Genomic DNA, 144,179 nt, shown 5'->3' on the forward strand with positions numbered 1-144,179 from the left:
CGTGTGGTTCTGGGATTTTTGCTCACAGTTCTTGTGATCATTTTGACCCCATGGGGTGAGATCTTGCGTGGAGCCCCAGATCGAGGGAGATTATCAGTGGTCTTGTATGTCTTCCATTTTCTAATAATTGCTCCCACAGTTGATTTCTTCACACCAAGCTGCTTACCTATTGCAGATTCAGTCTTCCCAGCCTGGTGCAGGTCTACAATTTTGTTTCTGGTGTCCTTTGACAGCTCTTTGGTCTTGGCCATGGTGGAGTTTGGAGTTGGACTGTTTGAGGTTGTGGACAGGTGTCTTTTATACTGATAACGAGTTCAAACAGATGCCATTAATACAGGTAACGAGTGGAGGACAGAGGAGCCTCTTAAAGAAGAAGTTACAGGTCTGTGAGAGCCAGAAATCTCGCTTGTTTGTAGGTGACCAAATACTTATTTTACCGAGGAATTTACCAATTAATTCTTTAAAAATCCTACAATGTGATTTTCTGGATTTTTTTTTTCTCATTTTGTCTCTCATAGTTGAGGTATACCTATGATGAAAATTACAGGCCTCTCTCATCTTTTTAAGTGGGAGAACTTGCACAATTGGTGGCTGACTAAATACTTTTTGCCCCACTGTATATATCACACACCCTTAGAAGAACCCTGGTAGAAGAAATATTGTATCTCAATGGCACCTTCCTGTTAAATAAATAAATTAAAAAAAATTTAAAAAAAGAGCATGATATTTTGGCGGATTTTATGTGTGCTGAAAAAAGTGGAAGTGGCGAAAGAGGAAGGAATAAGAGCTTGAGGTAAGCAGTTTTGTGTTTTAGCACCATGTCGCATTTTTATTGGCTGGTCAAATGTGGGTCGTAGCAGCAAACACACTGTGCAATGATTATGCTCAATTTCTTTGGTTGCAAGATCGTGACAACAGCCATCTTTGAACCTCTCTCACTGTATGACACAGGACCAACCGATTAGGAGCCACGATCACGGAAATCGCCACGATTGTTTCACGATACCCATCTTTTGTCTGGGACAGCCGAAAATTGTGCAGTGTGTCCTTAGCCCAAGGACACACTACATCCACTGAGATTCTGAAATTAGCTTCTGAGGAACACTATTGCATGAACAGTCAGAAAAAAAAGCTGTGCTGTGGAGTTCAAGGGCTACTGGAATGGAATGAAACAGAACAGAACAGAACAATCAAACAGGGCTGTGTCCCAAAAGCATCAAACCCAATTGGTACTGATGTTTTTTTTATAATCTACTTAAGGTAACTGTGATTTTGAGAAACGCACCCTTGAACAACAAAACAAAACAGAACAGAACGGAACAGAACAGATACTGCAGACTGTCTGAGAATCAAAAGAGCTGTGTGTCTGTAAGTGGGCGATTCCACCTGAATAGTTCTCCAGACAGAGTTTGTTTGGTGATTTTGTGGAAAAGGTCACAATGAACCTGGTATTGAAATGCATTGGTTTTTATTTCACAGTCTATTGCCTCCCATTTCCATTACTACTAACTCACGCAGTCTCTCCATCTCATTTAAAGCACAGCAGAACTGACAGGATGCTCCAAATGACTTGTGCTCCGCTCCCGAGCAGAACGCACAGAACGCTCACAGCTCCAAACAAAACACAGATAACAAATGAAGCTGTGGAGATAGAGCTATCAATGAACACAATCAAAAAGATAATAAACACTGCAAATGCAATTGTGCCACAGATGGGGGAAATATGTATTACTGTGAATAATGAGTGGTGAATAGATTTCTCCAGTCTCTCTTTAATGTTTTGTCTGTGCTCATGGCCAGCGGGCAAACGACACAATCACATTTCATCAAAACAAGCTCAAAGAAAAGCATTTTTTCCCCTGGTTTTAAGGACACAACATGCTCGATGAATATTGTTGCTGTGGCTGATTAATACAAAGCACTGCCTTCATTACATTCATGTGCAATATGATGTATTAAACAGCAGCCGATGCAGCATCACCTCTAGTGTTGTATTATGACATATTCCTAACTGTGTTTTCTTTCTCACTTCACCTTATCCAGAATAGCCTCTGGCTTCTCATTTTAGCTCAACCGCTACACATTTAATGGGTTTTTGAACTGTCAAGGCCTCAGGGTCAACACTCCACAGAATGAGCAAGATATCTGAATGGAGCTTGTTCACTCTCTCTCTCTCTCTCTCACACACACACACACACACTTCATCTGCACTGCAGTGTTACACTGAACTCTGCCTGTCTGTCTCTCTCTGTGTGTGTGTGTGTGTGTAATGAGCAGATGTTCTCAGCTGTCAGTTCTCAGATCCAGAGGGAAATCAGATGAACTACATACTATAAAATTAAAGTACTGTCAGAGCAACATGTTCTCATTAACTATGTTTTAGCTACACCAATACCTGATCTGTTTAAACATACAGTTAGAGTACCATCTCCAATAAAAACTATTTATATTCACGATACCCATAAGCTCATACAAATACATATTTATACCATTTTGTGTACAATTTCATTCTGTTTTTTCATGCTCGACATATATTCAGTATATCAAACAACTGAATAACCTTTTTATTTGTCTGACATTAGCTGTAACCACATGGTTATTCCTACTGATTGCATTTGACTCGTCTGTTCTTTGTTATCTTACTCATCCTACCTTAGATCAGTGCTGTTGCTCATTAATCTCAATATTTATTAAGATATCAATGTCAACATTCTATTGGTAAACAACTTGGGCTCAATATGGGAAGCTGTCTGATAGTTTCCAGTGTTTCCCCTGCCATGATATTAGGGGGCTGCCCTAATATAATGGCATATTGTCACAGCTCACGGGGGAGCACGGGAACCAGGGACGAGGAGATGAGGGATTCACAAAAGGAGAGTATTTAATGCAAACGGGAACACAGATCACAGGCAGGGTAGACACTCAAAGACCGACAAACACTAACTGAATGGACTGGGGCTTATAATGACGGGATAACGAGGGAACACACCTGGAATCAAATTAACAATCAAGACAGGGGAAAAACTAGGTCACAGGGAACACATGGGGAGCAAGAACACAACAAAACAGTCCAGGGGCGTGACACATATATGGCATATATTAAATAATATAATATAATTTTATTTTCTCTATAGCGCCAGATCACAACAGAAGTCATTTAAAGTTACCTTTCCTATAGAACAGGTCAATACTTTGTTCTTTTATTAACACTCTAAAAAATTAAAATAAAAATGGTGCTATATAGCACTAAAAGTGGTTCTTTAGCTCGTAATCATAGGGGAACCACTTTTGGTGCTATATAGCACCATATATTTAAAGGTATACAGCACCTTTGTCAAATGGTGCCATGTAGAACCATAAGAGGTGCCATATTGCATTGTATTTCTTCAACAAAAATGGTGCTAAACAGCACCAACAGTGGTTCTTTGGCTCGTAAAGAACCTTTAAAGGGGCTTAACAGGTTCTTTGCACGGCAGTGGTGCTATATAGTACCTTAATCACCCAAAAGAACCACTGAAGAACCATACAGGAGCTTAACAGGTTCTGTATATGGTAGCTGTGCTATATAGCCCCTCAGTCATGCCAAAGAACCACTGAAGAACCGCTGACGATATACAGCTACAGCACCAAAAGTGGTTCCCTATGATTACAAGCCAAAGAACCACTTTTAGTGCTATATAGCACCATTTTTAAAATTATTTTTTAAAATTTAATTTTATTACATACATTACATTATTGCTTTCAAATAATTAGACATGCAAAACGCAGAATTTGGTAACAATAAAACATAAGGTTGGAAAAAAAAATTTCATAGGGCCCTAAACATGTATTTGTTGTTAATCTTTTAATAAATTTATGTTAAATTGTTCAAGTTTCATGATTTTAATTAGTTAGACATGTTTTTTTGATTACTAAAATTCAATTTAACCATTAAAAAGGAGTCCAGAAAAATTGAAACGGAAAGAAACTGGGGAAAAAAGGAATCCAAAACCTAGGGGAAACACTGGTTTCTCATGAGATCTGACAAAAACTGACCACTGATAAGGCATATTAAAACAAACAAATGTGGTTTACTCTAAATCTCAGGACAAGATCTTGAACTAAGTTGTAATTTTATCACAAACATTTCATTGTACTTGTGATAACTGTGGTTCATTTTGTAATATATAGAAATAAAAAGGTAAAAATGTAAAAACCTGTAGGCACACTTGAAAATAATATATATAGTTATCAATTCATCAATATGTATTTGCTGTATATGAACTCTCCAAACTGCCTGTATAAAATTCTGGCATTTAATTGGGGCTGTGAAATACAAAAGAATGTAATAAAACTGAGATTGTTCTCAGTGCCTGTCTCTAAAACTTTCTCTTGGCTTCTTTTTATTTAATATCTGCGAGGAGACTGGGGAGTGTTGGAATTATTTAGTTTCAACATCTGTAACTCAGCGTTCATTTTCACTGCAGTATGTTTCTGTTAATTTGATATCTTCACATAATCGGTTTCAAATTTATTTAGTTTGGAAATCAACATTTCTAAACTCTCTAAATACAAACAGCACTACTGTACCCCACTACCAGGGTGAGTTAACAGCAAAACATGGATATCATTTTAATTTTTGCACATTTGTTTATGGTGACAACCTAAGTAATTAATGATTGTTCAAATTAATGGTTATGCAATCTGCCTTGTTTCCTGTTTTTAATTAAAATATTTAAGACATGTTAGTCATTCTCACCATTCTCAAAATGTGTTATAACCGTCACCATCTGCTTAGAGATATTTCTAGATCTTTTTTAACACATACGTCTCCCATTAGCTATTCATCTACAACTTCTACTGTCATCTCAAGAGGAAGGTGGTCATGTATGATAGTGAATGCACCCCGTAGCTCATTTCTAATTGGTTAAACGGATGCCGTTGCAACTCACCCCATGTAACACTCCTCGCTTTTTCCCATAGCGGAAATTGGAGAGCTAATCAATGGTGAGCTAAAAAGATCATCTATGTGATTTCCTATCATCATTCAATGTTAGAAAAGACTTGTGCCTCAAAGAAACTTAAATCAAATCTTAAACCAACAAAGAAAATTTGAAGAGTTCAGATGCAAAAGCCTCTATGTGCCATTTGAATGAGCATTTTTATCAAGCTCCTATGTGTAGGTTCAGTATTTTCACTATGATGGCAATGAACAGATTCTTTTCATTGCCATTAAAGTGAAATAAATGAACCTAAACATAGGAGGCTGATAAAAATGCTAATTTTAGAAGAAAATTTCAAATGGCTAGAGGCTTTTGCATCTGAACTTTTCATTTATACACTGAATAGATATGCACAATATATCGGCCACCATATTGGTATCGGCCGATAAATGCTATTTTTTTCTGTTATCGGTATCTGCCCGATAAGAAAATTTTGCCAATAATGCATTATTTCCCTCAGAGACTTCAGAAACACTTCAGATGCGCGCTGTTCGCCATGATGGTTTTGAAATGGTTGAAATGTAATTGGAATCACTTCAAAAAGGACAATACACTTAAGTGCAACATGTGCAGGGCAGTGTCATAAAGACTACATAAAATTATAAGGTGAACATTAGGCTACTGTAAAAATGTTGTTGAATCTTTGTGCGCCCGTTTTGTGCTTGCTTTGAGCATGCCCACAACGTAGCTACACCTCCATGACAGTTAAGTTCGCTTATGCATTTGCAGCCTTTTGTGCAATTGTAAGTTGTAATATTGTGTTTATGTATTCATTCATCTCATAGAATGAGTTTGGTTAAGTTAATACAGAGTTAATAGAACGCTTCAGTTTACCGGTGATTCACCGGCGGTGAACAACATTAAAAAGCTCAAACAGCACAACATTAATAACTATGATTGGGAATGTCATGTATATAACATTCTAATGACAACATTATTATAATAAAACTTTGTAAATTCTTTGGGTTTATTTGCCATGTTTCAGCGCATTGTTATGGGAAGAGCGCTTCCACAACAGGAGAAATACTCATTCTGACTAGCACGCAATAACTGCGTCCTTTTGTACATATATAATTTGTAATATTATGTTATATTGTATTAATATCTGATTAATCTCATAGGATGCACTTCCTTGAGTTAAATCTGCCAGCACTTCAATACCGTGTTCATTCAGCTCTTCAGCTACAGCACACGCGTCTCAAACAGCAATTTAAAGCTGCAGTCCGAAACTTTTTTGATTTCCAAATTTACAAAATTCATATAATAAGTGAGTACACCATGAATCCATTTTCCAAACCCTGTTTTTGGCTTGTCCTGAATCACTACGGTACATCTATAATAAATGTTTATATTCTGACTATTTTAGACTGGTTCGGGTACCACTGCAGAGTAGCACAGTACCTGTGTGATTAGTCATAGACATAAACAGAGAGAAGTAGCTTTGGCAACGACGCATATAGTTCTGTTTATTAACTGCTAGAGCGCCAAAAGTTACGAACTGCAGCTTTAAAACAGTGGTATTAATTTGTTACTTTTTCAAAATCATTGATGCATTATTAATTACCACCACTTTTATTTTTCTCTTATTATTTTCATCAACAATATGGTTTAGTAATTAAAATCATTTCATTATTGTCCATGCAGGGGCTATTCCGTTTTATCGAACCATGGCACATACATTTTGACTCTTTACACATGTAATGTTGTTCAATGACTTGTTTGCATTATTTATGCATTATTTTATATATTTTTAAGACTTTTTATGATGAAATTTGGTAATGGGAGATTAAAGTTATTTTTAAAACATTCAAACTAAGCTGCTTGTGTTGAAGTGTTTGGGATGTGGCTTTTAATGATGAGACTTTTTTTGTAATCAGGCTCTCAAAAAGTATATAAAAATTTGGATATAGACTTATCAGCCAACATATCGGTTATCGGCTTGCAAATATAAAAAATTATCGGTATTGGCCAAAATGTTCATATCGGTGCATCCCTAACACTGAACGATTAAACAGACATTACACAGATGATAAGAGTTATTTATAATGTTACAAAAGATTTCTATCTCAAATAAATGATGTTTTTCTGTTCCTCAAAGAATCCTGAATAAATGTGTTGCAATTCCCACAAAAATGTTAATAAGAATAAATATTTCTTAATCACCTAATCAGCATATTAGGATGACTTCTAAAGGATCACGTGACACTGAACACTGGAGGAATTGCTGTTAAAAATTCAGCTCTGCATCACAGGATTAAATTGCATTTGAAAATATATTAAATAGAAAATAGTTATTTCGAATTCTAATAGTATTTCATAATATTACTATTTTGGGTCAAATAAATGTATTTTTGGTCAGCATGCTTTCCAAAGCATTAAAAAAAAAAAAGCTTTTTTGTGTGTATATCTTTCCTGCTTCTTCTGAATTGTTTTGGCAAGGCTATATTATGACAACCATGACAGCCAAAGCATCACTAAGAAAGAGAGAGAAAGCGAGAGAGGGAGAGAGAGCATATGGGTTGATTTTCCATTGTTATAATATCTTGGCTCTTTGACTGCTCTGGTTAATAACACACAGTCCAGTCATCATTCTTCAGTGAACTGGTCTTCTGGATTGACCATTTCTAACCCACCTCCACGTCTGTGGAGCTGCTATAGCAAAGTAAAGGGTTTTAAAGGATGTAATCCTATTGTAAGGTTACAATGGTACAGTATGAGTAATTTTGGGCAGTGTTTCAGCTGCAGCACTGAAAGTATCTTAAATGTCTCGTGCTAACTGATGCCATTTGTTTTGTTGTAATCTGATATTTAACAGGTGGGTGTGTTATTGCATGACTATATGATAAACTGGGGCTGTTCGACATAATGGAAATCTGACTCGAGTCCAAACTATAATGCCTTCAAATTCAATCATAGGTAGTTTGGCCTCTGCTCTCTTCCTCTCTCGTCTCAAACAGAGGACAGAGAGAGTTATTTATGATTGGACTCTAATGGTTCTCTCTCCCCCGAAATGCACCTATTCTCAAAGAGACGAGAGAGACAGTCACATGTCAAAAGCCTCTCCACAAGCAATTTAACCCCGCAATATTCTGGCTTTTGCATCATTTAGCGTAATTGCTTGTGACTAACTGGCCTGCAGGACAAGTACTTGATTTCTTTGAGACGAGAACATGAATGTTGTTCCTCTACATTAAAAATGTAAATATGAAAGAGCACTAATGATGGCGTGGAGTGCTCTCTCCGTCTCTCGCTCGCTCTATCTCTATGTCCTCTCCAGTAGAGCAGAGAGGTCTATATTACTTCTACATGCTGATGCTCACCCACCCACTCACCAACACACACATTAATGACTTTCCTCTCAGATGAGGCTCTGCCAATGCAAAATTAACTTAGCTTTCGTATTCAAGTGCATACAGAATCATGCACATTGACAAGCAAGTACACAGCCTGGAAATGATAAAGAAACATGGTACAGTGAAAGGGAAAGGTCACCCAAAATGAACATTCTGTCATCATTTATTCACCCTCATAACATTCCAATTCTCGCTATTAACAAACCATTAACTATGACATTTGCCTCAATGAACTACCAAGTTGCTGCTTATTGATACTTAGTAAGGTAGTTTAAGTTTAGGTATTGGGTAGGATTAAGGATGTAGAATATGGTCATGCAGCAGAATACAGTCAAACCAAACTTTTCTTCAACATTTCTCACATTATCACAGTTTATTTGATGTAGTTTAGAAAATTTTAATAAAATATGACAAGAACTATTATCAGAACAAATTCATCTTGATAATGCCATCCTTTTGTTAGACTGTCTCACAAATGAATTCGGTTGAATAGCTATCAGCTGTTAAATTTAAGTACACAATTAGATAATACCAATTTAGGTCAACAAATTACTAAGCAATCCTTCATTTTGTTCAGTCTGTGGTGTAAATAGGTTGCATTAGCAATTAAAGGGAAAAAAAAAAACACTTAAGCAAAACAATGTCAGGTCAAAGTGTCTGAATCATTTTTGGTCCCGAATTTTTATCAGTTTTACTGCTAATCCACTGTATGAAGAATTTTTGGGTATAATATGTCACAGTTTACTTTATTTTGCTATCCTCACTTACAGAAATGAACTAGCTATAGTGCCCTTCACACACTAGTAAACAAATATAAAAAATTATATCTGGTGTCTGAATAATTTTTGGTTTAACTGCATGTGCTTAATAAGTACTAATAAACAGCCAATATGTTATAAATAGGCATGGTAATAAGCAACTACAGTACTTAATAGTGAGAATAGTGGTCCCTATACTAAAGTGTTACCGATGATATTTTGACAAATGTTCCAACTATCTTTTCTTATACAAAACCTGTTGACTTTCATTATATGGACAAAAAAAAAAAAGAATTAAGGTATGTTTCAAAATATCTTTCACAGAAGAAAGTAAGTCATACAGATTTGGAACAAAATAACAGTGAGTACAATTTTACATTTTCAGATAAAATACAGTATAAGGGATTCTACAATTGAGAATTTGTTAATGAGCTCAAACAGTAGAGCATGGTGTTAGCAATGCCAAGGTCATGGGTTCAATTCCCAGGGAAAGCAAGAACTGAAGAGCTCATAAAATGTGTATCTTGAATACAATGCAAGTCGCTTTGGATAAAAGCGTCTGCCAAATGCATGTACATGTACATGTAAATGAAAATGCTATGAAAGCAATAGCCACTTTTCCAAACTGGCCAAGCCGCTCGCGTTGCTTAACCATTCGATTCCGTGCCGATCTGGCCTAGCTGGTACCGTTACGGTTTCATTTTCCAGTGTGGGGCTGATAACAGATCTCATAATACAAACGTGTCGGTCATTGCTTTGGTAACACAAGTGTTTACATATGGTACGAGATGTAAATAGTGACCGTGTTATGGAGGATGGTCAGATATTTTCATTTACTTCGCTTAAATAGCACACTTGGCCAGTTACAGATAGAAACTAGTAGCCAGACAACAAATAAGTGACCAATCGTGAGTGGCAACGTCACTACATGCATTCTACCAGCATGACGAGAATTTTGGGCCAAGAACGATTTGTTTTATTCTGTGCCAAACCAAGCTCAAATGGAAATATAACTGCATTCTTATGTTTTTAGAATGGTTTGGCTAATGGCTAGTATGGATGGGATAGTGTATGTGGTGAATACAGAAATTAGCTCTGATGGCATAATAATGTAAATGAACAACATTAGTAGGGTTTATGGCTTAATAAAACAATCAAACAGAGATCCATCTGTTTTTGTGTTGATGAGGTGCAACAATGTATCCCTGACAACTGCATATTCACCCTATAATTACAAAATTACTTGTTCTAGGAAATGCATGCTGTTTCCATGACTCATGTAACTATTGTACTGAAATTACAACTGAGAGAAAGATTGAGGGGTGAGAGAGAGTGATTTGATACTGTTATATGAGCTCTGAGAGGCTTACGCAAGGGAGACACAGTGACATGCTGTGGCCTTCAGTGTACCAAAACTGGCACAACTACTACACACCCACACCCACCCAGATACCGCTAAACATACACAAACTTTCTCACACACACTCACAGAACTGGAGCTAATAACTCAGGGCCTCCATTGTAATTTTCTACGGACCCCTCATTGTTAAAAAATATATATATATATATATATATATATATAATTATGTTTTATGAATTAATATCCTAGATGACTACATACGCTAAATCATTTTCACTCGCTTGGTCATCACATTTTTTATACATTCCACATCTCAAGCTCTGCACAATAACACAGCACCACAATACCACACCAAACAAGTTAAAAGTGTTTCATTTGTCAGCAAACTCAGAAATTGCATTAAGGCTAACATCAGTGTTGGCAAATTTGCAGACAAGCTGCCGACAAATGTGTAATGGGTTGCTGTTTTTATAACAGCGTACTGTATTTATACATGAAAAGTGGAAAACTAGTTTTAAAGGATTTGTAACTATACAAGCAAGTTATTTTAGCAACTACAAACAAGCAGCCTTGGTTTGGAAAAAAGGGGCCATGAACACATCCGTAACTAATACTGTATGTGGCAGAAAATCAAATAACTGATTAATAAACTGCAATGACAGTATTAATATATTATTATTATCATGCACTAGCTAAATTTGAGATTTTGGGCTATTTTGCTTCTTTAACATGTCTTCTTTCAGACTAGTGAAAAGAAAACATCCAAAATATAGCTTACATTTCAGTGTTCATTTTATTACACATCTATTTGCAACCGTAGATTTCTTTTACAATACATATAAAAACAATATGTTTACAAAATGAGCAAGACGTGTCCGCAATATTTTAACTGAGGAATTTGTTAATGTATCATTTGCTTGATTTATGTAGCATTTTATTCCTAAAATATTGTGGGGAACAAATGTTAACAACTCTAATGTCAGCAAAATGAAACAAATGTTGGACCTGGCTTTATCTAATGTTCAGATTACTGTAACTGAAATGCATGCAAATTTAATGAATGCTTCTTTTGCATATTTAAAATATTTATATTTATTTCAGAAAACTTGTAATACAAAACAATTGCCTCAATGTACTGCAATCAATGAGCTGGGGAAGTATGATGATACATTAGTTACATTTTGCGTTAACTCAGCTCAATTCAGAAACAAAACAATGGGCCTACTCAAAAAAAAAAAAAAACATTACAAGATTTCACTTTCATCGGCATTTTCACAGCATAACTTTGCATGCATCAACTCTGTTGATTAACAACGTATTAGCAAATACATAAAACTGGACTCTAAAAACAACAAAATAAAGCAACAGCGCGCCTCTTTTCCACCTCGCGTGGAAGTGGCCATATTGGCTTTAAGAAATCATCGATTATGCTCATTAACTTTCTCATAACGAGTTGTTTTAAACACACTAAGAAATGCCTTTGATTCTTCAAAATAATAAAAGTAATCATTCTATGTAAACATAACGATTCACACCATGCTGCATATTAAAATTACTGAAAAGCTTGCTCACCTGTACAAATATCAATGATGGGGAAAGTGAAGGCCCACTTCTTGTGAGCTGGACCAGACCTGCGCAATATCCCCACTAGCGCTATTAAGCGCCATCTACAGGTCTGTACGAGAACATTTTTGAATGCTTTCATTAGTAAACAGACAACATAACGTATTATAATCAGCGATGCTGTCAGTGGATGCAGTGAGGCGAGTGTAGACACATGAGAGACTTACAGTTTAAATGTATCTGAGTAGCATAACATGGTTGAGAGGACGTGTATCAAGTCCATTTGAAGCTCTGGCAATGTGTTATCCAGGGAATTGAGAGATCGTTTGATGAATAAATAAATAATAATACAACAATCTTAGACAAGAGCGAGCAACTTTGTGTAGTTTTGGGGGTTTATGACTTTGGAGCTCCCCAGTTATATGAGTGTAATTCACTGTCATAAATATACCACTGGTAGTGGTATATTTATATAGGCTATGCACTGGATAGCTGTACATGTGCATTTGTTGCTGCCGTAAAGCAATCCGCACTTCTCACGTAACGTATCCGCTTACCAGACAACAAGTACACAGAAGGCAGACAAGGGAAAAAACATTAATTCATTCATTCTATAAATAAGTAAATAAACAAACTTGACTAATGGGGAGAACATATTGCCTAACGAAGACTGCACCTCTGGATCAAAATCACTTTATTTGTATCTGACGCTAACCCTCAGCAAAAATATGTTGGGAGATTTGTCACCATGGGTGTTAAAATTAACACTTTCCGGGTGAACATACAGGTCCATCTTTGCTAGTGTTAAAACAACACTGACGAAAGTGTTTATTATACGAACACTGTGTTAGTGTTTAATTTTAATCACTAAGGGTGGTAAGAAATTATTACTCACAAGTATACACATTTAACACTTTATGGTGATTAATCCTACACACCCAGTGTATTTATTTAATGTTGATTTAATGTAAATATTGTAAATACTTATTTTAAAATGGTAATGCAGATTAAAACATATACCTACACTGCAAATTTTAAAGAGTGAATTTAACTCCCTCAACTGGTGAACACTGCACCAATGTTCAGGTAAAAATATAAAAAAATAAACCCACAAAACAATACACTTTTACAATTATTAATTTTTAATTGAAACATTGTAAATCTTTTTCCCTGAGAAAAATGTTTTCACATTCAATGTTTTCAATGCATGTAAAGAACATGTTCTTACAACAATTAAAACATCATAATGTCAAAGCAAATCAGTGCAAAGGCACAAAATACATATTCTTATTTGGTCCATATGTACACTTAATGTCACGAGGTTTATAATGCTTACATTTATCAGCTTAAACAACAGCATCCCATTCATTAGCATCCAGGCAGAATGCATGTTAATGCTAACTGAACAAAGTCTCTGCTAATGGTGTTTGGACCACCTTGTAAAGAGTAGTTTTCAGCAAGACGAGATGTGTTTCTCTGCAGTTTTCAGCCAAGCAAGATACCCAACTCCCACTTGCAGCATCACAAAAGTGCTCCTGTAAAATAGGAGAAAAAACAAAAAACAAAAAGGATTATTTCACATCCATTTATCAGGTGAAATGTCAGGGACAAGTATCACTTACAATATAAGAATAGTTAACCCAAAACTGAAAATTCTGTCATCATTTATTTATACTCATGTGGTTCCACACCTGTAGGACCTTCTGTCTTCTGAGGAACACAAAAAATAGATATTTTGAATAATCAACAAAAGAAACTGTCATACATGGCATCTGTGGAAAGGCATGAGTATAAGTAAACATTTACTGTTCACTTATGGTTGGACTACTCCTCCTACCAAAATGAATGCACATAAATGGGACAGTAAATAAATAAATTACAATACAAGCATACCAAAAACTTACATTTGATGCATTTTTTATGAAACATTTTTAGAAGGAGATCAGACTCTTTATTATTATTGTTTAATAATCAAAAAAATTAAGCATGACAATCAATAATCTTAAAATATGCAATTGTGGCTTACTTACTCTGGTATGTGTCCTAACAAAGCTCTTCTCATCCCACTTAATGTACTGGTGGCTTCATACTCTTCAAGCACATCATCTCCTTTCGATTTTTCTGTTAAGCCAGCATGAACCATCTGTAACAATATTAAAGGAACAGTTAACTTAAAATTGTAATTCCAAACCTATACGATTCACATTTGCTGAACACAAAACACGTTCATGCTTTAAAAAAAAAGATAATAAACTGTCTAAAGTAGTTTATGCGACTCATGTGCCATATTTCAAGACTTGTGAGGGCACAAAATCACTTTGAATGACGAACAATTTAACTCACTCAGTGTTTTCCTTGAGAAGACCAACTTCCCTCTCTGCTCCGCATCTCCAGTGAAAGAAAATGTCTCTCTGAGAAGGGTTGAGCCCACAACACATAAATATCGCTATTAATCAATATGTGATGTAATAAAACACAAATTTTAAATGAGGTAAAACACTTACTTCTTATGTTTCCCCTGTTAAAAGTGGCTTCCGCGTCAGTGCATAGCCATTCAAATGCATCTGTGAGAAACGTTTAGGCGCGCACAGCATCAAAATATCGTCATTAAGTAATGTTATTTTATAAAATACAAAATGTAAATGAGGTTAAACACTTACTTTCGGTGTTTTCCTTGATAAAACCAATTTCCTGAGGAAAAGTTTAGGAGTGCACATTACACAAATATCACTATAAATCAATATGATGTTGTGAAATACATACAAATGAGATAAAACACTTAACTTTCGGCGTGTCCCTTTTAAAAAGAAACGTCCTCGTCTGGTCCGCCTCGCGAGTGGAAGAAATGTCTTTAAAAAAAGGTTTAGGCGCACACACCTCATAAATATCGCTATAAAACTTTATGATATTACAAAACATATATTGTGATTAAGATTAAACACTTAATTTCGCTGTTTTCCGTCCTCGTATGCTCCGCATCGCGAGTCTAAGAAAATGGCGTCTGTGAAAAATATTCCAGATGGGTCAAGCGCGCACACTAGCAAATGTCCCGGATGTGACTAATAACACTCAACAGAGTGTTATAAGAGTTTCTCTGAGTATTGACACCGGCCAGAGGGTGCTGTTTACACTAGCTAGTGTTAATCCCCTAAAGTTCAACACCACAACTTTAACACGTTACTCTAAAAGTCCTTAACACTAGGATTTCAACACTGGAGATTTTGCTGTGCTCTATATTGTCCCACCAATGTCTTTGGTCTTGTTCTTATTGTTATGTTTGTTTGTTTGTTTTATTAATGGTAATAATCCAGTGAGATTTTTGTTTGCACAAGGAGTCTGACAACAGCTAGAGCAAGGTGCAAGATTCTTCAAGAAACCTACCTGCAAAGTACTGTTAAAAGTTTTAGGCACTTGTGTAAAAGTGCTGTAAAATGAGGATGCTGTCAAAAATAATGTCATAAATAGATTTTCTTTATCAATTAACTTACATTAAATCAACATTTGGTGTGACCATCTTTGCGTTTAAAGCAGCTTTTGCCCTAGAGCATAGTTTTTCAGGTAGCTTTGCAGGTTGGTTTCTCGAAGCATCTTGGAGACATTGCCACAGTTCTTCTGGATGTTGTCTGTCTCAGTTTGTTCTGTTTCTTCATGTCATTCAGTCAGTTTTTGATTTATTTTAGTTTTATTTTATCTTTTTTAAAAACATGTCTATATAGTTTTTATTCATTTTATTTAAGTTCTAGCTATTTTAGTACATCAAGTTAAACAAAATGAAAATGAGAAATGTTGCCTTGGCATCTATAGCTGAAATAAAATAAGTTTTTAAATATTTTATCAGTTAACGTTTATTTAGTTTTTTTATGGTTTTAGTTTTAATTAACTATAACAACTGTATCACACAGTGCATGATTTGTGAATTCATTCATTTCTACTGTGACGCAGAATGCATTGTCACTACATCAGTAATGCAGGAATTGATGTGGCCCTCTGAAGCTGTGAGCCTCCAGAATCAGTGCCACCTTTTCACCCCATCACTGATGGCCCAGCACACACACATATACACACACCCTTTATGTGGGCTTCATCTCTTATCAAAATGTGGTATTTTACAGGATTCTCTTGTCCACATTTACAACAAGGGATAGATGATATTTTAAGGTCAGAGTGACATCGTGGCTGAATGAATGACATTTAGAATATGTTTTCCCATTTTTCTCCATTTTCGCTGAAAAGACTTCTCTCTGCCTCAGCTCCGAAAAAAGAATAAGAAAAAAAAAAAAAAAACTCATCTGGGAGATGAATGGCTACACCTGCCAGGCAGGCATTTTATATACACACACCAGCAGCTTTCACATAATTACACTGCAGCTGCCAGAGAGCTGCTTTCACTCTCATTCACCTTGAGACAGAGCAGATCACACATGTACAGTCAACACACACATGATGCACATACAGGGAACCAGCTGCTTTGTCTCACTCACCTTGAAGCAAGACACAGATCAATCATACACAACTAGCTCTACTATAACATACTGTATGTGCGGAATTATAATTATTATTAATGTGTAGTTTAATTTAACTTTACAGTCTTAATGAGCTAAGTAAATGTATGTGTATACACTAATTATCATTACACATTACATCTTCAGTTCTTAATGTTACAGATTCAACATGGTGCTGGAAATGAAGACATTCTGTCATTCAACTGCATCTCTCTGTTGGATTGAAATCTGGTGACTGTGGAGGCCATTTGAGTACACTGAACTCATTGTGGTGTTGTGTGACGAGCCTGGAATGACGCGTGCATTGTGATAGGGTTGTGAGTTGTGAGAGTGGCCATTTGAGAATGACTGTGTGTGAAATGGATGCACATGGGAAGCAGTACTGGCATATAGGCTGTGGCATTTAAACAAAGTTTTAATAACAAAATATAGAAAATAGCATAACACCACCACTGATATGAACCAGCAATGAGGTATTTTTGTAGGCCAAAACTCAGAAATGAGTCAGCATTTTAGCATGGGCTAGCATTTTAGCACTTAGCATTTTAAATGCCTGAAATAAGATCTGTGGTAAAAACAAGCTTAAAATATGTTCATGCTTTGTTCTACAAACTAAAATACATTAGCAATATTTTTTTAAAGCCTTTACTTGGCTTGAAAAAAGCAGTTGTTAACAAGTGGCTTAACGGAACAGTACAAAGGATCTACTCACAAGTCTGTTTCTACAGACTCTTTGTGTTTATAATCACTCTCTTGCAAACTATTCTAACTCAAACTTTCAGGGAAAACACTTTTTAAGTAAATACTGAAAGACTTGTTGGAAGCTTAATGTTTGTGATGTTGAAGTCATGTGACTGTGATGCAGTTTGTTTAAAGCCTATGTTTAGCTGTTTAATTCTGGTTATTGTGTTTTTGGCTTCAAAATGCATAAAAGTTGTGTTTGTTTGTGAAGATTATCATAATGAACAAAACATGTAAGAATCAAAACGCTTGTTGGTCACAGAGCTTATTTTTTGTAATAATCCAAAAGCCAATGGAAATATCTTATTGGGTTTGTGTTGAGGGAACCAGGAGGATGCAGACTTCCAGGTTGGCCTACAAAAATACATAATCATGAAATCCAAAACTGAGATTTATCAAACCAGACGACATTTTCTAATCTTTTACTGTCCAGTTTTGGTGGTCATGGTCATTTTTCTCATGCCTTTCTCATTAGCAAAGGCTTTCTGCTTCAAGAATGGTGATAATTTTGCTTTTGGTTTTGGAATCTATTTCATTATGTATGACTGTTGCGTGTGAAAATCCCATCTGCAGATACTCTTCCTCATTCTCATGTTTGGTTTGAACAACAAGTGAATCTCCTGCCCATCTGCATGCATCATCTGCATGCTGTTATGCATGCTGCCACATTTAATATGGTTAGACATTTGCATCAACAAGCCGAAGTACAAGTCTAATCAAGTGGCTACTGAGTGTATGCAAAATATTTGAAATAAAGAAGAGGAACCCTGTCAGAGAGAATAGTATTTCTCTAACCTCCCAAAACATCCCAGTATCCTCATTCCTCCAAGACCATCTTGCATTATTAAACTGATATGAAAAATGTGATATTTTAGGAAAATGGATTTCATTTTTCAGAGGTGTAAATTGAATCATCTCAGATCCAGATGTTGGTCACACTGCATACAGAATTACCCAGTGAAGCGATATTTCTCCAGCCAATTGTCTGTGACAACAATTAAATTAAATTGATGTCAATCAATGGCTGCACTAGACTACGCTCCCACAGAGGAGCGCGTGTATTAGCATAACATTTCGTTAACATCAATGGATCATTTGGTTTAATGTAACCACAGAGATAATGGGTATTTGAAGCATTCATATTAATTAAATGATAAAGAGAAGATAAGACACCGGCTCACTGCAGGTGTGTTTGCTCTCATCAATACTAAGAGGAAACGGCAGGAGAAATACTCTTAAGTCCTTCTTTTCATGCGTCATGTGAAATTAAAAAGCTATTAGGTGCTATATTTTCTTTAAAAATGCTTTTCATTTATCTTCTCAAACATTTTATTCATTCACAGTAATAATAATATTTTGCAGCAATTTCCTGCTGTCTCTCTGATGAGACTGTGAAACTGGGCTTTATAGAATAGCTTTTCTGTGAGCTCAACCCACTCTGTGCTAATAATCCTAAAATATACATTTCACACTGAATGCTCTCAGCAAGGGGTGGAAGCTGGAGAAAACGCTCATTCCAATATAGAGCACTTTTGCCCCCTAGTGTTGCCTAGCCGTTTGTGCCAATTTTGCAGTCTGGTTGTGCCTGCATTATGGGATCAGACTGTAATACTGCAGTAAAACCTAAAATCACTTAGCCTGCATTATGAGAAGCAGAACAGTCCCCACGAGGAAAACATCTTAAATACAGTTTTTAATAACAATCGAGAAAAAAAAAATAAATAAATACATTTCTGTTTGGTTTAGTTGCAGCCAGGGGGTCGAAAATATAATTAGCTTAGTATAAAAAATAATAAATGTCAATGGAAAGTCCTCACTCTGACATACGACTTTTAAACAACTTTGTAAATTAGCATGTGCTATTTTTTTAAGGCTCGTTATAACACATTATTGTCCTTTATTACTTAATATAGCTACTATGTAATTTGTTGACTTTCTTTCTTTACTTTGCATTATGTTCATTGAAATTTTTTATTTTATTTTGAACTACTGATATATCATTATTTATTTTTTGTCTTATTTGTTGGTTTTGTTAATATTACTTATTTATTTGCACTTGTTATTTTATATTTATATTTAATCATTTAGCAGTTTTAATCGAAAGTGACAAATGAGGACAATAGAAGCAATAAAACCAACAAAAGGGCATCAATATGTAAGTGCTGTGACATGTCCCAGTTAGTCTAACAAAATACAACAAAAAAAGAAAAAAAAGAAAGAAAAGAAAATGGTTTTATTAATTAATTAATCTAGTTGTTTGCTTATTTATTTAGTTAATAACTTTACAATTTCTCATTGTACATGGTCTCACAAAGGTTCAGTTTTTTTCAACTGCTTACACACATTTTCAAAACTTTGCCTCTTTTTTTTTTTTTTTTTCAAACCTTTACACACAAATCCAATAATTGCACACACAAAATGCAAAACGTCTCTTGCAAAATGAGCACTGCATTCAAAATATCACAAACACATGTCAAAAGCAAACATTTGCAAACACCTTTGCCATAATATTAATTCCTGTTAGATTTTTGTGTGTTACATAAAGAATTGTGTGATGTGCTTTGCAAAAAGTGTTGCAAATTGAAAACTGAGTCAAAGGCCAAAAATTTGTGTATGGTTCTGCAGATTTGGTGTGTTTCAGAAATTGTGTGACAAGTAAATATTTTGTGTGTAAGCAATCGAAAAAAGCATGTAAATTGACAGAGAGAGGCATCTGCTGGTCTTGAAAGATATTACAGGTTAATTCCAGCGCTCGTGATTTTTGACTTTACACACTTTACTGAATTATCATAATGGTAAAAATTAAAGCGTGTTTTGTGTGTGTGTGTGTGTGTGTGTGTGTGTGTGTGTGTGTGTGTCCGTGCGTGCGTGCCTGTGTGTGTAAAATAAATAAATAGTGCATTTTTCATTTCTTAAGAATATTTATTTACATTCTTAAAGAATAGAATCGGCTAATAATATAAGAAAATCTCTGCTAATATCACAATAACAATGATTTTTTTAACCTTTGGCACTTTCCTCAACAGTCTGGTCACACAGGGAACCAAAAAAACATACAGAAAGAAGGTACTGAAGTGATGAGATGAGAACATAGCTATATATAGGCCTATATATAACCATCATGTAAAGAAACAGACTGGTGCAGATCTCCTTGCACTCTCCTGGAAACTTCAGCCGATCACAGCTGGACCGAATACGGCAACTAACAGATAAAAAAATATCAAATACATGATATCATCACAACAGTTTCTGATGCATGTTTCTCACTGGAGCAGATAAATAAACTATTATGCAATATTATAATACAAGCTGATATAAGAAATAGTTTCCTGACAGGTCAAAACAAAAATATGCGCATCTTACCATAGAAACTTGAGGAAGGTAACCAGAAAATGAACATTTATCTGCTGTCTTCTGTCTCCGCTTCATTATTCTCTGCGTGTGAGATTTCATTAACATTGTCCTTTTCGTCTTTGTTCGATGAGTTGGCAGAATTGGGTCTGTCTTTAGGTTTTTTGGATGGATCCGTGACTTGAGTACCTTTACTGGTGTTGCACCCCATAATACAATCCAGAGTCTTCAAAAAACTTAGCAAAGTATCTCAGTATAAGCAGATGTTGTCCAAAAGCAGTAATGTGCTCTTTAGAAATGCATCAGTAAAATCTCCTGCCTAAGTACGTTTCCTTTGACACTGTTGTGGAAATCAGGGCTCTGATTTCTATGACAACACACTGAACTTCCTGTTGGCATTGGTGCAGGTACTGCAAACATATTTCAGCACGGTCACAGTTAGCAAGGTTTGTTGATTCAGATTGTTGCAGACTTTGTGTGTTTCACCTGCCAGGCAACGTGAGTTGACATTTAACCTGATGGCGTGTCAAGACATGGTTACTGATAAACAGAGCAGGGCCGCTCTGTCAGTCAGAGTTTGTCCGTGGTAACAAATGACAGGTTGAACATGCAGAAAAAGCCCCTTTCATTAATCTCTGTCCACAGGGTCAAAGTATTATCTACACGCACATGACAGCACTGACCCACTGATTCATTTTCCAGGTTGTAGCACTTCCTGTCAAAAGGTTTGATTTATTAATCACTATTTTATATTCAGATGCCCTATGGATATAGTCTACATAGACTTGTTAGATCGACTCGTTAAGTCAAATGTTTTCAAATGTTATATGTTAAGAACCATGGCGACACTTCTTAAAATTTAAAGACAGCTGCCTTTCAAAAGTTTGTCATCATTGTTGTTGCTGTTTTGTTCTTTGAAAGAAATGATTACTTTTATTCAGCAAGGATGCATTAAACTGACCAAAAGTGATATTAGATGGACTTATAACATTACTAAATTAATATTTGAAATAAAATGAAAACAAAAATATTAATCAGCACAACTGTTAACACTGATAATAATAAGAAAGGTTTCTCGAGCTCCAATTCAGCATATTAGAATGATTTCTAAAGGATCATGTGACACTGAAGACAGAAGTAATGACTGCAGAAAAATCAGCTTGGTCTGCAGGAATAAATTGCATTTTAAAATATATTAAAATAGAAAGAATTATTTTAAATTCTAATAATATTTTGGTGAGCATGTTATTTAAAAAAAAAAAAAAAAACCTTACTGATCCCAAACTTTTAAATCCTGTATAATATATCAAAGACCTAATTATACTGTCTGAAAAAGTCTGGTGCAACAAAAAATTAAGTGCTTGGCTTTGATATTGTCACTGTACTGAATTCAAAGCAAATTATTAAAATATTATATCTAATATCTGACAATGTATTTGATATATCTGGAAAATGCAGATTTTCCCCTGCCCACTATTAGAGTAATGTTAGTGTAAAAAAGGTTTGTTTGTTTTTTTCCAACAACATGCAACCAGTATGCATAAATATATATTTACATTGTGTTGTCAAATATGATTGATCTGGTATAAAACAGCGAAGGGGAAAAATGAAACAAGTGAGTAGCTAAGTATGACTGCATCTAATGCCTCATTTGTCTGTAGTAATCAACAACTTGATGATTTCCCTTATGGTTGATGCACAACACACTGAATAGTTGAGTACACATCAGCATCGTGTGAATACAGGTGTGTAACATCAGGCAGGGCTGTTTGTCTTCTGAGGAGATTGGCAGAGCTGCAGCTGTAGAGATCTCTCTCCAGATTACAAACATCCTAAGGGACAGAAACAACTGTTCTGATATCAGGACCACTTGTGTTGTTCACTAATTCATTTTCTTTGTAGCTTACCATGTTTCATAGACATGGAAGCAGCCAAATGTCTCACAACACACATCACGGTCTTCTGTAGTTAGGCTAGTTTATCCTTTTACTGTACTTTCACAATTCTGGAATATACAGGGGTCGGACAAAAACACCTGCGAAACAAGCAATATTTCTTTATTAAGATGTGTTTTACCACCATTTGCCTTTAATACTATATCTCCAACCTTCTTAGACAATGACCTATCGGTAAGCCCCGCCCCCCTTAGTTACTGTTGCTCTCTCGGACAAACAAACGGAGTTGCTCACTGTCTTTCAATGACAGCTGCAGCGTGAAAACCTTGTTCCACGATGTTTTCGCACAATTTTGGACACAGAAGGCCACCAAGTGGGAATTAAATATTCCATGGAGGGATTTATAAAATATTTAAAAATAAATACGGTGGGTAACTGGAAGCGATGGTTTACAGATCACAATGTAAGCGGGAGAAGTCTTTAACTTTAACGTTAGCTAGTTTTAGCCAGAGATACCTTGCTAAAGCACAAGATAACATTAACGTTCTGCTTGAGCAGATGAAAACTGTAACTTGTGTATGACAACCAGAAAATGAACGTTTTGTCTTCATTTGTATTGGGGTGAATACATAGGGACATCGTTTTTCCATTTTTGAAGCATAAACCCCATAAAACCGATGCGAGCTTCGGATCTTCCAATGTTTCTCTGGCGCTGAAACCTAAAGATGTCCGAGTTCCGCTCCCCGTGCACCTGATACTCGACTGCCATTGGCTAGTCTGCGTTCGAGGGGAGGGGCTTACCGATAGGCCAATTGTTGAATAATCTTCACCTGAATGCGGTCAGTCAAAAGCAAAACATCTGACTGCCTGTTGCTTTAGAGATGTTGGAAAAGGGAATTGGCTTCTCACTCTTTTTCTGCAAAAAGGTCCATAGTGGTTCAAATAGTGGCCAAATGTCCAGGTTTTATGATCGTGACACCATCTTTTTCACTTTTTAGCATTAGTTTCAGAGATTCAAATTTATCAGTTGCTTTCATAGGTGTTGGTTTTGTGAAGTTCTTTGTGGAAACAGGATCTTCCAGGTACATATTGAGGTTTGCTGTCACTTTTGCTGTAGTACCTTGGACACAGTCCTTCTTAGTGTTTAATATCCCCATCATTCACTTTCACGTTTCATCCACTATTCTTCTTCTCTGATGAATTCAAGCCAAGCTTTCTGTACGCAGTCAAAACTGTAAAGACTGTTGTTCTCAAAACACTAAAACCATTGGGCTGCTGAAGAGGTTACAGATGCTCCTGATAAATGGGCTGCCATGATTTGTTCTTTTTGGAAGTCTGACAAGTCATCCATTTCACATACGGCTTGAAAATGTATACTAAAATGATATACAACTTAGAGAATACTGACAAAAAAAAAGATAAATGATAATTGCAATGCTACAGTTGTTCACTGTAGCTAACAAAATTTATATCAACCCCTATAATAACAGTTATAATTCACAAAAAGAACATATTGTTTGTCAATTATTAGTTCTCAGTTATTCTAGTCAGCCAACATTTTACTTCTGACCATGAATAGGATGAATTTAATGTTATATAAGAACTCTACTTCTCAATCATTATATAATATTATTAGGCCATCACTGCAAGCACACAGATTATATCGTCACATTCCGTGCTGCGTGTTGTTACAGACAAGTGTCATTTGTGCACTGCGCTGTCAATATCAATACCTTAAAATGCTTTAAAATTCCAACCGCAATAAAACAAGCTCAGTTTATTGTCACAGATTAATAAAAACATTTTTAGATTTTAGACAGTTTTAGATTTTAATAACTGGTGCTTCAGCTCAAAACAAACAAATACATTTGACAAATTTCACATGAGACAAGATTTTTCTGTAGAGTCAGAATATGTTTAATAAAAATAATTAAACCTCAATTTCTTCTATAGAACTTCATAGAAAGTAATTCAATAAATTACAAACTTTTAAGACATGAATCCTGCACTACAAGAAGCATTAATTGACTACACAGGCCACAACTTGCAAGTATTGCAACTGTCCAAAAACACATTTTAGCCAAAAAAAAAAAAAAAAAAAAGAGAGGGGGCTTTAATTTCAAAATATTAAAAATATGAAACAAAATAAGCCATGAAAACAAATGAGTCTTGTCTGTCAATTCAATCATTTACACAATTGAAAACAAACGTTTATTTGCAGTAGTGTATTTCTATTTCATTTGCTGTTGCATGGTGGATGTCATTGTCTTTGTGCCACAATGGCAAGTCTTGCCCTGATTCTGGTCAGTAGTCCAGCGGTTCATAACGCAATGTGAAATACAACCAAAATATTAATGTACATATGATGTAAAAAAAAAAAAAAAAAGGAAAGTCAACATAAATGTCCAATTCTCAGTCAAAGCTGCAATTCTTCTCAGAACATCACTCAGTTAAATGAGATGCTAACTCTGCGGATGTCCTAAAAAGAGGAACTAGATAGGTTTCATGTGCGGTTTTGGGAAGAAGTGGAAAGCAGCAATACCTGTACACAGTTTCAAAGTGCGTGGCTCAGCACGAACTAACCGGAAAGAGGAAGATCTGATGCCACAGTGGAGAGGAGACGGCATTCAGAACATCTAACGAGGCAAAGTTACACTGAGAGAGATTAGAGAGAGGGCATCTGTGTGAAACCATGATGAATGAAATCAAACATGCTTGGAAAGACCCATTAATATAACTTGTGTTCACTAGTGAGACAGGCAAAGAGTTGCATTGTGCAGTGCATCCCGAAGAAATTTGCATCACAAATGGAAAACTTCAGTAGCCAAACCTGAATATGAACAAACGTGACGCAGCAGAGACTCGCGTGAATCGAATGAGCCTAACAGTCTAGAACAAGCACATCAGCACACGTAACAGAAAACGAAGCACATACACGTCCTGATTCAAAACGCCAATGAGGTTCATCGTGTTGGCCGAGGTGCTGGATTGCGACGAATCGTATTATGAGGGACAGACACTGAAGTATGGCATAAGGACACTTCTAGATCAGTCATTTACATCTAACAGCAGCGAGGCGACTATGTGGATCTGCATTTTGACAGACTAAAGGAACGTGTGATTTTTGACCTTTGTAACTTTTAACAACCATACTATCAATTCATCTGCACTGATAGAGTAACTGAAATACTACTGCAAATACTTGAATTCCTCTCAATACTCTCACATGGATTACAAATGCGATGAGCTAATATGACAATACTGTAGCAGTCTGTGGAAAAGAGAGCATATGTGCACTGCTGTTTATCACAAGGGGGTTTGCACATGAGGCCGACAGGACCTTGGACACATAGATTTTCATGCAAATTGAGGCAACAGTGTTCATATGCACAGAACATCACTCACACATACACACAGTGCTGTCTGAACGCTAAAAGAAACATGAATATATGGATGTGAAGGAAGTGGTCTGAAACTGACCGGTTATGTTTGTTGCAAACATATGCACGCACATTAATTTGGGGCTTTGTGAGGAATGTGTCCCTTAAAGAATGTATGGTTCACTGTGGATGTCACTGTACAGCATGTTGGCAAGATGGATAACATGTTCCCATGTACAAAACTCAAATCTTTGGGTAAAATAGCTGTATGAATAGAATTTGAAAGAAAGAAAGAAAAAGTAAAGAAAGAACAGACCTTGGACAGGAGGGAGGCAGAGAGTCCGGGCCAATAAACAGATGCACAAATCACAAGAGAAGTGAATGAACTAGAACTTGTGTGATGGATGAATGGATGAATGAATGAATGAACGAACAGACGAACGAACGCAGGGTCTCTACAGCTTCAGTGACATTCATAAGCTGCCTGTGTGTTATTGCTGTGGATCTGTAGGTATGCTCTGTGAAGTCTATGTGTTCAGGATCCTGCTCAAGTATTTACAAATGAAACCCAAACAGTCGATGTGTTCTTTCTCCCAAAACAAAATATATTAATTATACAGCTCTGCAATGAGCAACAGTGTCCTCATCTCTTTAATAAAATTAAATCCCGACATAGCTATAACAATAATGCCTTTTAGTTTTTGCTTCTTGTCTGTTGCAATTGTACATCATGGTGTAATACAATTTCACAAAGTTTTTTTGTTTTTGTTTTTGTTTTTCGACATGCAAAACGTCTCTTCGAAATGACATTGTACCTAAACAAACACTGAAATCTCATTTCAGTTTCTCTAGGATCTCCGTTTTCCATTTTTTCCTCTTCATTACACAACACTTTAGTTATTATATTTACATGGAAACAAAAAACATGATGTAGTAAATGCAGGATAATTCCTATATGTGTTTATATGTATACATTTCTAAGAGATGTATATAAATATATAATATTTATTTATACATGTATAAAGACTCAGTCTTCGTCGCTGGAATCGGAATCCTCGGATGACGAGGAGGAGCTGTCAGACTCGGAGGAGGATGACTCCGCCTTCACTGAGCCCTCTGGACCACTGGTATCCTTCTTTTCGTCAGGCTCCTCCCCCTCATCGCTGTCTTTGTCCTCAGAACGGCCGGGCAGCTGCGCCGTGGCTTCGGAGGCAGCAGGTTGCAGTGGTGGGGTTGGCTGAGTGTTTGCAGCTTGCGGCTGGTTGGCCACAGGCAGGTTAAGGCCTGGCGTAAGAAGCATCCCTGGGTAGAGCATACTAGAGAGGAGAAGGGGGTTGAGGGCCAGTGGGTGGCCTGAAGCAGAAGCACTTGTTTGATTTGAGTTGGCGGCTGTCGAGGAGGTGGCTTTGGAGCTTTGACCCTCTGTCCTTTCAACTTTGCCATCCGGACTCAAAGTCTCAACCGACACCTTGGGTGTGGCGGACTCTCTACCGCTCTTCTTTTTCCCATCCTCGTCGCTCGTCAAAGTCACACCCGCCGCTTCCTGTTTTCCGAGGATACCGCTCATCCCGAGGAGGTTCGGCAGCCCGGTCATTCCGGACAGCATCATCGGAAACATGGTGGCCATGTTGGTGGGGTCTTGAGGCAGTCCCATGAGGCCGGTGGTGAGTTGGAGAGACTGGAGGCTCTGGAGGTTGTGCTGAAGAGCTTGAAGACTAGGCAGGTCCAGCCCGGCGAGGAGGCCGTTGGTTAGGAGCGGGTTGAGCCCCAGGGCGGCGTTGGCACTGGCACTGGCCACGGTGGCTGCTTTAGCCAAAGCGTTTTTGGGACGTCGTCCTCGCCGGCTCACTTCTTCAGGAACGATGGGGCCGGTCAGGATACGGTCAAACATACTTTCAGGAAGGTAACCCTGGAAACACAAACACATCTGTTATACAAGTAGGAAAAAACATCCATAACATTTTTGTTAATACATGAGGTTTTATGGTTTCCTTCAGGTTATGGTAAAATTAGAATCATATTTGAATCATATCAATTTCATTACACAATTATTGTGGCCAAAAGAATTCACAATAACACTATTATTGTTAACTAACTATACTAACTATTGCTAGCTATTATTACTATCAGTGGAATTCATCTTGAACTTTGTTCATTTTGTGCTTTCTCTTTTTTGGACAATGAATCACTCAAAATACGAGTGTATGGAGGCGGACAGAGAGGTTGTAACCATAACCGTGCAAAAAGAATGTACTGTTGATTGGCACTTCCAGCAGACTGGGGTGTCTAACACTTCTTTTTTATGAAATCCAAAAACTCCCACACTGGCAAGCTCACTTTTATGGGTGTGGATAGAATGTCTCCTTCAACATGATTTTGTGTGGCAGCAGTAGCTACACAATGTGTGCAGTTGTCTTCTTTCTGATAGGTGGTAGCCAGCATTACACAGTGCTGGATTGTTTACAATATTATCAAATGTATAGTACTAACACATTATTATTATTATTTTTTTAAATACTATGGTTATCATCATGTCGGTATAGTGCAGCACCTCTAATTTTTGTTAATGCGCTAAATTTGGAATGAATAATGTTTCTTTTTTTTTTTTACTCACAGACTGTTTAACAACGTCAGCCCACTCTGGTGGGACACCATACTCTGGATTTTCCTGCAGGAACCGACTTAAATCTTTCAGAGGAGGAGCAAATGCACCACCAATCTGGAACAAAGAAGTATTACAAACAACACTCAGTATCAGTAAAATAAAAATAAAAATCTGTCCATAAAATCTATTACCATCACATACTCACCTTGCGAGCATTTCGCCTGTTGATGATCTGTACTCGCTCTTCTCCAGTCAGGCTGTTGATGTCAATTTTGTTTGGGTTTCTGCAGCGATGTCTCTTCTGTTTTGGTCTGCCATCTTGAAACTGCAGCTTGTTTGCGGTCTGCAATAGAGGTATGATTAGAAACTTACATGCATATTTTTACAGACAGCCATCTGAAACAAAAACTTGTTTGTTTGTTTTTTAAATCCAGAGATTAATCAAAAATCTGCTATTTACGGGAATAAAGGCTCCCACATCTGCCACGAAGCCTGGGTGCTCTTTTAGCCACTGGTCAAGATCTTTCCGTTTTGGAGCGTCCTCTCCGGCTAGTCGCGTCCCATCTTTGAGGCTGATGACGGGAACGCGGGTTTCCGTGTCAAGGGTGCTGAGCCCCTGAGGTGTGCTCAACCCAGGGGGAGCGGATGTACTGGCGACACTGCTACTCCAGCCAGCAGGAGTCTGCAAATATAGGTCATCATGCATTCGCCTTATTGATACTGGAGCATGCCAACTTTCTAGATTTCTGAATATAAAATGAAAAGTAAAAAACAAAAAAAAAAACAGGTCATAGGCAAGTCAAACCTGCTCTGCCATCATAGGAGGCCTGTTTCTGTTCATGAACAGCAGGTCCATCCCCTCCACATTCTTCCGCCGTCCTCTCCTCTTCTTTATTACGGGCTGTCCATCCATAACTCCATTCAGACGCATTTGCTCTGGCAGTACTGCAATAACACAATGAACATGCAGTTTTAGTTTCGTCCAGTACTGTATATTGCATAAAGTGCAGTGTGGTTGGTGGCTAAAGTAGATATCTGGTTGAACATATTTGCCCCGGACCACAAAACCAGTCATAAGGGTTAATTTTTTTAAATTGAGATTTATATATCATCAGAATGCTTTTCTGAAATCTTTCCATTGATGTATGGTTTGTTAGGATAGGACAATATTTGGGCTGAGATACAACTCTTTGAAAATCTGGAATCTGAGGGTGCAAAAAAAAAAATCGCCTTTAAAGTTGTCAAAATGAAGTCCTTAGCAATGCATATTACTAATCAAAAATTAAGTTTTGATATATTTACGGTAAGAAAATTAAAAAATATCGTCATGGAACATGATCTTTACTTAAAGGGTTACTCCACCCCAAAATGAAAATTTGGTCATTAATCACTTACCCCCATGTCGTTCCAAACCCGTAAAAGCTTTGTTCGTCTTTGGAACACAATTTAAGACATTTTAGATGAAAACCGGGAGGCTTGTGACTGTCCCGTTGACTGCCAAGTAATTACCACTGTCAAGGTCCAGAAAAGTATGAAAAGCATCGTCAGGATAGTCCATCTGCTATCAGTGGTTCAATCTGAATTTTATGATGCGACGAGAATACTTTTTGTATGCAAAGAAATTTCTTTTCAACAATTCGTGTCCTCTGTGTCTCTCCACGTCACCATTTTGGATATTATCCACTGAATGCAAACTGTGCACGCTCTTCTGTATCAGCCGCAACACAAGGATATGCTATTTTCATTCAAATCAAAGCGTAAATACACGTAGAATACGTATTGTTGTGTTGCGGCTGACACAGAAGAGCGTACTCAGTTTGCATTCAGTGGATAATATCCAAAATGGCACTACGGTGACGCGAAGAGAGAGAGGAGACGAGAATTGTTGAAAAATTATTTTTATTTTCTTTGCATACAAAAAGTATTCTCGTTGCATCATAAAATTCAGATTGAACCACTGATAGCAGATGGACTATCCTGACGATGCTTTTCATACTTTTCTGGACCTTGACAGTGGTAATTACTTGGCAGTCAACGGGACAGTCACAAGCCTCCCGGTTTTCATCTAAAATGTCTTAAATTGTGTTCCGAAGATGAACAAAGCTTTTACGGGTTTGGAACGACATGGGGGTAAGTGATTAATGACCAAAATTTCATTTTGGGTTGGAGTAACCCTTTAATATCCAAATGATTTCTGACTTAAAAGAAAAATTGATAATTTTGACCCATACAATGTATTTTTGGCTATTGCTACAGATATACCCATGCTACTTATGACTGGTTTTGTGGTCCAGGTTCACAAATATGCTTGAACATTACCTTGTGGATAGCTGTTCTGTGTTTTGGTGTAGTCTGCAAGGCTGGTATCAGATGCGTTCTGTAACTCTTGGAGCCGGGCTAAGTACTGCTGCTGGGCAAGAGGTCCCTCCTCACCCTCCAGGGGGCGCTTCAGAGGCAAACCTTGCTTCTGGAAGGTCAGTTTGAGGCTGCCCTCTTGCTGCAGGACACAGGCCAAGGGTCAGAGGTTAAAGACACATTGTTAATAGGGGTAGGTCCCTATGAAGCCTATGATACTGGTTTGAGACCAGTGAAGAACTATGAGAACAGTTTTTACATACAGAAACACAAGAGGTTCATAAATGGTATCAGGTTTTATACAGAAAATAACTGTTAAGCAAATCGCCTCCAGTGGGTTGAGGTAACACAGAAACACAGTGAAGTCATAGGGCTTAAAGCTGATGTGTGTAATTTTTTTTGGTGCACAAATTCTTTTTCCATTCTCAGTTTAATATGCAAAAAATAAGTTGAACACAGGTTGATTCTCACAAGTTGGTTTTATCAAAACATTGCTCTGTGTGTTTGAGCATCCCGACCAGTCGGATATTAGCAACATTAGCTTAGCTAATAAGAAATATTTCAACCAGGACTACTTGTTTATCAAAAATAGAAATGTCTACATGTCTCTAATGCTCACCCACACAGAAATTTATTTGGTCAAAAATTCAGTAAAACAGTAACATTGTAAAATATTAAAATAAAGTATATATAAATATTTAAATAAAGTATAATAATTAATATAATATTATTACACACTTCACCTTTAAAGCAAAGGACAGAGGCCAAGACTGATTTTGTGCACTGGGTTTAGTTTAAATGTGCGAATGTTGCAACTTCAGTGTAGAAGATTTGATTCGATCCCAGCAAGAGTCACAGGAATACACCGTTGGTCTCCAGACAGATATAGAAAGCAAAAACGCTGAGAATGTAAACTTAAAAATTAAACTGAAGCTGCAAAATTTTCAAAGCAAAATCAAATGAAAGGAAGAAAGAAAGAAAGAAAGAAAGAAACAAACAAATACTGGAGGAAAAGGGGGAAGACCAAACAATAAAAACAAACAAAACATGCCAAGCGCTGCAATGACACTGCAGATCGGCATTTGTGGGGGAGAACGTAAAATAACATACGTCATTGATTTTGACTGAGAACTCCTTTTCTCTGTCTGCAACATGCTTCTTCACCTTTGAACCCTGAGGGGAGGCTGAAGGGTCTTCTGTGAGCGTGGTTGTGTTGTCCAGCAGTTTGGTGGTATAGAAAGAAGTCACTGCATTGCCTTCGTATGCACGACGAACCCCTGGCCATTTCCCCTTCAACACTGCCTGACATATACTGTCCAACCGGTTTATCATGACACGGTCCTGCAATGTGTGGACAATATTAATGCAAGGACATTACAAGCAAGTACTGTACTTTAAGGTGGAACGTTATGATTGTGGTGGGGCAGAGAAAAACCATATTCCAAATATTCCAAACTTTTTAATGAATGAAACACTGCTCTTACAGTGACAGAGCCACAACTAAGATACACTGACAAAGTCAGACCAGAAAGGGATGTTGGCCTGGGCTGCTCACCTTTGGCCAGTAGGAGGCAGCAAGCATATAACCTCCCTGGAAAGGGTGTGGAGGGTTAGAGACACCGTTGGTCACATGACTGTCCTGCATGTCATCTTGTGTAGTGTTGAGAGAGGCAAAGCTGTCTTCGTCAAAGCCTTTAACACCAGGCACTGCTGAAGCTACCGGAATAGAGACAGAGGCAACAGTGTTATACTGATCAAACACACTTTAAACATTATCCATTTCACGTTTTACAAAACTTCAAAACTCAGACAACCTACTACATTTGTCAAAATGTACTTAACGCTCAACTTGACCTTCCATTTCCAGTGTGATGAATGAACCAGAAGCAATATCAATCTCTTTTCTCTTTTCTTGACTCATTTGACTAGACTGACAGACAGGACATTTTTTACATAAAACTGGATTCAAACAACTATTTATTTCTGAGATGACAACAAAATGCCTCTCGCTGAATGTAAACGTAATAGAACGAGGATATATCGCAACTTTGTAGCATGTTAAAAGCTTCACATATTTTTAAGAAATAGCAGGCAGTATACAGTATATAGGCTGCAGACTGCCGTATCCACTACACAAGCTGTTTCCCATTTTAAACCACACTGAAGATATACATATTGAATGAAGCATTTCTCTCTCTTAAAATAGTCTCTGGGCATGCTTTAAAACTCATGACCCTCATAACTGATTAATGCATTAGTGAGTCAAGTGAATGGACACCTGAATGCTGTTACTGGGTCTGCCTTCTACCCAAGGAAAATCATTTAAAATCACTTTTGCACTGCCACACACATGCAGTCATACGAAAAAACCATAAACATTACCATATACTGTATACCGTTCAAAATACACTATCATTCAAAAGTTTGGGGTTGGTAAGATTTTGAATGTTTTTGAAAGAAGGGCTCACCAAGTTTGCATTTCTTTGATCAAAAATACAGTAAAAATGATATTACAACTCAAATTATTTATTCCTGTGATGCAAAGCTGAATTTTCAGCAGCCATTACTCCAGTCTTCAGTGTCACATGATCCTTCAGAGATCAATCAAATATGCTGATTTGGTGCTCAAGAAACATTTCTTGTTACAGTTATTGTTGAAAACAGTTGTGCTTCTAAATAGCTGATGAATAGAAAACTCAAAAGAACAGCATTTACTTGAAACTGAAATCTTTAAGAACACTATAAATCTCTTTACTGTCATTTTTAATCAAAATAATTTCTATTAAAAAAATTAAACCTCTTACTGTTAAGTTATTGTAGAAAGGCGACAACTTACTATTTAAGTTAATCAGATAACTACTCACCTTTCTTTGGTACCTCCTCGCTGTCACTGTCTTCTGAAGACGAGGATGACGATGATGATGAAGACGAAGAACCTGAAGAACAGGAGGAAGATGAAGACGAGGAACTGGATCCAGACCGTGATGAAGATGAGGATGAGGAAGAAGATCTTGATGAAGAACTTGACGAAGAGCTGGATGAGGAGCCATCCGAGTCTGAGTCGGATCCCGACCCCCTCCTGGCTTCTCTGCGGCTCCGTTTACTCAGCTTCTTCTGTTTTCGAGTTACTGAGTTCGGCGTGAGCGGTTTTGTTCTAGCCGCCACCATCCGGCTCTCGTTCTCTCCCACTTTGTGTATGTCATCTTTCTCATCCACTCCTGAAGGTGTGGGTGGTCTGATAGAGGGTGTCTCCATCTTGGGATTTTGCTCTCCACTCTCTTCCTCTCTCTCTGACAGCGGCTCTTCCTTCAGTTCAGTTTGGCTTGGGAGCGGTGAAGCAGAAGCCTCTTTAGCCTGAATATGTTGGAGGGGGGTTGGGATGTGACACTGTCCCAGTGAAGGCGTCTGATTCTGGGCTTGGACTTGTGCTGCAGTTCCCTTGTTCTGGCTGTAGTTTCTCTGTGCCACCATAAAGCAGAGCTCTGGGTCACGGAGGATATGGTAGTCTGTTCGGCTGACTCCATGTTTGGCCGCCCCAAGCAGAAGATCCCGATCGTGGGATCCTGTTTCCCACCACACTGGAAGATCCGGTCCTGGCTGGCACAGTGCGAGACGCTCATAAAGCTGCGGGTGACGCAACACCTGTTCTCTTATCTTCCGCAGCAGCTCCACTCTGTATAAGGTACGGGAGGCACGCTCCTCTGTGATTGGTTGTATAGCAAGAGAAGAGTCCATCATATCTGAGGGGAGAGCAGACAAAAACTGACGATGAATGAGTACAAGATAATGTATTGGAAGACTGGCGGAAAACCAAATTGAGCATATGTTGTGCATCGATAGATATTTGTGGCACTGACCTCCCTCTATAGCGGGCAAGCGGCAGACCCTCCTGCACATGGCAATAAAGGCACACAGGTACTTGTGTAGACTCTCGTCAGTTTTCTTGTGCAGTCGAGCCATGGCTCTGAACTTGGTCCAGTCAAAGCAGCCCAAATCTGGATCAAACACTACCCCAAATGTTGAAACCACACGATAGAAATCCGCCTCCTCTCTCCGTGTCCACCTATTAAGAAATGGAAAAAAGATTAATTCATAAACAAAGTTACTGACCCACACAAAGAACTTCTAGACAAAAAAAGTGAACCGCAATCATACAAATGATTGATTGAATTATTCATTTTATAAAAGTTTCTTAAAGCTACACCTAATAATTCTGTGGTTTATATTTGCCTCCTTCTCGTCTTAAATCCAAGTAGTGGATTCAATGTTTCTGTTTATTAACACCGTTGAACGGCTGATCATGTGCAGAGCTGCAAAACAGCTTTTTCTAGGCCACATCTCATGTTTGTTTACATCAATTGTCAAGGGCTATTCATTTATTTTTTTTAAAGCAGAAAAACATACTTGTGCATTCTTAAGTTGAATTAAAGCTGGAATACCCTACATTACTAAAACAATAACACTAGGAATTTTACACTTGCAGACTTTTTAAATGGTTACAGAGAAAACTGGGCATCAAAGGCGTGTTCTAAAATCCGCTCAAAATATCAAACATAGTCTAAAGCCTAAAAAAATGAGATACTGTAACCATCATTCACCACATGATTTTCTGTGATATCCATCAACTCCAACGGCCAAAAATCTACAGACTGGCTCTGATTTCATGCATTGACTAGCACTGACTCCTCCACACTTCAAATCGAAGGGCAAAGGTTAGTGTAGTGTATCACAGCCTTTACAGCTGGCGTTAACTAAAGTCTCTTACCGTTGTTGTCTTTCAATCTTGGCAGCAATTTTGGGATTGAGTGTGTCACTGATCGTGGGGGGCAGAGGGTAGAGGGCAGGGGTCATGGCCTGCTGTGTCTGATGAATCTGAAGTATCTGTCTGCTCTTGGTGAAGCGCTGAGAAGCAGTGATCAGACGTCGCAGTCGGGCCGTCAGTGCGGAGGTTGAGGGCCAGTACATCCCTGATCCAGCACCCAAAGTCCCACCACCACCACAATCTAATACAGACCCTCCTTCTGCACCAACACACAAACACACTGCTAAAGACTAACAATAACTTAATATTAACTCAAAAGTGTTTATTTAAAAAAAGGAATGAGAAACACTATAAAACACTATAGTTTGTCAATACCTCCGCCTGTATCCGTGATGACCAGGTCTCCTGGGGAAGAAGCATCATCCTAAAGGTAAGAGCACATGTTAAGTCATAGAATTTGAACTAAATTTGAATCGAGGTAGCACACAGGAAACTGTTGTAAATGTTTGTAACAGTATTTATAAGGTATTTCCAGGAATATTATATGTATTTTACATACATTTATATTGAAAATTAAATGCAAGTTCCTGCAGTTGATTTATAAATTACTATAAATACTGGGAATACTGTAAAATACTATGTATGTGTGTATTCAAAGTATTCTACATATCAGGGAACAAATTGTCAGCTATTTAGTCACAAAATGTGTTGACTGTTTATTGAAACTACATTCCTCTTTGTGTCATTCCAACTGAACATACTATAGGCTGTGGCCTATTCAATTTAAATTCCAACTCATGTATTGAAAAGGCAACCAATTCTAAAATTTGCCCAACCCTGAAGCCACTCTAATTGATATTCTTTGAGCTTGCGTGTGTAACATTCTTATCAGGCCCAGTTCTCTCTTCTCCACTTGCATACCTCCATATCATCCTTCAGCAAAGCTGGAGCAGGCTTATACTCAGGGTCGTCCACATCTCTGCACACACAGATAACACAAACACACAAACAAACACCGTTACAAACACCTCAGAGAGTTACTGCAGGCAGAAACTGATAAAAGACTTCCTCTATCTGTTTGAGTGGAGCACATGTTTGTGTCTCTTACCCATCCATAATGTCATTTCCTCTCTGTTCAGCAGCGATGGCCTTCTCGTCTGGCCGCCCAACCCTTTCTAAGAAACACAGTGCTGGATCTGCACGAATAGTGTTGTACTTCTCATAACCTACAACACATACAAACAACCATTAGATAAAAGTGTAAACCTACCCACACAGAAAGCCTTGAGCGCAACAGAGCTGATCAGACTCACCGTGCTTAAAGACTCCTAACAGCAGACATTTGTCCGAGAGCATGTCCCACCACAGCGCAGGCATCTCTGAATGATCCGGCTCAGGAACCCAGATCTCTATCTCACTGCGAGACAGCAAAACAAACATTCCAGCCATTTCTAGCGGTAACATGCTATACATCTTATTCTGAGGTTATTTCAGGTTTAGATTTAAGTCTGATATTGTCATTTGCTGATTTTTTTTTTGGTGAACTATTCCTTTAAATACAGGTATTGATATTACATGTTTACGTTCCTGAAGTTTCCTCAGCAGAACAGCAGATGGCGCTTTAATGTTCCTCTTTTACTAAACAAACTGGCTTAAACTGACTAATACCGGAAGAGTTCAATGAGGACCTATTTATAATCCTAATATGCAAAGGGATCTATGATACACAAGTGAATTGCTTTATATTATTAGGTTTTGATCAGTTTTATATGGCTTAAAATTAAATACAAATTACCAGCATGTAAAAAAAAATAATAATAATCATTTAAAATACTAAGAACTCTTATAAACAGAAATTACTGGTACTGCTACTTCTACCACTATTAGTACAATACATGTAGAACACGCTCCTCAGATGTTTTGGTTTCCCAGACTAGTGAAAGTAATAAGGTGAGAGGGTCCATGGCAATGCTTACCTGGCATCTGCCCCATCCAGCACTTTTTGGCACTGTACTCCAATCACTTCTTGTTTCAGATAGTACAGCATTCTAACCCTCAGTAGCACCCTGCCAGACAGGGACAGAGAGAGAGATTGAGATCAAAGTGTACTAATATATATATATATATATATAGTTTTACTCAGCAAGGATGCATCAAATTGATCAAAAGTGAGAATAAATTTAGTTGAAAACATTTAGAATGTTACAAAAGATTAATTTAAAAAAAAATGCTTTGAACTTTCTATTGTAAAACGGTAACTGTTAATAACGCTGATAATAACAATAATTGCTTCTTGAGCACCAAATCAGCATATTAGAATGATTTCTGAAGAATCGTATGACACTGAAGACTGCAGTAATACAGTAGTTGCTGAAAATACAGCTGTCATTACAGACGTAAATTACATTTTAAAATATTCTGAAATTTTTCAATTGTAATAATATTTCACAACATTACTTATGTAATTTTGATCAAATAAATGCAGCCTTGGTTAGCAAGAGACCTCTTTCAAAAACATAAAAAAAATTGAATCGTCCCCAAACCTTTGAACAGGACTGCAAATAGGCTTACGTGTACGATCTGATGTAAAATGCACTGCCATATGGCTGGTGTTAATGAGGGCTAACACATACAGCCTTTTCCAGCCTTTTCATTTTTTTTTTTTATGAAATTTGCTTCAGAAAGCATGCATGACTGACAGTAAATGTGGGCAATGTAACTGTTCAAAACCATTAATGTAAAAATCCTATCTGTCATTTTTTTTAGAACATTTGTGTGTGTGTGTGCATATGTATATATATGTGTAGCATGACTTTAAGAACTTTGCTTTCAAGCTTATTCACATCTGTCTGTTATGATCTTCATGTGAAATGACAGAGAATTTACAGTATTTCATACTAAAACTCACATTTTCACCCTAACATTAGTGGCATTTCAGCCCTGAGAAAAAATGCAGACGCATACAAAGCTGACAGCTGTGTCCCAGGTCATCGCTTATGTGTGTGTGTGTGTTAAACAGGACAGCTTTCTAAACAATAGGGAACTTTCTCCAATGCCAGAGAGCCCTGGATGCAGCCAGCCTTACAGTAATAAACTCTCTCAACACACACGTCCTGGTCCAGAACAGTTCATTTATCAAAGCACAATCACACAGTCTGGTTTATAGCATGACACGATGCTTCTTTCTAATCCAGGAACTGTTAAGCGTTTGCAACAAACAAACAGAGTAGGAACAGCCAGCCAGCCAGTGTCAAGAACTGAAGAGCGTGACCTGAAAGCACCTCTCATCTTCCATTCCCTAAGAGAAAAACCCCTAAACAAGTGTGTGAGAGTGGGCTGTACCACAAAAAGATCAAAAGGGCTAAAATGGGAGATTCCCCTTTTATCATTGCATCACACACTTCCTCCACAGTGGCAGATATCCATCTAATGAGGCGTTCACGCGTAGCTGAGTGGCTGTGTGGTTGAAAGTGGGTGTTACTGCTGCTTTATGGCCCAATGTTATTGGTGGGCTGCACAATAGGCTGTATTTTTTCAAAAGTCAGATCATAAAAGGGATGTACTCACAAGCAAACTCACTAAAAAGTGTGTTTTTTAGTGTGTGTGTGTGTGTATGCATGTATGCATACGTACAGTGATGGCCAAAAATATGGCACCCTTGGTAAATATGATCAAAGGCGGCTGTGAAAATTAATCCTTTTGATCTTTTATTTAAAAATTTCACAAAAATCTATATAACTAGGGATGGGCCGATCTGATATTCAGTATCGATTTCGCTCCGATACTGGCATTTTCTACCGGATCGGGTATCAGTCAGACGAGGCCGATCCAAATCCGCTGTTGTGCGTATACTATTGTGTTATTGTTAAGCCCCACAAAAGCCACAAACACATTATAAAACACCATAAAGTTTTCATGCACTATATTTCAAGTGTTCTGAAGCCGTTTAATGTGAGGTACAGATGAATATTTAAGTCAAGCTGACGTAACAAACTCTACGGCTTCAAACTGCGTGTCGCATTCGGTTACGAGTCAAAACAATGAAACTCTCTCCAAGATTATTAAATGTTCCTAATATTACTCTTGATCTGTAAATAAAGATTAATGGTTTGCATAAAAGGACTTTATCTTCGTGCTGTTTTACTTTCTACCGGGTGTCTGTTAGATCACAACACTGGACTAGAGAGCACCATGTTAACGAGCACAGTAACTGAAATTTAAAACTGTTAAAAGAAAAGGCTCAAACTATCGCACAGATTTAATACACTACGCATTAATATCTCTTCACTTTGTGCTTTGAACCTTTCTATGCGGAATTGGAGCGCTGTGACTCCGTGTTGCTTCAAGTGCATCATTCTGCGCACAGGATGCTCATAAGCGCTTTGTACCACTCTGTTTTTGGAGCCTTTCGTATCATAATACTTTTGCACAATGAAAGATTATTAGTAGCCTTTATTGTCCGTCTTATCTATCATATGTTTCTGCCTCATTACTGTGCTATACATTTAAAAGAAATGTCTTTTAATTTTACAGTATACATATTTATATACAAATATATTACTTGTTTTTCATAAATGTATTTTACAACAATACAAAGTCCTACACTTATTCACCTACATTTATTTGTTCCCTACTAAATGTTTTATTTTCACTAATTTTAGATTTTATTAAATTATTGTGCACTCCTGATTTTTCTAGAGTAACTTCTGCTACTAACCTAGTTTATAATAGTATTTTTGTCATAGATTATAATTATATATGCATTCACTTGTTTTTCATTACAATAAAGTTGTCTATATTTAGTAGATTGTGTGTAACACACAAAAACGTCATGATCAGGTCAACACACATTGAGGTATAAAAATTCAACACTGATTAAAAAAAAAAAAACTGCCCTAGTATCGGATCGATATCGGTATTGGCAGATACTCAGAATTTTTGATATTAGATCGGGATCAGTTCTGAAAAAGTGGTATCGAGCCACCCCTAATATATACATATACATATACATATACATATACATATACATATACATATACATATACATATACATATACATATACATATACAGGTGCATCTCAAATTAGAATGTTGTGGAAAAGTTCATTTATTTCAGTAATTCAACTCAAATTGTGAAACCCGTGTATTAAATAAATTCAATGCACACAGACTGAAGTAGTTTAAGTCTTTGGTTCTTTTAATTGTGATGATTTTGGCTCACATTTAACAAAAACCCACCAATTCACTATCTCAACAAATTAGAATACTTCATAAGACCAATAAAAAAAAAACATTTTTAGTGAATTGTTGGCCTTCTGGAAAGTATGTTCATTTACTGTATATGTACTCAATACTTGGTAGGGGCTCCTTTTGCTTTAATTACTGCCTCAATTCGGCGTGGCATGGAGGTCATCAGTTTGTGGCACTGCTGAGGTGGTATGGAAGCCCAGGTTTCTTTGACAGTGGCCTTCAGCTCATCTGCATTTTTTAGTCTCTTGTTTCTCATTTTCCTCTTGACAATACCCCATAGATTCTCTATGGGGTTCAGGTCTGGTGAGTTTGCTGGCCAGTCAAGCACACCAACACCATGGTCATTTAACCAACTTTTGGCAGTGTGGGCAGGTGCCAAATCCTGCTGGAAAATGAAATTAGCATCTTTAAAAAGCTGGTCACCAGTAGAAAGCATGAAGTGGTCCACAATTTCTTGGTAAACGGGTGCAGTGACTTTGGTTTTCAAAAAACACAGTGGACCAACACCAGCAGATGACATTGCACCCCAAATCACCAAAGACTCTGGAAACTTAACACTGGACTTCAAGCAACTTGGGCTATGAGGTTCTCCACCCTTCCTCCAGACTCTAGGACCTTGGTTTCCAAATGAAATACAAAACTTGCTCTCATCTGAAAAGAGGACTTTGCACCACTGGGCAACAGTCCAGTTCTTCTTCTCCTTAGCTCAGGTAAGACGCCTCTGACGTTGTCTGTGGTTCAGGAGAGGACAACTGTAGCCAAATTCCTTGACACGTCTGTGTGTGGTGGCTCTTGATGCCTTGACCCCAGCCTCAGTCCATTCCTTGTGAAGTTCACCCAAATTCTTGAATCGATTTTGCTTGACAATCCTCATAAGGCTGCGGTTCTCTCGGTTGGTTGTGCATCTTTTCTTCCACACTTTTTCCTTCCACTCAACTTTCTGTTAACATGCTTGGATACAGCACTCTGTGAACAGCCAGCTTCTTTGGCAATGAATGTTTGTGGCTTACCGTCCCTGTGAAGGGTGTCAATGATTGTCTTCTGGACAACTGTCAGATCAGCAGTCTTCCTCATGATTGTGTAGCCTAGTGAACCAAACTGAGAGACCATTTTGAGGGCTCAGGAAACCTTTGCAGGTGTTTTGAGTTGATTAGCTGATTGGCATGTCACCATATTCTAATTTGTTGAGATCATGAATTGGTGGGTTTTTGTTAAATGTGAGCCAAAATCATCACAATTAAAAGAACCAAAGACTTAAACTACTTCAGTCTGTGTGCACTGAATTTATTTAATACACGATTTTCACAATTTGAGTTGAATTATTGAAATAAATTAACTTTTCCATGACATTCTAATTTATTGAGATGCACCTGTACATATACATATATATATATATATATACACACACACACACACACACACACACATATATAATTTAGCTCTGCATGTGGGCAGAAACAAATCGTATAGAACTGTGAAACTGCTCACAGCAATATTAATACTGCCTTGCCAACACTTGACTACAGTATCTCACCATAGATGGATCTGTGAGCTTTAGTGTCTTCATGTGAACATCACTTCTCATTTGCCTAAGGCTAAATTTTTCTTAACTTTGTCAAAACCACTGACATGCCTACATTGCATTACCAACAGCTGTTAACAAAAACAGCAAACAAATGACTTCTGGTCACTTTGTTGTTACACAGAGATGAAATGTGTTAACACCCATTAACACCAGCCATATGGCTGTGCATTTTACATCAGATCATGCATATACAGTTTGGGGTCAATAAGACTTTTTTTTTTTTCCTGAAATAAATTAATATTTTATTTTAAAAAGTAACAAAGACATTTATAATGGGGAAAAATTTTTTTAACAGAATTCTGAGAAATGAGAACTGTAAAATTAAAAAATATATATATTTAAAAAAATATATATTAAATAGTATAACCGTTTTCAACACAGATAAATTATAATAGTAAGAAAGTTCATTTCTTGAGCACCAAATCATCACATTAGAATGTTTTCTGTAGAATCATGTGACACTGAAGACTGGACTAAAATTTAGCTTTGCCATCACTGTAGAGGTCTGCATTCCTGTGTCTTTCCAGCGGGACCCGACCAGATTTCTTGTGCCACGGGATTATATTCCCGAATAAAACGCGGTAGCGGTCGGTAACTCTGGTGTAATTTGAACGAGAGCTAACAATATCCCGTTCCCGACGTCCATTCAGAACAGCATATCTGCGCTTTATTCTTATTGACCACCGGTACAGCCTGCACTCAGGACTGTTATGCACGCGCTGCACACATGAACCAGTACATTCTGCGTCACACGTTTTATTTGCAGGGTCTGTGCGCAGCATGTGCATAACGGGCCTCAGAGCGGGCTGTAGCCTACCGGTGGTAAATATAAAATTTAGTATTTTGACAAGACGAAAAAAAAATAGCTAATAGGCTATTTTTGTACAATCAAAAATATATTTTTTTTCTCTTTGCGACACTTTTTCCTATTGTGTTGTAAATGTTAAACGAATTGTATCCTGACAAGATGAATAATAATAATTTTAAAAAAACAACAACATTGTACAACATTTTTATTTTCTCTGTGACACTTTTTTTCCTAAAATATTAAAACGAATTTTGTGTCTTAAAATAGGCTAATTCATATAAATTCAAGTCAAAGTCCATAAATTCAAGACTATTGACAAGATTAATAAAATAAAAAATAAAATTTTGTGCAGACTACACTTTTATCTGTTAGCCTCTCTTTCTTTCAGTAGCAGAATTTTAATGTGAAATTCTGGAAACGAGATCTAAATTTAGCGGGAACAGTCGGGTCGGGAAGAAAATTATTAAAAGTGGACAGTGGGTGAACAAAGAGTGAATATATAGCGTGAGCGGAATATAACCTTGCGGGAGTGGTATAAAAAAATAGTCCCGCGCAGACCTCTACATCACAGGAATAATTTACATTTAAAAAAATATATTTAAATAGAAAAATCTAGTTACTTTCGATTACAATAATCTTTCACAATATTACTGTATTATTGATCAAATGAATGCAACACTGGTAGACATAACAGGCTTCTTTCAAAAACACCATTTTATGAACCCCAAATTCTTGGTGTATCAAACAGTAGCGTATATTGTGTTTGCGATGCAATACTCACTTGTTGCAGTGGTGTTTCAGGTGTTTCTTGTACCCATCATCAGACAACATGTGTTCTGGGTTGTGTTTTCGGATCCATTCTGCCTTCTGGATATCAAATGAGCTAGACTGAATCTTCATCTTCTTTCCTTTTCTGCCTCGTGGCACTGGAGTCGACAAACCTGCACAAGTCACATTAAAAAATCTAAATAATGTCACATGCTTTATAAACAGATATTAATCCTAACTAGATCAAAATGTAAAAGGTAACTGAATTTCAGTCCTCATACCCAAATGGTTCTGAAGTTCCTTGGTCCTGCCGTCCTCTGTGGGAGCGATCAGATCCCACATGAAGCTCTTAATTTTATCATCTCCACGGTAATGAACGAGGCAGTATGCTAGGAGTGCTCTGCATATCGATTCCACATCACGGTCGCTCAGCTGACGCTTAAAGCGCCCGTGAGCCAGGATATCCTTCCAGCGGCCCCACCTACGACCACAGAAACAAATTCAATGGTCCATCATTTCATCATCAGTGTGAAGAACTCTGCCTGAGAACAGTCTCACTTCCTATATTTGCTATAAAGTTTATGTAGTGTATTAAACGTATATATACAGCACAAAAAACTTTTAAAGATGTTCAAATGTGATAGTAAAGTCATTTAAAATGTTACTATTTCAAATAAATGCTGTTCTTTTGAACTTTCCACTTATTAAAGAATCCTGGGGGAAAATCCTGCGGTTTCCACAAAAATTTTAAGCAGCACAAACGTTTGGTCAAGAAACATGTTTAAAAAATGTTGCGTATATAGTTATTGTACTGGCATATAACAAAACCCATATCGGTAGAGCACTAGCCATCACTCACCCGTACACCAAGAGGTTTTTCTCTACCCGGAAGCACTCTGTGCGGCCATAGCTGTTGAGGCGGTCATGTGGCCGGCGGAGTTTGGGTTTGTCATCTCCACTACTCTCCCCTTCAGAGAGCTCGGCCAGCTCATCCTTAGTAGCGCTGAACGGCCGGGTCTGTTTCCTGACACGAGGGGTGTCGATCACCAGACTGTTCTGTAGCAAAACCACATCAAATAACAACAGTTAAAACAGAACCACTGACCTACCTTTATTGAGAGCATTGAATGCTATGCATTTAAATAAGGCCAACCGCATTCACCAAAACTGATGTTTGCTTTCGATCACTCTTTGCTTTCAAGTGCAGCACTTACAGCTAAAATATAGAAGAGCCCACAGAAAACAAACAATGACTGAGTTATTTCAAAGAGTACATTCTATTAAATACCAATCATGTTAGCCAGCATCCTGTCATTTCTTACAGCAATGCCTCTCTGCTCAAAATCTCATTTCTGGGGGTTTTCCCATCAGCCACTGACAGTCAGAGCTTTCTGTTAACTTGATTTTAGATTTTTTATTAACACAGATGTCTAGGCAGATCTCAAAGCAATCCTGGCACTGGAGAGTCAGCTAGGAGGATGCAGGCTTCTCTGCTACACTGTTAAACTTTGATTATGGCAGAGTTTGTGTATAACTTACTCTGCCATTGACTGTATCCATGTCAATCTCTGCTTTCTTAGCCCACTTGTCCCAGAAGTTGGGGTCATCCAGAGAGATGTCTGTTCTGTTCCCTGAAGCTACAAAACTGGCCTGTGAACACAGCAAAAACAAATGAGAACAACATGTTCAACATAAATAATGTCTCTAAAATGCAGGTCTTAAATACATATAAGAATTAGGACGGCAAAATATTGGACAAAAAAAAAAACATTCCAGTATTTTGTTTTTCTGTGATAATTATTGTGATATGATCTTTTTAATGACTTCAAAAGATACGTTTTGGGGAAAAAACATAAAAGTGAATAGTTTAAAAAATATTTCCACAACAACTGTAAAATTATAATACTAATATTGCATCTTAATTTCTTAATTTTCAAACATTGCTCCAAAACTACAATGACAAACTAGAGGGAGCCCTTAAAGCTTCTTTCTGTTATATTTTATTTAGATACATTTCAAAATAATAATAATAATTATTTCATAGAATAACTTTAGAATTATTATTATTATTTCATAGAATAACTGTAGAATTACAATACTAATATTTATGTCTTAATTTCTTAATTTTCATGCATTTTTAAGTGGATATTTTGATGGAAACCACAGGGAGCCCTTAAAGCTTCCCCTTCGTTGTTTAATTTTATTTCAGTATATTAGCAACCTTAACAAGAATGTTATCTGAAAATAGCTTTTATACGAGAGACTGTAAGAAAACATTATGACCAATACTTTTAAACATACAATAAATAAAAGATGAAAGAAAGTAGCTGACCTTGGCAAAGGTGGAGCCCCGACCCTCAGATTCTATAGTGATGGTCTTGGTTCTGCGTTGCAGGATTTGGTCAATGTCCTCTTCACAAAATTTAGCCCCCTCATCTTCCTCGTCCATGATGGCACCATAAGCTCCACGCCGCAGAAGGTCCTCAATCTCCTTCTTAGAGAGCTGCTGCTGCATCTGCTATAAAAGATTGAGAGAGAAAGAGAGTGAATTAAACCAGACAATATATATTACACCAGTACAAAAAATATCCGTCAACACCACCATGCAAATCTCCATGTAAAGAACAACAATGTAATGAGGGCTGGAGAAAAAAAAAAAAAAACCCTGGTACATGGGTAACATTTGATGACTTACCCCTCCTCCTCCTGTACTGTTGTCTCGTCCGCTCATGCTCTGAAGCACTGCTTTATCCAATCCCAGCTTTAGACTGGCTCTATCGAACATCTCTCGCTCATATGAGTTACGTGTGATTAGTCTGTATACTTTTACTGCTTTATCCTGTCCAATCCTGTGGCAGCGAGCCTGAGCCTGTAGATTAAAAAAAATAAATAAATAAAAAAGGAAAGGGAAAATAAGCCAATAGGAACTTCGACAATAATTTAGCATCAAGTGTATTTGTGTGTATGTGTGTGCGTGTGTGCATGTGTGTGTACCTGCAGGTCGTTCTGAGGATTCCAGTCAGAGTCAAAGATGATACAGGTATCGGCAGCTGTGAGGTTAATACCAAGTCCACCTGCTCGAGTACACAGCAGGAAGACGAATCGATCGGAGTCTGGTTTACTGAAACGGTCTATTGCTGCTTGACGGAGGTTCCCACGTACACGGCCGTCTATCCGCTCATAGAGGTATCTGAAAAAGGTCAGTTTGACTTAGAAATTACAGATCGATGTACTTTATCAAGCACTTCCACACAGTCGGTGCACAGACATCATACATACATAACTAGCCAACAGTTTGTGGTCAGTTTGTAATGTTTTTGAAAGAAATCTCTTATGGTCAACAAGCCTGCATTTATTTGATCAAAAATACAGTAAAAAAAAACCAAAAAAAAAACACAGTAATAGTGAAATATCATTAAACATTTATTATTATTGATGTTAAAAAAAATGTGCTGCTTAATATATTTGTGTAAACTGTGATTATAATTTTTTTTTTTTTAGGGTTCTTTGTTTAATAGATGGTTCAAATGACCAGCATTTATTTGAAACAGAAATATTTTGTAGCATAATAAATATCTTTATTGCCATTCTTTCTTAAAAAAAATTAATAAATAAATAAACATCTTACTGACTTCTGAATGGTAGTTCTGTATATGCATATATTCTACCATCAAAACAGTTTGATCTATACAAATTGACATTACAATACATTGTTTTATTGTCATTACCTAACAAACTAAATGTGTTAAAAGAATATTCCAGTAAAGCTGAATCAGCATCTGTGGCATAATGTTGATTACCCAAGAGCAACGTTGCATTAGTACGTCCCTAGCTCACTCCTAAAACTCTTTCCATCACCTTTTCACTCATTTATTTTTTATTTTTTTTCCATTCATGTCCTTTATTGCTTCCTCTCTTTTTGTCACATATTTTTCCATGTTACTTCCCGCTTTCTGTGACCCACTTAGGGCAGAGCTGTGCCTCTGGGACTGTGTGCCTGATGTGAGATCCCTGGAGTGTCTATGTCCTGCAGCACCCTAGCTGCATCAGCCAACATACACAGCACTTAGTTCGCAAACAGTATGCTGTACACATTGCTAGACTGTCACAGACATGCTGAGGCAAGAGAAAAATGAATAAGACTTAATTTTTTTCTTAGGAGAGAAACTAATCCTAGCCACTGCATAAAACGGTCATGTGATATCGGTGATGCAAAAGGGTTCAACAGCAGAGAGCTCTGTATAAAGGACCAGAGAGATAAGGAACATGTGAAAACAACTCAAAGCAGGTTAAGCAAAATGTGGCATTGAACTCCTGCCAAAAAAGCAGATTAGATTGCTTGCTAAAATGGCATATATACGCTGTAATGTATCTAAAACAAATGTAGTAGAGCGGGACATAACAGTTTGCAGTTAAACCGCATGAACTCGGCAGGAACACGGCGAGAGTCATTCACAGCAATGAAATACACCTTTAGCATTTCGCTGTTTTCGATTCTCACCTTCTCTGGATGAGGTAGTCTTCCAGGATGTCCAGGCAGCGCACCATCTGAGAAAAGATGAGCACTTTGTGTCCACCGGCCTTCATCTTGGGGAGCAGCTTGTCAATGAGAACGAGTTTACCTGCTGACTGAATCATAGCCTGCAGGTGGAAATCTACTGCTGCGGGGCTGTACACCTCCTTGAAGTCCTCTAAGATCTTCTCCTCAGCCCCTAGATGAGAAGAGAGAGCAACAGACTTCTTAGGACCTTGCCTAATGTAGGCTTGTTGGTTTTGGCAGCAGCTGGGGTTTAAATGGTTGTACCTTTGATGAGGTAGGGATGGTTGCAGCATTTCCGCAGTTCCATCATGGTGTTAAGCAGGTTTGGGACGTTGGCTTGGCCAGCTCCCTTAGCCAGGAATGAGAAGTTTTTCTCCAGGATGGCGCGGTAGTATTTCTTCTGGATGTTGGTGAGCTCCACTTCAATGATGGTCTCCTCTTTAGGGGCCAACTTCTTCTCCACGTCTTCCTTAAGACGACGCAGCATCATCGGTTTCAGGATGGCCTGGAGTTTCTGGACCTACATGCACAAACATATACAAATTATGAAGAGTTAATATATACAGAACATATATGAATTTAAACACCGTAATATATAACGTATATACAAATACAGCACCTGCTCCTCAGTCTTGAGGTCTCCAAATTCCTGCATGAAGGTGCTTTCAGAAGGGAAGCGGGTCGGCTCCAGGAAGTGCAGCAGACTGAAGAGTTCCTCTACCGTGTTTTGCAGCGGAGTGCCCGTCAACAAAACCTTATGTTCCTAAGAGGTCAACAGATATCAAGTTAAAAACATAGGAAAAGAAAAGACAACTGTGATAAGTTTTAAATATAACTATAATGTCTTATTTATACCAGACTCATAAGTTTGAAGCCCTCCAGTAGCTTGCAGTTCTTATTTTTGAGCCGATGGGCTTCATCAATGATGACACAGCGCCAGTCTATTGCGTTAAGTTCTGGACAGCCTCCCAATATCATCTCAAATGTTGTAATGACCGCCTGAAACCGGTAAGCACCTCTTATCACACGACCCTGTAAGAGCGAAAGAGGGATAATAAGTGGCTGCAAGCATTTTACAGTTTTTTTGTGTTCCCTGAGGTTTTGCACGGTAGACCAGTCATTAGGTGTAAGTGATACGTCAAAAATCATATATAACAGCATGTGGATTTTTATTTCATCATAAAAGTATATATAACAATATGGGTATTTTTGCAGGAAATTCAACAAAAATGCATTTCTCTCTCACACACACACATTTTTATAAATATTTATAAATCATATAAATTATACACATTATATATTAATCATGTGGTTATGCCTATTTTTGATAATACAGTGAATTAAAAACTTCATAAATGAAAGGTATGCATGCAAACCACTTGGTAAAACCGATTTTATAAAATGGAATGATGCATACTAAAATATATGATTATGCATTACAAATTAACTTAAATTAATTTATAAAATATATATTAAATATTATTATTATTTTTTTAAAATATTCATTCTGACCAGATGAGCAGTATCTGTTATGAAAAATCCAATATAAAAGAAAGCAATTGAATTCTGTATTAATGCAACAGATTGCAATGCTTTTTTTTCTCCATCTATTCCATCTATTATTTCTTCATCATATTACTCCATCTTCACTGGCAGTTATGCAAATATATCCACTGTGGCATTAGCAGTACAGGGTATATCAAATTTCATACCAACTGACACATTTTCTACCATGATGAGGTACTGTATACGCTGAAATATCACCCAGCCATAACAGTGATGTTTGATTTTTTTGCATATCAAGCATCGCTTTACGGACTTTCTCAGAGATAAACTCTGCCAACTTCACAATTACATTTAGTTTGAAAAGGAATAAAATAACCATAATTGAGTTGTGGCTTGCTTTTTTCCCCTCTATCTTTCTCCTTTACAAAACATGATACTAAAAGGTAACCAATTCAAAAGCCTTGGATTACAGTTAAGAGGTCTAGATCAATGCGAGGCTGACCTTCCTCTGCTGTGTGTGTGTGGGTGTGAAATCTCACCTGAGCATCTCTGAAGTACATCTCATACTGCTGGAGCATCTGTCTGCTGACCACACTGCCATGGTATACGATGACGTTGAGGTTCGTCCAGGTTCTGAACTCTCTCTCCCAGTTAGCGATGGTAGAGAGAGGGGCGATAATGAGGAAAGGCCCCTTGATCCCTGTGCGATAGATCTCATCCAGAAATGTGATGGACTGGATGGTCTTTCCCAGACCCATCTCATCCGCCAGAATACAGTTACGCCTGCAAATTGAAAGAGAGGGACATCAGAGTTTTTGCCTTTTTAATATTCCCACACACAATACGAATTTTTTTTTTTTTCATATTCGTCATCCTTTCCTATCAAAATCCTTGCTACGGATGCAAAAACGAAGAAAATCGAACCTGATCCGAATTTTTTTTTATGACGGACGAAAGTTTCGGAGGCAGTGTGTAAACGTGATTAACACAACGTGAGGTCGTATTTATTTTTTAACGTGTGAAAATTTCGGACTCCGTGTGCAATGACCTTTAAACTTATTCAAAAATGAAATAAAGAATAAACTTTTAATGGAAATAAAATAGCAAAAAAAACAACAAAAAAAAAACAACAATATTAGACCTTCTTGACACAATGCCTGTTGAAATGTAGCGCTACTGCACACACAGCCACACATAATACATACAACAGTGAGCGTCAGCATATCCAGAGCAAGGGCAAAACACAGAAAAGCCTGGAAATTCAGCTAATATATTATAGTAACTCTTAAATGACGTTCAAATTAGGTTTGCAAGTTGCTTTTATACAAAAGCATCAGCCAAATGAGCCGCTGGAATTTAAGTTATATAATTTATTCATTATCTCATTGATGGTCTCAATGCTGCCTGAAGTCTGAATGGAAAATTAGATTTCCACAACACTCACAGCTCTCTCTCTCGCCTATCTGCCATTCAATTATCTATCTATACATAAAAAGCAAGCAAAAGAACAAGGACGCAAAGTATATAAGAAAAGCCATGCAGACATTAGCTCACAGATTTGATGACGTTCTACTCAGTAGTTTTATTGACGTATATAAGGAAGGATAAAGAGGAAGGATCCCTCTGTCAGCGTTCACTTACCTGTTATACCAGTTGAAGAGAAGCCAGTTGACCCCCTCCAGCTGGTAATCCCTGAGACAGTTTCCATTACAATACTCTCGTGATTGTTCCCGCTTCTTCCAGTGACTCGCCGGTGGACGCTCCTGAGAGAGCATGGAAAATTCAGTAAATGCTATTCAAGCACCAAAACTTGCATCAACTACCTGCAATACGGTTTAACCAGGCACTATTTGCTTTGTTACACCAATTCGGCATGCATATTTAAATACTTTGTAGCACAAACATCTCCTTTCTATATAAATTATAGACACTTCATAAAAGGGAAGTTTGTGTACAATTTCTAGTGATTATAGCAACAGGAATTCATCAAATGATGGAGAAGTGAGTATTATATATCCAGTGAAGCGCAGTTTAGGCATGTTATAGAGCTGTTTCAGGTCCCTGAAGCTCAGAGGCAATTACACTGAGAAAGAGGAATATACAGTGAATACATCATTTAAATAATAATATCTTATGCTCACCAAGGCTACATTTATTTGATCAAAAGTAGAGTAAAAACTGTAATATTGCAAAATATTATTAGAATTTGAAATATCTTTTCTATTTTAATATATTTTAAAATACAACCATTACTCCAGCCTTCAGTGTCACGTGATCCTTCATAAATCATTCTAATATGCTGATCTGCTTCATTTCTTGTTATTATCAATGTTGAAAGCAATTGTGCGGTTTAATATTTTTGTGGAAACCACAATTATTTTTTTTTAGGATGATTAATACATTTGATGAATAGAAAGTTCAAAAGAACAGAATTTATTGATTAAATTATTGATTAAAAAGAACATGTTTGAATGGTAGAAAAATATAAATAAAACAAAACAAAATGGTATAAGAGGGAGCAAGAGAGAGATGGTCTCACCACTCTGTTGGCGCTTGGTTTTGCTGCCTGCAGCTTTTTGAACTCTTTAATTTTAGTCTGGTCTACATCTTCCTTCAACTCCCATGTGCTGTCCTCATACGGCAATGAGCACCATTTCACCAGGTAATACACCACCGGCTACACATGCACACAAAAAGAAGGTTTTGAGACTTTCACAAAATAATAAACAAACAAAGAGAGAGCATCCCTTCATGAACTGCACAGAGTGCTAACCGCACACACACAAACACAATTCACACAGCAATGACTACCTCTCCGGTGTCCTTGTCCTCACAGTATGAGACCTCAAGAACTCGGTCCACTTCTACATAGTCGGGATTGAATGGTTCCTCCTCCATCTTAAACACACACACATACACATAATTAATAATTACAAATAAATCCTGTGCATCTCCCCAGTGATTATTACGACTAAATGAAATCACATTTAACCTGAAATGCATCATACTAAATATTTTTTTGTGAGAAGACAGCGTTCGCTGAAATTACAAACAAACACAGGCATTCTTACATCAGCAAAGAAGTGTGCTCTCTGCGCCTGTTTGATCTTGAAGCGCTTGATTTTCTGCTGGATCCTCTTGTCTTTCACTAACTGCTGCTCCGTCGCCCACTCACAGTGAAGATACGAGCTACAACACACACACAAGTTTACATAATTACTGAATGCTCCTTACACACACGCCAAATTATGCATGCTCATCAACACACGACTAAATTGCTCTCTGAGCTGCTCCTGGTTATTAGCAATATGAAAAACTGAATTTTTTACAGCTTGAACGCTAACAGAGAAAACTGTTAAAGCTGATAAAAGCAGTGCCTTATTGACTTACTAGTTTTTGTACTTGACATAATACTCTTCAGTTTCTACCATCACCCCAGAAGAAACCTGTTGAATGAAAAATAATAATTATAATAATAATAATAATAAAATTATATTAAATATAATATACAATATTATTAAAATAAATAATCAATAATAGTTATTTTTACCCATTTCTGAATAAAGAAAAAATAATATTATAAGTAATAATAAATAGTTAATTTTTCCCAATAAAAGTTAAATTAAGTCTCTTTTTCATGGCTGATAAATCATATTAACACAGATAACTCACTTGGGATAGAAGCATTTGCTAAATTAATAAACAGATTAGCACACATATTAAAGTTTAATACAGATTAAAACTATGAGCATTCTGCTAGAAATGTCACATTATTTGTTACAAGATTAAAATTCCAGCATATTTCAGAACAACTATGCACTAAAATGTCTGTTGTTTTTCCCCTCTTTCCTGTGCTTTATCTTTATCAACATGCAGTGTGATGTACACAGTCATAAAATCAGAGACCCTCCCCTGACAAAATCTGATCACAACTGGTCACAGGAAGTGTACGTGTCATGTGTAATACCATGTGCAAACAGAGCTATCATTTCAAGAATAAAATTGAATGAGAAAATAAGAAAAACACACTTAATAAAACAGAGATTGTGAAACACTTACCTCATTTTTCACCACACGAGATGCCATGATTTTATCAACCACAGCAGCATCTTCCTCAGTCGGGTTCTCCTAGTTGCCAACATAAACCAGATCAGAAACTCTTCATACCACAACATATACTTAAACACACACAACTTTCCTCTCTCTCTCTCTCTCTCTCTCTCTCTCTCTCTCACACACACACACACACACACACATAAAAGGATGCATTGGCTTTACTCATTCTAAACATAGCATATTATTTTCAAGATCAGAGAACTCCTGGAACACGCTGGGACACATCATAAGAAACAATTCCGTGTGCTGCTAAGTGCAGTGAGATTTTATGTACTCACCACAAACAGTTGCACCGCAGGCTGTTTGTGAGCGCTGGAGTTGCTCTTCTTGGCTTTTACGATGACCTTCATTTCTTCATCGGACAATCGAGCCTCGCCATCATCCTCATACTTCTTCCTCTTGACCTTCCGGTTCGAACGTCGCTTCTGTAGACACACAAACAAAAGTGAGTGTGATTTCAAGAGCATGTTTGAATTTTTTTCACAGTTCTTTTTGAAAGAAGTCTCTTATGCTCATCAAGGCTGCATTTACAGTCATGGCCAAAAATATCAGCACCCTTGGTAAATATGATCAAAGGCGGCTGTGAAAATTAATCTGCATTGTTAATCCTTTTGATCTTTTATTTATAAAAAAAAAAAAAAAAAAAACAACACCACGAAAATCTAACCTTTCATTGGATAATAAGAATTTAAAATGGGGGAAAATATTATAATGAAAATTTTTTAATTTTTTGTAATACACACTGGCCACAATTAACGGCACCCTTTTATTCAATAATTTTTGAAACCTCCATTTGCCAGTTTAACAGCTCTGAGTTTTCTCCTATAATGCCTGATGAGGTTAGAGAACACCTGACAAGAGATCAGAGACCATTCCTTCATCCAGAATCACTCCAGACCCTTTAGATTCACAGCTCCATGATGATGCTTCTTCTCTTCAGTTCACCCACTCATTTTCTATAGGGTTCAGGTCAGAGGACTGGAATGGCCAGCAGAAGCTTGGTTTTGTGCTCAGTGACCCATTTTTGTGTTGTTTTTGAGGTTTGTGTTTGCATTATTGTACGGTTGGAAGATCCAAACATGGCCCATTATAAGATTTCTAACAGAGTCAGTCACTTATTGATTTTTTATCTGTTGGTATTTGATAGGATCCATGATGCCATGTGTCTAAACAAGATGTCCAGGACCTCCAGCAGAAATATAGGCTCACAACATAAAAAATACAGCAGTATATTTCATTGTACACATGGGGTACTTGTTATTCCTGTGTTCACCAAACCCATCTTGAGTGTTTGCTCATTTTTTAGTTTCATCTGACCATAGAAGCCAGTTCCATTTGAAGTTCCAGTCGTGTCTGATAACTGAATATGCTGGAGTTTGTTTTTGGATGATCTAGGACAATTTTTCTTGAAACCCTCCCAAACAACATGTGGTGATGTAGGTGCTCTTTGACAATTTTTTTTTAAGGTTTTCTGACCCCGAGACTCAACTATTTTCTGCAATTCTCCAGCTGTGGTCCTAGGAGAGTCTTTAGTAGTGCTGTCAATCGATTAAAAAAATTAAATAGTTTTAATCGTGATTAATCGCAAATTTAAAATACTAGGATTTACCTGTAAATGTGTTGAAATAAAGAAATGCATGACAAACTAGTTTAAGGAAACAGAACCTTTCACACTTCCGCCAGGTATGAGACATAATCCTTATTATTCTTTTATCATTATTCTTTTGTTTTTATTCAGCCATTATCAGCCTTTATACTGGAAATAAAATGTTTACCAAGCCACATCGCTTCAATCTCAGTATACATTTACCCAACTATTATCAAAAGTATTTCTAAATAAATACTATTATTATTATTTAATTAATAGTATTTATTATTAGTACTACTATTTATTATTATTATATATTATTACTATTAATAGTATTATGACAAAATGCATTATGAAGAAGAATTGGATCTGTTCTGCAGCTGCATTAGAGCTAATATTAGCATCATGCTTCATAGGACAATTTATGAGATTGATAGTACACTTTTACTCAGAACTCACTTCAAACCACCATCGAGTGTTTGTAATAACTTCCTTTTGCGATCACATGTGGAATTTGGTCATTTACTGTTGTTCAAATATGCTATTTATAGTCTTTTATGTCGCTGCACAAATTAGTATAGATGTACACATTCAACTCAAACACACGATTACAATAGGATATTTGTATGTGATTTTCTTATTATCTTATATAATCTATAGTGGCTGTTGTCATGTTTATTTCTGCTGTGTAAAAGCCTTAACATGTGCTCTGCTGAAACTCACTTTGGTTGTGATGTTACAACCACCTCTCCGTTCTTAAGTTGCCAGGTATACATTCCAAGTATAAAAACATTAGTAAAAGGATCTATTTAAATTTTTATTTGTCAATATACACTTTTACATTATAAAAGTAGCCCAAAAAACCGCAACCCACGGCTCTGTAATTTTTTCCCGCGACTGTATTTTCAAAATAGACCACTTGTGCCGTTACCTTGGCAACACTGGTTCACTGTACCCTCGGCCTCATCACACAATGATAGATAACCTTCCGCGCTGCGATGACGGCAAGAATTTGGGGTCAAACCTTATCAAATGATTAATTTGCGTAAAAAAAATATTAACGCGTTAACGTTGACACCCCTTGTCTTTAGCCACTCAAACTCACCTTCTCACCGTGCATTAGGACGATATAGACACGCGTCCTCTTCTAGGCAGTTTTGTAACATTTTATGTTGATTGGAAATTCTTAATTATTGCCCTGATGGTGGAAATGGGAATTTTCACTGCTCTAGCTCTTTTCTTAAAGACACTTCACTAATTTGTGAAGCTCAACTATCTTTTACTGCACATCAGACATATATTCTTTGGTTTTTCTCATTGTGATGGGAATTAGGGAATTTGGGCTTTGTTTTCCGTCCTATTTATATAGTCCAACGTGTATTTGAGAAAAACATTTATTTCATAATGATATTTTCCCCCATTTTAAAGTCTTATTATCCAATGAAAGGTTAGATTTTTGTAAATTTTTTTAATGACAGATCAAAAGGATTAACAATACAGATTAATTTTCACAGCCACCTATGTTCATATTTACCAAGGGTGCCGATATTTTTGGACATGACTGTATTTGATAAAACAGATACAGGTTTATTGTGAAATATTATTACAATTTAAAATAACTGTTTTAAAATATTTTTTGTAATGTAATTTATTTCTGTGATGGCAAAGCTGAATTTTCAGCAGTCATTACTCCAGTTTTCAGCGTCTAATGTTTCTCCAGAAATCATTCTAATGCTGATTTGGTGCTCAAGAAACATTTCCTATCATTATCGATGTTGAAAACAGTTGTGCTGTTTAATATTTTTGTTAAAACCATTATAAATTCCTTCTTCGATGAATAGAAAGTTAAAAAGAACTTCATTTATTTGTCTTTATGTCTGATTGTTAATGCATTAATGTTGAATAAAAGTATGAATTTTTGAAGTCATTTTTTCCAAGTCATTCACCTCTTCTGAATAGTGTGTATAATACATATGCATTCAGAAATTTAAATATAAATGCATACATTTTACATTAATGTCAGCATTTTCAAATAAACAAAGAAATTATCAATTGAATTTTAAATATTTAGCAAAAATCATATTACAGTTGGGATAAATTTGCCCCAGGGGGATTCTTGAGCCATGTAAATGTCACTTTAGATGACCAAGAGAGGAGGAGAACCCCTGCGCATGCACAATTTTATTTTTCACTCAGCAAATCAGAGATGCCCATCAGGGGGCCTTTAATAAATTAGTACAGCAGAAAGAGAGAGAGAGAGAGAGAGTGTGAGTGAGAGAGAGAGGGAGAGAGAGTGTGTCTGTCCTCCCAAATATAACATGACCTAAATGTGTAGGAGTTAAAGTAAATGGAGAGGATGAGAATATCTCAGGATGACCAAATAAAGACCCACCCGCCCTGCCACGAGACCCCAGTGTTTCCCAAAATGCACATGGCTGTGGCTTTAACTCCAACAGCCTAACTGAGTCATCAAAAGAACACTGCTTTAATTAACACAGGGGTATTTAAAGAGGATAATTATATCTGGAAGGGTGGAGGGGGGTATATCATGGATGGGGGAATGAGAGGTTAGTCATTTCAGAAGAAAGAGATGGAATTCATTTGAGGGTACGGCAGTCATCTCAATCTCTCTCGCTCTTGGACTGAACATACACATGCTGCATTATGCAGTTTAAAGAATGGCCAGCAACAAAGTGCATACAATTTGTGCCACCTGCTCCAGAAACGACCACTTAGAAATACACTTCTTGCTAGATGTTTATATAAGACAGCATGAAAGTGTCATCCAGGCATATCAACAATAGATAAAAAACCCAAAGCTCACCGAATCATCATCTTTAGAGGATCGTCGAGTTGGTCTGTCATCATCAGACAGCTCTTCAGAGGAATCTGTCTTCTTTCGCTTCTTCTTTCCAAGCTTTATAACGATTTTCCTGTAAAAGAGAACACACAGAGACTTATTTTAACACCAATACCCACTGTAATTTAATCAGAAGAAGCCAGTAATATTCAAAACAATTTATGGAAACACACCAAATGACCACTTTGTTGACTGTATCAATCCTGGCAAAAGAACTGATTTACTAGTGATTTACTAGCACTTAATTCCTCTATTATATTATATGATTTTGCTTCACAAAGGACACCTTCCACAAGGAAGTTATACTGCCATTTGCAATCATATGATTTTGGACGGTAACGCCTCTGCATTAATTTTGAAACCTGAGGTAATCTACAGTATGTTTCTAAGAGGCTGTAAAACTGTAAAGCCACATTTTTTTCATTTGGTCACAAATAAAACAGACACCACACATAAAAACTTGCACCATAAACACACAAACACTTTCATATCTCTCAGTGATGTTATTGACAACTGTCAACTAAATCTAAAACTAAAATTATTACAAAACATTTTGGGTAATTGAAATAAAGCTGAAATAAACCTTAAAAATAGAAAAGTTGCTTTGGCAACCAACTGAAATAGGTTTAAGTAAGTAAAAGTACCAAAACCGAAATTGAAATAGTTAAAAACAATATTTATTTATTTTAAAAACTATTTTAAATACAAAAAACCTGAAAATATAAAAATAAAAACTAATTTAAACAATAATAAATACATTAATAGTAGTATATAAATAATACTAAACACAGTTTTCTTGGTTACATTTTATATCGATAGTCCACTTTAGACATTCTACTAACTAGAAGTAACTTTGTAACTACATGTCATCTAATTCTCATTAATTTGCAACTACATGTCTACTAACTCTCAGTAGGGTAGGTTTAGGGTTAGTAGAATAAGTTGACATACTTACAAAGTTTCTCATACTCAGTATGTTGTATGTTGTGGACCCATCAAAATAAAGTGTTAGAAGATATTAAGCAGACAGTCTATTAATACTCCAATGAATTCTAGTTGACATGTAGTAGCAAAGTTACTTACTGTTAGTAGAATGTCTAAAGTAGACTATCGAAATAAAGTGTTACGGGTTTCTTAACTTGATTGTAAATGTCATGTAATGAAGCCTAACCTTCAGCACACATGTTCAGTGCAAACAATAAACAGTCAAATGATTTCACAGAATTCCATCTTTCATGCTGGACACTAAAAACAGTCACACTTTAGCAATCTCTCCTCTCAGTGCTGGGCACACAGGAAATGATTGTCAAGACATCAGCTGTGTGCATCACTCGCTCTTTCACTCTCGCTCTCATTCTGGGTCCTGCTCTGTGGATGATGTTACACTTCACTAGTCTCCGAGATAACGTGACTTCCTGGTTGCCTAGCGACCTGATCAGAGTGAAGCTGGTGGCGTGGGTGGAAGCAGTAATGTTGTATCCTGTGAGTGACACACGAGCTCCACTCAGCAGCTGTGAAATGAGACTGAGAGCTGGTCTTTACTGCATTGTGTGTCTGTGTGTGTGTGTGTGGACAGATCAGGACTGAGCTAACCTGTGAAAGCATGTGAGGTAAGCCTAAACATCTTTATTTTGCTCTCCTCTGTCAAGGGATCCAACAGTACACACACATGGGTCCAGAATCAACCACAAACTTTCTGTTATTTTATAAAATAAGTATGATAACATAGAAAAATAAAAGGTAGATTTTCTATAAATCAAAGCACTTATTTAGCAGGTTTTCATCTTGTATGATATATTATATACGAGTCAGGAGAAAATATTATTATATATATATATATATTTTATGCTTCACATTTTCATGTTGGTGTATCAAGAACAGAACTCTAGAGCAACAAGACAAGAAAACAAATATAAAAGATTTTAAAAAGAAAGCTCTGAATGCAAATGCAAAAAGATATGCCACAGTTACTGATCTTTTCTTCAGCAGACCATTTGTGTACATTCACAAACAGCAGCGGGAGTCAGACTGTCATTCTTACACTGCATTCTTAGCATTCTTAGATTTACACCATGCACTGTGTTAGAATTGCTGAAAAAGGCACCAGTCAACAGGCCATATGGCAAACATTCTATTCACTCCGTTTTGAAGAGGGAAGAAAAGAACAAGGGGGAAAAAATCCCTGCTAATTAAAGTACACAAATTCTATCATTTGTATAATTTGACTGATCATTTCACATTATTAATTCTCTAATGTATCTAGTTCTGGGCGGTATGACCAAAAATTTATATCACGGTATTTTTCAAAATTATACCGGTTTCACAATATATAACGGTATTTATTTTTTTCATGCATGACCGGGTGTTAACTACATTTTCTACTGATTGAGAGAGGAAAAACTGCAGTAGATTGACTTAGAATGCCCTATTTTACTGTCGTGATGAGCGAATATTGTATTCCACACTAAATAGTGACTAAACATGACCCATTAATAGCCTACATGTTAACCAGGAGTCACTCTCATTTATAATCGTGACATCGTCTGATAAAATCAACATGCATCTAACGTTACACTAAAGAGCGGCTATGCGGTGGTTTTGGCTATATTACTTTTTTGTCTCATGCAGCGCACTGCCTGCGTCTGAGTAACAAACTTAAAAAAAACAAACAAACAAAAAAAGGTGCATAATACTAACAGACAAACTATGCTCATATTTATAATTCTAAACATAAGTCAGGTGCTTGGAAACGCTGTTTTTTACTCATTTACTGACGAATCTGCTGCGGTACGGCCAGCTGAATGCAGTGCTTCTCTGCTGCTCACTGCACAGAACAGACGCAGAGAGAGGCGACACTTCGCTGAGAGTCAGATCTCGCTCTCGATGAGTTTTATTTTTTCCCAAATTATGTTCTATATTTGTCAAAATTCCACTTTTTTCTGTTTTAATTTCTCTGGATTCGTTTTTTTTCTTTTCCGTTTTAATTTTTCTACACTGTTTTAATGGTTAAATTAAATTTGTATTAATCAAAAAGCATGTCTAATTAATTGAAATCATAACTAACACAATTTAACAGCAATTTTTTGCAAGTTTAACAAAAATTAGATTTTTAAGGCCCTATGAAATGGATTCAAATTTAAATGGTATTTTTGCAACTTAATATCCACAGACACTAGATCATATTGTGTTTTGATTTAACTGTACTAACCTACTTTTGATTTATGCAACCAAAATTTGGCAAATTCCGTGACATTCCACGTTATACTGTCAATTCCGTTTTTATGACTGGATCATGGAAATCACAGGGCCCTATAATGGTTGTACTTTGTCACATAAACTTAAGTGCTCTGAAAAGATCTTTATAACAGCTCAAAGTCAACTCACCAGCAAACAAAAACATCAAAACACATACAACATATAACAAAGTAACTGTGACTGTAGTTGCCACTGTATGTTTGACAACTGGGTGGTTTGGTAAGTCATTAAGAACATGGAGATTTTAGAGTGTGTGTGTGTGGGTTTCTCTTTTTTTTATTTTTATGATGCATCAGTATTTAAAGGCTATATGAATCAGAGCCAAACACATTTAAATGCATGCACACATGCTCGATGGATGAGAGTGGAAGGTCTTTGGAGGCAGACGCAGAAGGCTGCATTAATATTTCAGGGTTGTAACCTGGGTTACATATACGCACATACTCTGTCTTTCTCAGTCTTTTCCCAAAAAGCTCCTACAAACACATGGTTGCACAAACATACACATAAAATGAGTTTATCAGCCCTGCGATGAGAAACCCACCATATATTTATTTTTAAAAATCCTTTTCATCTCTTTCTTTCAATATAATGTCTAAATAAACATCCAGTATCCATTCATCTCCATCACACGCTCAGCACCTCATGACACAACACTTATCATACACGTCATAATTGAATTAAAACAGTGCTAAACGTGTGAGAGACAAACTCAGTGTGTCAGGGAGAGAGTGAATTTGTGGTATCAGTCTCAATTTGACTGCACTAAGGAAAGCAAGTTTGCACCTTTAACAACATGATTCTTCTGTAATCGAATGAACGAACACACAAATACATAAGAAATATCAACAGAAGTACTGATGCAATAGCATAAGGGGGGAAAATCTGATACATGACTGTATCAACACAGCCATAATGTGCCTGGCAGACTGTACTGCTATAAATATGGGTGTGTGTGACTGGCTGGAGTCTCTATCTCTGTGTCTGAGATCACATGGTCTGCTTTAATGGCAGCTGTTGGCTGTAGTGTGCAGTTTGGTGCAAAGCGGGTCAGTAGGTTTCTGGCTTTGCTCTCCACTGCAGGCTCAAAGACACCAACCCTGCTATTTATGAAAGCAAGATCTAAAGGCCCACCTCTGCCTCCATGTCTCCACAGTGATTTGAAAATCAATATCCAGCCCCCTGTTACCACAAATCTCTTCAGATAAGAAAACCTATGAAGAAAACCCATAGCAGTAACAGGTATGGTTATTCTCGATAAGGAATTTCCTGACTTAAGGGGGTTTGTTGCAACTGTCCACAGATTATCAAGAAGGGAGTCTTCCCATAGACCTCTTGAGTGCATCACATACTCGCATTTTTGCTACCTTAACTACAACCTCAAACTACAACCTTGAGTGATATTAGAGATTTGTGAGGCAGCAGTTAAGCAAACCGCTCACTGCAGATGAGCCAATTTTCAATGGCCATGTCCCAAATTACACACTTGTTGTGGACTGTGGCTTGTTCAAGAAGTGCAAGAGACAGTAGGGTGTCCCATTGCCATTTTACGATTCAGAAGGGTTTTTTTTTTTCTTTTTGTGGGAGGCGCCCCCTTTCTCAGCGCAGCCTTTTGTGACTTCTGAACTGATGTGATCTCTGCATCAGTCTACCATATCACAATCCACGCAACATACTGTATCATCTTCACCAGTGAGAGCAGACAGGAGCTATGGTGGATCAAAAGAAAATAAATATGGCAGAGAAAAAGATATCCAAGTGAGGACTTAATTTTGATCCCGGTGCAGCACAGGAGTATGGAAATTGTGAGAAAATTAAGTACAAAACTAATCTTCAGGGAGTGTCCTACAACAGGACAAAGCAATATTGATTTACTCTCCCTTTATTTTTAAGCTATTTTAATTATTATGGAACTCATTTTTAACATATAGAATAATAATAATAATAATAATAATAATAATAAGTCAATATATTGTTGTTATGATTGACAGTTATTATAAATATGAATGTTTGCCATCACCACAGTTTGCTATGGGAGAATACTATACCAGAAGCTCACATAGCACTGATTTTAGCAGAAATACGTAGGCAGTAATAATCATTATTATTTATTTTAGTATTTTATTTTCTATTGAATAAAACTTTGCACTAAAGTATGATATTTATAATTGGTAAACATCTTTTTCCAAGTTTCCAGAAATTACTTATTTTTATTTAATATTTTTTCTTGATAAGGTTTTGCCATCATTAAAGGTGGATGCGGTCACACTGAACATTTATTTAAAGATATTTAGAATAATTTTCTATAAAATAAAAAAAATTAAAAAAAAATTAAAAAAAGAAGAAAAGGACAGAAGACTTTCCTGTATACGTCATATATTGCAAAAGTAGCCTACTTATTTTTATTTAAAAAGCAATGTTCAGTCTAACAGCAAAGAGGCATTGAACATATAAAATAATTTTGCAAGCTATGACCTTGCGGTAACACTTTAATACACCAATTCTTACTATTAACTAGTTGCTTATTAGCATGCCTATTATTAACATATTGGCTGTTTATTAGTACATATAAAGCACATATTCTGCATGACCATATTCTACATCCCTAATCAATACCTAAACTTAACAACTACCTTACTAGCTATTAAGCAGCAGCTAATTAGGAGTTTATTGAGCAAAAGTTGGACTTTAAAATAAAGTGTGACCAACCTTGCTGACTAGTGCCAGAAAGGTCTGTCCTGACATTTGGGACAGGGTCTATACGTCTTCCTGATAGTCAAACAACAACTGATCATCAAAACTTACGCTTGTTATTCCCAACACCATTTCATTTAACTGTAGTCTTTGCATTTGGTCATGACACCACCAGCTACAACATAACACTCAACCATTAATAAATACCAGCCTCTTATAGCAGAGTGGCAAAAACGTACATTAGTGTCAGCAGAGTAATGCTAGGTGACAAGATCCTGTTCACAACACTAACACAGCAAAACGCGCTCAATAAAAGCTTGACAAACCAGACAGGTAACTTTGAGTACTTTGCAGGGAGAAGGAGACCACTTAGCCTATTACCGCGTCAACATGCAAACATGTCCCTCTCATTCTGGAGTATCTGCAAATCAACATTTAAAAGCCATCAACGACTGTTTCACTTCAGTCAGATATAAATATTGCAATCTAAACAACATGAGACAATAAACTGTGTTAAACAAGAAAAGAAATCACCCAGTGAGGCGTTGAGTCTGAACATACACATGTCCTGTTTGTCTTGCCTTTACTGCTGAAGTATTTGGGTCAGTCAGACTACTAATCCATTAAGCACGATGAACAAGTCACAGAAGAAATTCAACACGCTGCTTTTACAAGCACAGCGGGAATGTTAAACATTTTCATGCTAGCTTCGTAATCTCACCAATGGACCATAAGAGAGCACACAGCCTTTCTAAGTACAAAGCAGCATCTAGACTGAATCGTAGAGCTCGAGATGATATTTAGTGGCATAAAGTTTGCAGAGGCCTACACACAATGCACATGATCTAGAAATCTCATGTCACATTCTTCCATTTAGTCCTCCGCTAATGCAGATCAGATGACATCATGATGTCATAAAGCTCTGCATGTTTGATTCAGACTTATGATCTCTATTCACCTTCACCAGAATAGGCTCTCTGTGTGAGCACTGCTGTTACATGTGAGGTACATAAAGCAATCATTAACCACAACAAAAAAGAGAGAACACCAGATTACCGTTTAGTGTATGTTTGTTCCTTTGCCATGATTGTGGGTTACAAAAAAGGATGATCATTTTTCCATTCAACCTTCAGATCAGGGATTTTCAAACTAAGATCCAGGGACCCCCAGAAGGCCTCAAGGGGTACCAAGGTGTATTTTAATTTTCAGAGAAAAAACTGTTTTTTATCAGTATTTATTATGAAAATAATTTTGAAATAATACTTTACAGATAATGAAATTTTTTTTTTAAAGCATGGCAATAATATAACTTTATAATATAACACTTCTTTTTTTATTATATTGAAGTTCTTTGCATTATATTGAGGGGATTTGACATTAAAAAATTTGATCAAAAATTGACTTTTGATCCAATATTACTCATATTACCGCATATTACTCTTCAGTACTCAAATCTCCAACATTTCTGAAGAAAATTGCTAGTGCAGTGTTTTTCATAACCGCAAACAGTTTGGGGTTTTAAAAGTGATCCTTGGTTAAAAAAAAAAAGTTTGCTAGAATGTTCTGTAACTGGTTAAAAAGTGAACACTTCCTAACAGCTGAGGACAGAATCATCCGAATGTGACTGAATGAAAATGTATCTGTAAATATCCAAAGAAACTCTGACACCTTAATACTTCCTGAACGGAGTTTTACAGAGCATTTTGCTGTGCTTGCCATATCTGCAGTGCTACAAAAAAAAAAAAAAGAATTGTTATTTTTTACTTGTCAGAGACTATTGCTGGCAAAAGTTGCACTCAAGAAAACCTGACAGGAAACACTTGATATGCACATAAATTCTCAACATTTGCATACAAGTTCATGTGCTAGCCTGGGGTGAATTTGCTCTAGTTTCACATAAGTCGCAATGTGCATTAAGGAAAAAGAAATGGCTGACATAAAATTTTTCCACTGAAATGTTCACAAATGCTCTTAAAAATTAGAAACTTCATGCCTAACAATGGTCTTTACTCTTGACCATATTCACAATATTGCACAGCCTCTTCTACCTTAATGCTTCATTAAATGCTGTTAGCTTGAAGTAGCAGTTCAATATGACAGTCGATGCTCCTCATGATCTATGAGAACTCATTATCAGATTTAGACTTAATACACAAACACGTTAAGACCACATCTGTAAGCAGGAAGACTTGCAGTGATTAGCTGTATGGCTAACGACATGCAGGTGAAGTCACAGAGATGTTCTTGGATGAATACAAGTCATCACAGATCATGACAGAAAGAGCTGTACAACACTTTTCCTCCCACTCCATGACCAAAACCCCAAAGAGACAAAATGTCACTCATCCTTCAGCTTTGGGAGAATGTTACAGCAGTCTTACCCAATTTGAGCCTTTTGTTTGGACTTGGATGACGTCACAATCCGGGCCTTCTTGGAACTCTTACTCTTGCCTCTGGACTTGGAAGAACCGGCCCTGTGACTGCGGTGCTGCGACGAAGAAGACGGGAAGCTTTCTGGACTCATGACGCGCGGAATATTTTTCTCTCCCCTCTCTCGTGCTTTGGCGATGGCCTCTGAGATGATTCGATTGGCCTTCTGTTGTTTATCGTCCGAAAGGGACGACTCCATCTGCTGTTCCTGCTGCTGTCGCTTCTGTGCCCGCTTCTCTGACACGGATATGTACGAGGATGATGAAGAGGAAGAAGAGGAGCTACTCTTCACTGATGGGCTGAGTACCCGCGGCTGGCTGCTGGGACCATTAGTGTTCTTAGGAGGCTGTGAGAAAAGAGAAAAAGAAAGATATTACCACCCAAACAAGATATCAATATTCTCCATAGGACTGGCTCCATCTAGAATTGTTGTGTAGGCAGGACTGTACAGGAAGCCAATAGATAGGCTTCTGTTTCAGGATTCAGTAATTCCATATGCTAAACCCATGATGAACAATACACCATTTAAAGATACCATGACGCCATGTAGACTAGTCTGACGGTCAATGTAAGAGAGCTATTGGGCAAGAAACAGAACGACGAGCTGAATTCAACAGCCATAACATTACTCCTCTAGTCATGACCTAGAAAACTTGGACTCAAGCGGATGTAAATACTTTAATAGGTTTCTTATTAAGGGGGACAAAGTCAGTACAGTGAAACGGTTACTCTGCACATATGATTAAAAAGGTTCTGTAAGTTAACCAAGCACAAGAATCTCACTCTAAAACACGGACCTCCAAAGAGATGCCAACAAACCAGAATGCGTAAAATCATTCACAGGCGGGGTATGAAGTTAACAGCCGCCACCAGCCAAATGCTGGTAGTTTTACACACAGTGGCGGCTAATTTTGCTCATCTACGGTGGTTCGCTTATAATGTGCGTTGCAAAAGCAAAGCTGATGTCTGATATAAAAAACTGTGCCTACTATTTTTTGTTATCATTAGAGTCAAATCTAAACTGGGCTCAAAAAAAAAAGTCTAAGACAACAGTGTAAATGGAAAGTTAACAGATGTTAAATTCATAATGCAATGCAAGTGGAGACCGATTTTACATGCAGATTGTTCATATTTTTTTTTGTTTTGTGATGCACATCCAAGTGAAAAATTATCATAAAAAAATGTAATTAAATAAAAATAAAAAAAAGAGCAAGGACTTGGTTTTATTCTTTGGTGTTGATGATTGAATGCAGGAACGTGAGCTTGCAATCGATTGTAAGAAAAGGGACTCTATTTAGGCTGACTAAATGGTCAGAGAAGTCCATCATGCATCAACAGGGAGAAGTCTGTCTTTTCACCAGAAGATCCAGTTTAAAAAAAAAAGAAAAGAAAATGTATGCATGTATGAATGGCTAATATAATAAGATCACTACGTTCATTCAGAAAATAGATTTTAATTTCATGCTGATTGTAATAAAAATGGAACAAAAGAGACCAGAGATTGTGTTTGTGCACTTAAATTGGTCTTTGTGCATTTTTTTTTTTCCAAATCACAGTCAGTTATATCATATATTTAAAATGCGGAAAAAATCTGAGTGGCAGGTTAAATTGGGAATTTTGCCAACCATTTTGCCCGGTGGGCAAAAAATTAATTACATACTTTGTTGACAGGCAAAGAACATTTCTAATTGGCTAGCTTACTGATTGGCTTAAACATCTTACTCCCCTGATTCTTTTTTGCAGTTACAGAGTCTAGGGCTGATACTGAGACAGGTGTGATTTCTCACGACACCTATTTCAATGAAGCCTGTCAGGTTGTAGAGATACATGTGCTTACATCAACTCAAATACCGTTCAAGTGTTTGGGGCCATGCTTTACCCAGCTCAATACTGGTTGAGAATTTAATAAGCACACTAGTTACTTCATGACCTCGCCAGCAGACTAAACGTAAGAGGAGGTCCAAGATAATAATCCTCGGAGATCCCATCTCATCTGATAGTTGCTCAAGCAGTGCAGCATGGTGTGCCTGAGTCCACCCACACATACTGGATGACAACATGGGAAATCCTCCATCTTTGAACTGCTGCATCATCAATGTTCCTAAAGCCTGGGTTTCATAATATTCACTGTTATCCATTCACGTGGCCAACAAGCTATAGGGGAAGATAAAGGAATGGTTTGGCTGACTGCACAGGCAAACGCAGCACACCACTGGGGCTGCACACACACACACATATTCACCATTTTATTACTGGTTTAATCCTCTAAACATCGGAGATATCATTAGTACACATAAGGTATAGGGGCGTTAATAAGTCACAGTTCATCAGAATGCCATCACACACTGATCAAAGGTCAACAGACAAAATTTTCAACCTGAGAGCCCGTCTATTCACATTATCCACCCCTCACCCCATGAAATAAAAAGACAGTGATGTATAATTCACAGCACGATCATATAGCAGGCAGAGACATGCCAACTTTTATTATTCATGCCCGTTTCGCTGACATGCAATCTCCCTTTTTCCTCCATTTCTTGCTCTCTTTCTCACTCGGAAAGCAGCTAAAGTGAGTTTGAACCCATAAAGAAGGAGAAAGAGATCTTATCTTTTACTTTATTAGGTTTTACGTTGCACGCTCGCTCTTTATAAATATGACACACGGCCAGAGCAATGTTCCAGTCATGCCAATAAAGCTTTGTTGACTCAAAAAAAAAAAAAAAAGAGACCGACATAAAATCGGATCACCCAGCCTGCGCTTTCCTGACGGCTAAATAAAGGGAATTATCTGGAAAGAGTGAAACAAAAGAAAAGAGAGTGGGGGTGGGTTATAAACACTAACTCATTTGGTGGCTAAACATGAGCCGGAGAGCAGAGCGAGCTCTCGTGAAATATTCACACTAATCCTTTCGAGGCGTGAAGGGGTAAATCAGCAGGAATGGAGAAATGGAGAAAAGCTATAGGGGGAAGGTGGGAGAGCATATGTGAGAAAATGAGTAACAGAGAGAATATGACGTGAGAGAGAGAGAGAGAGAGAGAGAGAGAGAGAGGGAAAATGCAGCAAGCCGTGAGCACTGCAGCTATGTAACACATCTATAAATAACTGAAATTACAGGCTGCCAGCGCCGCAGCGATTTCAATCCCTCTCCACGCTCAGGTCATCACCGTCTCTGCTTAGAATGAAACTATGTTGAAGCAGAAACGTGCACGCGCCGCTGCTACACAATGCCTGATGCACACATGTGGCATATCCTACTGCGCCTCGGTGAACGAAAGCAATGAAACAGGAAGAACAGACAGAGCCAGAGAACACTGAGTAAAGAGCAAGATAGCACAGCATTCCCTGTTAGCACACAAGCGAAAGAATAAGAAATGAAGAGGAGCAGTTAGCACAAGATGGCGGCGATTGTGTAGCCTGCCGCATGAGCCTGTAGCTGTTCAGTTCCTGCCGGCCCCCTCCCCCACCCCCACCCTTCCCTCCTCCTCCTCCACCTCCACCTCTCTCCACCCCCCACACACAAACACACACGCGCTCGCTTGCTCACTCACTCACTCACTCACTCACCCGTCCTCTCGGCCTGTTCACCGAAGACATGTTTTTTCTTTTCTTCTTTCCCCCCTCTTCCCTCTCTCCAACCGCCAACAAAAGCCTTGCCCTTTCGCCGTTTTTTTTCTCTCTCTCTCTCTCGCTCCCTCCTCCCTTCTCTCTCTCTCTCACTTTCCCTCTCTCCCTCCCTCCCCCAGCAGGTCCGTGGCTGAAGAAGCCCTGTTCACCTCCTCCTCCTCCCCTGGCCGGGCTGCATGGAGCCGCGCTTCACGGAAAACGAGGGAATGAGGAAGAGACAGATGAAGCAGCCACGCTGGTCCGGGATTCTCTCATTCTGCTGCGCTCAGCTGAGCTCTGTCTATTCTTTTCCCTCCCTCTCTCGCTGACTCTTTCTCATCGATTCCCTCCGACCGTCCGTCCGAGAACAACTGTGCTCGATCTCTCCCGGCCGTCGTTTTCTCGTCCTCTCCTGTGTACACACACACGCGCGTAAACTGACAAGACTTCTCGTTCCTCTTCCTCCTTTCACATCCCAGACGAAGGTAGGATTGCTAACACAAAAGGTTTTTTGTACTGACTCAGTTGGACGCTCTGTAGCTTGTTTTCCTTATTTCCACTTGTTTTTTTTCCTTCCTTTTCCCTCATTCCCCTCCCCTCTCTCAGGCTGGGGTGTGTGCGGAGAGCAGGAGACGCAGACGAAGCGGAGAGAAATGAAAGCACAAAGCAGCAAAACGCATCAGCATGAATATTAGAGATGTCGTTAAAATCCGGACTCGTTTTTCTCTCTCTCTCTCTCTCTCTCACTCACTCACTCTCTCTCTCTCTCTAGCTTATTGTGAAACAGGAGGTCCAGCAGAGGGTGCTAGCTGTTATTACATTAACTTTCACAACTTAACCCCAAAAATACTGAATTTCTCTACTTGCCAGGCACAAAATGCACAACAGCAAGTGTTTAAGGAAATGAATAGCATTGTTTTGACCTGAACAAGTAAAATAAATCACAATTATAATTTGAAATATGTCATAATCATGTCAGCAATTCAATCATCAGGTTTGCACACACACATACAGAAGAGGGGCAGGTGGCATGAGTTCATGTGTTGCTGCCTGGATAGACTCGCAGGAAGTGACAACAGATACTCAAGGGGAAATGAGGTCATGCCCTGACTTTCCCAAAGTGTGACACATTGGCCATATGCAACTGTGCACGTGCACTGCAACAAACCACTTGAGCCCACACATACACATGTAGCAAAAATGAACTGCACTATGAAAAAACAGAGAGGAGGAAAAACGTGTATTTATGACACCCCAATAATATGTCTGGCATATAACCACATGGGTGTTATGACTATCTACTGAAATCATGCACAAAACTGGGTCATCTTAGCTTAAGAATCTTATGGAGTAGCAGAGAGATTAGCTGTGTTTAGGCTGAACCTTGAGACTGGAGTAAGATCAACTTCTGCAAGGTTAAATTAAGGCAAGACAATACATGCAAACTGAAAGTCATCTGAAAACACTCCTTCTCACTAGGTGGCACATAGTGTAGCTGTGTCTCTGTTGGTGCATGTGCACGTTCCTCTTCCGGCAGTATGCTAGCAACAATAAAATGTTTTGCGCAGGACAAACAGGCTTTGTGTGACAGAGAGAGAGATAACAAAACAGAGACGGAGAGAAAAAAAAAAAAAAAAAAAAAAGACAGAGATAACAAGGCCTTGAAGTTTGGACTGGTGGAAACAACTCAAAAACCTCAATAAACACCTTATATGATCATCTACTTACATAAAAATACATAATACAATAAAACTAAATTGTATAGAAATAACATTTTGAAATAAATAAATAGTAATTCAAAACATTGTCCTGTCTAAACTAAACTAGTGCCATTTCGAATTATTCAGTCATTGACAGCACAACGGTCACACACACTCATGTTTCTTGGTGACAGTCCATAGGTGTAATTGTTTTAATACTGTACAATCTGTATTTTCTATTCCCTTATTCTTCCCCTACCCCTAAATCTGACCCCTCACACAAAACTTTCTGCTATTTTAGATATTTAGATTTCAAAAAAGCTTCATTCAGTATGATTTTTGTTTTCTCATGGGGACCAAAAATGTCCCCGCAAGGTCAAAACTGGTATTAATAGACTTGAGGGGACCCCAAAATGTAGGGAATACCAGATACACACACACACTTAAATATGCTTGCAAGTTGCGAAGAGGATGTGGTAATGTCAAAATGACATTTCTACATTCCTAAAAGCTGTTTGACAAGGTTATATAGAATTGGTTTCATTTGTTACTAATTTTTCTGTGTAACTCGTACTTGTACATGGACATGCCTTCACGAGTGAATAACCTAGAAGATGAAGAACATATGAGTGACAGAGAAAGCAAAGAAAAGAGTGTGCTGGAGGAAAAGGAGGAAAACATGGCACAAACCCCCTCTACACTATGGCAACCAAACGGTTAATATGCAAATAAGATGAAATAGCAGCACCAAGATATTGGGAGGAGTTCAGCTCTGCATAAAAGAGAGAGAGGGGGAGAGGGAGAGAGAGAGAGAGAGCTCTATTCCTTCAGTTCTCCATCTGCGCAACTTATTTACAAACCCTCCCACTTTCAGACCTCCTATATTAGGTGGATATTTTCAAGGATATTTCAAGCCTGTGTGTGGCAAATGCTTAAGCCACCATGGAAGAAACACACTTAAATGAATGTGAACTTGATCTGTACAGTGCAATCTTGACAAATTGTGCTCCTTTTAACAAAGGTAGGAGCTACAGCATCCTGGAATATGACCAATCCCTTTGTTTTAGTGGCTGTAACCATTCCAGATATCCAAGCAGTCACATGAAGACTAAAATGTCATCATCTTATCAGTGCATGCAGAAAGGTGCAAATAGCTCAGCAGATTTCTGTCATTATTAAACTTTTTTTTTTCTCCCCCCCAAAAAAACAACAAAAAAGTATGTTGATCTTTTCTTTTTTTTTCATTTATTTGGTCAAAAACACAATAAAATTGTGAAATATTTGTAACAAATTTTAAGATAACTTTTCTATTTTAATAGATTTTAAAATTTAAATTATTCCAGAAACAGCTGAATTTTCAACAGCCATTATTCCAGTCTTCAGTGTCACATTATCCTTCAGAAATTAAACATGCTCATTTGGTTGTCAAGAAATACTTATTATTATTATTATCAATAAGTTGTTATTATTATTATTATTATTATTATTATATACTGTATAAATATCTTATTAATCTCATAGGATACAATTCCTTGAGTTAAACAAGCTGCTAGCAAAGCACTACAGTTTACTGGTGTTCATTCAGCTCTTCAGCTTCAGCGCGCGCAGCTTGAACAGCAATGCACAACATTATTAACTACAACTGGGACTGTCATATACATATCATTATAAAGACAACACTACCATAGTAAAAAGTTGTGAATTCTTTGGGGTTTATTTGCAGTGTTTCAACGCGCTGTTATGGGAAGAGCCAAGAACGCAGAGTTACACATCTGACTAGTGCATAACTTAGTTCATGATAACTTGTGTATATCCGTCTTTTTGTGCATTTACGTTGTAGTACTGTGTTTATGTTCAATAAATAACTGATTCTCAAATAGCCTCATTAACTACATTAAAACCATTATGTATTATTTATAAACAAGCTGTGAAAATTTTAGCTAAAAAGCCAAGGAGTTATCATCACTGTAATATTATTAAAAATGATAAGTTATTTGACAATTTCTTTTTCTTTTCTCTGATGTGTGTTTGTTGTACAAACTATTTCATGATCTTGCACCACCATCTCTTAAACAATATGTGACTATCTGTAAGGACCATATCAGGAGACTAGACTGAGCTAGACAATGACATCTCTGAATTCAATAATGAAATGCCTTTAACTGAAAATTGAGTGTTTAATCTTATCATTATACATTACTGACACTCTATCCTCCAATTTGATACTGTTAAGTGCTTTGACACAATCTGTATTGTAAAAGCGCTATATAAATAAAGGTGACTTGACTTGACTAGGCAGGGCTCCAAACAAAAAAAAAAAAAAAAAAAAATCGAGTAAGGAGCCATTGGCTCCTATAAGAAAAAACTTAGGCGCCAAATTATTTTTTTAGGTGCCACAGAATAAACGCGTTTTATTTATTAGTTTTTTTTTACATTTTGACATTTCAATAGTCATGTGTTTGTCTACTCTTTTCTTGACTTTATCAGCATTTTAATCCATCTTGTAGATGACCTGGGAACTAAGGTTCACTTAAAGTGGGAACTAAACGTCTTTTCCAACTTGAAATATACAGTCACAAAGAATTGTTTATTACACAGAATCTGTACCAATATCATGGACCATAAGAACTTTTAAGTAATTGCAATTTAATAAATTTAAGTTGGTCCAACTTAAAATAAAAAGTGAACAACACATTTTCAAACTGTTATTTGTCAGTGTAACTCAGAATTGTCAAGTTCACTTAAATGTATTTCTTTAATTATGCATTAAGTTGGCGCTTTAGGAGCAAATATAGCGGCTTCTCCGAGATGGGTACAAACGGAGGTTGGAGCCAGCTCCAAATTGGCGGGACTTGTTAATATTCCCTACACCAAACTCATATTTATTCAATGACATTATTGCCGTTTGAAGTTTAATCCAGCTGTATCGCGGTTCTTGTCTTTCCATCCCCAACTGTAAGACCTCTTGAAATTATAATTAATTTCTTATACCATTTAACATATTTAAAACTTTTTATGGCCGCAAATTTTATACAAGTAAATTGAGAGGTTTTTAAGGACCCACAGTATTTAAGTCAGCCCGCTCGGCAGGGCAGTGATACATTTTGGTAGCCTAACTGGAAAACGCAATAGCCCCGCGATTTTGTGAGCCCTGGGTTTCCTCAATTTTTTAAAGAAAAGTCAAATGATCGCTTTTTACAGTGTTAGTTTGGGCTCCTTCTCAATGCATCCTATAGAAATGTTGTCAAATCTCTCACACATCCTGTCGGTTTTTGCATTTTTTATCATGTAGACAACAGGTTAAGTAAAAATATTAATAAGCAAGAGCGAATAAATATAGCAAAATGCTCCTCTTTATAATTATTGTTCTAGCTGACTGATATACTTATGGATGGTTTGGTCCTCACACGGGCTATGGCATGTAGTGTGACCCATAAAGTATAACTATATAAAAAAAAATTAATAGTGATAATAATATTATTGCACTTTATTTCGTTTTTTTTTTTTTTAAATAACTAACTAAAAATAATAAACTAAATAAATCAAGTGTGATAATACTATTTAATTTTTTTAAAGGGAGTATTACATACAAATTAAATTATTTTATAGTAAACTTAAAAATAAAATGCTAATATTTTTATTATTATCATTATTTTAATTTTCATCATTTTCAAACGTAAAATCAGCAAGCTTTTATTTTGGCGGGTTGCCGGCAAGTAAGTATTATGCGCTTCCGGGTTTAGTGCTGCTGATGGAATTGCGTCAGTGAATGAAACGTCACAGTTTTGCTTTGAAAACGGCAGCGGGTAGCGTAGATTATGCTTTCAGTTTGGATAGAAATCTTATAAAAGTACAGTTTGTCGATCTCAAATGGTAATTGTGCATTAACAGCTGTCAATGTCGGTACGCAAATGCACTGTCAGAACTTATTTACACAGCGCATTTTTAATTTTGGTCGCGCATGCGGACCTGCGGACCACTTATGTGCACCCCTGATTATAATCGAGAATTGTTAACGATATTGCCAATATCCACACAGCTGACAGCTTTACCTGTTGAAGTTTGTTCAAGTTGTGCATGAAATAGACACTGCTTTTTTGCACGTCTCCGTCATTTTGATCTCTCGCGCTGCACAACTGAGCTGCGTTTAGCAGGCATTTCGGCAGAGATGAGGACTGTTTGAAACTCCTTTTTTCAATTAAAACTTTGATGCGCATTGTCTCAAGTTTAATACGTGGACATAAAAGATGTGATCGCAAAACAATCAGGAAAAAAAAAATCAAGTCACCATTGGCGACCTCAGCAAAAACTTCACTCGCAAATTAATATTTTTGGTCGCAAATGTACGTACTGTATTGTTTGTGACTGAATATTGTAATTTTGTAACAACATCCTGCCCAGGGACTGCAGATGTAAATTAGCTTTATAGCTAACTCTGGCACAACACTTTTGTTGTGCATTGTCCCTGTATAAATAAATGAAATAAACTAAACTAAACCCCGTAACAAGCGCTTCAGTTTACCAGTGTTCATTCAGCTCTTCAGCTACAGCGCACGCAGCTTCAACAGCAATGCTGCTATATAAAACAGAGGTATTCATTTGTTACTTTTTCAAAATTGATGCATTATTAATAATAACCACCAATTTCATTTTTCTCTTATTATTTATCAACAACAATATGGCTTAGTAATTAAAATCATTTCATTATCGTCCATGCAGAGGCTATTCCAGTTTATTGATTTATGGCGCATGCATTTTGATTATTTACACACAAGTAATGATGTCCATTGACTTGTTTCCATTATTTATACATTATTTTATTTATTTGTAAGACTTTGAGGAAATTTGGTAAAAGGAGAGTAAAATTATTTTAAAACGTACACTGTTCAAACTAGGCTGATTATGTTGAGGTGTTTGGGACGTGGCTTTTAATGATGAGACCTTTTTGTAATCAGGCTCTCAAAAATGATATTAAAATTTAGATTTAGATTTATAGGCCAACATATCGGTTATCGGCTTTCAAATATAAAGAATTATCGGTATCGGCCAAAAATGTTATATCGATGTATCCCTAGTTGTGCTGGTCAAATATTTTTGTGGAAACCATGGTACATTTTTTTCAGGAATTCAATTGAGAATTCAATCAATTAAATCCGATCAACAATTTTTAATTTTATACAGTTTTGATCAATTTAATGTTTCCTTGATGAATAAGATTAATAATTTATATAAAAGTTATATTTATTTATTTTTTAATCTTGCCAACCCCAAACTTTTGAACGCCATCGTCACTAATTGAGTTTTTTCCAGAAACATTTTTCTCATATTGGTTGAAAGTTTCTTCACATTCTGACAGCAGTCAATAATTAAAGTGGTCTATCTTCTGCGGAAGTCTCAGGACCATTTAACGTTCATCCAATCATTTCATAATTTAGCCCCGGGGTCCATTTCATATGGGGTTTTGGTACCCATTATTAACTCAAACCCAGGTAGCAACATGCTAACAATACTCAGAACACCTTGGCATTTACATAGCAACACCCTAACAAACTCCCACAAAACCCCAGCGTCATGGAGGCAACTTTCGCACAGTCAAGACAAATGAACAAATATACTTAACAGCCAGTTCCTTTTGCTACTGATAATGAACATCCTCTGTGTGTTTAACAGTTTCTCAACCAAAGCACTTTCTTCGAAACCTTATTAAATATCACACTTTCACACACACACACACACACACACACAAGTTCTCACTTTCATCTAGAGCTTTTACAGTCTAACACTGTAATGATATCCCTGGCCACAACCTAAAATCTGTGTCCTGCTTAGGTGAAAATGAATTACACTGTCAGGACCAGAGAGAGAGTTTAGAGTCCATAATTAGGACTAGACTGCAGACTAATGTAGAGTACAGCAGATAGAGCTGGAGGGGTGGAGAGAGAGAGAGAGAGAGAGAGAGGATTAATGAGGGAAGGCCTGATGTGTAGCATTGGTTTCCTGAACCCATTAAACACGACGGCTATTAATGACCCATACAGAACACACCAAACTCTAAAACACACACACACACACACACAAAACACAATGCACATACACTCACAAATGAGAATAGAGGCTACATTCAGTATTGTGGTACAATTATGCAGGCATGCTCAAACACATGCTGTATGTATATCTACAAATCACTTGTAACAACATGAGGGTGAATAACTAAATATGTATGACTAATCATGAAGACTGATGTGACTTCCCCAACATAAAGTATACTGGAATCTAGTGCTCATGTGTGTGAGTAGTACAGGTTCTGAGTTTGATTGGGTGACCTAATCTGCCTCAGAGGATTACCATCAACCCCCAGTCTCAGTCTTCACCACTCTATGCTCACTGCAGGGTTATACCAAAACAAAATAATACAAAAAAAAAAAAAAAAAACACCCTGCAAGTATGAATTAGGCCAGTCCAATTTATTGCACAGTGTTGAACTATTGTATGATCAGTATCTGACAATAACAGACCATTTTCTTCAATGTGTTTAAAATATTAGATAATGATAAACAGAATGACAGATAGAGCAATAGATATACTAGATAGAACAATAGACAGACAGACAGACAGCTATATGAGGCCATGAGGAACCCAGGAAAGAGATATGCAGGGGAAAGAGAAAACGAGCCCACAGCGGGAAACCTCCACTAGACCTTTACACTTCTTTCATTATTTAGAGCAAAAGGGAAAGACAGGGGTGACAGAGAACACAAAACATGTCGTCAGACACCCATGCAAACATCACTCAAACACCATTCACAAAAATGCAAATTCTTTTTAAAATCACACACACACACACACACACACACACACAAACACAGAGGAGAAACTTGTATGTTTGGCAATCTTCATGTGACCAATAGGGCTGGGACGATGCACTAATCTGCCGATTCAATACTATCATGATACTTGTGTGCCAATTCAATATATATTGCGATAAATGAGTATTGCGATTATATAACTATTGCCAGGGGTGCAAACTCGTCAGGGCTGCAAACTCATCAGGGGTGAAAAAGGTGACAACCCACAATATATTTCTTAATTTCGGTCGATATGATATAATTCCGATATCGATATGAACACTATTAAAAAAAGCCTCATAAAACTGCCAAGAATGCCCACAACAGATGTCTGTACCTACAAACTTATGAAAAATGAATTTGCCAAGTCTATGAACTCCTCCTATAAAACTATATAATATATTAGGGGGGGGGGGGGGGGGGAACAGCACAGCACAAATAAATTAAATTAATGTGTTAATTATTTATTTGTATTTAGCTTTGATACAAACAAGAAATGTGAAATCACTGTCAGATAAACATCTCAGACTCACCTTATTAATATCTTTAACTTCAAACTATAGGCTAACATACACTACCAGTCAAAGGTTTTTGAACAGTAAGATTTTAGTTTTAAAAAAAAATTATCTTCTGCTCACCAAGCCTGCATTTATTTGATCAAAAATACAGCAAAAACAGTAGCATTTTGAAATATTTACCATTTAAAATAACTGTTTTCTATTTTAAAATGCAAGTTATTCCTGGGATTTCAAAGCTGAATTTTTAGCATCATTTCTCCAGTCACATGATCCTTCAGAAATCATTCTAATATTCTGATTTGCTGCTGAAAAAGCATTTATTATTATGTTGAAAACAGCGGAGTAGAATCTGATTCTCTGCCAGTAGGAGGCGCTTTGAGAGCGGTAGAACCAGCTGTTTCCCCGGTAAAGGCTGTAATCTAAGCAGCTCCGCTCGTGAACGCTACTTTATCAGATAAAATGAAAATGACATCAAAACTATTCTGAAGACAGTATGTTCCCTTCAGAGATACATTCATATAAATCACCCGCTTTTTGAAATGTGTAGTGCTCATGTTTATTCAATGAAGTCAAATGCCACAAATAAATCGATGTATGGGACTGGTAATGTATATCGAAATATCGGAAATGTGTTTAAAAATCATATCAGCGTTATTGAAAAAAAATTATATTGCGATACATATTGATATTGAATTATTGTCCAGCCCTAGCTTAGCGCTGCCTCCACTTGAGCTGAGTGATACTAATATTACTGTACATTAAACAGTATGCTTTACTTGTAGGTCGAACAATTCTCAAATCGACTTCATGTCAGAGTAATAGCTTACTGATATGCGAGACAAATGTTAAGGTCGAGACTGAAGAGCATTTTGCAAAGGGTAGCAAACTAATGTAGCGATAACGTAATTTACAATCTTCATAGCTATTGCAATAGCAGCCTGACGCAAAAAAACCTAACAAAACTAACAAAACAAACAAACAAAAACAAACAAACAAAAAAACAACAACAGCAGCCTCACGCGGTAATCACCATTTATACTGGAACACCATAATTTACAGCAGATACAAATGCATTCCGTCCTGCTCTACAGCGAACTTAATTTAGCTAGCTACAAACAGGCTAATCTAACCACCAGCATAGCCCAATTACTTCAAAAATAAGTTGCTTGCCATTATCTTGCTCCTTCACATTTTACGTAGCCTCTGGAAATATGGATAGTTGCCTGCAGCGTCTAAAAGTTATGCTTCAGGAGTGAGATTGGTTGGATGAGGGAAAGAACATTAAGGAAAGCCAATCAGAGGCAGAGTAGGGCAGGTCCATTCCTTTCGCCAACAGGGGGGGGGGGGGGGAACGCTACAGGTGACGTGACACAGATGACTCGCAGATATGACCCACATCAGAAAGATGTGATATCTTTCTGAACTTTTATCTCAGGAGCATACACGTACACAGTGTATATTTTAAAGTACATTGAACCATGAAACTTTCAAGTACCAAAATCCTGAACTTGCACATGAATATAATAGTCAAATGTTCAACAGAATGAGCAGAAAAAAATACTTTCTGAAATAAAATAAAGTGCTATGTTACTTCGCATACCGATTTAGTCATGTTTAGTCATGTTTTCCAGGCAGTGTGTAAAATCCGAAGTGTTTCCAAACTTGGGATTCAAAACGTGAAGGTGCAGAAAGAATTCTCGAAGAGGTTTGATTCTCTGCCTCCATCATGGTTTTGCTTTCTTGCGCTATCTTGAAATGTATACGACGTCATCTAATGCAGTGGCACTGTGCACGCAGAACGATCGTTGTATGAAGTCATCAAAGCACCTCGAATCGCTCTCGTGGTACTTTGATGTCATACACTGATTGTCTGCACGGTGCTGCTCCAAGTTGAACACACCTATACATTTTGGTCTCTGTTGGAATAAAAGTGGTAACTTCTCCCCACCACCTCTCAGGAAATTAAAATAATTAAATATAAATTGATTCTGAGATAAACCAATCAATTTTTAAGTTGTTTTAAAAAGAATAGTGATAGTTAGGTGAATCGATTTTTTTTCCCCTCGCACCCCTAGTGACCAAAGAGTTGGGAAAGCCATAAATGAAACCTGTGTTCTACACTTCTTTAGCCCACCCACCCTTGTTTCTAAAAATTTTTTCAGAAAATTTTATTTTAATGGTTTAAATACATTTTAGTAATTAGTAAAAGTTAGTAAATAGACCATATCAAAAGCATGTCTAATCAACTGCATTCATAAAACTAACATTAAATAATTCATTACAATTTTTACAATAGTAGGGCCTATGAAATGGTTTATTTTTTCAGTAATTCTATGTTGTCCGTTTTAACAGTTTGAAGACGTCTAGGCATCGAGGTTATGAGTTTCTGGAGTTTGGTGTTGGAATTTGGTCCCATTCTTGCCTGATATAGGTTTCCAGCTGCTGAAGAGTTTGTGGTCGTCTTTGAAGTAGTTTTTGTTTAATGATGCGCCAAATGTTCTCTATACGTGAAAGATCTGGACTGCAGGCAGGCCAATTCAGCACCCGGACTCTTCTACTACGAAGCCATGCTGTTGTAATAGCTGCAGTATGTGGCTTTGCATTGTCCTGCTGAAATACACAAGGCCTTCCCTGAAATAGACGTCGTCTGGAGGGGAGCATATGTTGCTCTAAAACCTTTATATACCTTTCAGCATTCATAGTGCCTTCCAAAACATGCAAGCTGCCCATACCGTATGCACATATGCACCCCCATACCATCAGAGATGCTGGCTTTTGAACCGAACGTGGATAACACGCTGGAAGATCTCCCTCCTCTTTAGCCCGGAGGACACGGTGTCCGTGATTTCCAACAGGAATGTCAAATTTGGACTCTGGTCTGACCATAGAACACTTTTCCACTTTGAAACAGTACATTTTAAATGAGCCTTGGCCTACAGGACACGACGGCGCTTCTGGACTATGTTCACATATGGCTTCCTTTTTGCAGGATAGAGTTTCAGTTGGTATCTGCAGATGGCACGGCAGATTGTTTTTACAGACAGTGGTTTCTGGAAGTATTCCTGGGCCCATTTAGTAATGTCAATGACAGACTCATGCCGATGAGTGATGCCGTGTCGTCTGAGGGCCCGAAGACCATGGGCATCCAACAAAGGTCTTCGGCCTTGTCTCTTACGCACAGAGACGTCTCCAGTTTCTCTGAATCTTTTGATGATGTTATGCACTGTAGATAATGAGATTTGCAAAGCCTTTGAAATTTGACGTTGAGGAACGTTGTTTTTAAAGTATTCCAAAGTCTTTTTACGCACTCTTTCACAGATTGGAGAGCCTCTGCCCATCTTTACTTCTGAGAGACTCTGCCTCTCTAAAACATCCCTTTTATAGCTAATCATGTTACAGACCTGATGTCAATTAACTTAATTAGTTGCTAGATGTTCTCCCAGCTGAATCTTTTTAAAATTTCTTGTTTTTTCAGCCCTTTGTTGCCTCCGTGTCAACTTTTTTGAGACCTGTAGCAGGCATCAAATTTGAAATGAGCTCATTTAGTGGATAAGTCAAAAATGTATCTGTTTAAACATTTATGTTCTCTATGTTCTATTGTGAAGAAAATATTGGCTCATGTGATTTGAAAGTCTTTTAGTTTTCATTTAATTCAAATTTAAAAAATGTCCCAACAATTCCGGAATTCGGGTTGTATTATTATCAGTAGTTGTAGCAGTATTATCACTATTATTATTACTATGAGAAGTAAATTCTACTGTACAATAGTAACATCTCTGTCACAATTACTTAAAATCAAGCCAAACATTTATTTTGATGAGCTATCATGAAGACAGAGTGTCTGTGTGCATAGGATTTTTTTTTTTTTTTTTTTATAAATCAAATGAAACCGTGAAATGCTCATGAAATGAACTTTTAGAGTAGCTCTAGAGATGTGAGAAGTTTACATACAGTGTTCTCATAAGAGATGCCAGACAGAAAACACCATGAGCATCACATATGCTTGAGCATGTGAAGACGACAAAACTGCTCCTCTCATTCATGCAGACTTTATATTTAAATAGCAGTCTTTTCGCACTTTAATATTAATAGACACTAGTCCATACTGCAATTTAATGGTGCAACCCGACTTTTGATTTATTCATCCAAAATTTCCCAAATTCCATGACATACCGCTTATACTGTAAAATAATTTTATACTGTAACTAATTTAATGAAAGTGAGCAAAAAAATGTGTAAATGATTAAAGGAAATGCATTTCATTTCTCTCAGATATATCAGCACTTTGGATTTTTAAGGAGAACATGGTTGAGAAACAAAAGACATTTTCTTTCTGTAAACAAAGCCAGGCAACCGCCGCTCATCTGATGAACTGCCATGACTTTTACCTGAGGCTCCTGTTTATCTATTGACCAATCAGAAACCTGCAGCCCTAACCTCCAGCCAATCAGAAACCAAAGACCATCTCCAGGCCAAAAACAAATAAACAAACAGTAACCAAATCAAACACTTCTCCTCCAAACTGCAAACACTACTGCTCTAGAAAGCTGAAACAAGCATTTTCCAGCTGAAAAACGACATCCCACACCTGTTAATCTGCCTGTGTGTCCTGTGTGTCTGTGTGTGTAAAGGGTTAAAAAGATCCAGCAGGAGATCAGACAGTGTCATCGCCCTGAACTCCTGACATTCCTCTAACCCCCCCTCGCGTGAGCTGAGAAAATGGCCGGCTAGCTCAAAGACACACACACTCACAGTCTCTGATCCCAAAGTCCAAGCGTGTTAATCTCCAGACTGAAGTGAACACCGCACATATACCACACACTTACAAACACATGCAAAGTGAGAACAACAAAGTAAAAAAGGCTTGAGATTGAGACCTACTGTGTAGTTTGGCCTGGCAAACTTCCCACATGCTTTTTTTTTTTTTTTTCTTGACTAACCCCTCCCTTTCTCTCGACGTCCTCCCTCTTCCTTTCCTGTCCTCCCTCCCCTTCCGCTGCACAGCAAAGACCGCCTATCTATAGAAATGCTACCAGAAACCCTTCCTGTTTACCTTTAACCCCTCATGTCCCTCCCCAGATCAGTGAACCTGACGTCACCCGTCATTCGATGCTGACTTTAGATCAGTGCTCTAGGGAGAAACAGAGCTGTCAGACTGGTTGAATGAGGGAATGTCCATCTGTGGCAGTCGGCTAGTGGCAGACAATAGAAACGAATGCACATGCATACCGAACTAAATTAGGTGCAAGAAAATGGGTACGAGACACTTCCACACACAGATGGGGGGCACAAGCACTCAGACTCAGACATACAGCGGGAGGTGATCAGGTGTCAGGTTACAGTGCTGGTTGGAGGCTCTGCCTGACAGGCCGGCCCAGTTTCATAAACCTCACAGACGCAGGGTCAGGAAGCAGCAAAGCAAGTTGGCCACACACAGGCACGCACTCACACAAAGAGGCGGAAGCGCTCACACACAGACCGGTTTTACTCACACAGCGCATTCACGCGGCACATGGTAGGAGGCCTGCAAGCAAAAGCACACACACACACACACCTTCACGCCACATCGGTTATTAGGGAGAGGGTAGACAAACTTTAGCCATTTTCACCCTTGCATTAAGACACCTGCATCTTTTTCCCTCGTTTCTCTCCACACAGACACAAACAGTGAATACATCTGAAAAATAGAAAACTAAGCAACATCACAAAAGCTTGATTAATCTGCACTGGAAATGTCAAAGCTTTAAGTCAGTGTTTAATTATAGAACCAACTGGCTAAAATAAAATAAGTAAAATATGCTGAAAATAAAATTCTACTGTATTTTCAATGGAAATCCATTGTTCTGAAAATGCAAGTAATTATCTAAAATGCAAATAATCTAAATTTTTAGAATTGCGTACAAATACACAAGAAAAAAAAAAAAAAAAAGGTACAAAAGCTGTCACTGACGCAGTACCTTTTCAAAAAGTACACTTTTGTACATTTTAGGTACCAATATGTAGAGTACGAGGTACCAGTATGAACTCTTTAGGTACAAAGGTGTACCTTTCAAAAAGGTACCGACCCAGTGACAGCTTTTGTACCTTTTTGAAGAGGGTACAAACAATGATTTAAATTAGAAAGCCAGAAACCAAAAACAACACAAGCCTTTTGATCAAAAACGCTGTAAAAACGGTAATATTGTGATATTTTATTGCATTTTAAAATAGCTGTTTTCAATTTGTATATATTTTAAGATACAATTTATTCCTGTGATGGCAAAGCTGAATTTTCAGTAGGGCTGCACGATATATCGCATGCGATATTTAATGCGCATCTTGTCAGTAAAGCCGGTTCTGTAATCAGCGGTAATTTATCAATGTGGTTCTGCGCAGCTTATAAGTGAACAATGGCTCTGTGTAGTAAATGCTGCTCCATCTGAAATCACGCACGTGATGGAAATTACCACTGATTACAGAACCGGCTTTACTGACAAGATGCGCATTAAATATCGCATGCGATATATCATGCAGCCCTAATTTTCAGCAACCATTTATCCAGTCGTATATGCTAATTTGGTGCTCAAAACACATTTCTTATAATTATCAATTAACTGTTTAATTATCAATTTAAAACAGTTGTGTTAATTTTTTTAAGAAACAGTGATTTTTTAGAACCTATTTTTGTCAGGATTTTCTGATGAATAGAAAGTTTTGTAACATCATGCATATTTTTACTGTCACCTTTGATCAATTAAACGCATCATTGCTGAATACAAGTATTCTGGCAATTTCTTTTAAAAAAAAATGGTACTGATCCTAGACTTTTGAAATGTAGTGAAATGTAATGTAATGCATTTTGTATATATGACAAATATTTTTTGCCATCAGTGGAGAAAGACACTCTACGCAGCCATACTGTGCAGTTGCAGCATCTACCAGCAGGGGCTAAATGGGATATGCTATCCTGCTAACCTTGATTGGACAACAACAAACCCGCAATTCATAGTTAGAAGTTAATACTCATTTCACATGTAAAGAAGTCATTTAGATAGAAGATAAAAGTACAGCATAAAATAGCCTATTTAATTTCAAGAGTCTGAAAGAAGATAGAAAATGTAGGCTATTACAAAAAAAAAAAAAAAAAAAAATGAAATGTTATGACCCCTTTAAAAACAAATCCATCATCTGGATCCCATCCAGACAGTAGGTTAAGGGGTTTGTGTGTGAATGTGAGTGATGTGGATTGGTATTTGCATCTATGTTGCTGAATGTTCATTCTGCACAAAGCAGCAGCACAAAGGGGCTCTGTTCATGCCGTCAGCCGGTCTCGCTCGCTCTCTTGGGCCCTCACGCTATCACACCACCCTGTAACACTGTGACCACCGCTGCTCTGCCCTGTCACTCATTCCAAACCGTTTTTCATATTTTAACTACACCGATTCTTAAACTTCATCTCTAATGGCAGTTTATTTATTTAACCATCTTACACATTTTCAATTTTGATCAACAGAGCAGCTTACACAATATTATTTCATATTGATTCATATCACAAGAAGGGTTCATCAGAATGTGAAGGTATGATATGACATTTCCCATAGACTGTTGTGAAAATGCCCCTTTTTTAACATAACAGATCTAACCTAAGGAAAATACCTGTGTAAAAGTACAGACGTGTACAGTTTTTGTCGTCATGTATGAGTCTAATGGGGTTTATATTCTGTATTTGGGGGCTCCACCTGCCTCATAAACCCTCACTGATTTGGCCTTTACATGCATTACATGATGGAGCAGTATCTTTGCAGAAGTGTGATTGAATCAAGTTACATACTTGGGAACTTTCCGTCTGAACATGTTCAACCTTGATCTTGTACTTTCTACAAACATTTAACCCAAGTAAACCACACACAAAAACAGCCATTCACCTCTACTGCAGCTAAAGTGACATATAGATGAAGTCAAGTTTCAGTATTGAAACACCAAACCCTCATGGTCCAGAGGCTTAGAAAGACTCAGAACATTAAAGCACAAACTTGCCCACGAGAGCCTCAGGGAGAGAGAAGGTCGAGTGCATCTCTCTCTTTTACCCTGGGACTGCCTCACATTATACATCTGTTGGCTTTCCACAGCCCAGTGCACATGAATGGCTCGTCTCTCTCTCTCTCGCTCAGACACACACACATAAACGCAGACAGACACTGCAACACAAACACACTCACTACAGGAAGTCACACGATATGAACTCTGATCCACATCCTGCCTCTGCTTTAATTAAGGACCTGTGAGGACAGACAGATTGGCTAAAGGAGAACATAACAATCCATCTCGTCTGATTTGGCTTTCAATATCTACACAAAGTCTAGTTGAGTTGTATTATAATCTACACCATTAGATTGATGCACCAATAGGCTACTAAAATTCAGGGCCAATCCGATATTTATTTTCATGTTATGAGCAATAACCAATAAATGGCCAATTTTAAAAGTCAATAATATTTTGTCTAAATAAATACACAAAATATATCGCAACTCAATGGATATTCATTTTGAGATCTGTTAAAGATCTCATGTAATTGTGTTATTAGCCTTTTTAAAGATTACTTTAAGTGAGTGTTGAGGACAAAGGTAATCTAACTGTTATAACTGGAAATGATTATGCAAAATAAAATATACTAATCTCTATATATCCAACATTGACAATACAGCAAAAAAATCTCCTATCGGACAATAATCAATATGGTAAAATATACTACAATCAAACTCTCTATTGACACACAAAGAGGAGACTCTCGTTTGCATTTTTCCTTGAGGAAAAACAAGAGCACTGGCAAATCAGAATCTGTATTTGGGTAGGTGTATTTGTGCACACATGTCTGACAACGAGAGCACTCCATGTGCCCAGCAGAACTGGTGGAAAGAGTTCACGATTGTGCGCGCGCGCGCGTGTGTGTGTGTGTGTGTGTGGCAGCTGAATCACTGAGCCTCAACTCCCTGTGTCAGCAGCAAAGAGCTGAGGGGAAAGACTGATGCTCCTGCATCACGAGAGAGAGAGAAAGAGAGACAGACAGCGAAAGAGAGAGTTGACACTGTCAGGCAGTACTGCTGAAAGCACTGCCTGCTGCTTGCAATCACAGACTAGACAGCACTCCTGCTCTTTTCTCTCTCTCTCTCTCTCTCTCTCTCTCTCTCTCGTTTTCCATTTCCCTCAGGAAACCTTATTATCAACATCTCCCTTCTGCCTGCACTCACACACAAACACTAATCTCACATCAACACACGCAGACAGAAAAACCACAAGCCAGACCCACTCTAGCCAGCCGGAGTGCACCTCCTGCTATCCTACGGTTGGCCTGACCCACATCTTGTTAAAGCCTTAAGTACGCTTAGCCCCAGTAAGTCCTAAACACTATTGCAACTCCTAATCGGCTGCTACAGTACCTATCTGTAGGCCCTGGACAGGAGGAGCTGTGAATTATTTAATGGAGCCTGTCTGCCTTGTCCTTTCTCTTTCAGTTCAGTTGAACACTACAATATAGCCTGTTGTCAAAGTAGTCTGTGGCAACGTTCCAGCAGTCATTTCATTTATCTCTCATCCATGTCAGTAACTTGTATATTTCCCGATGGAGATAAACCAACAACAACCACAAAAACTATGTTGCATATCATTCACTTCCCTTCAAAATAAGCTCTGCAGAGCTGATAACTGAAACAAGAGCTCAAAACTGTAATCTCTGACTCACTCCAACATCTCTGAACTTTTAAAGCCATCAAACAATGTAAGAAACCTTTGGAAAAGATCTGAGAACAGATTCTCTCACCTGTGCGTTGTAAACCATTGGCACATCCTCCATGCCTTCTTCGTCCTTCATATCCTCTTCTTGGTCATTCTCTAGTCCTGCATTTACCCAAGAGTGATTGGAGTTCTCTTCCTGGTCTAGTGCCTCTAGCTGAGGCAACAGCTCATCCCCTAAAAGGTCAGGAGCATCACCCAGGTCAAGTCTGTGACCATGTTGCTCTCCAAGCAAGACCTCCTCCAGTGCCTGAAACCCATTACTGCTGCTCTGGCTTGTAACCAAAGGTCCAGCCACATCATGGCTCCTTCGATCTGCCGTAGAGAATGAACAGTCAGCACCGAATGAATTCAGACCATCTGGGAACACCTTAGAAGAGTTGAAGGAATCCTGGTTTGATTTGGAGCTATTTAAGGGGCACCGTTGTGCCGAACTGCCTGGTATTTGGACTCGTTGCTGCGGATGTTCAATTCCAGAATTAGACAGGAAAGGACAACCAGTACTCAAAAGGTTTGAAGCTGATGATGGGATGGCCGTTGAAGAGGTTGTCATAGAGACTGGGGCAGAGGAGTAAGGCTGGGTTGCATTTACTATAGGGGGAGGCTGACCAGTCAGAGTATAATGACCAGTCGGATAGGATGAAGTGTGGCTAACTGAGTCAGTTGGGAAAGAATGGGTTGCAGGGGAAGACTGGACAGGGAAGGCCAGGTCATTGTCTTCCAACCTTGGACCTGTAGTAAAACCTGGGACCCCTTGGGATATTTGAAAGCCACTGTGTTGTTGAGAAGACACCGGCATCATTGAGGCCTCAACCGTAGAGTGAAAGGGACTACCCTCCACACCAAGCGAGTTATGGTGGCCGTGCTGGGAATGATTTTGAGGGACGTTGCTCTCATAGTAAAAACCTGTATGCTCCTGATAGGTCTTGCCAATATGATGCAAGCCTTGATGGGCTATTTGTTGGTGAGGGAGCTGCAGCTGGTTTGAGATTGGGTGTTGATTGAGGCTGTGCTGTCTATGCTGAAGATGTTGATGTTGCTGACTGTACTGCTGATGTTGAGCTTGAGCTTGATGCTGCTGAAACTGTTGTTGCTGCTGAAACTGTTTATGTTGAAGTTGTTGATGATGAATTTGTTGATGGTGTTGATTGTGCTGATGGTAGTTATTCCCTTTTTGATCATGGTTTCCCCACATGGGGCTGTTGTGAAGAAACAGTCCATTGGTCTGGGGCACTTGGTTCATAGTATGCCCTTGAAATGATTGCTGCTGTGGCAAAAATGTTCTTCCGTTGTTGCCACCTCCTTCTGGACCAGGAAAGGACTGTTCCATTGAGGTCTGTGCCTTCATAGTGTCAAAATGCCCCACAGGTTGGTTGTAGGGTATCCCATGTTGGATGGTAGAAGATCTGGACCCTGCATCCACCTGAAGAGTCTGCAAACTAGGACCCAGTTGAAGTTCATCATCCAAGGACACAGAACCAGGGGTAAACCCTGGATCATCCTGGACTAAGCTGTCAAGCCCTCCCCCAAATATGCTAGGGTCATCAAAGAAGTCCATGATGGGGTCGGTCATTGTTTGAGTTCAGTGCATTAAGTGTCTGCCCCCTCAGCGGCCCCTACGACAGGACTGCTGAATGCAATAGGGAGCTAAAGACTGTCAGAGTTTGTTGAACCGCTGTGTGTCCATCACCAAGAAGGGCTACAGTCTAGAAAAAGAGAAACAAAATAACATTACTTTAGATACGCAAAACATTTGGGATTCAGAATTATTTTAATAACATTCTGCATACTTTATTGATTAGATAATGAATTAAAACTCATTTTAAAACAGGTTTGAATATTAAAAAAAAAAATTCAACATCATTTCATAATTCTCTGAGCTTTTCCTAATAGCTATAAGCCAAATTTGACTTACAGCATTCATAGTGTCTTTAGGTACGTAGGTATAAAGTCTTTAGGTGTACTGCTTTTAAAGGGTTAGTTCACCCCAAAATGAAAATTCTGTCATTAATTACTCACCCTTAAGTTCCAAACCCATTCAATCCAATCCCATAAAAACTTTGCTCATCTTCAAAATACAAATTAAGATATTTCTGATGAAATCCAAGAGATTTCTGACCCTGCATAGGCAGCAATGCAACTACCACGTTCAAGGCCCAGAAAGGTAGTAAGGACATCGTTAAAATAGTCCATGTGACATCTGTGGTTCAACTAATGTTATGAAGCTAGAGAATACTTTCTGTGCTCAAAGAAAACAAGAATAACTTTATTCCACAATTTATTTTCTTTCATGTCAGTCTTTGACACACATTCACAAGAGTACCACGATGCATGCTGTTGCATGGACTACTTCAACGATGTCATTACTACCTTTCTGGGCCTTGAACGTGGTAGTTGTGTCTATGCAGGGTCAGAAAGCTAAAATATCTTAATTTATGTTCTGAACATAAACAAAGGTTTTACAGGTTTGGAACGACATGAGGGTGAGTAATCAATGGCAGAATTTTCATTTTTAGGTGAACCATCCCTTTAATATAGAACACAGAGTTCACTTACAAGCAGGACTGGCACAATTCAGTATTTGAGAAATTGCTTCAAATCAATTTCAAGTGTGAATTTACATTAAATCGGCCGCACCCACATTCTGGGAAATTAAGTGCTCTTCCACCCTTGTCATTAAAGTCTGCCTGTCTGCGTAAAAGGCCTATAAAACCTCAAACTTCAAGACTTTCAATCAAGCGTTTTCTTTTTCTTAAAATTGAGTAGTTCTTGTTAGGTACCTCAACTATGTAAAACACTGTTTCCAACACATCTCAATGTAATTAAAAAAATAAGCTTGTTTAAATGTGTATATGTGAAATACAGCAACTCTGAAGATGTCAGATGTCAATCCGACTTTGCTTAATGAATCAAACAACAGATTGCCATTTCGTTAGGTGACGTACGCAGAAACAAAACAGCAATGTTAGTGTTTGTTTTGGCAGGTACGATTATCCACACATAATATAATGTACTGTTTTATACTCCATGTTTAATGGAAAAGTTTGCCAAGGAAATGTTTAGGGCTGTACCAGAATATTAGATTATTCGAATATTCCTTCGGTGGGTTGGCATTCAATTTTCAATTTTGAGATTCGAATATCCTTTTTTTTCCCGAACACCTGACATCCACCACGAAACGGCTCTCATTTGCTTGAAATATGAATCTCCCATGAATGAACGGCATGAACATCATGAACGTCATGATTCAGTTCTTCTGGAAGAGAAGACAAAAATGCCGAAGACCTCAGCTGTGTGGGATCACTTTAAATTGAACGAGGACAAGACAAAGGCAGTGTGCCAAATATGCAATTTGAAACTGGCCTAAGTTACCACAACAGCACATCAAGTTTGAAAAATCACCCGAGTTCTGCAAGTAGTACGCCTATTATAGTAGCCTATATTGTTGGTGTAAAAAAACGAGCTTCTTTTATCCGCCATGTTAATCAGTAATTTTACACATGATAAAAACGTGCACTTAATTTGCTTGGAAAATACTTGCGAATAAGGGAGAAAAGAAAGAGAGAGATAACAGATGCCATAGTGGAGTTCATCGCTATGGATATGAGACCCATTAATTTAGGAATGTGAGCTGTCTAGCCAGCCTAACGTTACCTTGTTCTATTTAGCCTACAGTTTGTTATATTCCATATAAGGAAATTCAATTAATTTTATTTAAACTGTTTGTTAATTAAAATGTGTGATGCTATTATTGAAAGTATGCGACCGTATTCTTTATTTATTACATTACAGTTCGTTGAACTTCGTTCATTTATTTTTCGTTCTTCTTTTATTTAAATAGCCTACTCTTTGCGGTGTAACTACTGTGCTGCTATTTTCTGATTTGGGAGTGATTTGTTTGTTAGAAAAATGTTAGGCTACCTTATTAAAAGTATTGCTCTTAACAGACCTGTGTGTTTTGTATCACTAGTGCAGTGTCCGTTCTCGGAGCATTTAAGCCCTTCCCGCGTGAGGTGCCTCACTTCCGGCTCGCGCTGTTCTGCAGTTTATTAAAAGCTTAATCATTCTGAATGTGTCGAATGTCCATATTGCACCAAAATGCGATACTGCACTCCCTTGGGTCCGCAGCAACACACCCGCCAAGCGTGAAGTTGATTGGATGAACAGTTCTCGACATAATAAAAATGCAAACAGACACACAGAGATTCCTGCCTTTATTAGAGAGAAGAATATGTTCAGCCCCCTCCCTCCGAAGCTTCGAATATTCGGTGTTGATTACTACCGAAGCTTCGAAACTCAAAAAATGGTATTCGGACCAGCCCTAGAAAGTTGATCATAATTTATACAAGAATGTTGACTCAATGATCAATTTATTTCTTTAAAAGTGAAGGTTTATCATCAACTGTGTACATCTCCTTGCATGGCGTCATACACCCACATCTCAGCAAAGTCAGAACTTCCAAGTAGGAAGTTCACAATCAAATGGTGTTCTGTTGAACTTTTCCTAATAAGAAGCTGAGAATTACAACTTGCCAGAATATAACTGAATGCAGGAACTCAGCAGCAAAGTGAAAAGGAGTAGCAGAAAACTCATCACAAAAGGAGTAGCACTGAGCATGTGATGTCATACTGTAAATACAAACCCGATGTTACATCACTCCATTAAAAGATACAATACTGCATTGATGCTCTTTTAACATGCCCATCTCCTTAAGTCAGACTCTGGCAATAAACTCGTCCAGAACACCCTGAGGCTTGAGAGAGGTGAAAGGGGAAGGAATGTCTGGGGAACATTTGGCACCATTAGTGGAGCTCAGAAACAGGCATTACAGCAAGCACAGCAGCTGAAGAGCTTTCAGCACCAGACAAAAACCAGGTGCTTCACACTCCCCTCAGACTTCCCTCAGCTATGGATAAGAGAGAGAGTCAGTGGGAACTGCGTAATTCTTTGCCAAGCCCTGGTCAGGAGGACAGCGACAGGAGCGACTCGAGCAGTGTGGGACACACATACAGCTCATTCCATTTCACGCACGCATGCACGCACACGCACACACACACAACCGGACAGAAAGGGTGAGAGAGAAACAGGCTGTCCTGACCAACACCGGCTGTGGAGGAGGTCAGTCACGACCTGATGACTCACAACACACACAGATAAACAAAATGGCAGTGAACAGAAACCTAGACACGGTCCATTACTACAATACCACTCTGTGGTTTCAACCTTTTCTACTTCCATTAAACCTACAATAATTCAACTAACACACCAACATAGACTATATTCAATCGCTATAGAGAAGAAAGCATAACACTTAAACTAAAGTTGTCGCTCCACATCTAGACTACAAGATCATTTGAAATAGACTGTAACAGCTGTTTTATATTGATTTTAACTTAAAAAAAAAAAAAAAAAAAAAGAAAGAAAGAAAACACATGAAGTAAAGGTCAGTCCTCTGGGCAGTAGCATTCAAAGAAGAAAAAAACAACTCAAACATGAGCCTTATCTCATATCAACAGCAAACTAACAGCTCACTCTAACAGGATTTTGAATCATACACAGCCACAACTCCGTCTGTCACCAGTGTTCAAAATTACTGGGCACCTCCCATTATCTAGGGCTGGCTTTAGTGTACTTGCAAGTAGTACACCGGTCTCAAACCAGGAAGCATTTTGGCAGGCACATTGTAATTATGGCTTACTGTCATGTCAAGTCATCTGGATGAAACTGATATGATATCAGACTACAAGTGAGACAAGCTTTTTTTTTGCATTTCACTGTTCCTTACAGATTTTTGAAGTCTTAAGTATAGAGCTGCATAATTAATTGGGAAAAAATAAAAAATAAAATAAAATTACAGTAGCTGCTTTAAGTAGCCTAATTCTGAAAAGTGTTGATTAGACAATTCCATTTACTGCATTCTGTAGTTTTAATTTTACAATATGTTTAGAAAAAGTGAAAAGGATCAGCGGTAATTTAGAATTATCTTAGATTCTCAACACTGTAACATACATATAGTAAAGCCCAACATGCAATGTGTGCGGACATTAAGTTGACTTGCGCTGAACTGCAGGGCTCAAACAATGAGACTGAGTAAACATGCATTGAGTGTCAGCCTCAGTTATTATAATGGAATTTCTAGTATTGCCACATTGCTTACCTCCTGTATATTTATTCAAAATCGTACCATTTTGTTTGTGAAGTTGACCAATTAGTCACCGACTTAATTTATTGATATACTCCACTGTTCAAAAGTTTGGGGTCATGTTTTTTTTTTTAAATGTAAAAAAAACAACAAAAAAAACAAAAACAAACACACATTACAGGTGACAGTAAAGACATTTATTATGTTCCAAATGACTTCTATTTCAAATAGGCTAAAACTTCTATTCAAAGAACCTTGAAATAATGTACAAAGGTTTCTACAAAAAAAAATTAAAGGGGTCATATGATGCGATTTCAAGTTTTCCTTTCTCTTTTGAGTGTCACAAGCTGTTCATGCATAGATAAGATCCCTAAAGTTGCAAAGACTAAGAAGTCTCAAACCCAAAGAGATATTCTTTATAAAAGTTAATACTCGTCCACTCCCACCTAAAACGGCTCATTTAAACACACCCCCACATGTCTACGTCACTGTGTGGGAAGATTTTCAAAACACCGCCAAAATGTATAAGCAAAGAAAGAGGGCGTGATTTTTATTCTCACTGTAGTATTGTTGATGCCGCCGGAGCCATGTCCTGAAGATGCTGCGTTTCATTGTGAAAACTTTGTTTGGGCTTCCAAAGGAGGACACAACTAGAAATCAGTGGTTAGGTTGTATTTACAAAACTGTTCCAGAACAGTTCAACCCAAATATTAGAGTGTGTGTAGCGCATTTTACGGAGGACTATTTTCTGAACCTGGGAGAGTAGCCTGCAATGCCAGCTGTGCATAAAGGCTTTTTCTATAAAGTGGGGCAATTCCAACTTTGCAAGGACAGTCTGGTGCTTCAGACTCACAGCCTATAAGTATGTTTTCATATTTAAAGAATTTGCTACTGACTATTCAAACGAGTTTTGAGCTGTGTAGTGTAGCGCTTGTTATTTGTCGTTTCTCCGATCACAAATGCAGACATGGTAATGTTTATGCAGCTCGATGCAACGTGACGTGTAAAAAGACAGTATAAGTCATTACAATCAGTAATTATGATTGCAACAAATGCCTTGTTTATAATGGGTTTTATTGTTTTTGTCTCGTCGTGCCAGGACATGCCTTCACAATACGGTAAAGGTGTAACATTTTCTTTACACGCTTGAGGTATTCGGCCAATCACAACGCACTGGATAGCTGGCCAATCAGAGCACACCTCGCTACTCAGAACGATGAGCTTTGTAAAAATCGATGCGTTTCAGAAAGGCGGAGCATGGAGGAGCAACAATAATGTACAGTAGGTGGAAAATAATCTGTTTTTTTAACCTTAAACCACATAAACACATTGCATTACACCAAACACACAACATAATGTTCTTTTCAGCAAACATCATATAACCCCTTTAATGAGGAATGTTTCTTTAGTGTCGAACCAGCATATCAAACTGATTTCATACTGTAAAATCAGTTTGATTCTCTGAAGACTGGCATAATGACAGTTGAAAATTCAGCAATGCCATCACAGCAATAAATTACATTTTTAAATATTAAATTAGAACTTATTTTTATTGCAGCAATAATAATTCAGAATAATATTACTATTAAGCATTTTTGATCAAATAGTGCAGCCTTGATATTGGTATAGAATAAGATAAGTTTTCTTTTTAAAAAAGCCCAAACCTTTGAATGGTACACTGTATAAAACTGTAGTTCTCATTTCATTTTCTGCGTGCACACTACATTAAGAAAACTGCATGCAAATGACATATAAAACAGATATTTTAATATAAATTATAATGATGGAGATTCATATTTGTCATTACAATATCAATGAAAAATAAATAATAAGGCAGCCCTACTGCTGTAGCAATGGATTACTGGTGGCTCTTATGAAACATTGTGGCACAGACACAACAGACCCAAAACAGATTTATGTAAACACTCATTGCCAACCTTCCAAGCCCAGATAGCCTACCAGTTTTGATCAGCCTGTTTGGCTGTGAGGACTGATTTATATCGACCGGCTTCCAAGGATAAGCATCAAGCCAGAAACATTTCTCTTGAGAAGAGAGGCCAGAGGTGTCTTCCAGAAACTGCTTCAGTCCACAGCTGAAAGACACGCTGATAAGAGCCCTGCCGTCTCAGGCCATTAGCCGTGCACTATCTATACAAGCAAAAACACGTGCTACTTCCTACTACTGAAAAACACTGCGACCCCTCCCCCAACACACACTCTTCACAGATTCTATCTTACACAAGTCTCTTTCATAGAGTAACCTACAATATCCAATTCGATCTGCATTTCTGCAACATGTCTTACATCTCTGGTTAATGAAAGAGTTACTAATCTGAGTCAATGATGCGATTCAATGCGTTTCACAAATCTAATCCACTGGCTTTTTTCCTGCCAGTGAGCGTGCATGACTTCAACAAGATGAGGCATAGTTGGGTGTCAGTGCTGCTGGTCTTGGACTGCACACGTCAACTCATTTCCGTTGTGAAACTGCCCTGTGACAGAAGCCAAGTCATATATATTAGAATGTGACTCATCTAAAGAGCAGGTAGAGGTTGCCAGGTGCCAGAGACCCAAGACCAGTTTCGGAGCTGTATTTGTATTCTATGGTGAGGGTTTTTTCTGGACGCGTGAAGCTGATCCTGGACCACTCCTATCAAGTAACCTCTTTTTTTAGTGATTCATTTTCCCACAGCACAGCCATGCTTTAACCAACACAACAGGTGGCACGTGAAGTTTCAACGACTTCCACATCAAAAGTGGAACAACAGAAGGAAGATATAGCTTTCTTGTCTTTTTATGCAAGCTTTAACGTCTTGTGCCACGAGGAGGGATTGATCTCTTTAAGAACAGTACATGTCTGTTCATCAAAATTGTTGAGTGATATGATTAAGCTGCTATTTTTTTTCCTATGGCTGACAAACGATACATTGCAACATTAACTATGTTTAAATTAATTAAAAATAAAAATTTAAATGGTACAAGAAAATTTAAGCATCATAACATATGTAAAATGGATTTTCATTATGAAATTTGCAAAATGTAACATTTACCAATGTTATTAAATTAGTGTTGATTAGTGAATTTTTTATTTTTTTTTGGAAGATTAAGTTAAACTGCAGGTCCAATGATTTTCACATTTCAGTCAACAGTCGTCATAGTTTGGTAAACTTCTATAATGGTGAACGGGGGACTACAGCAATTTTTGCATTCACATTTGCTCTAATAGCAAAAAAAACAACAACAAAAAAATAAACATTTACACAACTTTTCCTATATACTAAGATTGATTTGCAGCCATTCTCTTCCCTGTTGTTTTAGAAACAACCTTGCAGGTGTTTCTAATACCTTTTTTGTTTAATGGCACCATAATATAACAAACTATAGTGCAAAATTATATACAATAAATCCTTAAAAATACAAAAAAAAACAAAAAAAAAAAACATTACGATAACCTATGAATCGCACCATCACAGTCTGATGCCAATATTGGCTATACATTTTTTTAAATGTTGCCTGATAACCGACTTGTTTACTGTGCATCCTTAGAAAAAAAAAGAGTCAAAAGAAACAACCCATCCCCCAACAGTAAGACTTCACTTATATCTTTCAGCATAAGAACAAGTCTAGTCCTAGAATAACTTTTATAAAGGACTAACCTTAATCTACATGCAAAACAAATTTATACTGGTAATTACAGTTCATAGACATTCACGTCTTGCAGATGCAATTCAAGATGAGCGTGGTCCTGTTCATCAAACCTTAATCTATTCTTAGCATACTTCTAAACATAAAGGTGGACCATACATAAGATCTTACATAACAGTGGACAAATAATGAGCTTGCTTCCATTGAGGAATGACGAAAGCCACTCCTTACAAAGAGAAGCCGAAAGAAACAACTGTTTGCTGGTGCACAAAAAGGCACAGGGCATACCACGATAATTAAAATAGTCAGAAAATACATTAAATAAACACATTCTGTACCAGCCACAATGTACCATTTACAGTTCTTAGATGATGTGTAAATGAATTAATGTAAAGCTGGCTGAACAAGATTTTCTCTTGATCTAATGGAAAAGTACTTAAATTGTCTTCCATCTCATCATGACTCATGATGCTCATAGATTATTTTTTTCAAGCAGAGGAAAATGTATGTGGGCTCAAATTATCCTGTCCCTGCTGGAGCTTCCATTGACTCATCACTGAGCGACATTTTGCTTCCTGATGTAAGTTCAACAGCACTTCAGATGGAGATGTGCGACGAGGTATTTATTGTTTTTGGAGCTGAAGTGCATCTCTAAATTCCAACACTTCCTGCTCACAGCAGTTGATTCTGGTTTACTGCACATCACGCCTTGCCATATATTACAAAAAAACACTCCATATACATATAATTCAGTGGTGAATGTTTCCTTTTATGTGAGCAATGATTTGCAGACACTTTTATCCAAAGTGACTTAGGGGTCATTCACACAGGATGCGTTCTTGTGTCCATCTGTTTTTTGAATTGTTTTTATGTAAACGGCAATAGACAGACATCACAGGCACTGCGTTTGACTTGCCATGTCAAGTCAAAAGTAGAAACGTAAAAATAGTTGTTGTACACGGTCCGTGTGAACCAGCCCACTTCAATGCACTCAAGGTGGTCTATCTGCACATTTTGAAGGCTAAATGCAAGCAACACTCTCTGGAGTCCCAGCATCTTCCCAGGCCAGACTTTACATACTCAACCTGAAACTACGGGCAGAACTAACATGAACAGTCATACAGACCTGCACACAATCTATCACATACAGATCTGTATACAGAGCTGAAACTAACAATGAATATTTGCAGATTATAAACTAGCGGTCCAGTGAAACATAGATGCCATGTGTTTCTGAAGAAAACCTGTTGGGTTCCCCAGGAAAGCAGAGCATTAGAGCACATTATCGCTGCAGTCTACTGTATGTAACTAAGATGAGTTTTATATAAGCAGAAACAAAAATCACTGTTGAACAGAAGAACATCTAACTGAGCTCTGGAGGTCCCACAAACAATGAAGTACAATGGTACTAGCAGGTTTTCTGTAAATGTACATGAATACGGTAATATTCAACACAAATACATATGGGGGTGATTCTTCAATTAGGAGGAGTTTTCTGTCAACTGGGTTTATTCTGGGGGGAAAAAACCCCAATTATTTATTTTGTTGTATAATTTTAAAGGATGTATTATTAGGTTTTAAACATAATAATATCCTATAATAAACTTAAATGACCTTTTGTTTCTCTTTTGGACCTGTTGCCTTTGCACGTTTTCCTTCAAAATGCTTTAGTTAATTAAAATGCATGTTATTTAAGTGTTTTTTTAAGTGGTTTTTTTTAAATGTACAATTCTTCCATCCTGATCTGAGAGTCAATGACATGTCATTATTTGAACATTTGAATTCATAAACAAACCATTTCTTTAACCTGAAAATACACTATTCATCTCCAAAACAATGACGGTATTAGCAACTGTTATCACACAAAAATTCACTGCAAGGTTAAACAAGGCCTTAATCAAATCTATACTCAATGTTTCAAAATATAATTTGTGAACGTTTCACTTTACAAGCTCTCAAAGTAGTCAAAAGTGCCTAATTGAAGAATCACCCATATATCATGATACCATGGTATTACCACAGTACTTTGTGCGTGGGTCAGAAACCTCAGCATTACATTACTTAATGCCATCTTCCAGTGGTCAAGCGTGAAATCCTACCTCTGTCTTCACGGATTACCTGTATGAAACTACACTGCGACCAGTACAGATCAAATCACTGTACCTTCCAGAACATCACCTGGCACGCGCGCTTCAGCCTTCCAACTTTAAACGAGTGTCCTCCTCATATTTGGTCACGACGGCGAAGGAACGTGATAATCCTTGAAATACAAACTGTTACATTCGTCCGGAGACGGCAATCTGGTCTACTTTCTGAGCTGCTCTCGGTCGCTGTTAGTTCAGAACCACCGTTTGCTGGAAACACAGTGCTGTCCATGTCGTGCCTTTCACGTGGAGCTCATATCGTGACAGTCTACCTGAGCTCAGGTGCTACGAGTGTTTGTTTCATCCAGACTGGGATTCCCTTCAGTCTCTCTCTCTCTCTCTCTCTCTCTCGCTCGTTCGCTCTCTCATCAGGAGTGACAGCCACCTGAGTTTCAGCACTGTCGCACTCTCTAACCATCTACATTATCTTTAGTCTAGGAGAGGAAACAAATAAACGAACTTACCCAAACGAAGCCGAATCCCGCGGTGACAGCGCGATCATTTACGGAGAGATGAAATAGCGAAGTTTTTGGCGTAGTTAATATCGCGGCTGGGCGACCTCAGCGGTTCCAGCGCTGCTGACGTAGGATGATGATAAACGCACATTTGCATATGTGTTACGTCCTCTGTGATTGGTCGGAGTTGAGTTCGTGTGTTTGGAGTGACTGGGACGCCCGTTTGAGTCCTCGAGTTGAGTTTTAGCAAAGATCCATATCGTGTCTTTAAAATGTTACTCGTGATCTGTAACATGAGCGTACTGAAGGCAAAACGTGAAGTTAGAGCGTTCAACAAACAAGATGGCCGTGCCGTGGCGTCAGCCAATCAGCGAGGGTTTTACATTGCTTGTGAATCAGCCTATGGTAGCGGAAGCAGTGGGAGGAGAGAAGTGGGGAAAAGTTGCCGTCGGTGCCTCTGATATTTGATCACCTCTGGTGGATCTTTTGGGAACTGCTTCTTGTAAACACTGACATGACAAATCCAGCAGAAACTGGAGCATGTCGAATAGAAAAGGTGTATAAATCGATAACCAAAATGGCTTGTTTTATCTAGCACCGGTTTATAATCGGAGTACAATATTAGAAATGCTGAGAGTATGTGTGTGTGTGTGTGTCATCATCTGAAAGTGGAACAAATAAGCTTTCCATTGATGTATGGTTTGTTAGGATAGGACAATATTTAGCCAAGATACAACTATTTTAAAATCTGGGACCTGAGGGTGTAAAAAAAAAAATCTAAATATTGAGAAAATCGCCTTTAAAGTTGTCCAAATGAAGTTCTTAGGCAAGTTTTGATAGGAAGGAAATTTACAAAATATATTAATGGAACATGATCTGTACTTAATATCCCAATGATTTTTGGCACAAAAGAAAAATCAGTCATTTTGACCTAAACAATGTATTGTTGGCTATTGCTACAAATATACCCCAGCAACTTAAGACTGGTTTTGTGGTACAGGGTCACACATATATTATATATATACACATACAAACACATTTTATTGCAAACTCTATCCACTAAATACAAAATCAGAGCAGTTTCATGATTTATGCATTTATTTGCTTATAACAGTTTAAAAAAAAAAAAACATTACTTACACAGCTGAACTCACATCAGTATACTTACTGAAACGGTCCAAAAAAAAAAAAAAAAGCAAGTTTCTAAAATTTAAACCATCATATATTTCTAGATAAATAAATGAGCTATGGACTCTATAGAGGCCATTCATTTAATTGAACTGCTCCACTATTTACACATCAAACCCATTTAGAGCAAACCGTTAGGACACAATAAAAGTGAATAACATTACTGAACAATAAGGATTAACAGTGTCTTAATGAATAGTATTTGTCTTGCTCTGCATTTTACATGAACTATTTCATACACAGAATATTACACACAAAAAACGACCTCAACCCAAATACATCAAGACATAAAATCAAAGCATTCTGTCCCAGTCTGCAAATGTATGTTTGAAATTAAAACGTATTAACCAAGTTTGTAGGGAAAGGAAAAAATAATGGGAAAAAATTTTATTACATCCAAATTATTAGTTTGAAAACCAAGTTTATCAATTAGAAGAGCATGACCTACACAAATAAGTGAGGTGGTTTGTTGTGCCTGAAAACATTAACATGTGCAAGTAACAGTACTGACTAGAACCATCTCTGTGCCGTCTGTGCGTTCGAGCCTCAGCACTGAAGTGAACGAGCGGGGTCTTTAGATCTATACTGGGAACATGTCTATAATTCAAGCCATTATAGCAGTTTAAAACAGTTTCTTTAAAGCTGAGCGAGGGTTTTGCGAATGAAGATGAAGTTCATAGAACTGCATCAGAATTCTATACATGTGGTTCAACGCAGCCACAGTGGTGTAGCGCCCCTCCTGGTGGACAGACAGAAGCGATGAATCTTCACGTCTGAAGGGGGTTGTCCTCTTTGCTGAAGGGCTGAGTGGAACCAGGCTTCACCCAAGACAGCCCAGACACCGGCAGTCCCTTGTTATAATCCTCTGGCCGCCGCTACAACAACAAGAGAAGACCATTTGGTCACAAGCACCAGGGGTGTAATTAAATTTTCACAACAATTCACATTCTAACCAACCCACAAGTATGTAGAGTAGAAAAAGACAACAGGAAATAGAAAAAGGAAATGGTGATCCACACACACACACACAAGCTCATGCTTTAAATCGAGACATGCATCAGATACCAGGAAGAAGACAGTTTTTACTTGGTTGTGGGGAGCAGTCAGGGGAGCGTCACACACTCACTTTATGTGCAAACATCTTCTCTTTCGCCTCTTCATGCACCGCTGGATTCCACGGAGAGAAGCTAGAGAGAGAAAACACAAATATCAGTTGCGGAAAAACAAATGAGCCAAAGTCCAGTCTCTGATGATTCAACACTGAACTTTTAACCCCACTGAACTAAAACTCCTGGTTTCATTTTCACAAGTGAATCCAAGTTTCAAATAGTTTGGCTATATTTACACCGCAAAACTTAATGCAAAAATAACAAAATATATTTAAGAAATGTTATTTATAATCAAGGGGCACTGGCTCAAAACATGTTTCTGTGCACATTCAGGGGCATAATCTCTTATCTACAATATAAAGTTTCCATCTCAAAAGATGATGCAGGTTGTGGTGGCTTGGAGTTCGAACTTCGATGTAGATCATATGTCCAGATATCAGAATGGTATATGACTTAAAGCCACATTTGTAAGTGGCTCAGAGTAGATCCCAAAAAAAATAAAGAGTTGGGTTTACATGCGTGTAACAATATGCAATCTTTATCAGATGTGAGTCCAGTGTAAATGCAGCCTAAAGGTCATTGCACACGTCCAAAATTGTCGCACGTTAAAAAATAAATACAAACTCACGTTGTGTCAATCACATTTACACACTGCCTCCGAAACTTTCGTCAGTCATAAAAAAAAAGTTAAGATCAGGTTCAATTTTCTGCGTTTTCGCATCCGTAGCATGCATTTGGATGGGAAAGGATGAGGAATACGAAAAAAAAAACAACGGAAAAGCACACGCGGAAATTTCGGACTCAGTGTGCAATGACCTTAAGACTTCATAATTGTGGTGGAAAACGTCACAAAATATCGGAGTGCTGTACTTGCCTTATTGCATAAGGGTCATCTATCTTGGGCTGATCAAACAGGTGACTATTGCATAGCTTGACACTGTCTACCACCTTGCTTTTGAATAGCTGAATGTCTTTGTCATACCTGCACAGAAACCATTGATATAAGTAAGCAAAAGCAGTCGCGTTTACAGGACTTCAAAACAAGCTTTCAACTACTGAAAGGCACAGCTAAGAGGAAATGAATGTTTAGGGGTGGGGGGGCAAAACAAGCTTTCATCTTGATGTGTGAAATCAAGCCTGAGGTTAGAATAAGCCTGTAAGCACTACATGACTTCAGATGCACAGGAAGGCAAATTAAGCTTAGACTAACACAGGCAATGGCCAAGCACGTGAGAGAGATATTGTAGTTACTTTATTTCACCAAAACAGAAGCAACTTCAGTGGCTGACACTTTTATTTAGTGTATGTGCTGGGATGAGTTCAAACTGTGGAAACTGAAAAAAATAAAAATAAAAATGAATATCTATCACTCACAGCACTGCAGCCTCTGGGTTGAGTGGATCCATGGTGTTGATCTTATAGAAGATTGTGCGGGCGTACATAAGGACCTGCCAGATATGATTGTGGTTTCGCCTGCAAATTTATATAAAATTTAAATAAAATGCTTTTCCAATAGTCACATAGTACTCAAAATAAGTATTCCTAAAACAACCGTGATGTCAAAAATGTCAATTCAGCAGTTTATTTTTATTTTTTTTTTAAACAGACCTCCATTTGGTGAAAGCTCTCCTCACATCCAGCTCTCCAGAGACCGGGTCCACTAGTGGGTGGAAAACTGGGGTGTCGAAAACAACCCTCTGAGAGAGAAAAAAACAAAACCAAAACAAAAGCAACAAAAGAACAGATCAGCTCTTCTGGTGGCAGCAAACTGAGATGACATTGGCATTGTAAAAATGTGTTCCCAAACATTTTGAACAATTAGTTGCTCGTGAGTTAAGAATAGCTATTATCGATAGACATTTCTATGACTTAATTGTTGAATAAAGTTTTCTTTGTGCACAAAAAGTATTCGTGTAGCTTCGCAAAATTGAAGTTGAGCCACTGATGTCACATGGACTGTTTTACTGATGACCTTACTACATTTTTGGGTCTGGGAACATTTCAGTTGCGTTGCGGTCGATGCAGGGTCAGAGAGCTCAAAAATATCTTAATTTGTGTTCAAGATGAGCGAAGGTCTTATAGATTTAGAATAACAAGAGGGTGAGTAAATAATGACAATTTTAATTTTGGGGTGAACTATCCTTTTAAGCGTTTGTTCATTTGTATGAATTAAAAATAAGAAAGCATGCAAGTAAGAAAATGTACGTTGTAATTAAAAGGAACACATCTGACTTGTATTTCAACATTCCATTTGGCATTAAAACAATGCAACTTGTAGACTATAAGCAAAGTTTGATTTTACCATGTCTAATTTAAGAAAGAGATTAGCCAGCAGAGGTGAAAATTTGTAGTCTTTGTACAAGTCAAATTCAACAAAAAATAAAAGAGTTGTTTATCAGTCTCCTGTGTCTATTTTTATTTTTTTTAAAACAGACCTCCATTTGGTGAAAGCTCTCCTCACATCCAGCTCTCCAGAGACCGGGTCCACTAGTGGGTGGAAAACTGGGGTGTCGAAAACAACCCTCTGAGAGAGAAAAACAAAACCAAAACAAAAGCAACAAAAGAACAGATCAGCTCTTCTGGTGGCAGCAAACTGAGATGACATTGGCATTGTAAAAATGTGTTCCCAAACATTTTGAACAATTAGTTGCTCGTGAGTTAAGAATAGCTATTATCGATAGACATTTCTATGACTTAATTGTTGAATAAAGTTTTCTTTGTGCACAAAAAGTATTCGTGTAGCTTCGCAAAATTGAAGTTGAGCCACTGATGTCACATGGACTGTTTTACTGATGACCTTACTACATTTTTGGGTCTGGGAACATTTCAGTTGCGTTGCGGTCGATGCAGGGTCAGAGAGCTCAAAAATATCTTAATTTGTGTTCCGAAGATGAACGAAGGTCTTATAGATTTAGAATAACAAGAGGGTGAGTAAATAATGACAATTTTAATTTTGGGGTGAACTATCCTTTTAAGCGTTTGTTCATTTGTATGAATTAAAAATAAGAAAGCATGCAAGTAAGAAAATGTACGTTGTAATTAAAAGGAACACATCTGACTTGTATTTCAACATTCCATTTGGCATTAAAACAATGCAACTTGTAGACTATAAGCAAAGTTTGATTTTACCATGTCTAATTTAAGAAAGAGATTAGCCAGCAGAGGTGAAAATTTGTAGTCTTTGTACAAGTCAAATTCAACAAAAAAAATAAAAGAGTTGTTTATCAGTCTCCTGTGTCTATTTTTATTTTTTTTAAAACAGACCTTTACATGACAAACTCTTCTCTGCACAACCTGACTTGTGTTGTAGCCTGGAATTAAATACATCATGCTGGTTTCGTCTGGCCAGAGGAGAACTGGCCCCCCGACTGAGCCCATTTTCTCCATTCCTTACCACTGTCGCCTTTGGCTTTCTTAGTTGGGGACGCTTAATTTCTGGCAATATTGTAGGCTTGATTGCACAGACATTATTTGAGAAGAACTGAACTGAGCGGGACAATGACGTCACTGAATTAACAATGAACTGTTGCAACACTATTTTCCTGTTTAACACTGTAAAGCTGCTTTGACAATCTGTATTGTATAAATTGCTTTATATACAAAAAAAAAAAAAAAAAAAGCATATTGCATCACATTCTCACAGGCAGTAAATGTTCATTTATAGTGTTGTTTTAAGAAAAAAGAAACACCACACACATGCACTTTATAATGGAAGTATTTCTGCTATACCAGTTCCTTGGTTTTAGATTGCACCAAGGAAATACAAGCTCCACTTTCAACACTAGTTTTGGCAGACATGACTCCAATAACAGCTCTGGATCGAGGTGCAGCTCTCTCCATTTATCAACAAAATGCCAAGAACATGCATACACTCTTGGTTTGATATTTTAAAGCCACAAGTATGCAAGTTTCCTAATCTCCTGCATCATAAAATACAGTATAATGCATAAGGCGCTATGCACAGACATTCTTTTCTACTCAGTCACTTTTCCTTGAACGTTTTAACACTAGAACCGCCACGGGGTAAATTTTACCCGTGGCTGTTTTTCAAATGTACATAACGGATTTTCAACAAAACATTCAAGTCTCCCAGTCACTCCCTTACTAAAATTATGTAATTTACAATCCAATGTTGTTAAAAATTATTTAGATAAAACCAGATCAAAAAAACAGAGCATTTATACCTACAAGCGCTGCACGGGTCAAATTTACCCGCTATATAATGCATGTATTTTAGCTGTCATTTTCTTGCCGCTTCTGTTTTAACATTGTACATTTCACTCACTGATTTAGCGGTTATCAGTTTCATAAATAAAGTCAAAGTGACTAAAAGGCGATTTATGGAAGGTCGGTATTAGAAACACTAAATGCGATGAATGATCGTGAGTCTGATGGCAAGTTATGCGTCCCGGGTCGGCTCAGCATCTGACGGCTCATCCGACAGTGATCCAGACATCGTATTTAGATGTTTTAGCGTTACTCATAATTAGTCAAACTTTGGTTTTGTGATTTAATTTTTGTCTTGCCATATCGTTTATTGTTTGCTACTGTGTTGCTATTTATTCTTGTCTGGCCGTTTCCAGAAGAAAAAAAAATAAAAAATCTATGATGTAATGAATTAAACTTTTTTTTTTTTTCCATTACCCGAAGTTTATTGGTGTTGTTCTCATATTCAAATTATAAATGATATAACTAAAATTAATAATTGGGCCTAGGTGAAGCGGTGCGCTTGAATTTGTCATAGAATCATCCTATGCATTATGGTGAATTATTATTGCTCATTATCTATTGGCAATTTTAGTAATTTAAATAACATGGGTTATCCTAATATAGTGATTGACATTGTATTGTAATATTACACCACCCAAATATTTACTACCTTCTAATTTTCGATGTCAGTGCAGGCTTTTTTTTTTTTTTAGCTTACTGACCATTATGGATTAGTGTAGGCTGCATTAAAAAGTCTTGAACATAAAACAGGGTAAAAATATAGTTGAGGACTAGACAATCATTTCATGACTCTAGACACTTCTTTGTGAAGACAGTGGCATAATACAGTGAAATAATATGTTCTTTAGCCATATAAAAACAGTTGCCATGAGTGCGGGTAAAATTTACCCGCTGGCGCTTTTAGGCATACAGAGACCTCTGGCGGTTCTAGTGTTAAAGCAACCAACCATCACCATATTAAACTTGGGCTCATATTTAATGTTTCAAATAGTTCTAATTCACGGTGTGTGTAGCTTCTACAATGACTGTAAATGAGTCTGCAGATATAAAAAAATAAATAAATAAATAAACCCCAGCAAATTAATGTGGGAAGCCATTACAGCGAGTCAAGGATAGCATGAACACGTAGCAAAACCTTGGTCATAGTACAGATCAAAATGCCATGGAAAAATGTGTGGAACTTGTATACTATACTTACAGGACAGTCTCCATCTGGGTAGTTATCAGGAATGTAGACAGTGAACTTAAACACACCATCTTGGTACAAGCCGTGTCGAATGAAAATCACACCAAACCACACTGCAATAGAGACAAGACGTTGATGGATACTTAAGAGCAAATCAGCAATATAGCAAATCAATTTAACTCTTCAACTCAGTTATTGAACATTGATAATTTCACAGGTAATCTATTTGAGGATTCAAAATGAGCAATAAAACACAATGACTAATGTGGTGCTCCATTCAAAAACAGGTGTGGGAGTCTTCTATATGTCTGACTTGTGGCCATATTGATTTCCATGGTCTGATGTTTGGTAGATGCGTAAAGAAATAAAATGCCAATCCTAGTATGTTTGGCATGTGTGAGAACATGTATTCAATTTCATTAATCATGCACATCTCCCTGGACAACAACATATTCACGTGACACTGAAACTCCATTTTGACAGACGAGGTTCCAAGTTAATCAACTGCACATTCTGTTGCGCTTTTCCAAGCAGGAAGTTGGAAATTCTTTTGGAGTTGAATGTAATGCAGCATAAGAGCATTCTGTGTGAAAGCATCTGACAGACAGAACCGAGAGGAAAACATGCTTACTTAGTGCTGATCTGTATGAAGGCTGTACATAGATGCCAGGGAGCTTCTGCTTGATCACCAATGTGCTGCAACAGACAGATGGTCATAATTGTACATAGCAAACATACATCTCAAAATATGCTGTCAAACTTAAGGGTGTTGCTAAACAACTCCAAGACAACTGCTGAATAACAAACATTTAATTCAGTTATATGATCATACAATTATATTCAAGTATGAGATGTTTTATAATCAGAGCTTCATTCATTCAAAACTATTTAAAAAAAAAATAAATAATAAAAAATAAAAAAAACGCATTATTGCCCAAAACGTAGTCGAAGCCTGTGGAACCTGGGGCCTGTAACATGATTGTGGCTGAACAAACTCAGGGTTGCAGGATTAGTTTTGAGTTAACAAAACCAAACCACTCCAATCCAGCTTTGTTGGTACCATGAAGCCGATCATCAACTTTGTCAACATGGGCTTGTTTCTGAGTTAATGGAGCGCATGCACATGAAAGTGTGACATCAGTAATGAGCAGCCAATGCCTTAAAACTTCTTGGGAGAGAATCAGTGCGAAGATTAAAAGATTGAACAATTTAATGAATTTAAACGTTTACACAGCACGATCATGAAACGATCCATCCATGAAAGAGGAAAACATCTTACGATATATGTGCAAATAAAAGTTGTAAAGTTAGTTTATAGAGTGGATAATATAGGTATAAAATCACTTAATCCAAGCTCATATGTAGTCATGTTTAAAGCTATTGATTCTAAAACTTATTTATTGCATATTACCTATGTTTACACTGATTTTAAATAAAAGCTTAATTACTATTAAACTAAGCTGGCTTGTGTAATGGATTAAGGGTATAATAATTATAAAAAAAAAAAAAAAAAAAAAACTCCAAAATTCAGGTGATTTTCTCTTTAAAAATGTTTTACGATGTAGCGTCCTTTAATTTGGATTAAGAGAAACTGGAAGAGTGGCTTTATTGCGTCAGAGACGTGTCACTTTGCTTGAAGCTGATTGGTCAAATTTCGATTTGAGCTCTCTAAATCAGAACATAACCTGCCCCTGAGCATGTTAGCTGTGGAGCATAAGTTACTATGGCGATGAACACTGCTAAAAGCCAAACCACTTCCATAGTACCTAAAACCTAGAGTTGAAACTCACCTGGCTAGCCAGCTAAACTGGCTTCATGATACAGGCCCCTGGTCTTTTGTACAGTTACCCATGAAAGCAAACAAATAAAAACGGAGCATAACTCACAACTCGGCGAGCAGCGAGTACTCCAGGTAGAAAGGGCCGTATGAGGCATGGGTGCCATTGGCAGACTGTGTAGACGAGGCCGGCGAGGCGGCTTTAGTGATGGGGACGGCATTCTTCGGGATGGAGGGAAGCTGCTTTTTACCAAAAGGAGGACGAGCTGGACTGGATCTCTGCTCCCCTGGACCACCCTGCTCCTCACCGTCAGATCTCTGCATAAACAAATCACACTTACAATCATGGCCAAAAATATCAGCACCCTTGGTAAATCTGATCAAAGGCAGCTGTGAAAATTAATCTGCATTGTTAATCCTTTTGATCTGTTATTTTAACAGTCACAAAAATCTAACCTTTAATTGGATAACAAGGATTTAAAATGGGGAGAAATATCATTATGAAATAAATGTTTTCTCAAATACACGTTGGACAATTATTGGTACCCCTAGAAATTCTTATGAGTAAAATATCTCTGAAGTATATTCCCATTCATATTCACAATTTTGAGCACTCCAGGGTGATTATGAACATGAAATTATCCAGCCATGGCTTCCTGTTTCACAGAAATATAAATAGGAGGGAAAACAAAGCCCAAATTCCCTTAATCATCCATCACAATGAGAAAAACCAAAGAATATATTTCTGATGTGCAGCAAAAGATAACTCAGCTTCACAAATTAGTGAAGTGTCTTTAAGAAAAGAGCTAGAGCAGTGAAATTCCAATTTCCACCATCAGGGCAATAATTACGAATTTCCCATCAACATAAAATGTTATGAAACTGCCTGGAAGACGTGTGTCTATATCGTCCTAATGCACGGTGAGGAGAGTTTGAGTGGCTAAAGACTCTCCAAGGACCACAGCTGGAGAATTGCAGAAAATAGTTGAGTCTCGGGGTCAGAAAAAAAAAATAAAATAAATAAAAATTGTAAAACAGCACCTACACCACATGTTGTTTGGGAGGGTTTCAAGAAAAATTCTCCTAGCTCATCCAAAAAATAACTCCAGCATATTCAGTTATCAGACACGACTGGAACTTTAAATGGGACTGGCTTCTATGGTCAGATGAAAAAAAAAAAAAAAAAAAAAAAAAAAGCTTTTAGCAGCAAACACTCAAGATGGGTTTGGTGAACACCGGGATAAAGAGAACCCCATGTGTACCATGAAATATACAGCTGTATTTTGGATGTTGTGGGCTACTATTTCTGCTGGAGGTCCTGGACATCTTGTTTAGACATGGCATCATGGATTCTATCAAATACCAACAGATAAAAAAAATCAATAAGTGACTGACTCTGTTAGAAATCTTATAATGGGCCATGTTTGGATCTTCCAACCGTACAATAATCCAAACACCAACCTCAAAAACAACACAAAAATGGGTCACTGAGCACAAAACCAAGCTTCTGCTGGCCATTCCAGTCCTCTGACCTGAACCCTATAGAAAATGAGTGGGTGAACTGAAGAGAAGAAGCACCGACATGGAGCTGGGAATCTAAAGGGTCTGGAGTGATTCTGGATGAAGGAATGGTCTCTGATCTCTTGCCAGGTGTTCTCTAACCTCATCAGGCATTATAGGAGAAAATTTACAGCTGTTAAACTGGCAAATGGAAGTGTAAAAAGAGAGAGAGAGAGAGAATCTGGGCAGGACTATAAACCAAGAGAGTCTGAAGGTAAAAATCAGTCACCAGAAATTCATAGGCAGTAGAGGCCTAGGCCCGGGGCTTAATGAAAATAAATACAAATATAGCAAACTGATTCAGCTATTCAGCACATAGCCTGTAATAAAGCCAATGACAACAAAATACAGCTGAATATCACAGTAATTTCTTTGAAGGGTGTATTTGACTGTATTCTAACAGCTAGTCCAAGTGTCTATCATAAATCAAACCGAGAGCAGTTGGGTCATGAGTCAGCATCTATTAAGAAACAGCTGAATTTAACGTCTTTATGACAGCTGCAAAGCCATACCACACCCAAGTCAGGACAACACCTTTGTAATTTACAACAAACTGTTAGCCAAATCAAAAGCACTAACTGACTGCAATTCTCAAACTTTAGCAATTTTTTAATACAACAGTAATTCCAAACAAATGAGAATTGAGTGACTAGCCTCAATCTTTCTGTAAGAAAAAAAAAAAAAAAAAAAAAAAAGTCTTCCTCCACTACAAAAGCTTGCGACTTCAGAGAGGCTGCTCTGTGAAAAATCACCTTTAGACCCTGAGCCTTTCACGTGATTTCTTCTTGAAGTCACCTGTCGTAAACATTACTCTATGACCAGTCATTTAGACTTCAAGTAAAGGGATGTTTATAAGCTAACAATTTCATACAGTATCTCAAATAAAAAAGCCAACTAAATTCATACATTTGCATTACAAGTACTGCTTTTACAGCACATTGTCTGACAGGAGAAATGGTGACAAATCTTGAGTCAATCTCACAACCTGATCCACCAGCTAGTTTAGTAGACCAGAAATAAATGATAGGATCAAGAATTCAAATGTGTTCATGAGAAGACATACAGGTGGAATGCCATAATTCACCTTACGACCAGCGTTTGTTGACATGCTCCAAAATGGGTTCATTACTCATTGAGCTCTCGATGGGTGTGTACTTGCTCACTGTTTGGTGGCATCCGAAGAATTTGCTGTGAGAGAAAGAGACAGAGAGAGAAAGAGGAAAAAAGTGCTGATGAGAGCCTGGACATTTGGAGAACACAATGGGCAACCTGATGCTTTATGGCAGCTGGTGGCAATCCAATCCCCACTAACCATGTTGTTGTCAGCACTAGTGAAAACTTCAGTGAGCTACCGTCTAATATAGAAGTTTTCTTTTAGACGACACAGACCCCCAAATATTATCATCCTGAGAGACCCTGAGGCAGCTATACATTTGTTTTATATATATATATATAAACATCCAATTTACACTAAACAATTAATATTATAAATGTGTAAATAATTATTTTGCAGAATATGTAGTTTCTCTTAGCTTACATAATCACTATAGCTTTTTTTTTTTAAATGCATTCATCTATTAACTTTAAATGTATTGTGTATTTTTACTTTAACACCAAGTTTTCCATGGACCCCAAAACCCCTTGTCTACAAGAGCAAGCAATCAATACAGACAGATCTAACAGACATTAACCTAAGGCCCAAGAATTCTCCATATAGTTGATGTAAAATTATAACCAGGGTGAGGGAAAATCCAGCTGTAAAATTATACAGTGACAGATGTCAACGCCTGAGACACTGAACGAGCCGCCTCTACTAGAAACAACAACTCGGACTCCCTCGTAAAGCAAATATATTGCCTTTATTTCTACCTGACACCCACTGCAGGAAGCTTTGTTTGGTGACAGGTAAAATTTATCGTTTAATGAAGTGTTCTCTGGGTTTTAAAGCAGAGTTTGCGTTACTGTCACGGTTTTTGTAATATGGCTAGACTAGCCTTTATTTAGCAAAGCTCCATAACTAACGGGCTCCACTTACCTGAGACAAAATGTCACCTGGCTGAAGACATGTTACACGGTAATTTGTCCAAATGTGAAACAGCTTGATTTAAACTATTTTATTTAATTCTATACGGTCAACTAAACCACCGTCGTCCCTGTTATCCGAATAATCTCACGCAAATACCGAACACACCTCTAACTAACTTGACAGGAAAAGGCGGGACATAAACACAAGTGAGAGACGGTGATTGGCTCTCATTGTGAGTGGCAAGCCCTTCACCCTATCAAACGTTCAATACAGCAATCCACAAGGTTAAATGTCTACAGGTTAACGTTTAGAGAGCAAATATTTGGCACATACCGATCGTTTTAGTTGGAAAATACTGTGGGAAACACATCAGCCGCAAAGTGTACAGCGAAAGTGATTTTAAATCAGCTGACAAAAAGACTTGCTTCTTTTGTTGTCAGCTCAAGTTATAAACTGAGCGTTTTAACGGACATGAGTTGTGGATTTGAGCTTACAGTCTGATATACACGGGCATACCTACGTTAAACGTTCATAAACATTTGTAAATCATAATGGACTTTGAGAAACTTACCGTGCTAAACTCAGGACATTTCAAGCGTTTTTAAAACATGTAGTATCCACCCTCCCTGCTGACAAACGGCACAGAATGAGCTCGCGCGCTGTCATTGGCTTATAGAGACGCACGGTGCACTCTATTGGTGCATTTCCCTGTTAATCATGTCAGACCAAGGTAGTAGATTCGGATTGGTCCTTTTAATCATGCTTTTATGTGAATTTATTAAACAGATTCATTGGAAGCTATTCATACATAATGAGGTCAATTTATTACGAGCTTTAGTGTACCTACAGCCAAATCACTTATGAAAATGGGAATAGGCTATGTAATATATTTCTTTATTTTGTATATAAGCCTTTATAAAAACCAAAACACCAAATATTCCTAAACTATAACACCGTTGGAGTAGAAATAACGTAACGTAGCCTATCAGTTCTCTTCATATACTAAAATAAGAAAAGTTCCGCGTTTTTAGTCATTATAAGAAATGTTTGGAAATATATCTGATGACGCATACTTGGCCTTTCACTTCAGCGTTGTAGAATAAAGTTAAGAAGCAAATACATTTTCCGCATACACAGTCACTGGCAAGTAGATTGACTGATTTTGCAATGTCCCCTTTAGGACAACAGAGGGAGTCGAATACTAGGAATCAGAGTAATTCAACAATCTTCCTTCCAGACTGCCTAATTTCACCCTCTCTGAAATAAGCACATAGGATTTTGCCTCGGAAATTAGTAGTGTCATTATCAAAACTGGCAATGATTTCATTACATGGTCACAATAATAGATTACATATAGACAGTTTCATGGTGGCCTGCTACAGCATATACTTGTTCTTACTGCTGTCTTCTGGAGTAGGCAACTTGCACTGTAAAATTTGGTACCTGACGTTTGATTGATTGATTGATTTCTTGAGGGATATGCCTAATAATAATTTATGAGGAACAGAGAGAAAAAGAAAAAGCTAATTTACTGCTTCAGCGATTTACCTAATTGAGGAAAATGACATTGTCCAGAACTGAAAGTGGAAGCTAATTATTGACTTAATTATTGTTTAATTATCTGATTCCATTTTGTTTTTCAATGCAGTCTGCTAATAAAAGTAATTGGCCTGTAGTTTCTTGATGCAGCCAGTAAACAAAGCAAGGTCACTGACTCATTGACAGAATGAATTTGACTAGATTCCAGTGGCATTTCCAAAATGTAAATGTTGGACACGAGAAAGGTGATTGCACTCAGCCTCAAATGCAAATACCTTCTGGCCTACCTGAGCTGGATAACTTAAGAATGTTGCCAGCACAGAAAATGAATGTTTGTTTTGTTCAGCAAATAAAATAATGTGGCACAGTCTGGTTTCAGCCTGATCCTGATGCTGTGTATGAACAAGTCAACGCTGAATATTTTATATGTTCTGCTGTGAAATAGTAATAGCAATATTTGTGTATAGTTTTCTGTAGGCAACATTGGTATTGTCTCTTGGGGACTGTAATGTATGAGTTCACATAATGAGGTCTGACCTAAGAGGTCAACAGAACTCAAATTCAGCAAGTCTGTTTGTGCTCCCATTTAGTCTTTAACATAAGCAGGAAGACTTGTTTAAAAAGGCTGGTAAAAATGATGGATTTCCAACAGGTTTCAGAAGGTTTTTGCTTCCTTAGTCCGTTGTTTGAAGTGAAAAAAGCAACACTAATGAGTGGCTGGGTTGTTGTTTTGTCCTTTTTTGTTAGTATTGATTAATGTACCAAACTTTCTAAAAAGCAGACACTCAGTAGGCCATTGTGTTCGAAACTGCAGATGAAAAATATCCTGTGCTCATCCTCTCCATCACTCTGCGTCTCCTCTGAGACACCAAGGGCCTGCTTATTCTGATCTGCAATTTGGTTTAAATGACAGTTAAAAATTGCAATTGGCAGCCCCCCAGTGAAATATGCCACGACAGCAAAAGCCATAAAGCAGGCAGAACGAATGACTTCACGTCTACATAATAAGTAATAACAATGTTAGTTTGAATAAGAAAAGCCAGAGCTGGATTCAGATGCAATATTCATTGTTGGAATATGCACGACTGGGGAGAGGAAAGAGGAGGGAAAAAAGCATCAACCGAGTCCCACACACAGCAATAGTCTTGTCTTATCCCTTAGGCTATGGCCCGGCTAGCACCTCAATGCAGCAATTATTTGCTATAATGACTGCAGTTCAAATAAGCCCGGAGATTTTATTAAACCAAATGAGGAAATCTTCAGTGTATTATCACCTTGTGATTGACAGTGACAAGTGTTGGGCCGGCTCAGATGTGAATGTGATGAAGAAGCTCTCGGCAAAGCTCTCAATAATGTTCCCCCTGATAAAGTTGCCTATTGAACTCCAGCGAGAAGAGAGAGCAGAACTGCACGCATATTAATTCTCATTGTCAAGAGGTGGTTAAAGGAGCAAGGGCAGGCAGAGGAGCGAATAGTCTGGCTGGGCTGGAAGTCCCTTACACTGCCTGGGCTGGCATTTTACTGCACTAATGAAAAGGAAATCTATTGTGCCCGATCATGTGCGTAGATTTTACTATATGACAGTAATAATGAAAGAGAAATATTCATATTAAAAGCAAAGGTCATTCACAGAGTAGGCTAAGCTTTTCTAAGCTGCAACCTTTACAGAAAAAGACAACCTGTGATGCAGATAAAGAGGAAAGAGGAGTTAGAGAAAAAGAAAAAGCGACAGAGAGTGCTGTTTCTTAGTCTGGACAAAGGGGGGAGACAATGCACTGTTCATCAGCTGTGTTTACGCACAACTAAACCCTGCTGTAAGGGATAAGGGTTTGTTTTGAGATAATGACCATTACTCTGGCTTACTCAGAATATGAAATACAGTTTGACATATTGCTGGTCACAGAGCATAGTTTCTGCAATAACCGAAAAGCTGAATGGAAAAATAGTATTGGGATTTTGTCAAGGGAACCAGGGTGATGCGAACTTCCAGTTTGGCCAACAAAAATACATCATCAATCTATAGCAGGGTCCCTCAGATCTTACCCCGGAGGGCCAATCCGCTGCAGAGTTTAGGTCCAACCCTGATCAAACTCACCTGTCTGTGATTTTCGAATGATCCTGAAGACACTGATTAGCATACTCAGGTGTGTTTGATTAGGGTTACAGCTAAACTCTGCAGGAAAGTGGATCACATGGGCCAGATTTGAGGATCCCTTCTCTATAGTGTGTATGGTTATGTTGGCTGTGTTCAAAAGCTTAGGCAGTTGACTTGATGCCTCACTGCCTTGACTTCGCAGGTAGTGTATGTGCACAAAGGCACCTAGCGAGGCAGCATAACAGTTTAATGATCTACAACAAAATATAGAGAGCTTCGGTGATACGAAATAACATAAAAAGTGAAAAAAGTTGGTCAAAAACCTACATTTACACAAACTGACAATCATCCACAACTTTCAGGTACCTTTTTTAGCTCGACACACGTTTGTCGCAGCAAAAGATCAGATGAAGGCATCTTAGGAGAAGGAAGTGAAGCTAACATTGGATTCGGATGTGCCTTGATGCCTTCCTATCTTGGACTGCATCCTCCAAAGGCAGCATTTTTCAGCTTTCGGACCTTGCCAAAGTGTAATCTGCTGGCAGTGCAAAAAGATGGCCTTTGAGGTGTTTTTTATCAGTCAGTTTTTGGCAAGAACCAAATCAAGTCACCTTTATTTATAAAGTGCTTTATACAATACAAAATGTGTCAAAGCAGCTTCACTGTGATAAACAACGAAAATAACAGAATCAATTATGGAAACTCAACTATGAAGATGATTCAGATTCTGCAATAAAGCAGCTCTAGAAAGACAATAGTGTCATTATAACCACAATCAGATAACACGTTAATCATGTCAGAAAAAAATAAGATGTTCTTATGAAAATATTTGAGAACAACTTAGGATTTTTTCAAGAATTGCAGAGTTTATGAACTGAAATCTATGACCGCCCTATCTAATTGATAATCCAATGAAATATAATCAAATTGAGTGCAGTCAGCATGAATGATAGGTGTCATAATTCACTATTGTTGCTTGGGTATGTTATGCTAATCTTAACAGATCTGCACGCAGATTAATATAACTTAATTTTAACTGAGAAACTAGCATCCACACAACAGTTTTAATCAAAAACATAGGCAAACTCACTTTTAATAACCAGTGCAGACAATATGAAGAATTCTCTTTAGGCTGGATGCTCTGGTCGATCTTTTTTTAGACTCGGGCAGAGTTGCTTTGAAAGACAGTGCACACATTATTGTCTGCAGTATGTGAATGAGCGAGTAAGTGATGTGGGCTCTATGTCCGCATATGCATCACACACGCCACCATTTATTAGAGCTGTGCACTAAGTACAGGCCATGTTATTGGATTTGAGTACCGACTCCCAGACACGTTCTCTGGCGCTGGATATATATTAAGATGAAGCAATCTCATTTAATAACACCCAAACTAATAAAAGGCAGAGAAGATTGGAAATTAAATTTATGAATATTGCTCAGCAGCAGGGGTTAGCCCAAAAAGGCAGGCTTGAGCTGTCAGTCTCGAAGCAGATGAGTTCTTATGAGGTTCAGACGGGCTTCTGGAGAAACAGGGAGACACTCTGGCACAACCTTCAAAAGCAGGAACAGAGAAAGCACTGTGACTTATCTGAGGTCTCCGAGTCACCATATTAAACAGGAGTGAATTAGACATCTGAACATATGCTCCTTGTGTAAATTCACAAAATTCTATGTATGCTAGTGGATAGATCACTTCATATGTCATGTTAAGCTTTATTTATGCCTGTATATAACATACTCGGAGGCATATTTCTTCAGCAGAAAGTGTTTTACTATAACAAAAACAAAAAAGATACTGAAAGATATATTCCAGATAATGTAGAACGACACAAATCACCATCATTTTTAGCTATATTATTATTACATGCACATTCAGCTGTAGGCTGATCCATCGTTTGTGCTTATTCAGCTATTGGACTACAACTCATTAACTGTCTATATGCAGGGGCAGATATATTACTGACTTTTACTACTTTATTACTGACTGAATTACAGGCCTCAATCCACAATAGTGTAATTATACTTGTATTTTTATATTAATAAAATATGTCTTTACTCTTTAATTGTATTTATTTTGACATGATAAATGTTGTATTGTAATTAAAATATTGTATAGGCTATAGGCCTATGGAGTTACATTTTTATATGGGGCGTAATTATTGTAGGCCTAGTTTTGATTTTTAATTGTGTTTATTTTTTATTTTGACATGTAGGCTATAGCCTACATGATGTTTATTTTAATAATAAATATTATATTTTATATGGAGTTTCGTACATAATGTATCTTATTTTTACATAATCTATCTATCTATCTATCTATCTATCTATCTATCTATCTATCTATCTATCTATCTATCTATCTATCTATCTATCTATCATTAACTTTAACGATCGTTTTCATTATGTTGTACACTGCTGTCAGTTTTCTTCCAGAGAAGGCCAGACAGAGGATCCGGGAGCGAGTCCCGCGGCTGCCGCTGATTGGCTGCAGGCATCGATCAGCGCGTCCATCTTCCGCCGCGCTTCCCAAACCTCCATCAACAGACTCGGCCGCGCGATTGATTAGCGAGCGAGTCTCTTCGGAAACATATTTATTTATGTGTGTGTATGTAGATAACTTAGACGTCCATTACTGTGATTACCTTTGAGAGTTGGTGGTGGAACAACAGCTGCTCAAATACAGCTCATTCAATATTACTTAGTGAGAGCACCTGTCCACACAGTGAGCGGAGCAAGAGATGAGATGCCTAAACAACAAAGCACTTCCATTTATTCGTCGTTAATATTTGCCAGTCTTAATCAATAACTAAATGTCGTAAGTAACCTACTCTGGAAAGAGAATTAAAGGGGGGAAATATTGCTTACAAACCGAATAGTGAACGTCAGTATGACTTGAAGGAAATGCTTCTGGACACAAGAGGGCGCTCATACAGCATTTATCATTTTCATATTTAAACCTAGTGTGGGGTTAATATCTCAAGCTCCAAACACGTCTACACAGCAACGGTTTTGCTAATGTCGGATACCATACGAGCAGCATCGCTGTTGTAAAAACAGTTTAAAACCATAAGCCCTCATGATTTTTATGCCATAATCTGTATGCTATTGAGGTAATTCAAAGATTATTCATGAATGGTAGGCTACATGTCAAATGGTACTTTCCTGTATATTACATTATTATAAATCTACATATACTATATTTTTATAAGCTACTTTTTTTTAATTAGCCTACCACAATTTTCTTCATTTTATCAAATAGTTTCTTATGATGTAGCCTACTGATTTTCAATATATTTAAAGCATTTTTAAGACTCATATTCCTGCAGTTTTATTATGGACACAACCCAGCAATATTAACTTTATTATTATTATTATTTCAGCTCATAATATGCAAGATAAAGGGCTTTGTAAATAGGATTATGTGCATTTGTAAAGGATGGGTAATAGAGAAATAAAAGCAGACTTAGCCTAGCCTACACTACTCCATATACAAAATACAACTCAGTTTATTTAGAGTAATAATAAAAAAAAAGTTAAGTAATGTGAATACATAGGCTAGTAGTCTAAACTATATTTTATATAGCCTAGGTTATTAAATTATACTAGGCTATTTTTTTTTAATCCATGATGTCTTTTATTTTAAGCACTTCTAGTTAAAGTTAAGATACTCTGCAACAAGTAGGCCTACATAATTTAGCCTACTTCTATTAGCTTCATCCGCAGACTGTTAAAACACAAGCAAAAGCATAAGTCATAACACAAAATGAAATGAAAAGTTTAAGTGAAACAATTTGCATTGGGATTGGATTAAATGTTAATTCGTTCCCAAACTAAGCCTTAACAATCTACACTCTTCCATTTTCCCCCCTCTGATTATATTTTCCACACGGATGCGCCCATTCATTAAACTAAAATTATAAACATAAAGGATATCTCGGTATTAATATTTCCTCTTTTTGTTAAAGCTCAATCAACCATAATGTCCTAATTTTTCTCTCCGAACCTCATTTCGCATTATCTCGCTAACCAAAGATGGGTGTCCCAAAAGGGATTTATTTCATTTATCGGGATTATTGAATTAAATTAAACTAGACACTTAACGCAGTAGGGGCACGGCGAGCCCGTCTACTTAAAGCTGAACTTAAGTGTGATTTAGGCAAAGGCAGTCGACTTCCATTCGAGAGAAATCTGAATTCAACTGCTTTTGCCTAAATCAAATTTAACGATGTCCACTAGAAAAGCAGTGAGCTGAAGTGTGGCGTGATTATTTTTGTTACACAGTCACGTATTTACACTTTTTTTTTTTAATAATGTAAAAAAATAAAGAAAATGAACCGAGACTGGATTAGTGAAAGTTAAATTAATCAGTATTAATACTCACTTTTTGCAGCAGAGCATTCACAGACACGTTTGGCACTTAAAGGCAATATATGAGCTATTGAAATGATTTTCTATAAAATATAGATTAAATGTTTTTGAGCCCCTTTCTCTGAGCTGCCGAGCCTGCTTAGCAAATTTGAAGACGAAATCAAGTTCATAATGAATTAAAAGCTGTTTCATGTTTAATGATCAGAGACAGGTACATGCTCGTTTCCGGTCAGCAATAATTCAGTACATAAACAGCAGGTGGCAGCCTTTCTCTATCATTGTCTCCGCGTTTCTCTCCTGGGCTGAACTTCTAAACCCCTCTGTGATGTTGCTTTCCCAAGCCTCGGAGCTCATGCCTGTGAAACGCACTGCCTATTAAAATGATTTTAAAAGGCAGCACCACGGTTATAACCATCATCTCCCAAAAGCTGGTGCCACACACAACAGCATGTGGCGGCTGCCGCAAACAAAGGCATGGCACTTTCCTCCCCGATCGCCACGGTTACAGCCCCAATCCTGCCAGAGGCAATTACAGCCCTAACCAAGTGTGAGGTCTGAGAGAACCAATCACTGCTAATAAGATCAAGACCTAATGCCATACCACCCTCCAACACCTCTCTCCCCACCATTTCTTTCTTTACTCCTCTGGTGTGTTGGTCACACCTGAGCTTGAGGCAACAGCGCATTGGTATTTCACACACTTGAGGGTTAGAAACTGCTATTTTTACTCTAAATTTGTACTAGATATTTAAGGGTTATGTTTATTCTCACGCTATCAGTGGACCAAAACGTGCTTCTCCAACATTGCTTGTTCTCTTAACATCCTGGGTCATGCAGAGTTCAGATGGGTCCATTTTTTATTACTCAGGTTACCAAACGCTATAAAACAGATTATAGACATTACATTACCAGATTATATTACCATACAGGTGAAGTGAAGTCTAATTCCCAATTAATGACTCCCATAAGCCTCTATTTTAATGAATCAAAACCTACAGCACGACCAGTGAAGTCCGATTCCTGAGTTTGACTCTTCTGGTTATTTTTAGTGAATCAACATCATACAGCATGACCAGTTTAGTCCCACTTCTGAGCTTGACTCTTAAGATTCTTTATAGTGAATCAGAAACATACAGCGCAAACAGTGAAGTCAGATTCTCAAGAGAAGAACTTTGAAAACCTGGTTCTTTTTAGTGAATTGAAAACAATGTGACAAGTGAAGTCTGATTCCCCTAGGCTTGGTGAAAGCCTTTTATAAACCGGTTCCTTTTAGTGAATCAACATCACGCAGCATGAAGTGAAGAGAAAGACTCTTACAAACCAGCTCTTTTTAGTGAGTCAAAAACACATACAAATTTCAGTTGGAGCAGTTTTTCAATAAAGCTGGGCAACTTACTAAACCACAACTCGATAATTTTGTCATGTCCGACTCCATGAACCAAGAACTTGATATTGTATTTAATAAAAATATATATTATGAGTTTTGTCAGTGGCATTTACAAAAATGTAGAAATTAACGAGATAGCCTATCACATTTTTTTATTTTACTTTTATTATTAAAATGATCTCAGTATTAAAAAATATGCATCCTTTGTTCACAATTTCCTTTAGAGTCTACTTTATCACTATGAGTCCATTAAATTCAGACTTTATTATATTCAAGGATATAATTAGACTAAAGTGGCAACTATGAGGCGGTCTGCCACCAAACCCATCCGCAGCATGTGTCAGCTTTCAGGTGCTGGTGTTGAATGCTGGGTACAGAACAGACACCTGAGACATCAGCGGTGTGCATGTGTCCCTAAACAACCCTGAACAAATTCAGGTCCTCCTGCTATCATCTCATCACCTGCTACAGGAATCTCTCCGTACATCTCATCTTTCAAAGATGGAGAAACAGTCGACGAAAGAAAAACAAAGAAAGTGTTCTTAGATCAGCGTGTTCATGAAGGCCCAACTCTAACCTGCTGCTTGGGGAGACGAGGACATTAATGACAATGGGAAATCAGAGCATCTGCAAGCTGATGCAACGGATGAATATGTATAAGGCTCTTTCTCTCTCCATCTCCCCCCCGCCCCCCCAGTGGCCTCGCACACCCGCGGTTTTGCTCAGGGAGTCCGCGCTTCACGTGTGTAGCATTGCTGTCGCTCTGGCAGCTTGCTAAATAATTTGTGCTCTGTTAGTGGGGTCATTGGATAGAGAAGCTGAACTCTGAATAATTTATCCGCAGATACAATCTGAGCTGCCCTCTCTCATATCCTTCAGCTTTCAGACGGCCGGCTGCGCGCACGCTCGCTCACAAACCTGTTACCGCTAACACGTTCATTTAGATGGAAATAAGCACCGACAAAATGGGAAATACAGGGCTGGCGGACTTTGTCCTGATTGTGACCCAGAGGATCTGTAAGAATCTCATCGTCTTCCATAAACACAGAAAAATTTGCCTGTGGATTATGTGGACGGAAATGAGACAAAAGGCAGCATGGCCGATGGGCTTTGTATACCTACCTAATTGCTTTTCATTATTGAGCAGACAATGGGAACCTGAGGAGAGGGATGAAAGGAGTAGAGTTGTTCTTGTTAGGTTTGAAATGTACTGTATTGATGTGGCTGTGTCTCAGATGTGCTGAAACAAATAGAGAATCACACCTGATGGCTCGTCGTGCCTCCCGCAGAATATTAATGAGAGCATCCTTCGTTACAGTGAGATCAGACACTTGGACAGAAAGAAATGTACACCTGGACACCGCACACCTGAATGCTGAACACAGAGCAGATGAACCTCCTGTAGAGCTTTTTGTCAAGGAATCAAGCTTTTTCGGCTCCTGGAACAGAGCACAACAGTGGGCGGCCGCTGACTCGCTGGTCTGGGTTGCTTGCAGAAGTGTTTTCCCATTCATTTTCTCCACAGGAACATGAAGGTTCTTCAACAAGCCAGATCTGAGATGAATCACAACATTACTACATTTGTAAATCAGAAAGTGCTTATAAGTGAATGAACTTCAAATCTCATTATGCCTTACAAAAGGTTTTCAGGTTAACTCAAATGACTTCTCTGTGCGTGTGAGAGAGCATTTGGTTTGGTACAATATTTTTTTGAAATTTTACTCATAAAATGATTAAATGTTAAGATTACGATTTCAAAAAGATAAAAAGACAAAGTTTGTATTTTAAAAATACTTATTAAATATAATAAAAAAAAAAATGAAAAGATTAAAGTTGGAAAATCTCACATTGACCTACATTGATAGAATCTCCATTCATGATCTAACAAACAGTAATGGCTACATGGTAAAATTTGAAATGTACCTATTTGCACGTATTTTTTTTTTAAACATCTATGTAAACATAAAAGGCCCATTCACACCAATGATGATACATATAACTATAGTTTTAATAATAGTATTATTTGAATGGAAAAAAAACAAACAAAAAAAAAAAAACAACTGACAGCCAATCAGAATCCACCAGACTTTAAACAGCTCAAGAATTTAAAGCGGTAGAAGACATAACTGCAGCCTTGCTTATAATACACAAGACATTATCATCTCTTGATGTGGATGCTAATATAATTATCGATATATTATCGAGAACTGACCTGTTAAAAGTCTTGAGTAGATTCTCATGCCATATTCACTCAAATCCGAAAACCTAAGCATACTTAAAACCCTAACACCATTTTTTTTTGCTGCTTTACAAGCAAAAGTTTTTCTAGTTTGTATTTTTCTGTACACAAAGAAGGACCTCACAACAGTTCTGGTGAACCACTGGCGGAATGATCAGCCAATTACCATTTGAAAATTTCCAACAGACAATTATGAGAAGGGAAGAGCGAGACAAAAAGCAGAAAACAGGCCAGTCATCAGATAACCACACTGTTGGATGTGTCTCTCTCTATCAGAGCTCACCAGTGTGGCAGACAGACTTGACTGGTTTTCACCGCAAGAGAACTTTAAACTGGGGACATCCTGTTTGCTGCGAACAGCAACTACAAATGACATAATTACACTAAGCCAATGCAAATCACTCATTGTATTACTGTCCCTAAGATTCCCTTGCAGTACAACAAATTTTGCCTAAACACAGCACAATTACTACATTTCTGTGGCTAAGAGCTGCCGATTGTGTGTGTGTATGTGTATGAGAGTCTCTTGTACAGTATGTTCCAGTTGCTCTCCAGCAGAAAAACTGAATTGCATACATTTAAATAAAGCCATAATGTGCTAATTTTACCCAGCCTACAAAGATGAAGTTTTCCAATATGCCCAATTAGTGCAAAACGCCTGACCCTCCACCCCTCACACCAGCTATAATGAATTGTCAGCTAATCTATCCCATCCCCTGGACATTAGTTGTCTGGAAGCATAAGCTAATATGAGCAGTATAGCCTCATTTTCCAGATCTGTGCTCACACCGCACGCCTCTCACTTAACGCTTCAAGTCAGATGTGCCACGAGCCACAGCTTTAATATATCATGCAAAATTAGGTCAATATTAATAAAGCACAGATCCAAATGAATGCACCACATATGCTGTAAGGATGGAGGTTTTAATAGAGGAAAGGTGTGTGAAATAAAATGTGCGTCTTCTGAACTGGAAAACGAAGGCTGTTTTTAGCAACAGAATGGCTGGAGAGAAAAGAAAGAGAGGAGGAAAAAGGGAAGGATAGATACAGAGTTGAAAATCCTCCATAAATCATGACGTTTTACCTCAAACCAGTCCGCACATGAAAAATGTGAGTTTACGGGAATAACTCTGACTGTGAACAATGCAGCAGTGTGTTTGAGTGGGAGTGTGTTTGTGTGGCAGGTCTGGAAGCACTTTGCGTCCAGCTTTTCTTTTGTCTTAGTCTGGACAACTGTCCTTTGAAAGCTTCTCGCATGATCATAAATTCCAAGTACTCTTGGATGACGATCTTGTCAACACACTCTCATAAGGAAACATCACTCTAGAGACTTATCATTCTTGTGCTGTATGACTCCACTGTGATTCAGCATTCGCCACATTTCATAGCTTTCCATTACTTTAACCAAGGCTAAACCTGTATAATTTAGATTTTTTTCCCCGAATGTCTGAGATGCTTTTCCATAAAATGAAAGTGATTTGAACAATTGCAAAAGCATAACGTAATTAATAAATCTTCTCAAGCCAAACAACAGTTTTCTGTTTTTACTTAGACCCAATGTTTACTTTCTTAAGTACAAATTAAATTACAAAAGCAGCATAAAATGTATTGCAGCAGTCCATTCTACTTGTGCAATATATTTAAGTCTTCTGAAGTCAAACAATAGTTTTCTGGGGTTTTTTTATTTCTCAAAAATATGTGGAACTAAGACACTGCTCACTATTTCTTATCTATTTATTTATATATTTTGTTTTATGCACAGGTTTTTCTTGAAAAACTAGCACATAGTTGATTTAAACTAAATCAACTTTACTGTACATCTGGTTATGTCATCCTGCAGTCTAATATGCTATTCTTCATTCAAAACTATCAACAGTGGTCTATTAAATCAACAAATGATCTGTCTAATACATGAGAGGGAGCATGTTACTTTCGAAACACTCTTCACAATTTAAATAAATGAATTTAAGAATCTGTGAATAAGAATACATTTAGTCTCTGAGCAAAACGGGCTAATCTCCCTCATGCCTATTTCAGACCACTGTGTTTAATTGATAGCTGTTGCTCACATGAAAGAAAACACACACTGAGATTTAATTGGCATAAAACATACATTAGCATTTTTAAAAGCTGGATTAAAACCTTAATCCGAGCAAATTTACAGACAGCTCTTCATGCGATGAGATGGTCTCTGGTTAAATGCCCCTAATTGAGAATTACTGGCTGGCACTCTGAAAGACACTCAGGGATGAAAAGAAGTTTTTCCAAAAATGAAAGCTTGTACTTAAATTCCTTAATCTGTATTTTGAAATGGAAGATTATGTGTAAAGGATGTCCAACTGACATGCTGAACGTCTAAGACATGTTGGTTTTTACGTCAACATATCAAGTGAGACGTCACCATAACCATAACCAAACTCCTTACTAAACTTCATGTATAGCCCATATAGTCACAGAGAACATGCATAGCCATCAAAAACAAGTGACAGGTCATAACCTTTCATAACCACAAGTGACAGGTCATAACCTTTTGGTAGGTTGATGTAATCTACCTAATGGAAAATGACAATATTGAGAAAAAAAGTACAAGAATAAACCACTCCATTTACAACCTGCTAAAACAAAGGCGTTGCAGGGGCTGTTAGGTTGGTCTGAAATCCAATGCATTAGAAAGTCAATCCACTCCTCACCTGTGTGTTAATATTAATGTCCTCTCCTCTCATCTCTCTGTACATCACTCATCAGACAAGGGTTTGCACTCAACTCAGTGTAGGAATATTTTATTACACGGATTGTTAAAATCAGAACACTGTTCAGAATTAATAAACAACCGACTATATTGCTCTAAGAGGGAGAAATCCTCTTATTTTTTTATTAGCTGGTGTTACTGTAGGATCATGATTATTTTAGTGAGATTGTTCTGGTGAGGTATTTTAAAGTAAAGATCCATTAGACAGAGAGGTTTCTTCTGTCCATTCGCCATTATCAGAATCGCACCGCTCTCAAAAAACAAAGTTTTAACTTGATGTTTTTGACTGGTACCAAAAACATCTGTGCACACACATCAAGCTATACTGACATTCGCGCTCGCGCGCGCGCTCACACAGACACACATTGGAGCACAAAATGGGTCTACTGAAATGAATTCTCTTATCCACTGGTTTGCTCTGCACAGTTAAGTTATATATATATATATATATATATATGTGTGTGTGTGTGTGTGTGTGTGTGTGTATATATATATATATATATATATATATATATATATATATATATATACACAGGTCCATCTCAATAAATTAGAATGTCGTGGAAAAGTTCATTTATTTCAGTAATTCAACTCAAATTGTGAAACTCGTGTATTAAATAAATTCAATGCACACAGACTGAAGTAGTTTAAGTCTTAAATCTCAACAAATTAGAATACTTCATAAGACCAATAAAAAAAAACATTTTTAGTGAATTGTTGGCCTTCTGGAAAGTATGTTCATTTACTGTATATGCACTCAATACTTGGTAGGGGCTCCTTTTGCTTTAATTACTGCCTCAATGAGGTGGAATGGAAGCCCATGTTTCTTTGACAGTGGCTTTCAGCTCATCTGCATTTTTTGGTCTCTTGTTTCTCATTTTCCTCTTGACAATACCTCATAGATTCTCTATGGGGTTCAGGTCTGGTGAGTTTGCTGGCCAGTCAAGCAAACCAACACCATGGTCATTTAACCAACTTTTGGTGCTTTTGGCAGTGTGGGCAGGTGCCAAATCCTGCTGGAAAATGAAATCAGCATCTTTAAAAAGCTGGTCAGCAGAAGGAAGCATGAAGTGCTCCAAAATTTCTTGGTAAACGGGTGCAGTGACTTTGGTTTTCAAAAAACACAATGGACCAACACCAGCAGATGACATTGCACCCCAAATCATCACAGACTGTGGAAACTTAACACTGGACTTCAAGCAACTTGGGCTATGAGCTTCTCCACCCTTCCTCCAGACTCTAGGACCTTGGTTTCCAAATGAAATACAAAACTTGCTCTCATCTGAAAAGAGGACTTTGGACCACTGGGCAACAGTCCAGTTCTTCTTCTCCTTAGCCCAGGTAAGACGCCTCTGACGTTGTCTGTGGTTCAGGAGAGGACAACTGTAGCCAAATTCCTTGACACGTCTGTGTGTGGTGGCTCTTGATGCCTTGACCCCAGCCTCAGTCCATTCCTTGTGAAGTTCACCCAAATTCTTGAATCGATTTTGCTTGACAATCCTCATAAGGCTGCGGTTCTCTCGGTTGGTTGTGCATCTTTTTCTTCCACACTTTTTCCTTCCACTCAACTTTCTGTTAACATGCTTGGATACAGCACTCTGTGAACAGCCAGCTTCTTTGGCAATGAATGTTTGTGGCTTACCCTCCTTGTGAAGGGTGTCAATGATTGTCTTCTGGACAACTGTCAGATCAGCAGTCTTCCCCATGATTGTGTAGCCTAGTGAACCAAACCGAGAGACCATTTTGAAGGCTCAGGAAACCTTTGCAGGTGTTTTGAGTTGATTAGCTGATTGGCATGTCACCATATTCTAATTTGTTGAGATCATGAATTGGTGGGTTTTTGTTAAATGTGAGCCAAAATCATCACAATTAAAAGAACCAAAGACTTAAACTACTTCAGTCTGTGTGCATTGAATTTATTTAATACACGAGTTTCACAATTTGAGTTGAATTACTGAAATAAATGAACTTTTCCACAACATTCTAATTTATTGAGATGCACCTGTATATACAATCCTTTATCTTAAATATTGTTGGTAAGTAATCCTACTTTAGGATTACTTCCCAAAAATATTTACAGAAAAAAAGCAGAAACATTTGACAACACAAAAAGGCAAAAGAAGCAATAAGAAATACAAAATTGAAGCTTTAAATGAAAGTTCAAGAGGAATTTGTTCATCTCATTCCGTCAATCACAAGACTGCAGGTCCAAAAGTTTATGACCGTAATGAAAAGCTTTTAAAAATTTTTCTTACAAATTATTTTATCAGAATAACAAATCTTGTTAAGCACTCTTTAGTGAAGATTTACACATTACATTGGGTGCCTTTTCTTTTACTGAAATGAATTATAGGTTGTATATTCTTGGAATATGGCACTGTGGTTTTAAATAAGGAGCATGAGTGTTTTTTTATTAACAGGACTGACATAAGCAATGGTATGCATCACCACATCCCAGCAGCACCTTCACCCTTCATTCAAACACGAAAAGAACACAGTTAACCTTCTTCCAAAGATAACATCACTCCTCAGTCCATAAATCACAGATATCCAGCCCCTCCCAAATCTCTCTTTCTTATTCTCTGCACCATTTCTGAGTGTCTAACAACTACTGGAATCAAAATATGCTCTGAATTTGAGAAAAAAGAAATACAGATAAAGGAACATTTTCACCCAGGGGCTGAACAATGGTTTCATATTTGAAACTATATCCAAAAGCTATTTTTCTTTCCAGATTTTTTAAGTTGTTGTGTGTATGTGTGTGCATAATTATGGTTATCTTCTATGTCTGATGTGCATTAGTGGCTTGAGCATTGGCCAATGCAGTTGGACAGACCAAAGGATAAAATTCATAGCAGCGAGATCGTCTTTTGACATGGCTTGGCAGCAAACACCGGCTTTTAGTGACGATAAAGCTCAGTTGCTTTGAACAAACTGATAGGAATCATTTAAAGCTGCAAGGACATAAAGTTAAGTGGAATCCAATTTTGAAATAATTCTCTCCAAATAATCTGATGTCTCTCTGGAGGGGAGATGCTGTTTAAAGGAATAAAATCATTTTATACTGCCAACAGTGATATGGGAAACAACACAGATGACAAAATAATAAAAAAAAAAAACAGAACAGAACAGAACAGAACATTCAACAACAAAAAAAGTACAATATACGGTCAATTGTTATTACAAAATAATCTTGTATATTGTGCTACAGCTCCCGCTAAGAAAAAATACAAAACTGTCTCCTACAAAACAATCAATATAAACACTTTATAACAATATTACAGTAATATTAATACTCTCCAATCATTTTCACATGCTATTAATAAATGAGATGCAAGCTGCGTTTGTAAAAAAAAAAAAAAAAAAAGAGAGCGAGAGAAGTACGAGAGACATGAAAGTAGCGCTGGTTTCAGTTTCAGAAATTTTACTTGCAAAAAAAATCAATTTTTCATTGTCAAAAATGTAGCAATGAATGAAGTACTGTACACAGAAGTCACTTGTGTATTTCGATTGATTGTAAGATATTAGATTTCTATTTTGAGTTACAAAGAGTTAAATACTTCAGGTTGAGCTAGGAAGATCAGCTCCAAGATTCATTCATCTTACAAGGGAAATAAAACAGTGAAACATGTTACATACATGTGTTACTTTTGTCAGTTTTGTCGGTTTCAAATTCTCAAGAAACATTGTTTGTTGCTGTTGAATTTTTAGGTCAAATTTTTAAGTCCATTACTGATAATATGTGCAGACCTTAAAATGTTATTTTGTGTAAAGTTTAAACAATCATCACAGGCTTGGCAACGCCACTGATGCTCACAGAGATGTACCAATCTCATAGTTATTCTAGCAGAGGAACAGCACACAGTGTTAATGTGACTTGCTGTATGTGTGTGTGAGTGTGTGTTTGTATTTTAATGCATGGCTAGGGCGATATCGGCTTTTTTTTCATCATTTCACATTACCCACGAGCCATCTCTTGCTCGCAGACAGACACAGGTAAATAAGGCCCAGCTCTTGTCACTGATCCGCATTCCAAATCAACGCTAATCATCATCATTGTCTTCATCATCATTACCATAATCATTATCCCTGTCATTTCTGCCACTATACAAACTAGATTTCTCTCCTCTTGCTACCCTTCCGCTAATCTCCATATTCATAATGGGGACGGATATTCTAATGATGTGTGTGAATATTCCTGAAGGCAGTGTGGATAACTGAGACTAGCAGCGCTGACAGCGTGGTCTGGTCACATCCTGCTCGCATCTCAGGTGTGAGTCCTTCATTTAGCACCGATTACTGTGACGCCCAGCTTATGCATGTCACTTCCTTTCCTCTTCACAATTTAACCAAGACTGAGGCTGTTGCCGTGGCCGCGAGCCCTGGTGGTGAATCAGGCGGTGCGCTGCCGACTATCCGGCCTCCCGTCACCTTGTCTGTGAGCCTGCAGTTGTCAGGCGTGTGAAAATCACCCGGCCGGGCCTTCAAGGATCCGGAGCGCGTGCATGCTGCTGCATGAACTGACGCCTGCTATGTCCAATTAAAGTCTGGAGCGCTGCGACGAGCTCTGTAACTACACATACAGACTCTTGGGCACGCACACACTTTGTGTTGCTATCTGAGTAGATTATTGGTCTGTCTCCTGATTCAGAGCGTGCAACATCCATTCCCTTTCCTCTAGTAGGAGCCGTCACTCCTGTCTGCTGAGTTATTGCCAATGGGAACATGCATCTACTACACACTCAGAAGCCCACCCTGTGTTATGTCCTGAAAGATGTGAGGGCCAAGGCCTTTGTGCACCTATCAGTGCTGTCCTTAGCAAAAGTGACAGATTAATGAATGACAAATGTCTGTGATTATAACTCACCCAAAGTTTAAGTCCACAGTAGCTCGGTAAGATGTAAAACACCAAGCTGGAACTAGAAGAACCACTCCGTGACCTTGAGAGAAAAAACATACAAGATAGTCAGGAAATTTCATGCTATATATTTTCTAAATGCATGTTATTGATCTTATTTTGAATAATTTATTCATGAATTTGTTTTTTACTTGGTAATTTGTAATCAAAATATAGTAATTCAATCTTCTGATGAAAGCAGACGTCTCTCTGGTGATGTATGCCAGACTATTGGTCAATAATTTTATTTATTTATTTATTTATTTTTGAGTTCAACTAGTGCTGGGCAATATACCGTGTTTGATTTACACACACGGTATGAATACATTTTTTTTTTAAAAACACCGGTACTAGTGGCTACGTAGACAGTGTCGTGAATTGAGTGGAGATCCCTGTTAACTGCATGCATGTCTAACTAATGGTTAGAGAACTATTAATAACACAAAACTAATTTAACTGGGCAAATAAACCAACTGTAACAGAAGCCAGAGACACTGAAGATGAACTCAAAGAGGAGAAAATACTGTAGCAGACAGAACAAGATCGCTGTTCACGATACGCTAAATACTGAATTGGGGTGAGGGGTTTATATGAAGTATCTCTGAGGGAGACTGACTGTCTTCAGAAAAGTTTAGATGGTATTTTTTTTATCTTACCTCCATATAATGCATATTAATGTAGTATTTAAAAGCGCAGTGCTGCTTTGTTTACAGCAAGGAAACCTTCTATCGCTGCTGTTCCATAAGCGCCACCTGCTGTCAGAGAGTGAATTTCCATTCTCATGCAGCCCTGTTTTGTGCAGATGTTTTATTTAGCATAATTTCACTAAAGTCAGACTATTCTGTTTTTGCTTTAAACTTTGAAATGATATAATCTAATTCACATTAAAAACTGCTCATATTATAATGTAGCATGTTTGTTTGGATTTCATGCAATCTGATTCATATAACGGCACAGTCAGAAACAAACCGTAATAAACCGTGAAACAAAAATTTTCCTAAAAAAAAATTAAAAATAAATAACTGATACAGATTTTTGGTCAAACCGTCCAGCACTAAGTGCAACAATCACATTTGAAAATCCAATCAACAGCCAATGAACCCAATTAACCAAGTCTCTACCCCACGTTTTTCTATAATCCGTTTCACTTGGATGTTGGTCACAATACGAAAGACCTATTGCTACTTCCGTTTCATCACAACTTTAAAGGAATGTCATTATTAACTAAAAATCCACTCACTGATGCATCAGTTGATTCATTTCATAGAACTAGTCTAAATTAAGTGAACATCCATAATAAAGGTGCTTAAAATTAATAAAACACACACACACACAAAAGAAAATTAGGCCACTCCCTCTCATGTTGTTCCAAAACCTGAATTCTATACTTTAATGGCATTTCTTTTGGTCATTCGACAACCCTGGTCCCCATTCATTCCATTGAGAATAGCGGTCAGAATGTTCTTTTAAATAATCTTTTGTGAAGAAAGAATGTCATACAGGTTTGGATCAACAAAAGGGTGAGTAAATAATGACAGAATAGGCCTTTATCACACTTCCGCGTTCGAAAAGCAGAAGATTCAAATAGTAGCGTAAAAGAACTTCCGCTGCAGGCTCTATCAATGGCTGTGCCCATAGCACGACATTGTTGTGGATTATCTATGTAGAATTCAGCACATATACGTCTTCTAAAGACACCAATCTCAGTTTACAACAATTAATTGAGTATTATGAAACGAAGGAATATGTTGTCACGATATCCCGATGCGTATTTCGAGACTTACACAGGCGCGCGCGAGACATACTGTAGCCTATGTGTATAGGCAATTCTTCACAGTCCGATCACCTTATTTCATTACAGAACAGCAAGAAAACTATACAATTAATAAGCATTAGAATTAGCCAAAGCTTAAAATATTAATTATGACTAAAGGCTGTAGGATTAAATTAAAAGTTTAGGGCAAACTAGTTTTATTATAATGCTTACATTTTTTCACGCGCTGACTTTATGATGCAGTCCTCTATAATTGCATCAAATTGAAGTTGTTCAAATAAAGAAATATTTCCAGCCCATAGACAATAATTAAAAATAAGTTTGATCATCTTAATCGAGTTATTCTTCGTGATTGCGTGCAACGATTGAATACTTAGAACAAGAGCAATAAATATAATTACAAAATAATATTAAAAATAAAATTAAATAAGTTCGAGTATTCCTCTGGCAGTCACTTGAGCTGTGTGCTCTTCATTAATCTGACTGGCAATACCGCAGCTGACAGTCGCGTCTCAGATACACATTAAAATGAAGGCCGACTTGATACATGTTATGGAATCGGTATAAATACGCAGTTTTAACATTGACGTTTATTGCGTCAATGTTCAACTAAACTAAATTAGTTTAATTTTCTTCACAAAACTGGCGTCTGTCCATTGACAATAAAGCAGGCGGAAATTCCTTTACGCTACTAATCGGAGCCGAATGTGACAACACGCGGGCTGTGATAAAGGCCTATTGTAATTTTTTAGGGGGTGATCTATTTCTTTAATATTGAGAAGTTCATACCCTTATGTAACACATGTCTGACCCTGTTGCATGAGACTACCTTGTTTTGATTTTTGTTGTTTTGTTTTTAGCAGTTGAATGATCGCCATCTAGCACAGCCACTGAAAATGTGGTCAGATCTTCATGGAACCGAAGGGTAAGCCATGTAATTCTGATGCTGGGACTGCAACATTTATTGTTCGAAAATTGTTTTCATTTGCAAACCCACATTCCTGCAGGCCCGTTTAGTGACCTGCTCTCTAAATGTGTTTTCTCTCATTCTCTTGCCACACACTGAGCTGTATCTCTGCCATCCCTGTTCGCATAAACCCCAAAACAATGAGAAAAGTTGGACCTTTTTCAGTGGTTTGTTGTGTGTGTGTAGTCACGGTGGCCTGTCTAGCTTTCATCATGCAAGGATCTCCACGACAATGATGTCATCACAGGGTCAGTCTTGCACATGAAAGCGAGGCCTGCGTTCACTAAGGATTTGTGGGCAAAATCTTTTTACCAACCATGGAATACATACCCAGACAAACACTCAGCATTTCAGGCTTCACCTGGTTATGGTTTATTGAACAACACAAGAGCAGATGAGTATAACGTCAGCATAAAATACAATGTAGATGCCTTCCGTTTCAAAAGCAAATGATGTTTGTGATATTCTTGTGCATAAACAGCCGGAAAACAGCTTAAAATCAAGCTCTCAACTAAAGCCGCTCTGGAGCGGGTGGGACCGTATGCGAGATATGTTTTACAGCACGGTGATGAAAAAGTCACCATGTCAAATGTCAGCGGAGTTCACGGCAGAGCTGTGTTGAAAGGAGGATATAGACCGCTGAATCTGGTTTGCCAGGAAGCTTGTTTCTAAAGCTACTTATGTTAATCAAACTTTTATATATTTGTCGTTGTTTTCACTTTGAAACAGAACAGATTTCTCCGCCTTTAATTTTTCTGTCCCTCATATCAGAGGAAAGCAGAGGGTGTGCGATCATCCCGGCTGTGCCCTTCTCAGACATGTGTTACGTGAGGATAACAAGTCGTGTTTCTAAAGAGCTCGCTTTTTAGCCGCAATCCACTCTCAGATGAAGAGGAAGAGGAAGGAAATAAGACAGAGAGAGGGGAAGAGACAAAGAAAGGCACTTTCAAGCTTTGCATTTTAGTACAGGAAACAGATTTAGCAGAGCTGTGATTCCTGTCTTCTGTATCTCCATTCTCGCCATTTTTTATTCTCAAAACAGAGCGTGAACCTAAATCTCATGTTTTAAAGATTCTTTGATGGGAAAGTCTAAATATTTCAATATGAGGCTGTTTTATTATTCAGGATGTTCGCAGGTGTTTTAACATCCACCGACCGGTGCTTTCTACACACACACACACACACACACACACACACACACACACACACACTCACACAGACACAGGTACACTGCTCCAGCCAGCAATATTACATGGATTAGCATGATATATGAAATATTTAGTGGATTCGTCTCTTCTTTCCAGTCCTAAAATATAATAAATCAAATGACTGCCAAATGACATTAAAAAGACAGACAGTGTGAGAGAGAAAGCTTTTCATATTCAAATACAAGCCAGGGGAAATGCAGCAAAGGAAAAGGTTACTTGATTTAGCACACAACCCTGACTGACCTACAGTGAAGAGAGCCACAGAGAGAGAGAAAAAATGACTATGAAAGAAAAAGAGATTGAAAGAAACATACAGGAAGGAAGCAAACAAATGAAAAGGTATAGTTCACCCAAAAATGAAAATTCTAAATCATTTACACACCGTTCCAAACCCATGTGACTTACTTTCTTCTGTGGAACACAAAATTAAAAACATTTTCAAGAATGTGCTGATTGTGCTTTTCCATGCAACTGCAATTAACAGGGACTGGAGCTTTCAACTTTCAAAAAAATATATACAAAAACATCATATAATTATCATAAAAAGGTCCATGCCACTCATGTGCAATACGTTTTCTACAGCTCTGTGTGATGAACAACCCAAAATTTGAGTCTTAGACACAATTACAATTCATAAACAATTAATTTTTTGTTAACTAATTCACACATAAGATTTGCTCAAAGGAACAATTATCTCACACAAATCAGACAAACTCTCATGAATGCACCTAGGGAGTTGAGGCTAATGACAACATTTGTAGTGAATAACTTAAATGTCAGGTCTGTTTATCAAAAAGCCATCATACTGCTTTAGATTTTTTTAGAATAGTGTACACAAGTCAAATGGACTACTTACTATTATAATTTTATGGTGCTTTTACATTCATTTTGAGTCTCAAAAGCCACAGTCCCTGTTCACTGTAATTGTGTGGAAAAAAAGTTGCCTCTCAGCTAACAAAAATATGTTCTGTTTTGAAGTTTTACTAACATTCTTAATAAAGGAATAGTTGACAAAAATACAAATGTTGTCATTAATTACTCACACTCATGTTGTTCCAAACCCATAATACCTTTGTTAATCTTCGGAACACAAATTAAGATATTTTTGATGAAATCCAAGAGCTTTCTGATCCTCCATAGACAGCAACGCAACTGAAACTTTTCCAGGCCCAGAAAGGTAGTAAGGACATCAGTAAAATAGTCCATGTGACATCTGTGGTTCAACCGTAACTTTATGAAGCCATGAGAATACTTTTAGTGAGTAAAGAAAACAAAAATAACAATTTAATTCAACAATCTTTATCTAAAAGTCGAAAGTACCGAAAGTACCACATTTCATCAAAAAATATCTTAATTTGTGTTCCGAAGATTAGGTATTATGGGTTTGGAACAACATGAGTGTGAGTAATTAATGACAGCATTTTTGGGAGATCTAACCATTTAAGTTAGAAAAATATATTTCTGAACGTTCTCTGAATGTTAAAAACATTAAAAGCATTGGATATGCAAATGGTAAGGGAAAAATACATTTTATCATTTAGTTTTTTTCTCTAAACAGTTTTAAAAAATGAACGTCCAACGGACGAACATCCAACAAAAAAAACTTGAACAAAACCATACTAATGTTTTGAGAACATAAGGCCAGACCAACTGGTCTTAAACGAACATTCTAGTAACGTTACTGAAAGAACGTTACTTTTTTTTCCATTAAATTTGATAGAACCTTGTTAGAAAATGTTCCCTGTTAGCTGGGCAGTATATTCTAGAAGCACATGTATTAACAGAAAGTATTTACAATGGTAATGAAACACAAACACATAAACTTTTACCAGACCATTTCCAGAACAAAATGTTTCAATATCCACTTTTGATTCCTGGAAAAACAAGCAAGGCTTCTAATCACAGTATAATACATTAAATTGATACTGCAAACTCTAATAAGTCAGGATCATGAAATACTAATGGAGTCTCAAAAGTTGTTTTCCCCCTACTTTTTATTCTCACATTTATGAGACTTTTTGAGTGTTAATTAGTGAGCCCCTGAGCTCTGGAGGGAGAAGAACAGACATCATCTTGAATCATCCTGACAGGACGGCATGGCCCAATTACAGCGATGCTCCGTTTCACTTTGATGTGGCGGAAAGAGAGATAGATTGGGGCGAATCACTTAGAGACACGTGCACACACACACACACACACACGTTATGGTAATGATGTGATTTAGCCCCAATGCTAAACTCTATGTAGCACCTATAAAGACGATGCTAATGCTAATTACGTCGTTCTAGTGGAGAGGAAGAGGTGGGGGTGAGCTAATATTTTGCCTAAATGAAGAGGCTCGTATGTACATTGTCAACGAAAATGAGACAAAGTGACTTTTCACTTACCAGGGTTTAATTATACACGGGGTGATGTGAGAAAAAGGTTACGGGGCGGAGTTTCCTGCTTTTACATCGAACCTGTTGGGTGTCTTCCATTAATTAGAGCTTTGGAGAGAATAAAGAGAGTGGAAGATGAGAGGTGAGGGAGAGAAGGAAGAGGAGAAGGAGAGATAGACGGGTCTACAAGGAAAGCTTGATATTATCAGGCTGTAATTAAGTTGTCACTTCAATTAGGGCGGCTCAAATTAGAATTGTCTTGGGTTGCAGCACTGAGCGATGTCTGTTTGGTTAATTAGTCTGGTGAGTAGCCAGAACATTGCACACACACACACACACACACACACATCATCAAGCAGGGTCGTTTACGGTCTCAGCTGACTGGTTTATTGTCGAGCATCAGGCAAACACGCCGGAGAACACACAACCCTCTACAGAATAATGTCGATTGAAGGTCAAGCATAATCCATCTGTTATTAGTGAATAAACCTGTATTGCCGCGATACGTGGATGTCGAGATTTACTGAGCTCGTCCCGAGGGCTGGTGAGAACACGCCGAATAAATAATCAAGTGAATGTAGATGGCAAATGAGGGACTCTATTAGTCTTTTAATGTGTAGTTATGGGAATGGTTTAATCCTGTAAGCTTTACTGAACCTGGACTGATTAAAGTAAAATTACACTAAGGCATTAACTGAGCACTCATTTCAGATAAACTGACAGATCAACTGTTTCAAATCACGATATTCATTTTTGTATATTTTTGTGTAATGAAGATGTGATTCTATTTGAACAAACATTTCTGATGCGGTTCAGTTCAGTAACTGTGCTGCTTTTTTCGATGTAGATCAGTGGTCAGCATATATCATCAGAATTACTGATGATTATGAAAGCAATTACAGATCCAGGCCTTAGGGGTGTGAGATTGGAATCTGGTGTGTTTTCTAGGCCATGGAGACTGTTAAAGGAATAATTCAGCCAAAAAAGATCAATGTGACTATACACTCATCTTTATGCGTATTTAACCCGTGTTCTTCAGGGGTTCTTCAAAGTTAATGATATCTGGGGCTGCTGGACTGAAAAAGCACCATTAAAAGTGGTCCACATTGATATTTTAATTATTATTCACTGGAAATCTTGAAATTTGCCATGGCTTTACTTGGTGTGTTCATGAGAGTTCATAAGGAAAGAGTCGATGTCTGATTCTTTCGAGTCTGATCTTTTCAATGAATCAGTTGGATAGATCAGGAATTTGACTGATTTAGTTGACTACTCAATTTGGTCCTAGTTGTTCACAGCTCACAGCGGTGTTTTCATTTAGCTTCAGAAAATGTGCAATATATTGCACATATTTGAGTAATAAAGACTACTTTTATGGTGCTTTAGTATTCTTTTGAAGCTTGAAAGGCCTTTGTAACTGCAAAATAGAGATCAGTGCATTATTTAAAATGTGTCTGTTTGTGCATGTTCCACAGATGAAATGAAATCCTACAGATTCGGAACAACATGAAGGTGAGAATACAGAAACACTGTTCGTAAAACAAATAGCAGTCTCTTGATTGTGGTTATCTTCTCTTTCTTTCACTTTTCATTTTATCCATTCTTTAACCTTTCTCTCTCTCACCAGTCGATGACTATTGATGTGGGCTGTATCCCATCAGTCTGCTCTGCCCGCTTCTTTTATGGTTTATCCATCACTTGGTGTCTGTGGCTTTGCTTTATACGCACAATGAGATGTATTACAACTACACTTGAAGATGCTCTTGTAAAAGACCGGCCCGTGGCAGTCCTGATGCTAACTGCTGTCTCTAGATAAAGATCACTTTATCGACAGCTGTCGTAGCACATGCTGGATAGTCTTGAGCTGTTAAAAGAAAAACAACTGGGTCAAGAGCACTACAGTACATGGGCAGTTTAGATACAAATGCTGAATAAAACACAACCGTGGTGCAGAAACAATTAGCAATGTACTTACAGACTCAATCTGACAGTGTTTACAACACATAACATGTAGGACAGCCAATAACCACAATGATGCGACGTATTATCCAAGGGTGGATCTTTGGACTTTGCTGGCCAACGTTTAGCTAAGCACAGATTATAAGAAATAAAAAGAGAGAGAGAGATTCATACCCTTGAGGTCAGTTAAGATGGAGGGTTTGGCTGGAGGCTGCAGGCTCTGCGGTGAGAGAAAACATGTGAAAGTATGTTTAATACTGCATCTCTCACAGTTTGTTTCCTCTGTGCTATGGACCTCATCCTGTGGGTTTAGGCCCCTGGAACTTTAAAATGAGAGTCCACACCACAAATCTAAGTTTAAAGTATAAAAGCTTTCTATGAATGTATATGGAGAGGAGGCCAGATGTATGTGTGTGTGTGTGTGTGTATACTATATATACACCAACAGCAAACCCACATTCACATCTCAGGTAAAATATTATTTGAAATTCCGATTTTTCAGTTCTTAGACAAACATGTCTTCTGAAGTTTCTCTCAAAATGATTCATAATTGTTACACAGTAAACTATAGTAAACTAAAGACTTGCAAATTTTAATGACCCAATTTCACCAAATTGTCATGACTTTGAAGAAATAACTACCACTTATTTGGTATACCACTAGAATTGTGTTTATTGTTGGATTGACTTCTCTAACATTGTAAAAATAAAGTAAAATAATAAAATAAAATAAACTATTTTATTGGCCAAAAGTTTTTTTTTTTTTTTTTTTGAAGAGTCACCAAAAAAAAAAAAAAACATTTTGGCCAATAAAATAGTTTGGAGATTATTTTATTTTATTATTTTACTTACTTTTACAATGTTAGAAACCTTTTAAAATAAAGATTGCATGTAAGACTCTTAGATGGTGCAATACTAATTATAATATAATTAGCTGTAGTACATTCCAGAATTTCATGCATTGCAACTCTATCTTGAATATCTTGTTTATTGTATTTTTGTTTGTAAATGTAAATGTGAAGGTCAGTCAATCAATCAATCAATCAATCAATCAATCAATCAATCATCTGGTTCCCTGGCCAACTCGTACACCAGAGAACATTTACTACTTATAACAAGTTCAGATTCCGGCTGGCCAGCAATAACATCACTTTTTTTTTTTTTTTTTTGCAATCCAGCTATTTGCCATTTTATTCTTCTGCATTTTAGCATGTGATTACTACAGACACACTGGATGTTCGTGTCATTCTGAACAATGAAAATGAGGCACATTTCAGCACCACCAGCCTCTAATAAGTAAGACCACTTTCAAATACGCAGAATGCTTAACGGAATACATTTGAACTCTGCAGACTGCTGGATGACAGTATTCTCTTGGGGCAGGTCAGAAGGCGAACTAATAGTGCCTGACAAACACCAAATGATACAACTGAACAAAATGCCAAGCTATCAAAGGACCGATGTGATTTTGGGGAGAGTGAGACATGCAGAAAATGCAGCCAAGAGATTTTTACAGTTGCTGAGCAAAATGAGTCCGTCTCTCTCGCCTTTGCTACAGTTATTATGTGGGAGAGAGCAGGATCCAAACTTTCATAGAAACACATTGTTAAATGTTTGGCCAATAAATGTTAAAGACTGAAAACAACGAAGCAAACACGGAGGAGTTGGACGGAGACAGAATGCAGGGACAGATGAAGGCCAAGTTGGGTAAT

General features: G+C 37.6%; 2 protein-coding genes and 1 long non-coding RNA gene across 11 annotated transcripts; all 3 read right to left on the reverse strand.

Moving 5' to 3' along the window:
- Positions 1–12,983: 12,983 nt before the first annotated feature.
- Positions 12,984–21,053, reverse strand: LOC131543419 (uncharacterized). 3 transcript variants are annotated; one of them, XR_009271909.1, is made up of 7 exons: positions 20,623–21,053; positions 14,959–20,461; positions 14,677–14,865; positions 14,521–14,580; positions 14,360–14,427; positions 14,047–14,159; positions 12,984–13,551 (listed from the first exon to the last, which is right to left on the reverse strand). It is a non-coding gene; the product is annotated as an uncharacterized LOC131543419 (long non-coding RNA). The 3 variants fall into 3 exon arrangements; XR_009271910.1 differs by adding an exon at positions 13,708–13,726 and having other exon boundaries at positions 14,677–20,461; XR_009271908.1 differs by having other exon boundaries at positions 14,677–20,461.
- Positions 21,054–24,874: 3,821 nt separating this feature from the next.
- Positions 24,875–102,168, reverse strand: chd9 (chromodomain helicase DNA binding protein 9). Of its 7 annotated transcripts, none has more exons than XM_058780653.1 (39): positions 101,839–102,168; positions 89,471–91,148; positions 66,959–67,353; positions 58,593–58,701; positions 54,459–54,605; positions 54,124–54,189; positions 53,455–53,510; positions 53,136–53,253; positions 52,876–52,962; positions 52,604–52,741; positions 51,706–51,827; positions 50,604–50,847; positions 49,414–49,590; positions 49,178–49,321; positions 48,823–49,078; positions 48,520–48,730; positions 47,013–47,208; positions 46,714–46,887; positions 46,351–46,536; positions 45,558–45,668; positions 44,878–45,074; positions 44,300–44,499; positions 44,032–44,191; positions 37,584–37,673; positions 36,921–37,024; positions 36,716–36,833; positions 36,529–36,586; positions 35,983–36,031; positions 35,611–35,866; positions 34,703–34,908; positions 33,710–34,585; positions 32,401–32,561; positions 31,956–32,186; positions 30,810–30,987; positions 29,296–29,435; positions 28,951–29,172; positions 28,696–28,833; positions 28,500–28,604; positions 24,875–27,794 (listed from the first exon to the last, which is right to left on the reverse strand). In XM_058780653.1, the coding sequence occupies exons 2-39, from the start codon at positions 91,013–91,015 to the stop codon at positions 26,913–26,915; spliced, it is 8,853 nt and encodes a 2,950-aa protein (XP_058636636.1). In that variant the 5' UTR covers positions 91,016–91,148; positions 101,839–102,168; the 3' UTR covers positions 24,875–26,912. The 7 variants fall into 7 exon arrangements, with proteins under 7 accessions (XP_058636636.1, XP_058636637.1, XP_058636634.1 ...); XM_058780654.1 differs by having other exon boundaries at positions 32,010–32,186; positions 54,124–54,192; positions 101,839–102,167; XM_058780651.1 differs by having other exon boundaries at positions 54,124–54,192; positions 101,839–102,167.
- Positions 102,169–102,887: 719 nt separating this feature from the next.
- On the reverse strand, positions 102,888–115,632 carry aktip (akt interacting protein). Its single transcript, XM_058783428.1, has 10 exons — positions 115,477–115,632; positions 113,964–114,067; positions 111,429–111,637; positions 110,174–110,238; positions 109,555–109,655; positions 106,562–106,650; positions 105,501–105,599; positions 105,001–105,108; positions 104,144–104,204; positions 102,888–103,892 (listed from the first exon to the last, which is right to left on the reverse strand). Exons 2-10 carry the CDS (start codon positions 114,003–114,005, stop codon positions 103,785–103,787), a joined length of 882 nt encoding a protein of 293 aa, XP_058639411.1. The 5' UTR covers positions 114,006–114,067; positions 115,477–115,632; the 3' UTR covers positions 102,888–103,784.
- Positions 115,633–144,179: the final 28,547 nt, after the last annotated feature.

Source organism: Onychostoma macrolepis, chromosome 07, assembly GCF_012432095.1.
Source record: "Onychostoma macrolepis isolate SWU-2019 chromosome 07, ASM1243209v1, whole genome shotgun sequence".
Classification (NCBI taxonomy): domain Eukaryota; kingdom Metazoa; phylum Chordata; class Actinopteri; order Cypriniformes; family Cyprinidae; genus Onychostoma; species Onychostoma macrolepis.

What these genes read in the sequence shown, in the direction of transcription:
- aktip (XM_058783428.1), bottom strand. Translation starts at nt 114,005, where the DNA reads ATGAACCCATTTTGGAGCATGTCAACAAACGCTGGTCGTAAG. An exon ending in GATGACCCTTATGCAATAAG is followed by an intron (nt 104,205 to 105,000) that starts GCAAGTACAGCA and finishes TTCTCTCTCTAG; the next exon opens with CTTCTCTCCGTGGAATCCAG. An exon ending in AGAAGATGTTTGCACATAAA is followed by an intron (nt 103,893 to 104,143) that starts GTGAGTGTGTGA and finishes TTGTTGTTGTAG; the next exon opens with CGGCGGCCAGAGGATTATAA.
- chd9 (XM_058780651.1), bottom strand. Translation starts at nt 91,015, where the DNA reads ATGACCGACCCCATCATGGACTTCTTTGATGACCCTAGCATATTTGGG. An exon ending in CTGGATGGGGCAGATGCCAG is followed by an intron (nt 37,025 to 37,583) that starts GTAAGCATTGCC and finishes GCTGTCTCGCAG; the next exon opens with TGAGATAGAGATCTGGGTTC. An exon ending in TGCTGAAGGATGATATGGAG is followed by an intron (nt 36,032 to 36,528) that starts GTATGCAAGTGG and finishes TCTTACCTTTAG; the next exon opens with GATGATGCTTCTTCCCCAGG.